This window comes from Sipha flava, unplaced genomic scaffold, assembly GCF_003268045.1.
Source record: "Sipha flava isolate LNK unplaced genomic scaffold, YSA_version1 109_pilon_pilon, whole genome shotgun sequence".
Taxonomy (NCBI): domain Eukaryota; kingdom Metazoa; phylum Arthropoda; class Insecta; order Hemiptera; family Aphididae; genus Sipha; species Sipha flava.
Window position 1 is genome coordinate 270169 of NW_020271726.1, and position 144179 is coordinate 414347.

A 144179-nucleotide genomic window follows, 5' to 3' on the forward strand; every position below is an offset into this window, starting at 1 on the left:
TAAATAGTTTGTATATTTGTATATTTACAATTTGTGTGTGTCAGCTAATTTGCTCCGTTGACCTAAATTTTATTTTAAATAAAATCATAATTTGTAATAATTTTCATTCATTTTTATCAGTTTTCCAATGTAAACAGTCGTAACTTACAAAACAATATCCGAAATAGTAAAAGCTTATTTCATAGTTACATAAATATCGATTTTCAGCTATAAACCTTCAATAAAATATTTGGCGAACGTGTAATAGCATCATAGTGCTGAAAGTACTCAATTTAAATACTTAATATAATTTAAAGTAAATTGATATTATAGATGTTAGGAGAACCAGTTATAAAATGTCTTTTAACATCAAAATAGTTTTTTTTGAGTTTATGATAATAATTTCATCGGTTAAAACTATCAGTAAAATATGAATACCCATATGGGCGTAAATAATTCAGAATTGTGGTTATAAATTCGGTGTTCATGATAATAAGGAAACATCAGAAATCACGACGATCGAATATATTTTTAAATTATGTGCACAATTTGAAATTCGTTTTCGAATAATTTTCTTTGCCAATATACCAACATGATATCATAAGTCTACGAACAGTTTGCTATACGTCGCATCATCGGTTAATTCGTGAAGAGCGCTCCTTTGCAAGCAAATGAAACGCTTAAAACGTGAATTATGTTGCGACAAATAATACTTACAAAATTTGCATATAAAAAAGGTTCCAGAAAGTCTGGTGTCGTTAGTAAAAAAAAAAACGTTTGAAAGTCATTATGTCTGGCCAACGTTAAAATCCTGTTTGCTTATTATTCGACTCATTTAAAACGCATAATAATTCGACGGATTAAAATGAGCACCTGAATAAATTTTCATCGTTAATTAATTATTAAGCGGTTTTCTTATAGTTAAAAAGCTTTTCTATGGCTTACGATAATTTCTCCCCTAATAAATTGAGAACAATTTCAACTTTTGTTACAGCGAAGTCTCACAAATATAATAATTTGTGTTGGGATTTTATATTTTACCATCATACATGGAACATAGCAGTACACCCTAGTTGATATGGAAATGAGTTTATACGTCGAAATTTATTTATCTGATATTCTTATTCATTTTTGATAAAAACCAATCCATACTCTGATTTGCGTATTTCTACGAAATGAATTAGGTTTTCTGCAAATTGTATAATGAACACGCAGAAGACTATTTAATTTCCAGTTAGTGTCTAACTTGTTTTTAGATTTTATTGCTAGTTAGTTCCTCACCTCCAGGAACAGTATCCGGGCTAAGTTAAGCGAAAGATAACAATTATTTAGGTTACATTGAGCCAAAAGGTAAAATGAAACCAGTTCTCAATTCAAAAATTATTGTGGCACCGAAAACGTAAGATTTATTTAATTTCACTTCTCTGACACTTATACTGGTTTACGCCACTGCTATGCTTTGTCTAGTTTTTTTTATTTTATTTCACCGTAATATTTTAAAATTTGGTAATGTCATAGCGCAATCTGTTATACATATATATATACAAGCAACCATTTATAAAGTTACTAATGAAGTGTGAAATAAAAATGTAGACGAACACGTTGTATAAGTCCGTTTTTATGCATATGTATTTGCAATAAAACTGTAGTTGAAAAATAAAATATTATTACGATAGTAAAATATAGTTAGAGCTCTGCATAATTTATCTCTTCAAAAAGTGTAAAAGCACTTGTATCTCTTGTATGCTGTACAGCATTAAGCAATACGTATAACTATTATATTTTAAATTTCACGGGTCAGGTATTTTAATTTTTAGTAGTTCGGTTTTTCTTTTTTGTCAAAGAATAAATCATATTAATTTTTGACCTATAATAGTTATAACTATCATTATATTGGCTGTGATAAAAAATATCTTAAATTGTGATTAATCTTTTTGTAATAATTATAACGTACAAATGCATTAGTGATTTTCAATTATACAGTGTTCTTGTGTAGTTTTGCAAAAAAATAAAATGATTTACTATTTGATATTTTATTCACTTTGTCTTTTATACTTAAAATAAAGTAAAATAATATTACTCATATAGTCATAAGCTTTTACATTTTTTAGAACACAGATACTTTTATAAAATATTAATTTTAATATTTTAAGTGGTTTTTAAAGTTAAGGTTAAAGAAGGATTATATTACACTTAAAATGTATTCAACCTCAAAAAAAAAAAATAAAATTTATATACGTTTACGTTATTTTGCAACATATAATAAAGTATCTTTATGCTGTTGAAAAAAATAATAAAAAAATAATTCTATTTTTGTATCCGTCAATAAACCAATGGTTATAATTTATTTTTGTTATAAATATTATTACATCCATAGAAATTGTTAAACTGATGCATACGAAAGTGTATATTAAATTAATGTGTATATTACTTAATTTGCGAGTATTTATTGATGCAAAATAATTATATTGAAAGTGCTGCATACGAAATTAACGGAGCAATATTAATTGTACGCAATGAGATTTTAAATTTTAAACTGCAACGGTGTACATATATGTGTATGTATAACAAGTGTATTAATCCAATTGGTTTTCATAGTCATTACGGTTGCTGGTAGGATAAAATCAAAATAATCAGTGACGATTATCGCATTGTAGCGAGGCAATCGAATGTAGACAAATTTGGCGATTTAGGTTTTCCACAGGAAATATCCAGGGTCGGATATCCGGCCGGCTGCGGACTAGATTTAACGATTATGAGGATCGTGGAAAAACTCTATTTAATCGACGCTCCCCGATTTCCATTTGACCAGCAAAATGGCTTCCGGTCACAAACACATGCATATATGTATTCCTGAAGACCCTCTCATGGCGAATACACTTACAATACTACTCGCATTTTATATACTCTTTGCAACAAAACAATGTAACTATTAGAACTCAGTTTAAATCGTTGTCTTCTCATGGTCTTAACGCAGCACCAATAATACAATTATTATTTGTACTATTTTGCATTCCGGTGCAGAAAACTATTCGGTAGGCATTCAAAAACTTTGAACATTTGATATTATTATTTGTTTGTACTTTTGTAGTAACTATATAGTAAATTGTTAACCAATTAAAAATCAAACTACGCATAATCAGTATTTAGATAGTATATATGTCTGTGCATTAACAACTGCACACTTTCATACATACACACACACACACACTCACACACACACACACACACACACACACACACACACACATCATACTCCAATGGCTTTTTACTACTTTATATAACTAAATGTGAAAACAATAGTGCGACGTGTACGGCTTATACTGACAGACTAAAAAAAAAAAGAAAAAGAAATCTCATCAACAAAAACAATACAATTATGTTATACAACAATAAAAAATAATTATTTTCTACGAATTATTATTGGAATAAGGTCAGGGTTCTGCTTTCGGGACCGAATAAATTGTTTTGAAATCTCATACTGTTCACTGCGATTAAATTTCGAGTTACACAACATTATAAAAATACAAATACACTGAGTAATATAAAGTCAGATAAAGAAATGCCATCGCATATCTTCCATCTCGCCAGAGGCATTTGATTTTTTTAATTGTGTTTAGTCATCAGAGAAGAGTGACTACAGTGTAATTTAGAGTTAGTATAAGAAAACCGTGTAAATGTTTTATTATAATTAGGGATTAGTGAATTTAAGACACACACACACACACACACGCGCGCGCGCGCAATATATATATATATATATATATAATATATCCATCCCTTCTAATTATTACAATATCTATTAAGGATAATGAAACAAATTAAGAATACCTATATTTATATATTGCTTAGTGTGTTTTTTATGTATTGTATGATATAATTATTATTCGTACGTGCGCTATATAAAGATATCTTTGATTTATTTAACTAAAATTAGACAGATAGACCGTGACCATGCAGCGTTTGGTAAGCATTATGGTACTATAACTCTAGTATGTACGAGTCTCATAAAATGTTGAATATCTTTGTATATTAAAATAATATGTATTAATTATTATAAATCGTAGATGTATAGAAACATTGTCACGGTAGATATTGAAAAAATAGCTGCAAAATATCAGTACTCGTACTGTACGTAAGGATATTATACTGAAAACAAATACATTTCCAAGTACAGTAAGATACGCGGTTAACAATAATTTTAATAACTCATAACTGGTTTTATTTTATTTTTGAAGTCTTTCCTAGTTTGTCACACATTTCAGTTTCTTTTTGTACATTGCACATTATGGTCAAAATGAGCGCGTTGTATATTTTGCCACTACAGATCCGTTGTTGTCATTATTTATGTGCATCTAATATATTATATCTGTCATAATTATTTTATATTATTGTTACTATTATTATTATAAAATAATATGTAAAACTGAGCTCTAGTCCGTTTATTAATTAAAATAAATATATAATTAATCAGGTTAGCAAAATATAACTAAAATATGTAGTATACAAATATATTATATAGTCTAAATAGTTTCCATATTTGATAACTCAGCAGCGAAACGATATCGTGACTGTTGAAAAAAATATCCCGGAACCCGAGATCATTATCTAAATCTATGGTATCAATGGTTTGTATATCGGTTGTATCATTTGTGTGTGTCCGTTCGTGACCGCGTTGAACTTTAACTCGAAATGCGAGACTTCTCTTAATACAAATAATACGCCGTACGGGCCAAATCATATCACTACTACATATATACACGTTTTCATAATATTATAATACCATATATTGTTTACTCGAGTCGTATATTATTATGTTTTGTTTAATTTATATGATTATAGTTGTAATACTAAAACTACTGACAATTACGAGTAGCAGTTGGCTGCAAGTCCGTTTAAAAGGACGGCAAGTAGAGCGAATAAAGGGTTTTGAATTCGTTTAAAACGCTTGACATAGAATCGGAAGTGTTGGATGTCGGTGGCTGTTGTGCCGGCGAAGGAGTCGATATCCATTACGGGTGGCATTGCTTTCCCCGGCAGTCCGTTAACGTATTGCTGGCCGACCAAGGAATGAAAAAAAATATTGACCGGATGATTTTCTATTATTTTCTATTATCGCGAAAGCAATCGTCGACCGGCCGCTACGGTGCGCATTGTGCTGCAGCGCCGCCGAGGCAACCGCCGCGCGTATAGCACACGGAGGCGAACCGGACCGATAATGCGATGCGGTTGCGCGATAAGATTTTCAATTGCCGGCAACAGGCACACCGCAGCGGCCCGTCGTTGAAATACCGGATCCTGAGCGCCCCAGGACCCGGGTAATCAAAACAAGATTGTCTTTCAAATCCATAAAGTATATTTATACACAACGGTCGATTATAGATAGACCGTAAATCGGGCACGTATGTGTGTATGTGTGTGCGTGTGACTTTCTTGCACTCGGCTGTTAGGAATTATGACGCGCGATAGCGTATTCGTCTGGAGGGGAGCTTCGGTGGCTGTGCACAAATGCGCACGTGAGACTGGAAAAGTAGGGGAAGGAGGTGGATATAGGGCTTGATTGTTTTCCCTCTCACCGGCGACGACCTGGGGCGATTAAACCATGCGCACGTGGAAACGAAATAAAAGATGAGAAAAAAAAAGTGACAAAGAAGTAGACGAGAAACAAAATTAATAATGTTGTAATAATAATAACGAACGTTTTTGTACGAGAACGTGTGTGCGTGTGTGACTCTTACAATGGGAAAAGACAAAAAAAAAAAAGAAAGTGCACTCGATTACGAAAGCTCTACGGGATCGCGAGTGTTCGTTGGCCGCGAGAACAGGGTTCCCCGGGTCGCGAAGAAAGCGAACGCTCGTCGGCGTACAGACCGGGTGAAATAAAACATAATATAATCGTACCGACGGCTACTACACTCGACGGGATATTTATATTCAAATATACAAATTACGTATGCCATCCAAGTATAGTTACGTTTATGTTGTATACGTGCGAGTACATTGTGTATCATTGAAATGGTATACAATAATACCGAAAAATATACTACAAAACGAAAAGGACGACTTAACGGTACGTTTCCGTTATTTTTTTCTCAGCAGAAATAATATTAAATGCGATTCAAAGAATTAATCCGTTTAAACTGTATAATTTATTTATATGAAAATATTTAAACTGTGTTTTCAAAAAAAAAAAAAAATTAAATAATAATGAAAACAGCATATTTACCTTTATGAATCGTGAGTGTTTAGATATTGAGGATATGGATTTGTTTTATCGTTATAGGTACACATTAAGTATATACTCAATATTAATACAATCAACATTTTTGTTTTATTGTATTTAACCATCGATATAAAATAAACCATACCAAATTTTTTTTTAAATAACACGTCCAGCTATTGCTATAAATTTATCCAAAACGTAATACAGTAGTAATATTAGTAGTAGTAGTAGTAGTAGTAGTAGTAGTATGTAGATTACGTTTATTGAATTATAATGGTTTATCATAATTATAAACATATTATTCGGCAACAGTTTAGAATTTAAATCGATAAAAAAAAATAACCAAAGCGACGCTATATAAATGTGTGTATGTGATGGAAATAAATATGAATTGTTGAACAGAAATGTTGAATTGTATAAAATTTAAAAATATGTCACACCATAAAACGCAAGCAATATATTTTTATTTAATAAATTAAAAATATTATTATATATCCAAACATAACTGTTCATAGGAAATAGAATTTTAACAATTTACTTTCATATAACATTTATCGTGACAACGGACTATTTTCAATACAATTAAAAAAAAGGTGTCATTAAAAAATCGTATGGAAGAAAGGAACTTATACTGAAACGGGAGTATACTTGTATTTGTGAAAGAATACAATATTCGGAATACAAATAACAATTGTAAAATGTATCATAATTCCATTGTATATTTTAACACTGTTCAACCAAAAGTCAAAGCAAATTAAATAAAAAAAAATTCTATGTAAATGAAAATATTAGACTTTTTAACAAAATAATAAACGTGAACAAATTTTGATCACACGAATACATGAAGTATTGAATATTCAAAAATCAATATTCGATTGATATTCCGAACGATGTTACGAAAAATTTTACCTAAATTATACATGTAATAAAATATCGAAACAAATATCGACTTGTACGTTATTGTTGTATCGGTGGTCAGACGAAATTAATTCGTAAAATTCGGTTGATCCGGAACCAATTAAAATGTTTGCTAAGTGTCCGCATATCAAACCGATGACGAAATAATGAAGATTCTCATCCGACCAGAGATCTTATGAGCATTATGGTCTATGCATCAGACATGTTTTATTATGCATCGCGAACGATCGACTGTGTCTGGTTTTTATGGCTGGACGTGTGAGGAACACACAGGTTAACGGATCTTTACACATTGATTGGCTGCATCGGTTGGAAAATAAATTTATAATTACATTACTAAATTAATTTTTATTCAGTTTGATTTTTGGGAGTATAAAGGTTTCGATAATACGTGGATTCCTTACTGATTTCGTACGGTTTAAAAACATGCACACAAGCATGCGAATGCGTAACATACAACTTAATACCCGAGCGAACGTGTATATATTCGAATAGCGTTTATCCGTATTCATTGATTTATTTAAAAACCGGGTTTATAGACACTTCGTCTACAGTCATTGTCTTTTTGTTATTTATTTAATCATTTTTTTTTTTTTTTATAATCGTCACTTTTAACATAATAATCGTCACCGGGAGAAAGTCATAGTATTTAAATTACGCAACCGTGCATCATTGTGCTGCACTCCCTCCACACGGATCTCAAACGTCTGGGTCAGATTATTGTTTAGCAAATATGTGTCATACAATGCCCCATTGGTTCTATTCAAAAAACAGACTCCTAAATTTGTTTATTTATACACACATTTATGGCATGCATCATACACGCGTGCAATCGTCGAGAAATATCCCACCGATCGAGGATTATGTCTATATACGAGATTTTTTTTTCAATTGATATACATCATGGTGGATAGTTCCCACAAATATCTGTAAAGACTTTGTATAAATCGCGGTGTAATGCAATGGAAATTTAAATTTCAGAACAAAATATTTTATTTTTTTTTAAATTACTACTGTCATACGATGAACGCATTACGTATCGCATCGGACTTGAGTAAGTGAAAAAAAAAAATAATAAAAAGACGATCTTCAAATTCATTTTGAAACACGCCTGAACGTATTTTTACTGTTCTCTAATTTAATTTAATTTATTTACTAAATATAAGCCCTGTCAGGCTTAGTGAAATACATATGAAACAATTTTAAACTAATATTAATTAAAATAATATAGATTATAGAGTGAACATGGTGACAAATTAATAAAAATTTTACAATAAGAATGTATTTAATGTAAAAATTAAATTAGTTTTTACGCTTTAACCTGGTAGAGTTATCATTAAAAAAAATCTAATTTTTAATTTTTTTTTTATATATTTTGTCTTAAGTATTAAACGGTATTATTAGTGTTGTTGTATTTTATGTGGTGTTATTACAAAAAAAAAAACCTAAATCATTTCAAAATGTATCATCATAACCATTATACTACATTGTATAGCATTCAATATGGCATTATCTAATTCAGTGTTAAAATCTATGAAAAAAACTGATCAATCTGAATTGTATTCTACGAACATATAAATATGTGTATGTCTGTTTAAGAACAAATATATGTGACCCGTATAAAAATAGGAAATTTGGAGTGTTTTTTTAAATTGTGTGTATACATATAATGGGTATTAAAAATTAACTAAATTTAACAGAGTGAAATTTTAATTGCGTTTGGAAAAAAACAAAACAATTTGTTATGCTTTATACACTTTTAATTATGTTAAAATAAAATGTACATGTGCTGTTTTAAATATAATGGTAATTTAAGTGTCTCTCAAAAAGTATTCTGTGGTAGTATAAAATTTTGTTTTTCTAATGGATAAATCGTTTTTTACTTTTAGTTTATTTTTTCTGGACATTTTTTTTGTAAAAAGTGAATGGTTGAATAGTCAAAGGTTGGACGGATATTTTTGTAACTATTGATATTAATAACGTGTAAAATATTTATAATATTAATGTCTTTAAGTGATCGTATCAAATCGCAATAATAAGTTAATATTCTACAGCTAATACTCATAAAAAAATATATAAGTAATCTGATCCAATAGGACATAATAATATGTACTCGTATATTTTTTTTTAGTACGGTTTATCTAAATTGTTTGGTAACCCTGAGATGTTTAGTGGTAATCACATATGCGATACACGCAAAGATTAAACATTAATTTGATTTAATTAACGATTATTTTAATGTCTTCATGTTAATTTTATCGGTAATTATTATCGTTCATCGTCGAGCACGTTATCTTATGTTCCGATCACGGTTACAAATATTTAAGATTAATTTCCACACTTTCTAGACAAATTGTAGATAAACCTGCATTAGCAATATGTGTTTATCTGAAAATAAATTTATATCTCGTGAAAATAACTTCATCTATCTAGACAACTATTTATGCATTATGTGGGGGGGTAACGATAAAGATAACAAAAAATATTTGAAAATAAAATAAAAATTTTATTAAGAATTTCCTATGTGGACACACAAGTTCACAAAGTTATGAACATAATAAAAATTCACGGTTTTATTTTTTTATCGTTCTGTGCATGCGTAATACGAACGATTTTTTGCGTTAAAACATTGTGAACTATAAATTCGTTTGATTTCGTATGATAACATACAATACCGTTTACTGCATTTGTAAGTCAAAAGCTTATAATCATTGGTGATATACATGCAATGATTTATAGTGCTTTTTTGTTTAAATCAGTATTTTACTATCCCACTGCATTGCATTTACAATGGCATGTCTCCGTTAACATACTTGATAGTTTCAGCATTTACACGGCACGGGTCTGTAGATATTTTTTAACCCCTCGAACGTTCTCGGATATTGAATCTTAAAATATTTAACGTAATTTTTTCCTCCGAAAGTAATTATCAGGATTTTAAAATGAAAATCCGTGCTACTAACCCATAAATATTGTCTTGTAAATGAAATTATAGAGCTAATAATTCCTGTATACAGTGCATAGTACAATATAGTACTAACTCGTGGAGAGAGAGAAAAAAAAAGGATAGAAAAATTCGATTCGGTATGTTTCGATTTCATGAATATGAATGACATGCGTTTGTGTATGAATACAATAAAATGTCCATCGGTGGAGACATCGCGATAAAGAAGTGAAAATAACAAGATGGGTTCTCGCCATGGACTGTAAACATTTCATACCGATCCAAGGTAACACTGATAAATAAATTTACGCATGAATAGCAGTAAGAGCTCTATGTATGTATTATTAGTACACATATGGTTTGTAACGGCCTTATAAGAGAAATTACCAACGGGATGGTTCGTTATTCCTTCGGAAATGCATCGTTCCGTCTTGCTATTACTCGACGAAATAACTTAATTATGAAACTGTGGTTCATGTGCATATTTGATAATACACCGTCGTTAGAGAAGGGTTCATTGTTAGAAGAAATGTTCGTTACAAGTGATCAAAGTGGAAAAGTTTGGCAAAAGGTACTTACGATGTTCTTTAATTATAAGGTAACGGTTTTTTTTTCTCTCCGCGAACCGTCTAATAATTATAATAATATACGTTTTAGAAGTTTGCAAGTAGTAGAAAAAAAAAACGAATATAAGGTACTCTACAGCGAATTAGAATTATAAAAACATTTAGTTCCATAAATTAAATAACATAATATTGTGTTCTATTATTTTTATTCGAATAACTCCTTTCATAGGTTTACACTGAAATCGCATCATAGAATATATTCTATTTATATCGGTGTTTTATATTAATTATTAAACCATAAAATTACCGTAAAACAAAAATATCATATAAATTATGCTAGAATATATTAGTATAAATATCTTTAACGGTCTAGACCAGCGTTTCTTAAACTTTTTTATCCATGGAACCTCTATATTTTTTTTAGCTTTTTAGCTTTTTTTAGAATTATTCGTAAATATATTATAATCATATAATAATATTGTGTAAAAGGTATTTAATTCAAAAAATATGTTAAAATAAAAATTAAAATAATAATATTTGTGTATATATATATATATATATAATAATACTTTAATAATAATTACTTTAATTAGACTAAACATAAATTTTGACCATTCCATATGGCTTATGCATTTTTTTTCTATAATGAAAACATTTTTTTTATCATTCTAATCTCTAATTGGAAAATATAAAATAATTTCCTTAAAAATTTTTAAAAAATTACTTAAGCTTTGTGGAATCCTGAAGTGATCTTCGCGGAACGCCATGGTTCCACGGAACACAATTTAAGGAACAGGCAGTGAAATGGAATAGCCCTCACTGAAAAGTTGTTTACACGAAAACATAGTGACCTTTATTCGTTTTTAACAACTGAAAAGCAGTTATTTAACTATAACAATTTTAAATTGAAATAATTTAAAACTATTACGTTCAAAGTTATGTCTATGCGGTGTATAATACTACAAGTTATGTTCAAAAATTACTTTGCCAATTGAAATATTGAAAAACAAAAATTTAACGCCATAAACCATGGTTTATAAGTACAACGATCATACAATAATTAAAATTATAAATCAAAGTACTTCATAAATCATAATTTTTTTTCTCGAATTTAAAATATTTATGTAAACGTGGATATACATTACACGCACGCGCACGCACACATTTGAGAATTTCTGAAATTAGCATCACGGTGACACATATTATATAACAAACGACGGGTAATGAACCATGTCAGGTCTGTACGATTTTTAACCACTCAATTGCACACAAATAATGCAAATAATATTAATAAGAATTTAATTGCAGACAATTAAGAAAAATTAAAGAATTACCTTATCGTGCAGTACGAAAAGGGTTTTATGACGTCTTCCGGTACCCACGAACGCGAGTGTAGGCGCGTGTAGTTATTGAAAAAAAAGTATGATATTATGTACGATCGCATTTTCCACTATGTAAATCACAGAATTTATCGAAAAAAATTTTAACGATGCATGACTGTTTAATTAATATTCATGTACTGCATAAAAAATCGTAAATCTTGCATAATAAATTACATTTCTCATTTGCGCGGTTCGAGTGCCACACGAACGTGATATGTCACAGGACTAAAATATTATTATTATTATCACACACAGTGCGTTCAACAACGGAATAATACGTACGTAACGTTTAAGAATCGCTAATTTCAAATGTGTGCACGTGTAACGCGGAAAGAGCGAAGGTCCGTATGACTGTTACGTGCTTTTGCTGTATATCGGAAGAACCTTTCGATTTGTCTCCAAGCACACACGTTTCGATCACTTCTGGTTATGTATTTTTCTGAAAGCCTCTGCGCAGAGTCATAACTAGGGTAAGGCGAGCGAGGCACTTGCCTTGGGCGCCTGAAGCTGGGAGGCACGAGAATATTAAATAATTAACTTATTTTAAGAAATGTTATTTCATGTTTTGCTAGAAACCTATTTACAATTTTTCATATTTTTCCAAATCGCATTATACAGCTTTGAGTGTAACAACCCTACAACTTAGAGGGCGCATTGTTTCAGTCTTGTCTCAGGATAAAAAATGTCTCGGTACTGCTCTGCCTCGGCGGTTAGGTTTTCATTGTTATCGTAGGCATACGTTCGGCCGGCGCGATCTCGACCGCTTAGATGCTGTGCTACTTATTTTTTTTCCGTGTGCACACCGCAACACGCGAATAATAGAAACAAAAACAATCATGTTAGTGATTGTATTGTGTGGTTCAACGATGCGAGTTGATCGACATCGGTCGTCGGGGAGTAAACGTTCGCATCTGGTCATCGCTATCGGTATGTCAGGTTATCATTACCGCACAGGTCCGTGAAGTTAGCAGCAGCGTAAAGTTAGCACCCACTGCCGGTAGGGTTACCATACGTCTCGGAAGACAGGGATTGTCACTGGTTTTGGATTTTGTGTCCCGGTTTAAACATTTGAGGAAATATAAAACTGTTTAATTTTCGATTTCGACGATTTTATCTCAAAGTATAGTTTTAGTCGTAATCGTTTAACAATATATAATAAAAACGTAATTTCTAATTTACAACATATATAAATATATACATTTTAATATTTGATATATTTAATTATATCATTGGTCCTCTCAATATATTAAAAATTATATGAAAAGTATATTACTCAATAAGTGTTTTTTTTGTCCTGGTTTCGCCTTATAAATTTATGGCAACCTTAGCTGCGGGGCCACTCTTCGACGACCCATCCGGTGATTCGATAAGCTTTGTGGGAAACGTCGAACCAGCGCTACCGTTTTCGGGTGTAGGTACCGGTTGAAAACGCATATCATCCCCGGGAACTGCGTACGGCCATCGTCGACTGATCCTCTTTGTAACCTTGAGCGGTTAATGTTCGCGGTCGACATCGCACCTGCGACGACGGTTGAACACATCCAGCCGAAACGCTCGGACGCGTCCACGTGACGGCTGAGCTAAAATCGCGGTGCTCGACGAACGGCTTTGTGTCCAACGTTCACGATTGTGTTTTGAATTTAAATCGTGGTGGGTTAGCGTTCGAGGGCTGTTTGGACGTGATGGATACGTCGGGTGAAACAGTGTCGAAAAAGCGCTAACGAAACGTTCAACCGTTCACCCAAAAAAATCGGCTAGGGGCGAAATCATGGTCATGTGGGAAATCGAAAGGCGGTCGCCTCTCATTTTTTCAAAGGGTGGGTGGGTATCGATAAAATATATTTACTTCTGAAAATTTTTGAGTTCGCTACGCTCCACTGTGTACTTGACACGTGGTCCGAACGGAATCCGCTTTTCCGTTAAACATCCGCGTGAACGCGTTCGTCCGTCGGCCGCGGGCGATGTATGATTTAATTAGGTTTTTGGTAAACCGATGTGCGGACGGGTACCGTAACCGTTTGGATAATATCAATGAAACATTCACATCAAGGAGCTAATAATAGTAAAGTTCGATGTTTTCAGACGAACGTGAAATTCTTTTAGCACTCGGCAGCCAAGAGTCGTGTTCTGGGCATAAAATTAGCCCGGATCCTATCGGTTCTTCCTGTAAACGTTATTTGTTTCGTACCTATTGGTTAATTTTATTTTTTATTTTCATAGAAATTATTCTTTAAAAATGACTTTTTTTTTAATTCTTAAAAACTCGTCACGGTTTCGCAATGCAACGAACAGTACAATACTTACTCAGATTGAAAACAGTTTATATTATAAACTAGTATCGTAATGTTAGCTGTTTTTCAATACAATAAGTGCTCGGCTCGATAAATTGTAGAAAAAATACGGTTTTCAAATTTTTAAATAAAATTGATTTCGTATTAGTTATTGAGAGTTTCTTGGACCGTTGATTTTACAGTATTATTCATTTATATTTTCGATGATATAATTAATCATGTTTGTTATAATTTAATATATTAATACGAATTATGTAATGTTTGAATTTCGATAGAAGTCTAATACTCTTTCGGTGTTACAAGTAATTTACATATCCAAAGTCTACTAAATCTCTCGATATTATTTTTTGACTGAAAAGAAAAACCATTTTCTAGTGATATTTCTTGAAATATATATAAAAAAAAAAAAAAAAAAACCAAACAAACTAATCTACAAACCAGTCTTAGGATTGAATACTAAAAAGAAATAAAAAAAAAATCTAACCCTTCTGTATTTATTTATACCGGAAAATGAAATAAAAATAAAATAAATTAAATCCAAACAAATAATAAGTATATAAACAGGGTCCATAATAAAATAAAATATATCTTATGCTATGGACGGAGCCAAACATTTTTTTTATTTAATTTTTATGTTTAACTGCGTCACGTTCAAATGTAAATTAGTAACCCATTGGTCCAGTTGTCTGCTAACTATGTTTCCGAGTACACGTAAGAAAAGCAAAAAGTATTGAGAGTGAAAAAAAAAGTTAAAAATAATATTTAATTACAGATAACACGATATCGACGATTTCGTTTCTTGTGATCCGAGCTATGTTAGGCTTCACGGCGCAATTATACAGGAGCTTGTTCTTCGAAGAACAAGTTGCATGGCGTGCGTTATATACTCGTATATTATATATACTGCGTTATATACGTTATATACATATATATATATATATATATATATATATATATATATATATATATATAAATTAACAATATACATTATGTTAATTAAAAAATAGTTGGCCATTCTGTGGTGCGTTCAGAATTACTGTACATACGTGTATAAAGACGAGAGGAGATGTTAATAGCTTATGGACACTAGCACGATATTTTACCAAAGTTTTAAATGTTTAGCTAAACTCCACATGTCGAAAGGTCATTTTAAATTATATAAAATATAGAAGTTACGTTTTAAAATAGTTATTTTAATATAAGTATTAGAATTATACACGTAGTTGAAATATTATCAACGACAGTAATTATATTAGAATTTAGATAATTCAATTTGAAAACGAATTAGAACTTGAGTATAAAATAAAGTGATTATAAAATATAGTGAAACGATTTTTTTTTTGTTTTAATAAAAATAAATATAATAGATTAAAACTTAGATATTATAATAAACACAAAACACGAAACAATATTAGCATAACAATTCCAACATATCTATGTTAAATATGACTTCATCTATCAAATCTCAAGTAACTTCAGTTAAATTGTTTTAGCTCATATTGATGTTTAAGGGTAGATACTAATAGTTATTGTACACATGAAAACGCATTTTGTTTATAATACTTATTTAAATTGAAATCATTCATGAACTACAGATACCTTGTCGGATTCTTATTGCACATTAAGTATACATGGAGAGTGAAAAATAACGCAAAATCATGTACCTAATAATAAAATAAGAAACATATAAGTGATGAAGTTTAAAATTTAAATAAATACTACAATTTTACAGTTACAATCTACAAAAATATCGAATAAATATTCTAACAGAGTGCAAAACAGATACATGCATGTTATCTAATGTACAATCAACTATAAAAAATGTAAATGATGGTGGTTTTATGGGTAATTCATGACTTGAAACACTATTTTAAGTAACAATAAGTGTTAGAGTAATAATCGCTGCATGCGTTTGAAGGAAGTATATATTTTTGAACACGGGTCCGGTTTCCATTTCCGCTAATTTCTTGCATTTATCTCGTTCTCTGACCTAGATTTTAAGATACAGTTTTGTTTTATTTATTTATTTTGGTACGAAAATCGTCATTATGCTCACTGATATCGTTATTTTTTATCTCTAAGCCATAGTGCGTGTAAATAATGATTACTCACCTTTGTCCCATACGACATTACGACGACATTATGGTTGTATTCGCTCCATAATAATGCCCTTAAGTGACGTGTAAAACTGAAACTGACAAAAAAATATGCCATGTGTAGCATTCGGAACGAATAAACCTATGATGAAGGTGACTGTAATTAAACTTAATTACCATTCGATAAAATATAAGCATAAATAATTTATGTTGTAGTGCCCATAATGAAATAAGTAAGTATTATGAATGAATGATTATGTTAATTTTTAAAATAAGTAAAATCCAATAGAAACAAAATACTTGTTCGTAGCTTAAAAGTTTTGATAAAAAATAAAACTAACTTGTTTGTAAGTCGTAAGTATAATTTTGATAAAAAATAAAACTGTAGTCAATAATACAAATCCATAAATCTATACATATCCGTATATCTGTACACAATTTCAAGTTATTTGGATAAAAAGCAATATTTCCTATGGTATATACCTACAGATAGATAATTTAAAATACGTTGTATTATTTATGCCAGAATGATTTTTTTCATATTCTCTGTAACGTTCACGCACATATTTAAAATAAACCAAAAAAAGTTATGTTATTACTTTAATGCCATGCCGCTTTAATACTTTTAAAAAGTAATCCGATGATGTATTTCAGATGTTTTATTTGAAAAATAAACATACATGATTGTAGATATTGGTTTTACAAAATGATAGTCATCATAGAAAAGTTTTAAAAAATCAGTAATAGTATCTTTTAATTTGAATTACTACATTTAACACAAACATATATTGTACAATCGGACGTTAGTTTCTGAGTCAATAATATATCACATATACCGGTTATCTGCTGTTTAAGATCAATAGAAACTAAATAATTTCATTTTAATAATCGAGCGGTTAGATAAACTTTGGTAATATGCGTTATGTATATGAAAAAATAATTGTTACATTACGTTACAAATAGTTATGTAAATGTATATTATTTAAAACAAAATCACATGGATTGCTATGGACAATCAAAATTTAGAAAATCCATTTGATTTATAAACGAATCGGAAGTGAAAAATAATTGTACAATAGTACAAATAGTTCTATAAAATTGATATAACTAAACCAAAGGCACGATTAGAAACATCTTATACTGATTAGTTTCATTTTATATTCCTAAAAAAACGTTTGGTTGGTTAGAAACAATATTACATTAAAAAAGATAAACGATAAAAGTTCATCGAATGTTAGATTGATTGATAACTTATATTGTTTAAATTAAACAAAAAGTAACAAAAAAGTAATATAATTTGAGTCAAGGTTATAACCAAAAAAATTTTTTTTTGGTTGTTCAGTGGGTAAATATGTATTTTAACTAGCAAATTTTAAAATTTTAAATTTAATAAGGATTTAAAACCACTTAATTTTATTTAAAAAAAAATTTCGAAGGGTCTGAACCCTAACTTCTTCCTAGTTACGGTCTTAATTTGTAATATATAATATTACATATTACATATTATATCACGTACTAGATACGCACCTATAATATGTCAATATAGATGTTTTAAAAATATTCAAAATATTCCAAATGGATGTGAAAAAATACACAGACCTCATTGTTATAATGCAGCCATTGTGCATCAGAATAGTTATGATTTGAATGTTTTGAAGAATAACAAATTTAGCATCTATTGGTAATAATTAGGCCTCGGATATTGTTGCATTTGCAACTTTTTTTCTATTGCTTGGATTTATTGCTAAGTAGATTTTAAATTTATCTCATGCGAGTACGAATTTATATCTAAAAGTTTTTAGTGCAACTTTTTGCAATTTTGGCCAGTTTTTCAATTTCATTGAATTTTTGACCATTTTTTCTATTTGAATACAATTTTGTTGATTTTTCTCATTTATTGTATATTTTTATATACTTTTAATTTGTGTATAACATAAATTAATTTTTTTTTTAAAGTAAGAGGCATGTTAAAATATATAGTACGTGTTATTTCGAGATTTAGGTAGACCGCCGTGACCGACCTAAGATGCGATAATGCCGCGGTTATTATTAATACCTATATTATTTTCCAGAAACTAATCTAGAAATATTGGGGTAAATATGACGGTATATCGGGACTTTTAGATTATACTTAGTTTTAAGTTTATTATAGAATTTTACTTTAGTCTTCACTTCTTCAGTGTTCAGTCGTTTAATGTCGTCACGTGTTTCGTCGTATTATACGTTTGTATCTTATTATTTCGTATTGACGTCAAAAATGACGAGAAATAAGCAATCAATGTCTAGTGTGTTATAAAAATACGTCAATGAATTTGAGAAAAATGTATTTTCAAGTGATGGATTAGCTCTTTTTTGCAAGTTATGTGAAGTTCGAGTATCTACAGATAAAAAATACATAGTTACACATAATTTAAAAACTGATAAACACAGTCGCGCCATAAATCGCCATCAAAACGCTACAACCTCAAAAGTACAGCAACAACTTACATTTTGTTCAAAAAAATTTATATTTTCCAAAGATATTTTTCAAGCATTATTATCTTCTAATAATCCTCCAAACAAAGTTAAAAACATGGATTTCCGTTTGTTTCTGGAAAAATCTTCAAAAAAAGAAATTCCTAACGAAAGCACTTTACGAAAAAGTTACGTAAATGATATTTAAGTAGAAACTATGAACAAAATTAGATCTAATATTGCGGGAAATAAAAATGGGTTTTGGTGGATGAAACCACCAATGTTCAAGGTAGATATATTGCTAATATTATTATTGGAACATTAGAAATAGACAAACAGGGGAAATTTTACCTATTAAACTCGGAGGTGCTCGAGAAAACAAATCATTCGACCATCACTAAAGTCTCTGACCGGTCGATGTTTCTCCTTTGGCCTGATGGTATACGCCATGATGACGTTATGCTATTCGTCAGTGATGCGGCGCCGTACATGATCAAAGCAGGAACATTAATTGGAGTGCTTTATTCTAAGATGGTGCGTAGCACATGGTGTACATAGAGTTGCTGAGAAAATAAGAGGACGACTTTCAAATCTTGGCAAATTGATTGCCAAGGTAAAACAAATATTTTTAAAATGTCTAGCCCGTGTATTATTTTTCAAAAATAAAGCTCCGACAATACTATTACCTCTCCAGCATATTATAACTCGTTTGAGTACATGGATAAAAGCAGTCTCATATTACTGTGAATATTTTAAAAAAATAAAAAATATCATATTAGAGCTCTATCCAGATGATGCAATTTTAATAAAAGAAACTCAAAAAAATATTAGATGATCCATTGTTGGAGACAAATTTAGTTTTTATTCACGCAAATTATGGATATTTATCTGACACCATAGAAAAATTAGAAACTCAAGGACTTACTTTGGCTACAAGCATTGAAATTGTTAAAAACGTTTGTGACAAATTAAGTTCAGTGTCAGAAATAACAAGAAGTTAATTAATGACAAGTTTAAAAACGTTTTTGACAAAAATAAGGGATTTGAAGTTTTACAAGAAGTATCAAACATATTATCAGGTGACGAAATTGGGGTAAATAAACTGCCAGAAGATTTATCTATTCAAGAATCAATATATTTTAAATATGCAGCTATAACCTCTGTCGATGTGGAGCGTAGTTTTTCCATATATAAGAACTTGTCTTCAAATAGAAGATCTTTTGAATTTGAAAATCTGAAGAAATCCTTTTTCGTGCAGTGCAATCATTTTTGAAGGTATCCAAATATTTATTATATAATAAAATTAATTATTTTTAAATTTTATAAAATTGCTTACAGGTTCCTAAAATATCGAACAAAACCAGTTTGATTTATAAGTTTGTTATATGTATTTTATTTTAAATAGTATCTATTTTTAATTAAATAAATAAGGCTATAGCATACTATAAAATTCGTAATTCTTAAGAGTAAAATGTTATAAGTGTATTACTAAAAACCATTAATAAAAACAAATTTTAAGCGCAATTTTTAAGTGTAATTTTGGGTATTTTTTACTGCAATAATGCAATCAATTTTAAACGTTTTTTAGTGCAATAATTTCCGAGCCCTAGTAATAATTTATGTTATTAAAATTCATAACATCTTTAATTTAAATGCTCGAAGCTTGTGAATTTGATATAAGATTTTTCACAAATTTATTTGCTTATGTGACTTATTGTCAATTATCAAAAATATTTTTATTGATTTTAAATTATCGTTCTATTTCTCAAATTTGTATTATTAGTAATAATGTATGGTTCATATTTTTTTTTTTTTATTTAAAATGCTGGATATAATTTAAGACAATATCTTAATAATACATTTGGAAATCTTCGGATGAAAACGTATGATTTGGTATCATAGCAGAGGCGGTTTATGAGAAGCCACAAGGTGGGGGTGAATTATTTTGCATATACTTACAATTCGCATGCATATCCCATTTATTTTTTCCTATTGCTCAAAATATGAGAAGTAATTTTAAGTTCTATAAACTTTATACCACAATGGCATAATATAAAAATATAGGCATCAATAAAAAAATTAAAAAAAAATTTATTTTTATTCAAACTTATATAACGTTCAAACTTATAGGATCAAACATTTTTGTAAACAGTAAACAGTTTTAACATACAATTATCGCCAAAACGATTTTTATTAAACTGTTTGCTCATTCATAGTTTTAGTTTTTACACGGCTCTAGAGAGGGTCCACCTATCTCCTCTCCGAGCCCCCCCCCTCTTAAAATCACCGCTATATCATGGTCTGCATCTTCACCTGATTTAATACCATTTGATTTATTTGTTTGGCGATATTTAAAATTTTTACTTCATGCTAACCTACTGAATAATCTCCATTGTTTAAAACAGTAAATGACAAATTAAATAGATTACGGAAGCTAGGTATTCAAATGACGTCAAACAACGTTTAGAAGTATGTTTATGAGATTTAAAAGATGATGATGAGTATTCTGTGCCATAAGTTGTTTAAAATAAAAATAAAAATTGAACCTTATTTAAATAACCTTTACAGTTACTTCTTCTGTATAACCCTTTTCAGTCATAATTAACTGTCTTATAAAAAAATACAGACAATTTAAATATTTTTCAACTTTCACTCACTATAAACGAGTCAATTTCTGAAGTAGGAAAATAATTTATTTATAAAAATTCTTGAAAAATGTGATCTTTTCCGAATCTGATGTTGAAAATACCTGTTGCTATAAAAAAAATTCAATTTTTTTGCGTATGCGTTAGAAATTTGAAATTTGTCAAAAATGTGTATTTTAATATTTCCTATCTCCCATTTCAATCTGAAGTCACCGAATGAAAAATATATTTTGTTATCATTTTAGTGAAAAAACATATTGCATATATTTAATAATCATGTGTCTAGATTATGAACACTTATCAATTGCATAATTCAGTTGTTATGAAATGTATCTGTTCTATGCAAGCACCACTATAGTGTATAAGAAAATAAAATAAATATGTTATAAGTTAGTATGTTTAATATACAGTATTTAATAACATAGGCGATTCATCAATATTTCATAGCATATCCGATTTCTTAAATTAAGCATGTCATCTTGAGTAAAATTCAATATTGAATCACGAGCTAAATACTCAGCATTGATACATGTGAAAACACCGCAATCGTATCCATTAAACTGTGCTGGACAATCATCTGCATGCATTAATTGCCATCCACTTACGTCAAATGTTTTGTTTTTCTTGTTTTCATACTCTTCTTTTAAGTAATCGAAAATTACATTCAAACATTTGGGATTTTTCCCGCCAAAACTATCATAATATTTTACAGTCTTATCAATAAAGTTTACACAAATAAGACACCAATGATTGCCCAAGTGGATGGGAATGAACATTTTTTTGTATGCAAATATATCTTTTCGCTTGGACCACCGACGAACAGATTGGTATCCTTGAGTTCTGTAAAAAATATTATTAATAAATTACTAAAAATAAATACCTACTTGTAAATAATTAAAGCACAAACTTACGATAATTTTAGATAGAAGAATGTATCGAAGAAATGTAAATTATCAGGATCACGATCAACAATCATCCTTAAATAATGATTTATAATTTCATCATTTAACCAAGCTGTTGGTGAATATACAGTTAGCAAGTCGCTCTTCTTAATATTATGTTTCTCTTTCATAATATATTCATTTTGAGGTCTAGACATTAAACGAATAATTGTGTCTTGTATTTTTTTATTATAATTTGGAAAAATTTCATTTTTCTTTGGAGACTCAATTTTCATAATCTTATTTTTTTCATGATCAAGTTTATGTTTAGAAATTATTTCTTGTGTAATAATAATTCTGTTTTTCTGAATACTTGTTTCTGGCTTCTCCACATTTTCTTTATCAGATGATTGGGACAAGTTAGTCTGACAATATATATCATGAATAGGCATGGTAAGGGGACTGGTAACTCTGAATGGTGTAGTTTCAGGTTCAGTGATGTCCTCATATATTTCAGATAATGAATCATCGATAATTTCAATTACTTCTACAACATTATCATTCATCCGTGCTCTTTTATGATTCATAATTTCATAATTATCGTTCTTACGTTTTTTCGATTTATTGAATTCAGATGTTTCATTTCCATTCGTGAACCGTTTATTTAGATTCCGCATTAAATTTGAGGAATCCATTACCTACATACGTAAATATAACAATATAAAATATAATTATAATATGTTATGCAAGCAAATACTCACTCCTTGCACTATTAGGTGTACTTGCAGTTATAAATTATAATTCAATATAACAATTAAATATAATTCATGGATGTTCGCACAAAATACAAAAGACAAGTCCGTTAGTTAACAAATGTTATCCAAAACAAAGTGATGTCACTAAAATAAACACGACAGTTTCTATAGAAATCACATAGTCCTTTCGTTATCAATAGTCGAAATGCTTATTTTGCAAAACTATCGATATCAGACTGATTTTTAATACTAATTAATTTGGTATAACCGTTTTAAGGAGTATATCGAAAGATTTGTATGACTCTTTGATAAAAAAATACGTAAAAACCGGTGGTTTTTGAGTCTACAACTCTCAGATACACCAACGTAAGTAATATATAGATCAATTTAAATTTAAATTTATAAGCATAACATCCTTTCTCAGATCATGATTATGATTATAACATTAAATATTAATACATTTTTACCAAGCTGTAATGAAGTAAACTATTTGGCCAAAATGTTTTTTTTATATTTTCTTGGTCAAATTGAAAATATATTTTCAATGATCTCTAAATAGAACAAAAAAATTTAGAACGTTTAAATGTTTATCATATTAATAAAACGATAATATTATCATTCAGTGAACATTTTAAGTTTTATTTTTTTAAGTAACTGAAAAAAAAATTGATTTTATCGAAAACTGAAGTACGCCGTAAATGTTTTTTAACGTCAGTTTTTTGCAATTATAAAAACGAACCTCTGGGAAATTTGTAAAATTATAATTAAGATTTTTTAACATGGACTCCGATCATCAAAAATATATTTTATGGTTATACAATAAATATTTTGAAGTTTAAAATAAACGTAAAATAATTAAATATTTTTTTTTTTGCCGGATCATTTAGTTTCTCATTGATTTTACACGATCAATAGCCATAATGACCAAGCAATTTATAACGATTCTAGAATATAATAATTGTATAGTCCACATACGAGTATTAAATTATCAATTCGAACATACTTTTAATTAAAACATACAAGATAATAGTACACATGTTAATGAAACAATTTTTTTTTCGTGTAGAAATCTCATACATGTTCATTATAAATATTGAAAATAAGACCAGGGGGATGATATCTCGTCAATTTATCAAAAACAATTGATCGCTTGACCATTGCTTGTAAATGACAATTGATCGAAGAGAAATTGCTATCAAAATAAAAATTATAATATTAATATAATATTTATTGTATTTATCATACTTAAAAATAAAATCAATTAAAATTTCTAAATAGGACATAAAACGAATAATTAAATTTGCAATTGATGATAGGCTAACCAACGTAGAAAACATGAATCGACCTTTGTATTTGAGTTTTTTTACTTTTGGAGCATTTCCAATACGTTTTTTCGTTATACATTTTTTCCTGTATATGTAAAAACCCTATATAGGCTAATATTCTTTTATTTTTTCCACTATTTAAATATACTAAACTCATAATGGAAAAAACATAAAACGTATCAAAAGTATTTGAAGTACGCTGTAATACTGATCTCAATACAATCTCGGATTTGACATGTACCACATCGATGTACAATATAAAATTACAGCCGATTGAATCCTATCTTGTGTTTATACCTAAGTACAAATTGTATCACATCGACGTTCGATATAAAATTATTATCGATGTGACTCGATGGAAACATGAAGTGAGCCGGTCTATTTTTAAAAGGTCAATAATTATATTACTTATTCAGGTTAGCGCATTATCTATCGAGCAACGAATTTGTTGTTTGCGAACAATAATAATTATTATTCTTCGATCTATCGTCCTTCTATGAGCAATTTTTTTTCAATCAAAAGTTTTTGAGCAATTCTAGTGCGATCAATTGACATGTATCCACGGACGAGATATATCTTCTCCTTCTTCATTGCCCCCGTTTCGTCCACTTATGTTGATGTAAGAACTGAAAATAAACGAGCCAATTAAATTGTTCCTTAATTTATACCGAAATATTACAATCAAAAGCATGTTCTGTAAGAGAATACGTTTTCCACGCGACATCAAGTCACTATTAAATGTTAGTATGTATCAGACGGATCATGTATACTGTACTAATCAACGATTCTTCGCATGTTGTTAATTGGTTGTATGTATTAAGTTTTAGTAATGTTTTCTTCTTACGTTGGAATTTCATATTATTCTTTAATGCATTAGTTTCAACGAGTGTATCGTTATAACTTGAACGTTTCTCTGCTACATTTATTTTATTTTTTCTATGACATAATATGAACGGTATCGCATACTTAGATACACAATCTACACAATTTTCCGTGCATTTTTTTTTTTTTATGAGTAATTAATTTTTATCCCTAGCAAACTTAACGCGATCATCGTATCTACGTTATTATTTCACGTAATTCGATCGCGATCGCACGATAACATAATATGATCGGTTGCCGGGAAAAAAGGTCAATGGTTATTCTGATTTTAAGACTAAACGAATTCATAAGATAATTAAGTGTGTACACATGTTGCACGCGTGCGCCACTACAGTTTTGTACGCTACCGGTAGTCAAGGAGGCCGTAAAACATTTGCGCATCGTCTGTTTACCTGTTACGAAATATCGTGTCATATACGCATTAACATACCGAATAATATAAGGGTATAAAATAATATACAGACACAAGTTTTCGTTCAATAAACTTTTACAAATTATATGGTTAAGACAAATTATTTTGTAATCAAAAATTTAAGATTTAAATAGTTTATTATAAATTTGATTATTAGATTAAAAATGAAACGTTCAGAAGCAAGTTATAAATAACGAATACCACTAGAAATTGTTTTAATTATATCAAATGTTTCTGACTGTATTTATTTCAACGTTTCTATTACCTAATTATATGAAACAAAATATATTTAATTAATTTAATTAATAATAAGAATGTATAAAAACTTCATACTTTCCAGATTGAAGGATGATTACAGTAAAATTGTGCATTGTAATGCGAATGAAATGCTTCAGATCCATTAGTAGTTTTGGGTGAAGTTGATGGGGTTTCTGCCTACATCCCTGGTAGAAATTTTAGAAAACAATTTTCTAAAAAAAATTGACATATATGTAATCACTAAAATTCAGTACACCGCTATTGGGTGCGATTTCGATTAACTCACAAAATACATCAAAAACTTCTTCGAGGGAAATAAAAGATTGATCAAAAAAATATTTAATCTATTTTTCTATTTCAGTATTAGCTTTCTACTAATTTCTTAGAGATGGAAAATCTTGCTTTAACTTCCTATACCAAGCTTGTTCTAGATGAAATCTGCAACCATGGAACACAGTGTTGAACTACCAAATGTGCACTCTTTTCGAAATCCACTTTGATCGATTTCAGATCGAACAATAAGAATTACACGAGTTTATATTGCCATATTTCATTATTATTTAAATAATATTGATGCGCAAATGATGTATAACTCGAAAATTTAACGATTTGCAAACGTCTTACGGAAAATGTCAGAATTAACAATAGTAATGCACGAACGAAAACCGACGAAAAAGTTGATAAACGTGTTCTCAGACAAACCCAACTAAAAATCTAGAAAATAACAAGGGTGCCGGCGTTAAATGTCATTCTTCGTCGTGGTTTAACGGAACCGTTGGAGTTCGCGGCGAGAAGATTTCGTTCAAAAGTCGCAGTCGGGGCCAACACTTACGAACAGTGTTGGAACACTTGTACTTGCCGGTAGTCACCGCGTCGTGGTCGGCGGTTGTGAATCAATTCATACAAAACGATGAATTCGATCGGCGCATTTCAAAAGTGGAATGGACGGGTAAAAGTAGTGGTTTGACAAAAATGCGATTGGCACACGGTGTAACTTTCAAGATCGATTATATCTGCTTTTACGTGCACAGGTGACCCACAAAACGACGAGGCGTACACAAACAAACGTACACGCACACGGAGCATAAGTTACGATGGGGTTCGTCGTACATTTACGTCGCCGGTCGTGTCATATAAGCGCGCGAACACGGCCGGCAGACAGACGCGCGGACATAATAGCCGACGACGGGAGCATTGAATGGCGTAAAACGACAAGCGGCCTACACGCGACAAGACGCGTCCATCAATGACCTCGCGCGCGTGCACCGTCTGTATACGTTTCGTATAACAATACGCTCTTCTACCTGTGTTATTTATCAGTAGTCGTTCCCCAACGTTTACGATATGTTTTTTAATTATTATTATTTTTTTTTTTCGTCCCCAAACTCTTTTTATTGGAACATTTAAACGCGAAGGAGACCCCGGCGTGCTATAAATTACGGCTTTTAAAGCTGAACGGATGCTCGACGTTTGACGACGATTGTTCGAGTCGTACGAATATATTAAGTTGCTGACTCGCAGCCACACATCTGTCCGTGTTTTTATCGAGGTCGGTACGAAGAAGTTTCTCGAACAATTGTTCCGCCGGTAGAGATATTCCGGAAGAGCATTGTGAGCTACCGGCGAGAATCGAGTTCTGCCGATTGAAACGTACGTCTTCCGTAACGTATTGATGTCGTCGTCGTTATTTCGAATTATGTAGCGATTATCGTACGAGGACGGAGTGCGCAACAATGATGTCGATGACGTACCGCGAACGCACAGCGGCGAACTTTCTAAGGATTAAAAGGACCGCGAATGAGCCGTGGCGGTTTAGAAAATACCATCGGTTCACCTATAAGTTACGCGTATTGTACATTTAAATTAGTTCATTCGACGGTTTGAGAGTTAGCTGCAGAAACGGACGTTGAACAGTGTACGAAGTGAGTCGATAGCAGTTTGAAATGTAATATGTATATCGTACGTTAATAGATGGATATATTATATCGTTGGTCGGACGGACTGTTGAACCAATACGCATGTCTACGCATATACGAGTGCATCGTATATATATACGCAAAACTCTCGATACAATGTGCATTATATATATATAAGGACGTATATAAGTGAACATTTGTCGAGTAGAAAGTAGAAGAACGTTTTCTTGCTGGTTTCAAGCAAACAAATTGTAAATATAAAGAAACAATAATAATAATGAACAAAGTCTACACGCTTTTGATGATTCGATACGTAACTGTGTACAATATTACAGCATTAGGTATACGTGCATAATATATATTCGTAGTATGTATTTAAAGACATTATAAATATCTGAACCTACATGTGCTCTTTGCATATACTGTATTAACGTATTGTTATTATGGCATTGTACATTTGACGTGTGTGTGTGTGTTGCGAATGTTAAAAAACATCATTATAAAGGCGATCTTGGAATTAAACCGATTCATCACCAAACCGTGAAAAATGTTCGTAATCGTCGTAGCATAGATAACACTCAAATGGTTCGTTAATGAAAATGGTAGGTGTGACCGTTTATAAACGATTTTCTTTAAAAAGTACAACTTCTTGGTTTTAATGCGTACAAATAAGACATATTTTTTTAAATAAGACAATAAATTGTATATGTTACGAAAAAAAGTGTTTTTGTGCATTGACTGTTAATTTATCATTTCACCTCCTATAGCACGTTGGTCGTAAAACAAAGTAAAAAGGACTTAGAAAAAAAAGAAAAGAAAAAGATTTAGATAACACACATCTATTCGGAATTTTTATAAAAATAAAAACATTTGTATATCAGAAATATTATTCCACGACTGAGTTATTCACCAATGTGTTTGATAATACCAATATACAGTTTCAGTGTTTCACACGTAAAGTATAATTAAGTTAATATTTTTAAATATTACAAAATAGTGTACATTAATTTTATTTTCATAACTAGTGGTTTTGAATTAAAATACTGTAATGAAAATTCAATGATATTATAATTCAAAATTAGAATGTACACTCCAAAAAACTAAATGAGTTTAAATTGTATTACACTTCGGAACAGTATCGTCAGTACCTATTACGTACAAGTGTTGATAATGTATTTTGAAAGCGAAGAAACACACGGAACTTTATTCTAGTCTCGTTTACATTATGTAATATAGGTATATTTAAAAAAATTGAATCTCATTGTCATACCTACAAAATATAATGCTATACATCCGCGGTAACATTGAATACGTGTACTTGTACGTATTCAGTTGAAAACTTTTAAGTATTTTTTCCTCATTGTTTTTTCATAACATATATTTTTTATAATAATTTTTTAGACAATATACATAATACGATGTATTACTATGATAAAATAATTACTTATATATATAAATAATATTTTAACTAATAACTACGTTTTAGATAAAAATAAAAATCTAGTATAATACAAATTGTTTTTATGGTGATTTTTATTTATTTTTTAAACTTAACACAACATAACATAACACGTTTATAGATGTAAATAATACTTTAAATAAATATTTTTATGGGAGCCAGTGTACTATGGAAATATTATATTTAAAATACAATTCATTGAGCGTTACAACGAAAATACAAGTTTCGTTTTCAATGAAGAACTTTGACATAGTTAAACTCATTGTTCGTTCATTACATTTTTTTTCTTTTTTTTTTCAACAAAAATAATGGAAAGTTGCTTTTATGGAATTTTCTGAGTTATAGAAAACAAAAATAAAAAAAATCGCTAGTTTTATTCAAGGTTTACCATTATATTAACAAAAACGAATGTCGTCGTCACACGGACGGATACAAAAGGGGTTAAAGGAATTATCTCATTAATAGCTACCGTTCGTTAGCGCGGTATGTGTGACCAGATTTGTAAGAGCCAAGTTCATAACTAAGCATTCAACCGAAACTTTATAGGTTTTCTCCAATTACACGTTATGAGTGTTTGTGAAAACGGCCGTAAGCCGTTTCTGGATTGGTGAGATGGATCCCGCAGTAGTGGATAATGATGGAATACAAGACCAGTGCTGAGAATAAACGAGCTGCCTTTCGCGCGATTTCCTCTACGCGACTCCAGGCAGAAAGAAAAAATTCTCAAACGTTCGGTTCGAGAATGTTGTCAGGACTGATTAAATCACTCTAAACCTACTACTCTACTACTACTACTAATACTACTACTACTACTACTACTATTACTACTACTACTAATACACCGAACATCGGTAAAAGTATGTTGTCTGCGCGCAAAGGAACAAATATTTATATTTAATTAAAAGCGTTCAAATGTATAGACTTATGACATTATAAGCTATAAAGAGTGCCTAGTGTTTCGCTAAATCAAATAATTAATTTTGCTGACGAAGATAAAAAACTACATTGACGTGCGTTAACTATATTTTATATCATTATTGTTATTGTTGTTACTATGAACTGCGGATGGTTACACGCCCGAACGGGTAATACAATAAAACTGACTGTACGGACGCACACAGTAATATTTTGCACCACGAAAATTGTACCGCATGTGCTCCGTGTCAATAATCGGTTATTCGTGGACCCACGGTGGTGACTTTTGACAATATTACGGTCGATCGTGTGATCTTGAACGATCCGGTCGTCGGACTGTTGTTATTTTGGTTTGTTTTTCAATATTCAGTTTCTAAGCGCACGGTTTCCGTTTCCAATGCGACTCATATAGAAATTCAACGACAGGACGGAACACCGTCCCATTTTCAATCGTTAACACATCCTTGTACAAGATTTACACGTAGTGTCGTATACGCATGGACATATATTTTTTTATCATGATACCTGTTCCGTGTCCGAACTGTTAAATTGCAGCAGTACTTCAACCTCACGCGAAACTACCGCCACAGTTACGTGATTGATTACCACTACTACTTTTTTTTCCTGTATTTTATTAATATTCGTGTAAGCGCTTGAGTGATGAAGAAAGTGACGATTTATTTGCACACCAATGTCGCTGCGGTGTATCGGATGGCGAGTAACACTCGAAGAAAAAAATGTTACCAGAAAAAAAAAATGAGAAAAAAAATACGTGTTCTCCCCAGAAAATTACACGAAATAAAATCATTACAAATTTATATACGTGATGTATATAATTAACTATGTCGTTTTCGTTACCAGACTTATTTTTACTGGGTCTCCCCCAAAGAAAAAAGTGTGAAATTTACACAGCACGACGACTCGCAACATAGGACCGAATAACACAGGCAATAACTTAACTCATTCACAACTATTTACACGGGTATTAATATTATTTTTCTGGTGCGAGTTATTAAACAGGTCCATATTATTTTATCAAATCAGTGTACGTCTGTGGAGTCATCATATTTTCCCGTTTTCGAGTTACGCGAGTACGTAAAACGTATAGAAAATACGCTGGCCGTTCATCAAGCACATTCGTAGGGAAAATATTAATGTGCGTAAAGTTGGCCCCCCCTTAATCAAGCTAGTGATTCCAAATCTTCATAGTCATTTTGTAATTAATTTGCTATAATTTGCTATGTATTTTTCAGAATGTACATACCCGCGGTTTGTTCGAAAAAACCTATTTTTGGTTCGAGGTACAACTTCAGAACAGCCCCCCTATTTCGCATGATTATTTTTTTTTATATTAATTTGTATACACGTGGTTTTTCCCGAAAAATCTTATTTTCTATTCGAGGAGCCAATTTCACCACAGCCCCACTATTTTAAGCTAGCGAATCCAATCCTTCACAGGAATTTTGAAATTAATTTGCTATAATTTGCTATGTAGTTTTTAGAATTTGTATACCTATGATTTTTCTGGAAATTATTGTATGAAACTATATATTCTACAAAGCCCTCCGCATCTTATTTCAAGCTATATAGTCATTTGAACCTATGATTAAAAAAATTACCCCGATATTGCTTAATTAATATTACACTGATTTCATTTTTTGACAAATAATTTGCATTTCAATGCTGATTTAAAAAAGTGTAACCAGTAGTGATGCCATGATTTGTTATTAGAATGGTAAAAAGGAGGTCAAGTCAAGACATTCAAAAATTATTTTTTAGCACAATCCACTTACCTGAAAATAAAATCTATGAGCAATATGAATTATCTAGGTAGGTACTACATTTAGTTAAAAACATAACGAACTCAAACTGGACTCCTGGGAAATTTTGATGCATTGTATTTAAACTTATTTCCATTATTTTATTATTATACTTAATAAAAAATAATTTTTACTCAATAAACATTTAAAAAAAATTTGTACTCATATATCAATTACGTGATGACTAATTTACAGATTTATTTTATTTTACATTATAGCAAGAATTCATTTATATTAGGGTATTTTAAAATTTAATACGAGTTGTGAGTTGAACTGGTGTTATGTATAATGCACATATAGTATATTACATTAGTATATAATTTAATTATAGAAATATATAACATTCATTGTGACTAAAATATATTACAGAAATAGATGAATTCTGAGTATAATTTGTTCAGCTAATCACTTGGTCTTTTTGGTTCCTTGGTTTTGTCTTGTGTATCTAGTGGATTGGTATAATACTATTCACATAATGTTTCTAAATTTACACATTCATACAGTTAATATTATTTTATATTAAATGGTATTTGATATTGTTCAAATCATTTTTCTTATTATCAGTTATTCAGCGGTCTGTATTTGTACTCAGTAGAATCTACTGGTTTAGTATTCAGGATAGTATTCAAAAACTATTTATTTCATTTTATTATGGTCAACATAATGATAAATGACATTGGGAAATACACAACGATCTAATTAAAGAAATTCAGAAAATTTCAAATCGAGAAAAAATTCAGTTAACTAAACATTTAATTATATATGTAAAAATCTAAAATTATTTTTTTTAATAATTATTTTAAGTTAATTTTAAATAAAAATTAGAAATATTTAAAAAACTAAATTGTTTGAGATATGTGTGTAAATAATTTACGATTAAAAAAAAAAATTATAAGAAAGACAGTAATAAACAAGTTATAATTTAATTTATTGCTTGAATATATAATATAAGATAGCCCGTGTTTTTGACACACGTAACACACACGGTTATTGCGGCAGTGATTTTGATATATTAAAAAATAAAATGTATTATAATAAGTAATTGTATTTAACATCCAAATATTTTCAGCATCTTACAACGGGAAATATTCTATAAAATATTCTATTTTCTTTATACATCTAAACCACTAAGGCTTTCTTAAATTCTCAACATCTGTTGAAGTTATACAGGCTTGCTTTAAGTATAACAAGTCAAAAATGTATTCTTGGGAAAACCGCGTGTATGCAAATTCTGAAAACTACATAGCAAATTATAGCAAATTAATTGCAAAATGCCTGTGAAGATTTGAAATTGCTAGCTTGATTTAGGGGAGCCAACTTCACGTACATAAAATATTACCTTTGAAAATAAGTATACTATATAGTTTACGGTTAATGAAAAACTGAAATAACTGAACATGTGGAATAAAAGCTTATGTTTCCTTGCTAGAAGATTGGTAGCATCCAGAGGCTCTTACGAATAAATTAACATATTAGAATCCTACGCCGACACACACTAATACATATTCTATTTACAGTGAATAATTAAAGATTACACTATAATAGGTTTCAGTCATGCGTATACCACACGAAACCATTTATTTCGGCAATGAGACATTAATAGTACATTTTATAGTATTGTTTTAACAACGAACTGATCTTAGTTCGATGCAAATATAATGATCGAGAGGAGTGTTTAATATAATAAATGTTACCATATGTCTTATATGGTAATCAATAGTTAGCGACTTTGGGGCGTGTTCGACAAGTCGTCGTAAAACCGTTTGGTTCTGCCTATGAATCAAATTACTATTGCGATACGTCGTGTGCAGCAAAATAACCGTGTACCTATCAAATTAATTTAACTCATAAAGTTTATTACTGTTCTCCGAGCATGTATACGTACAATTTCGAACCACAATTAGATGATGTGCTTTTGAAAACAATTATAAAAACCTTCTTGAATTGTTTTCTGAAAAAAATATAAAACATTTCGATAAAGCGATTTTAAGTTTGAACTGAGAGATTTTCGAATTTTTTATCTATGTTTTTCTAGATCAATCGAAATTAAAACCATTCAAACATTTTTTCTTGAGTACAATCAAACATATTTGTTATATTATATACAATGATCTGAAGGTTGAATGAAAAGTTCGCATGTCAAAGATGATGCAGAGAGAACATTTTATATGACAAAGTCTTAGACCTAAACAAAAAAATGATTCAACGGAATTGTATCATTTAAATGTTCAAAATATATGCATTTGTACAAAAACCAATATTTTCAACTAATATTAAAAAAAAAAACACTCATACACAAACATATAAATATATATAAGTGAGAATACGTGTGTATGTTTAAACACGAATATGTACGACCAATAGATAGTTATAATTCTTGTTTTATCATTTATGTAAAATCGTTTAATATTTTTATTATTAAAATAATAATTTTATATTACAAATTTTGTTTTTAGATTAACAACAATACGGTTCATAATAAAAATAGGTAGTCAGTATATGGTAAGTACCGATCGCTTAGCGCTAAAAATATGAAGAAAAAGATTAAAAACAATTCAACGGAGAGAAAAACGATTGTCGCGGAAAAAAAAATCCAATTTCACCTGAATGAATCATTTCCCAGTCGTCTGAGATTTCACAGACGGACAACCGGACAAATACTATGACGAATGCGTGTTTACTTTCACCCACGGTCGTCGTGGGTGCTTGTTTCCCGCATGACCCGACCGTAATTATTTGCGCAGGGTGTTTTGTAATCGACTTTAGCGGTTACCGATTGTGAACCTGGTAAAACACGAGTTAGTCATACCGCAACTGTATTAGTCACGATCCCTCCCCGGAGACGTTATTATTTTGAAGCCGACCACCAATCTACGGACCACTAGAACGCAACTCATCCCGGATCCTCGGGGGCCACCAGGAAGTTGTCCGGTACATATATAGCTAGCCCACTACTTACAAAAACAAGTACGCAATAGTAATAAAGATTAGAATGCAAAACGTTTTTGCCGCGTGATATTCCTCGGTTCGATAATTTCCGTACAGACGTACGCAAAAAAAAGCAAAAAAAAAAAAAAACACCACGAACAAATCGTATTTTTGACTTTCAAAAGTTCACGTGAATCGAGGCGCAAGAGATCTGAGTAGTCATCATAAATCACGCTATAAATATCCACTAAATGACGTATATATTAAAAATTAATGCTTAAAGTTGGTTTACTATGTACTTATGTGGTGAACTATATGTACCATATAACTGATAAAATTGAACTAATGTGACGGTTTAATTTATTTGACGTATTTTAATATATCTTTACATTTATTTCGTGAAATAAAGCGAAATATGGTGAAATCTCCTCCTTCAAATAATGGGCAAAATTTCGATGAACGAGAGCGTCCGTAATTTAGACGTTTTATTGTATATAATTTTTATAACACCACTATATATGGAGCGGTACACTCAAAAGTAAAAATCGTTTAGAAAACTTTCAGTTTATTTATGTCAAACAATAATACGGTCACTTTGCATAAACATAGATGTCAACTCAAACGATCGGAGTAGGTTAACACCGAAAATATTATGAACCATGTGGTACGTCAAAGTATTGTGAAGTGCTATTTGCATCTACACAACCAATCGAATAAATGCGCAAAGCGAATTTGACTACTATACTTTAACTAAAACACTATATAAGCACAAAATTTGCGAGATTTTCGAGAGACTGCTGGAAAAATTGAGTGTCCGGTGTCGAGCACGGTCGAGTAATGCGCTATATGTGACTTAAAACTGTCCCTGCAGCGGTATACGCTCTAATATACCACGGTAGTATTTCTATAGGTCCAATTTCACGGACGCTCACATTTATAAAGGAAACGCGAATGTTACAAATAACTAAATGACGCGGGTTCACAACGACATTCCCGCTAGGTATGTATCATAATTAATTTCGACTAATATTTTACCGCTTACCTGTTTGTGTCGTTGCGGTTCCCGTATTAAAATGCTGTGCATTTATACCAAGATCGAAAAAAAAAAATAAAACAATTACGAAGCGGTGTTAAAATATAAATATAATTTTTTGAACAAATCAATAGTTTTAATCTATGATGATGAACACGGTTAATAATTTTATACCAAATCCATAACTGTCATAAAATAACAATAACCTCTGTTATGCATCTACATGACGTATACTTTTCCCTACATTTTGTTATTCTATACTTATCACTCAATTGCTTACTTGTGTTATAGTTACACTGTAATACGCTTGTAATAAATAAATACATTTATTTATTTATTTATAATGTTTTTAGAACTTTGTTATAGTTTTTGTTTTAAATATTTTTCCTCGAAGCGCTGCTATTATCCTTCACTGTACATGACATACGATTTTTTTTTTTATATAATTGAATTGATTTTTTCAAGGAATTGAATAGCATAAAGCATTAGTTTTAACAAATATAACTTTCATCGTTTCCAAAAGCTACAAGGTTATGTAAGCATATTTCAGAAAAAAACCATTATTTATTTTTCTGTTTTTACTTTCTGAAATTTGCATTAAAGAGAATGAGTTTTTGTATAATATTATTTTAATTTTCAAAGCTGTGTATTTCTCACATTTGCATTTGAATATTCATAATTATATTTTTTATACTATGCTAAATGATGTCTGAGAGAACTGACCTAACCCAATTTCAAATTGTATACATAGTACATGTGAGAAGACTTAAGATACAGTTACTGGATGTTAGGTATTCGTTGTGTGACAAAAATGTATATAAAGTATAGTAATTGTTATAAATTTAAAAACAAATTAAAAATAAATAGAATAAGAACTTTTTTTTTTAAGTCCAAGACTAAAGTTAATTTCTTTTTTTTTTATGTTTGTACAAGGTTTCAAATATTAAAATTATTCTCTATTGCACTGCTGTGTATAGGTTAGAATGAAATTAAATAAAGCTGACGATATTCAACACTAAAAATCTTAAATAAATTGTTATGAAAAATCTAATGTGATGTTAAGATTGCAAAGAATTTAAAAAATAATAATACACTCCGAAGCAATAATATTGTTTGTATATTGTATATTATTGTGTTATTATGTAATTATTAATATTATGATATAAAATTGTTGTCAGAATTTATTGTGACCGTCTTATAACCCAGATTTAGTATTTGATTAATGTAAGCGAAAAATAAGAACTACAATTTAATACTAATTATAATGTCAAGACAAGACTCTGAATTTATGCAAATAAAATTAAAATGGTTGTAACTTTTTATTTGAAGATAAATAATGAATAAAAAAAAAAAAAAGATAGAATTGACAGATTATTTGAAATCGTTACACTGGTGTGTTTTTCTGTTACGAATTTCTTACTGTAAGAGAACGACCACTTTAAATGACTATTTATTTTTTTCATCTTCAATTTCGTTTTAAACTACAATGTCACGCTACGTTATTTTTGACCGATAACTATATGAACCGGCAAATAATTTCTTTAGTCTTAGATTTTTGCTCGTATCTAATAAACAAAAATACTACGGAACACGTCTCGTATAAAGGCATATAAATATAGCAAATAGGTATAGGACAACAGTTGAGCCAATTTAAAGAGAATAGTATTTTCTTGTTCATTAGGATAAACCAACGTAAAAACGAATTACACTTTTCGTAATAAATGTATACCTACCACAGTTGAAAATTGAATATAAATATAATAGTTAACTTACGTCGTATTTTAATCATAGGTGTAAGTATAACAGTACAATATTAATATTATATTTTATGAATTCATGGATCTGCATTTTATAATACCCTCCATACGTCATATTATATTCGTAAGATTAGTTTATAAAATAAAAACTCAAAAACCGTAAGAGTAAAATATCATCATCAGATTTAATTCCCACTCATGCTATACTATATAAAATGGTTATTGTTTTGTCAAAATAGTTTCACTCCGTCACCGCCGCAGCCGCCGCGGTGTGCATTGACTTAGGACATCGTTTGACATGCGCAACACATGACCGCAAAACGGTAAATTTGAATGAATGGGTATATTACGACACCATGAATTTATAATATTATTATATTGTTTGTTTTCACTTATCTACTTCTTCAAATCATTTACTTAGGTCGTTTAAACGCTAGTCACTTGTCGTCGTTTGTCTACACGCGTCGTCATATTGCAAAGGAGTTGGGGGCTGGTCGGTTTCTCGGTAGGCGTGAAAAAAATACGGGAGAGGCAAAAAAAAATTATGTTTTTTCTAATTCCGTTTGTTAGGTGACGAACAAAATACATAGTAAAAGTGACCAGCTACTATCTTAGCGCGTTGCAAATGGCTTTCTACGTGTATTTCGTTATAATTAGTGTAAAAAATAAAAAATTAAAAATAAATGTAAAAATAAAAATTTTCCACATTTAACTAACATAATATTTCATCGTAAATCGTTTTATCATAATAATACTGTAATCTAATTAAAATGTTTTATTTTTTAATTATGTCTATGACTCGCTTTCTAAACCACCTATTTTATAACTATTATTATATTTTGCTATTGCGGCTAACAGCGATATTAATTAAACCAATTTATCGTTCTTTTTTCTTTCTTGATGAGAACTAAGGTATATTAAAGGATTTAAAATTCCTTATAACATGTGGTATCAATTTCATACGTTTATAATTGCAATCAACCTCATATGGAATCGACTAAAATGTATTGCTATGGAAAATGAATTCTCGTAAGAATAATGTACTTGAATTGCATCAGAAATATATAATTTAATACAGGGTAAAGTAACAAAACGTATCGTAATTGTAATTGCTGAATATGTAGTAAAACTTAAATTTAAATACAGATTTATGTACACGAGTAGTAATAGATAAAATTTACATATTTACTCTTATATGTCATGATTATTTTTAATTTCTTGAATATTATAGATGTATATCCATTCAACCCATGTTTTTTTGTATTTTAAACTCATTGTTATTATATCTTATATATTTGGTTAAATATATGGTTTATTTATTATATTTAACTTAATTTGCTAATTACTGTTTTGATTAAACCTTATTTTTTTATGTTTATTTATTTATTTTACATTCAAAAGGGGCCGTGGCCCAAGTACAGTAGCATTAGATAATATATTATAACAGTAAAAAGTAATTACATAATTTTATTAAAAATGTATGTTATTTGTAACATAGTATTATATTAATGTTAGTTGAGTTATATTGCCTTACTGTACTTGAGCCTTCATAGACATTTGTTCAAATAAATAAAAAATTAAATTGTATTATTGTTTTTTGGTGCTAATATTTTTTTTTTCTTTCATAAAATATTGAAAATTGCAATACGGTTTTATAATAATACAAAAATAAAAAACAACGCGTAAAAAAAAAATTGCCCACTTTTTCTTATTTAAAGTTAAAAATAATAAATTATTTCCTTTTCAGTTCATAAAGTAAATATTACTATATTATTATTTTATAATACTATGTTAAATTTAATACGTAAAGTAAAACTTGATTTCTTCATAAGAAAAACTAAATATTTAAATAAAACTAGGCTGAGAATTTTACCCTCAAAAATATCAAATCGAATCTGAAGAACATTAATGTAAATAAAGATAAATAGGAAAAAATAGTTCAGTGCACTCATTAAAATTTTTTGTGGTTCTAGAAAAATATAATTTCTGTTGGTATGAAAATATAAAATTTAATCATATCTCCCCTCATCAGGTATATCAGAGATCAAACAAAAAGTTAACAAATATATTTTATTATTAGTATTAATTTTATACCACCAAATGTTCGTAAATAAAAATCGTACTATACATTTAAATCACTCAAGTGAGCTTGCATACTATTATCTTTAATTGTATTCAACTGTAAGCAAGCAGATTTACAGATATTGTCACCACAGTGCCACTGATGTAAACGTTGAATGATGATTCTTAATACTTCAATACAATAGAGATGGTAAACGTACTATAATTAATTACATAGCCTAAACCTCATAGTTTTTCCTATTTTAATGTTTATTTATAACCATTTTACCAATATTTGATATAATTTATCTCAAGGTGATATTTATTATATATTTATATAAATATAAATATAAATCAATATAATTAAAATATAAATTATTATTTATTATATTTTTATAAGTGAGACTTTATATCGTATTTTACTGTTTTCTGATTCTATAGTTAATAAATATAGCAAAATGCAAACCTACATTGCACCAATAATCTATAAACACGACCACACCAATAAAATAATAATCATAACTCTCAGAGTGTATTAACGAAGGGTCAAAAAGGAACAAGTAATATTAATAATTATAATTTAGTCATTAATGTTACTTTAACATGTTTCTGATAAACCTCTATTTTTGTGGGTTTCACTTAACACACACACACACACACACACACACACACACGTACAATAATTTTTCACACTTTTCCACATTACTCTAAATTGTTTTGATTACACACGCTTTATGTTATGCCACATATGGTCGATCGTTCAATTAAGATGATATGTGTGTCATGATTTTCAAATCAAAAAGGAACAATCAATTATACATTAATGAAATTGTTTGTAAAGACATGGGTTGTAGTGAAACAATAGATTAAATTAATAAAAATCAAAGTTTTCGGTAAAAATCCTGTTGCTTATGCAAATTTAATTAATTCTTATGGCTTTCATTCGTTAGTTAAAATATTTAATGTGTGACATGTATTTATGTATGGCATTGTAGTCCATGTTATTTTATTGAGTCTCCCATTTATTATTATGATAAACAATAAATTAAAAAAAAAACCATGTTTACATCGTATTTAATTCACAACTAAAAATGTAAATTTTATACAAAGTTCTTAAAAAATATTCATAAATACTAACACGGCCAAAATACAGGTTTTTAAAATATACAATGATTATACAAATATCAGATATTTGAATATGAAATAATCCTTAAATGCATTATATTTATAATAATAGTAAAAAACGTTTAAGTTTTAAATTATTATAACAATTACACTTATTACATTTTTTTTCTGATTGAACTTTTATAATATTGCGTTTTAAAGTATTTATTTTAAACTATGCCTAATTTTGCTAGTTTATTGATCGTTATTTTAAGTTATTTTCAATCATATTTGTACTGCAGTATTTTCTTAACAGCAATACAATTGTATGTTAGCATACAACTGATCGTCGTTGATTCTCATGATAGAACACACTCACAACATTTCGTTATCAATATATAAATAAAACAACATATATTATATATGAAGAAATAATGACTCTAGACTTTATTGTTGCAATTTAATTTTTCATATTCAGTCACGATTTTTTTTACTTTGTATAACTGATGATGAAGTTTTAATTCGAAACCAGTTGTACTTTACAAATATAATAATGCTCTAAACTAAGCTTTTATTTAATCATTTATATATATATTTACATATGTATAAAATATTTGTTGTTTTATTGATATATTAATTTACGGGTATTAACCATTTTACAATTTTTATTATTTTATTATTTTGACACAATACTTTTTATATAACACATATGGGAGTGTTTGAGAACTTTGAAAAGTCGTTATGTAATGAATACAGTTAGATATTTCATAATACCATCCGGTTCACAATATTAATAGTTTGTAAAGTTTATTTTATTTTTTTGCCATTGTTATTTAGCTTGTAACCCACTCCGGCAATTGACTATGTAACGATTCAAATTTATAATGACGCGTTTCATCATTAATCCAGTGATCTTTTTACCTACCTACGATGATCGATTCGTCTCGTACTGATCTTTTTTACATATTATTATCGTTATACCGGGTCATGGTCGGCACAGTAAGTTGTATAATTTGGCTTTCGATAGACAACGCACATCCTACTGGTGATTAATCACAATTTGAAGAGGATGTGTAGAATACGTTGAGTAATCAACGAGGTTGATGATAATAATTACAAAGTATATTGTACTGTTATAGCGATGAGAAAAACCAAAGGAATGAAAAATAATCGAAATCTTTTTAGAGCATTTTATAATATGTTTCTATTTCCTCCGTAAACTCATTAAATTCGTCGTACAAATGTTATTTTTTAATTTAATTTTTAATGAAAATGCACTTGAATAACAAAAAGTGTTTTTTATCGTTAAGGAATAATATTATTTGGTAGACGCAAAAAAAAAAAAAAAACTATTAAATTGAGTTACACATATTCGTAAAAATCCGGAACTTAGAAAATAAGTACACTTCGGTTGTATAAAAAAAAAGCTTCCGTTCATGTAACGTATATAATTTTATATGTATAAATCACGTATAACAAACATATATATACTCGTATAAATGCTAGTATTGTCTTTCTTATACATACTTTTATGTAACACTTTATATTGATCGAACTTAAGAAAATAAAAATAATTTTTAAAACCAACCGTTAACAGGGCATGATCTGAAATAGCGATTTCAATGGGTCTACCTTTGAGTTTGATTATACAGTTCGTAGACCATAACAGGCGGGTGGTACCAAGACGATAGCGCGTTATGGAGGTCAAAAAATCGTTTAAAATGTATACGCATTAGTGTATTGTTGGTCATAGCGTGTACAGGTACAAAATATATTCTCATACATTTGAGCAAAGAAAGTAAAATGATAATATAGGGTAAACGTATGGAAGATTTAATACGTGAACATGACGTTTGAATAGCGCAGCGGTGTGCACATGTAAACGGCAATCTAAACACACACGTACAGATAAATACAATAAGCATACGCACACACACACACACACACACACAGCCGAACATGGAATCACCTAATTACGGTGTTTACGAATCGGGTTGAAGTGTACAAAGTGTATAATTTCCATGCGTGCGTATATATGATAAGCACATCCCGTCGAGATCGTTAATTTTCAATAATATATGATTTCATTCATCCATGTGTACACGCGAACATATGTTAACATCGTGTGTCCACATCGGATGTGATAAACGCGTTGTGGTCGGCGCGCGCGCGCGCTCTCTGAAAAATGATTGAGATACAAAAACTCACGTTTAGGAAACTTTACGCCGCGTTCGGTAACAACGTTTATGCATTATAATATAATATTATATATATATATATATATATATATATATATATGAGTGTAGTTTATAGCGTATTGTACCGCGGTCGAGAAAAACTCGGAAAGAGAACCGCAATCGTTAAACAGATCGGTTTTAGAGTTGTTTTACGGCCGGATATTATTAGGTTGCGGTTGTTTTTTTCTTTAACGACTACTCGCAAACGAAAATAGAACATAATATTTGTATATATATATATTTATCTATATTTAGCTACATAATCTGGGTTGGACGTTTTCGTAAAGACCGGATCCAGTTAATGCGAAAACATATCGCGCGGGATCGGAAATTAGAAATCAAGGATTCCAACGATTGAAATTTTCGAGGGCGTCCCGCTTATGAATTCAGAAGAATCGTCGTCCGTACGTTTACACAACCGATATGGATATGTACCGCGAAGACGTTAGCGCAGCAGTTACTTATGTTTATTGTACCACTCACACACACACACACCTCGTTTCGAATGAGTTCATAAAGCCGATCGGTTACAACAAACACTTTGCGGCATGGTTGAAAAGTAAACACGTCTGCGTGGTAAAGTTTGGAAGTTTTCAAGTACTCAGACAAGGTGTTGGGCCAAATAGCAAATTATTATTAAATATATGTATAAATAGGTATAAGGATGGATTTGGAAATATATTTTCATCAAGACTGTTGAAAGCAAGTCTGTTTTTTGTGTATTGAGAATGAAAGGTAAAAGAATAAAATGTAATTCCAAATGCCCAATTTTTAATTTTAAAACTGTATTCGTATATGTTTGCTTTTTGACTGTTTTTTTTTTTTTTTTTTTTGGAAAATACATTTTTACTTTTAATTGTTAGTTATTTTACTGTAAAGGTGTATTTTGAAACAAAAAATAAATCTAATAAACCTATTATAATGCTAACTAAACAATACCACAAATCGAAAATATTTTTCATACAAAACCTAGAAAAAAAAATCGTATACGAGTATCCGAGGTCTCTGTTGAAACAATATTAGGTAGGTAAACCTTGTTAGGCACATGGACAAATAATATTTTTTAAGAGGTCAAAGGATTTTTATAAAAATGTCTATCTTTCCATTCTTTCCATTCTTTAAATTGTATCCTTTTTTCAATAATAGATACATTTTATACGATTCTCTTATATTTAAGAAAAAAAATGATTACTTTTTTTTTAAAATTATCTTTTAAATTAAGGGTATTCTTTTTACATTTTAATTAAAAAATATTAAGAATTGTAGGTGACTACGGAAAATTTCTGGGGAGGTTTTGAGCCCACGGAACCTACCTCCTTTATGATACGTGCTTATACGTTTTGCATTTATGCGTTTCTGTCGCTTCTGGTGTTGTCATTAATTAGCAGTTTTATTTTCGACAGCTGGAATAATCGTAACATATACAGGTCGCTTATACAACTTTGACACCAACTGCAACTGAACATCTCTACCTCGACGACGTAATTTATCACCGACCCGTAGGACATAACTTCCTGAATTTATCTCGTATACATATACACACACTCGTGTATACCCGTGTGCCAGTCTTAAGGTCAAATTCGCACATTATACCCACACTGGTGATATTATTTGTTTGCACTTGACACTGTTTCCGTCGTTTGCATACCTATTATATACCTCCGTGTATGTATACAATATTTAATATCGTATTATAACTACATATATTCTCATTAACTTTGCACTATGTTCATGGTTTGTAAATTTCATTTGCGATAAAATCCATCCTGTATAAGTCAAGTAATTACGTGAATATCAAATATATTATACTGTAGTATCGCGATACTAAAAGAGTATGAATCGAGAGTGAAAATTTGGTTTTCACCGAGTCACGTCTGTTTAACCAAAATATTATAACTGTATTGTCTTGTTGGACCACTATTGTCAAGACTTTGACGAATATATATTACTTCAGTGAGACGAAAAAAAAAAAAAAAAAAAAAACGTTTAATTTTCTATGTCAATATACAATATAATATATTTTATTTATTAAAATTATGATTAAAAAGTAACATTGACGCTTTTGGAAAACTATAGCATCTTTTTTCGAGAAAAAAAAAATGTACTTATCAACTAACAAAATTGTCTGTATAAATTAAGTAAAAAGTAAATGAGATTTTTAAAATTTGTGCTACCCCTAATGGTACTTCACAGATACTCGTAATAAATGATTAAGGAAATATTGAACAACTTACAGTAGTAATTGAATTCATAATACATATTTTTATTGGATGCGTTTCATTTTAAGTATAGGATGCGGATTCACTTCACACCGAATCGCATTTAGGTACATATTATTATTTTATGAATATATAACTACATAATATTATGGTTACTTAAGGGGAAACAACTTTCTTGTACCTAATGTAAAATATAGTTGTCAGACAACTTACAATTATTAACCACATGATATTACAATATTAAAAAAATCCACTTTAAAAACCAATTCAACTACCTACTTGAATCTTAAACGCTTATAAACCTTACAACATTTCTCCATTATGAATATTTTTCTTTTTTCTTTTAGATTTTAGATTGTTCTTGGGCACCCTAACATGATCAGTAACTGTTATATTCATCTTTATGGATGACACAAAATAATGGACCTTGCATATTATTCATTTTGCTAAGTGCACGTATACATTTAAGTACAGTTACTTAAACGGTTCGAATTACAGTTAATCGAATTTGGATTTTAAAAATTATCAGGGATATTTTAAAATCAATTTTAGTAATAAATTAATAATAAAACGGGGACATCCACTTAGTCACACGGTATTACGTGCCTCCTAATGCGCTTATACATAATTACTGTTTTCAATGTGAAACATGTCATGTGAAATATTGAATTTTTTATAGCTATTTTACTGTATGGCACTATTGCCAATATACAGCTCATGTTGCTCTTAAACACAAGTTTCCAATCCATTTGGATGATAATTCCGCGGTAGAATATTTAATTTATTACGTGCCATCGTGGAATATCGCATCTTAGAGTGATTGAATTTTCACGTTGAGTTTCGTGTTATATTTACATTATCGACCTATGACGGACAAACACAGTGCCCGAAATTCACTAAATGCTCGTTTGCAACGTAATTATATTGCAGACCTTTCGAAAATCCATAAGTTGAATACTGCAATACAAACTACCCATATATCAGTCGCAATTTAGTTGTAAAGACACTCAAGTGCACATTTGTGTTTAAATTAATTTTTTTTTTTTTTTTACGAAAAACAGCACGCTCATCATCCAAAAATATATTTTCGTATATAACAAGTAAATAGCTAACAATTATAATATTACCAAGACTCATACATGGAATCACATTCACTAATTGAAATACCAATGACTACTTGCCATACGTCCGCCACGTTTCCGAACGATAAAACAAAACAAAAAGAACACGTGCTGTATCGTAATCGCGATCTCGATCGTTGGGCACGACGAGAGTTCTTTTTTACGTTTGTTCCGTTGAAATACTCGAAAGGCGGACAGCGTTAGACGTTATTAATAAGTCGAAAAATTCGCTGAAGCTCTACAGTAAAACGGAGCCGTGAAAAATAAAACCACGCCGAAGAAATCATGAAAGATAAAAAAAATATAACGGAGAAGCACTTTTGTGCGGATTGGATCAATACGAGAGGCCACCCATATATAACCTCTTCCGAAGACAAGTCTGAAAAGCTACCATACTTACGTTTGTCTACAGAGATTAAATACAGAAAAATCTATTTCACTAGTTACAACCACATAGTTACATGAAACTAAGAGTTTTTAAATGTTTAATGATTTCATAAAACTGGATTTTAATTGGAAATGAACTACAGAAAAATAAAGTGGATTTTATAGTCAGTAAATCAGAAACCATCGATATCAAAAATTATTAATTAATATTGTGGAATATTATAGTTTTTGATAATTAATTTTATTATTAAAGAATTAATTCATTTTCTCGACATCAATAAGTTAAGCTATTTATAATATTTATGCTATGAACACATAGTATACAGTATATTCATTAAAACGAACAGCCTATACTGTACAACAAAAAATGTATTACAAAATGTATTACCTTTTTTCCCATTTATATTCACTTTCTACAAATAATTAATAAACGACATTTCATAGGGAAAAATAATTATTTATTTATATCCAAAAACTAATTAAAATACTAATATTTAATAAGGTATACTATTCCTTAATGAGTTATTATTCCACTACAATATTTACTACTCAATGATAGAGAAATTGAAATGTCTTCAGGTTTCATGAAAGCACTTATGCTTATAATCTGAATGCAATGAAAATTCCTAACTATTGATTATTCTTATATATTTTTACTTCATTAACTTCATTATACCATTATTTCCTTATAAATTGGATATTTTAATTGTGTTTTAACTACCCAATAATTTAGAAGACTGAGAATCAAATTCTGGATAATCTTAAGCTTTAATTTATGATTTCACTATTAAATTATAAGCCATCAATATTGTACTCTTCAAATATATTAACATGCCACTTAAATTAATTTTTAATTAAACGATAATGATATAAATATATATAATTATACATACACTATGTATCCAATGTATATACAGTGGCGGATTGGCCTATCGGGAAATCGGGAATCTTCCCAATGGGCCGGTTCTTGTTTGGGCCGCTCTATATTATTATATAATTACCAAAAAGAAGTTTTATTTTGTAAAATAAATATATATTTAAAGATGTATTAACATCAAACTTCAAGTTCAAGTTGGAACTGATTAATTATGTGACATACCCAAAACTATTATAGCTATAATTATAGTAAAGTTATTGTAAATTTTACTAATTTAGGAGTGAAACTAAACACGTTTTGAAATGGATGCAAAATAAAGCATTTTTTTGGGAGGGGGAGGGTTGAAATAGTTTAATTTGTGGTTCATGAGCTGGCTTGTTTCATATTTCTTGGGCCAAAAATAATTGCCAATTCGCCCCTGTGTGTATATAATATTATACATACATATAATATTGCGTATATATAATTAATGAATACTTTATATTGTATGATAATAATAGTAATAAAATATTCAAAATATGGTATACACGAACTGGTTTTTATTGGACTTAAAAATTATTGTAAATAGGTATTCTCGAGAAATATAAAATATAATATTACTGACCATATTATAGTTTCTATTAAAAAAATATAAAAATATACATTAGGTTTACTTACATATTTAAATAGGCACATAAATATTATACTCATTAATATATTTTTTTTATTTGTCAATTTTAAATTTTATGACCCATCAATTTCATTATTGCTTGAAGTTTTAATGCAAAAATTGAATTCAAGTATAAAAATATAAAACATTAACATATAAAAAAAACTAATTTTAATCAAAATATCTTTTTTATTAAATTAAATATATATTAATTATGTGGATATTGCAGATACTATCGTAAACCTAAGTGAATTTAAGATTTAACGATTAGAAGAAAGTTTATTTTACATTATTATGTTTGACCATTTTCAAACTCAAAATTCTGCTTTTCATGCTATCGAATACTATCAATAACGTTACAAATTAATTTAATTTTATAGTTACTCGACTTAATTATGTTTTTATGTTTAAGATTATTGGTTAATTTATTTAATTATTATTCATATGGTCGATAATTTAAAATCAGTCATGAATACAGTGTTCACTATAATACTTGTATATTATATAATATGAGTTTTGATATGAATAACTAAAATACAAATTTGTTTGGTATTCTTTCTAATTATTTTATTGCTAGTTAAATTGAATAGAATAAAAGAAAAATATTAATTATTTTTCAAATATGATACGAGTGTATAAGTTTTAACACAATTTATAATAAATAAATTGTAAATAACTACACATATCGTGTGATATAATTAAAATATAATTAAAATATTTACCAAGAAAAATAACCGTTAGTTTAACCACCTTCATGATTGGTCTATTTAAACTGATTTCATTTAATCACGTATCGAAAAAAAAAGTTTAATACCGATTAAAAGAAGAACTGACCGTTATTTAAATTACCTAGAGAAGTTTATTTGTATTGTTTTACGTTTAGGTGTTTGATAAAATATTTTAAATTAATGCAACAAAAATATATTTTGAAATGAAAAACTTTTTCGTAGTAGATTGGACCATGATTGCAATGAGTTTTGAATAATTATGTGATGTATTAATCGCCAGAACGAATAGTTCGGAAGTAAAAATAAGAAATTAATCTAAAACGAAAAGAGATTCCGAAGAATAACATCGATACCGGATCGAGTAAAAAGTAACAGTATATGAATGTTTCAAGAATAAATAATATTTACACGTTTCGTGACTATTGGAAAAAAAAAATCAAATAGTTTTCAATACTAAATAAATTAATAATTTCATCAAATGTTTTAATATTAATAAACGGTGGTGCATACTGTAGTCTTGGAAAAATAAAAAAACGAACCGAATTATTTTTTCACATCACTTATTTTCACCCGTAAGTGTGTCAAATCCGAGCAACAGACACATTACGCGAATATCACAATGTACACGTTACGTTTTACAACTCGACTGCGAACAAACGATAAAGTTTTTGAAACGAGTGTTAGAAGTCCGCATACGGCTTCGGATGCTTGTCAAGTAGAATGTTTGATGTTCACGACTCGCCATTTTTCTATTGAGTAGATTGTTCCTCGGCTACCTCATACGACTCATTTGCTGATTTTCAGTTAAATAAGCTTGTCGTATCGCTCTGAACACTAAGCTGGTACACTCAACGGTTATCGATATTATTTTCATTATCGTTTTTCTTTAATCTTTCCGATGTTACCGTTCGGTTGTGTCATTTCTCAGGCGCGTCGTACCTAATGTTGTTTACATTGGCAATTAATATTTTTTTTTATATTTTTTAGGTATCGTTTAATGTCGAAAACCATGAACAAAAAACGTACTTGAGTGTTGGCGCTTTCGACGCGACCAACATCTCGCCACGAACGACATACACGTTCCGCGCAAGCGCAATGTAAAAATAAATGTACTGTGATGCGTGCACGGACGGTCGCAATGAAACAATAAACGCACTTATCGCGTTAAATACGCATAATGATACGGTAAGTTTCGAGTTGCAATCCGCGAACATAACAATACAAAAAATAATACAAATACAAATAATAACATTATTTTAAAACGTACGAAGATGATCATAATAATAATAATAATAATATGACCCACTCCAACGGCGCGCGCGAACGGTTGTTCCCCCCTTCGTCGAGTCGACGCAAGAATCCGTCCGCGTCAAAGCCACGTGCTCGTCTCGTACGCCGGCAGTCGACCCGTGTCCCGTTCGCCCGACCGTCGTGTTGTTCCGCCACCGCCGAGTCCGGAAAGAGCAAACGTAACCCGACCGGGAACGACAACTGTCGCGCGATCGTTTCGCCCGCGCATATCGTCCGACTTCCACACACGACTTGCTGCCCGTCGCTTACTATGCGAGCGCGCCCGTCATCACGTCCGACGCCATCGCACAACCGTCCGTCCGACTGCGACGCATCGCTGCCACGGTCGTCCGACTGAACCGCGAGTGTCCCGAACGCGTTAGTTTCGTTCATCGTCCGGTGCGTTTCCTTTTTTTTTTCCTGCCACGTCTCCGAAAAGTTCGTTTCTCGCGATTCCTCCGGGGCGGATCATGCGTCAGGCCGGAAACGCATCTGGACTAGGCACCGCCGGGCATGCCGAGTCGACGACAAACCATTGATAAACTAGACGGAAAAAAGGTACGTAGTTTTGATGTACGGACCAAGAGCGGGAACGAAAAAATACATGTTTACGTAGAAAAAAAAAAAAAAAAAACTAATTCACCGTATGCAGTGGCTAAAAATAAAAATCGTTAATAGTTTCGAAGACCTATGTAATATTTGCTTATAATTATAATTGGACGAACATAATACTGTGGAACACAGAAATTACGTTTATTATAAATAATTCACGTTTCGAAAACAACTCGTAATATCAAAATCAATTATATTGTATTAGGTATACTTTGCAGGAAAAGATAAATATATTTTTTTTTTACATCACGCTGATACATATTTTCAAAAATATTTTTTATTCTAATGACATAAAATATAACACTATGATAATACTTTCTAAAAATAATTTTTTTTTTGCTTTAAATAAATTACATTTTGCACTTGAATTATTTAAAAATAATATCCGTAATAAGTTGGTACTAGTGAAAACAATAGCTAATTGAAGAGCATATTTTCATTTTCTTTTTTACGGATAAAATAAAATCACGTAGAGGTTTCACCTATTATACTTCAATTAATATATAAGACATAAATAACGATTAAAATTATATTTATCGTACTTGTAAAGTGAACGTACTTCATATATTACAAATTCAAAAAAATGAACTTAAATTTGTAAATAATATGGAGAAACTCATTAAATTTAAAATTTGATTTCATTAAAATTTTTAAAATTATTTCATAATACAATAATCATATAAATAGGAAAAATAAAAAAATATGTACACTGTGCTTAATTTTAATAATAGTACTCATTTTTTAAAAATGTATAAAAAAAAAAAAAAAAAAAAAATTGTCATAACCGACTATTAAAGTCTCTATCGAAGTCTCTGGTATACAAGATATTTTGAACATTAAATGTTATAACTTAAAATGTATTTCTTCAAAACTAAAGTTAAAAAGTTAAGATTGGATTTAATGTATTAATCATGCGATGGGAGTATATTAATAAGAACAAATTATCCATCACAGTTAAGTTTAGTAATGATTTGTGTTATTATATTGAAATACTAACAAGTAAAATAATAATAGGCACTGATAGGAAAATAAATCAAAGAAGGTAGTTTCTCAATAAATAATAAAATACAATGTACATGTACGGGATCCAGCGAACGTTGTGTAATATTTTGAAAGTGCACATATTTTAAAGACTTAAAATCAGCCTTTGTACTGTAAGCACGACTGCGGTGTAGCAACATACATAGTAACGTGGTGCATGAATATGTCTTTGGATCAAATGTAAAACGGTTTTTTGGATTGAAATAATAATGATAAGTCGTATGGGTATGGGTCAATGATAATAGATACGTCAAATCGATTGGATAGAAGGATACGGAAGGAAAAAAAAATAAGTGAAAAAAAATAAGAATAAAAAACGGTGAACCGGTTTTCGTTGTATGGTCGGAAGAGTATGGAAAAAAAACAGTAAGAAGAATATGTACACGGTGCAGCATACGTACGTGTGTTGTATGATTGAAAAAGCCGACAACTGCAGTGCGCTCTCTAGACAGGATTGCCGTGTTAAAACGGCTCCAGAAATGGCGAAGATGGCCCCGAAACCGTCATCGCACCGCGATTTCTGTAATCGGTAAAATTGCAGGTCGAGGAATTATTTATTTTCAATTCCTTTCGCAGGGAGGCGCGTACCATTATTATGTTTTCGGAGACTTACCAGGACACCTTTTTAGGACGTCGCGGACATCTCGGTCACGGGGGGCCCGAGGGCTTCGGCACAATGGCTACGTTTTCACGTTACGTATTATTCTCCGCAAATGATTGTATCTACACGCGCGCATAAACGATGAACAACGTTCGTTTTCACTACCGCGGATTGTCTCGAACGCACAATATCGCGACGAGCGGCGGACCGTTCGGGCTAATGATACAGCGGTAATGATTATCACGAACGCGCGCAACAACAATAATTATTATTATTTTAATACGTGTGCGTTACCGCGAGATAAATCGTATCACAATGATGCACAGTGTTTTGCGAGTCGATCGTTTGTTTTCTTAACGATGGATCGACGCGTTATAGCAATGGAAAAAATAATAGATCTACAAACGCGCGCGGTTCGTGTTCTGTATTCAATAACGCTGCAAAGCGATTAACCGACTCGCGAGAAAGTCTTCTAAAACAAATAGCACCATCGGATAGTGTTCCGAGTCGTGCTGAAGTCAACGATATTGCAGTATTAGTATAATCACAAAAAAAATATATATAATATATATTTTTTTATACAAATACATGTGTATGATCATCGTCGATTGTGAATATCGTTTGTATCGTACAAGTATATGCTCGCGATGATTAACGATAGTTTATTTAGTTTAACGGTATTTGCGACGCGTAGCTATGTCGTGGTCAAATCGAACAGAACACTGATATGTATAATAATCGGTCGGTTTAATATTTCCCTTTAGACATTTTAATAAGAAAATTATTTCAATCGCAATCACGCGCGTGTACATTATATGTGCTGCGATCGATGGCTATTAGTAAATTGCACGGTTAAAAAAATATCATTTATTTAATAACGTAATGCAATAAATTATGTTAAGCTAATCGTCGCGGATACCGTGTGCGATCCGTTCTCACGGTTATAAAATCGAAATGATATTTAAGTTCCCCGTTGCACATACGCAATCAGATTAATCGAATTGAGAGTAATTTTCGAATCGACCACTTTATTCTCCCATTGCGTTTTATCATGGTATTCATCGGTTGGCTGAACGAAATTTCAATAGCTTTTCAAATCGCTTTTCGATACACTCAATTTTTTATAAATGCATCGTAGAATCTCGACTCAAGTGTCAAACTAATAAATGCGTAAAATCCGTACACGGGGACCGACGATAATTTTACGAAAAACATTATTACAATAAAAATTGGTACGGTTTAAGATATTCCGTGCATTAATTATTTCTCCAAAAATTTTATCCGTTCTACTTATTCCGCAACCATATACTAATTAAACTAATTAAATTTACTTACGGAAATAATATTATATATTAAGATCTTATATTCTGAAAACATAAGTGAAATGCGACCACCCACGTGATGCCGGAAAAGTATCGGTTATTGGATCACATCTTTATCATACTCGTTTGTAACCATGAAAAATACTTAATATGTAAAATAAGGACTAACAATGACATTTTATAATGTTGCGTGCCAAATGTATCCGTGGATTAGGACTTATAACGAATCAAATCCGATTGAGGCACATCAGAGGTATTCAATCGCTCGAAGTGCAGATAATACATTATAGAAATGTTGCGTATTGTGTTTCGATGAATAACTCGTTTATGCTCGCATTACGTTTATGTATACATCGAACGCGAATCAATAGTTAAACACTCTTTTATTTGTTCACTTTTGTTTTAACTGTTAACAATGATCAACAACACTATGCTATTAAGATTCGGTAAGATTTAAATTGAACTTTTTGAACATCGCATACGGCTCTATTATTTTCTAAGTGTAGATATGTCTTCTCGTGTAAGGCGTTATAAAATATGACATTGGTGTACACACAATAGAACTTCCATGACCCCTAACAGAAGGGATGTATTGAAGTTATAATTCGAGTTACAGGGTTTACGAGATGGAATGCTTTACGTTTATTTGTTTTCCGAAACGTTCAAATTGTGTACGTCGATCTCGAAGAACAGGGCAAACGTATGCATTTTAGGCGTCGCGATAACTGTGAAAACGCACCAATTCGTTCGGACGTGTCGCCAAACATTACATTATTAACACTGTAGAGGGCCTACACGATACTGTGTAGCAGCTTAAAAAAAATTGCCTTCGTTCGGTAAACATACAAACACGTATCCGAGTGAAATTAAATTGTTCGTACTGGCGATGTATGTTTTACGGATTATATATGTTACGTGAGTGCGTTGAGTTTAGGTGTTTGCGTACAAAAAAAAAAGCGATAAAACACGAGTTCCCGTGGTTTTGGTTTTACGGCAATGCCGCTGTAACAATACATACGTGTATTATGTACCACGTATACCTACATCAACCACGTTTAACGAGTTATATGGTACTCGTATATTGTTTTGCTACTTCAGTTCCATTACAGGACACTGTAGAAATATTGTGCGGAAAGAAAAGTGGGGAAAAAAATTTACTATTTTCTTCGCGATATCGCAGCGATACGATTGTACATCGTTTCTAGTGAACGTATGCGTGCAATACAATAAATAACGTCTGCATGTGATATTATTGTTCTTTTAGTATTGCAAATCTTTTAAGTTCATAAAAAAAATACAGTATTATTATCTGCGGCACCGTAATTTACCTGTATTTACCTGTCCAACCGTCTATGTGCTCGTATACAAGTCTATATAATCAATAAGATGCTCACGAAAATTCGTACAAAACACCGTACAAAATTAATACTTCTACTCTTACTTTGATGGGCTACACAACATTATACTGTACACGTTCAGTGTGTTCGGTACTCGTATGATAATATTATAATATTGTATTTGATTAAGCGTACATAACGCGTGTATATTATTATTATTTCGTAAGTCTTACTACGTGTACATAATATTTACATATTTGTACGGCGTACAAATAACGATTTCGTTATTGCCTACACAAATGTTTGTCGAGCGGTGCTTCTACGTCGTAAACCTAGTAACCATACATATAAATGGAGGTTATCGAACATGCAACCGGCGGCCGCCCTATTATATCGAAAAATAATACAATAATCGTTTCGTGAAATCCATACTGTGCGTTAGCTCCGTTCTCGTATTGGGCCAAAGCAAAGACGAGACGAAGAGTCCAAGTGCCTATGCATATTTCCCGAAAAAAAAATTTAGTATCGTTATAAACCTCGCTTAGTATTTTATATTTTCCATGTGTGCATGAGTTGTATTGAAAACAAAATTAAATGTTCTAATTTCGAAACACTTGATCAAAACGTATAAAGTCCTGATAGCGATCGATTATTAATAAAATATAGATAAAATTTGCGAGTGCAGTTCTAATTTTCCTATTGATCTGTGTGTGTGTGTGTGTGTGTGTGTTTGTATAAAACTTACGGTTTTATCGATCAAACGTTACACTTAATCTGTAAGCATAACGTTTCGAGGGAAAATCATTATTTATTTTTCGTACCTCCTAAATTCTGCAGGCTCGATGGACAATTAACCATCCATTGTCGGAGTAATTACTTAGTGACGATTTAACAGTTTTATGCTTCCTAAACTAGTTTTTATCACGTCTAATACGCGTATCTGCAACAAAACCGTTTGAACAAATAAATTACCCAGCGCAGTAGTGTTTACAGGACTTGGTTAAATCCGGGCGACCACTATCGGCCGTCATCGTCACGTCGTGGACCCAGAGCTACGGTCCAGCGCAGCCGTGTCACGAGGCACCGCTGAACACAATAGCTGCGTGTACCTATCGTTTGTTATTTTACGCGAGTGTAATTATTTTCTAAAGGAAGTCTAGGAGGAAAAGAGAAAAAAAAATGAAAACCCGACTTGCTTGTAGATAATGGCGAGTTGATCAACATCAATTACCCGAGTTGGTGGAAATCTAGGCCTTTCTTAAAGTATTTAGTGGAATGCGCTGCATTAATTATACACATTTTTCAATTTTATTCGGACCGTGTCCAACCTAGATTAACAACACCATACACGTTAATGTACAAAAAAAAAAAAAATAAATATTTAATCAAAAACTCATAAAATGTTTATAGTCTTAGGGTGACAGGTTTATATATATATACATATTAATTTTATTATTTTACATTGTAATTACTTTTCTATTTTACTTTCGCACGAGAAACCATGAGTTATGGATACTCAACCTGATTAAAATCATTTTTTTTTTTTTTTTAATCAGTTATTACTCCGTGCCCTTGAAACTGTGTAACTTTTAATTTCTATTTCGTACAGACATAGTGTCTATGCCCAAAAACAGGTTTGTTCGTTTTAAACATGAAAAGAAAAATATGATATATTCGTATCATTATTTATTTTAGGCGTGTACCGAGTGTTACACATTTTCAATTAATTTATATAAATAAAATAAAAATAAAAATCGGCTAGGAAAATCGTATTTTATAAATTTTAAGAAAAAAATGTATTATAACAAATCGTGTTTAGCCAATTAATAAATTATTTATTGAATATGTAGTCTTAAGCTATTTTCTAATGATAATTATATGTACGCTTGGGGATAAAAAACGGAACGATAGTTATTTTTTGTTGATTATCATTATCTTATTTAATTTTAAACCAGTTATAATAACAGGTCATTGTAAATAATCTAGATATACTAATAACGCGAATAAAAACGTATACTAACATGATAATTTTCGATGTAAATGATAGAAAAAAAAAAACAAACACCGGTCTAATATACACATTAAACACCTATGACTCTTGAATAATGATATTTGAATACGACGTAAATTCTAATGGAATCGAACTATAAAATGTTTTATTACAGTGATTCCTTATAGAAAATAAACATTTAATACATTTTATAGTTTTCTACAACATATAAAAGTTTTATCAATTCAACAATTCCTCGGAAAATATTTAAGCAATTTACATATTAAAACAATTACTTTTGTTCGTAAATTAATTTGTAGTGAAAAAACAGGATTAAGGATTAAGTAAACAAAAATATATATTCATATTTATTCGTATATATTATGTGTACAGTTATTTGTAATAATTTTAACACTGTATTTATTCAAATTCAGAATAAAATACAATATTTGTTATTCAGAACCTATATTGGTGTAGGTGTGGGGGGGGGAAATTGATGTACATAATTCATAATTACATAACGTATGACGAGTTTTCCAAAAAATTATCGTATTGATTTAGTATAAATTAAATAGTTAGTGTTCAACGTAAATTAACATAATATTATCAATTATAAAATGCAAATTTTTCACGAGGCACACGAGTAAAAGTGTTACAGTTTTGCTGGTTATATACGTTTTCTTTTTACATTCTATATAACAAACCGAAAAACGCCGAAGCTCCTACGTATTAAACCTCATTCACCAACTAATATATGTACATATTTATAAATATATGTATACAGTGTATGTAGTATATTTTATTTTTGTCTAAAACATTCATCAACCTCGTGGCATTTTATAGTGAACGACGGTTAACCGGATCACTCAAATGGAACTTCACGTAAAGAGATCGAATGAAACACCGTCGTAGCCTTGTGGGGATTTGTAAATCGAATTTCCCGCGGGGATGGAAAAAAGTATTCGCCGAAGATTTAAAGGGGATATAGTACGTTATATCCGGTGCAGTTTGCGTTTGCCTCAATTTATCTGTTCTGTTTTTCCATTCTTATCTTAATTCCATACGATTTTTATTGCGATCCCGGCGCTTTCGGATCGGATTTGAATGACCAATAAAATTAAAAGAACGGAAAAAATACTCTTCTACTGCACGAGAAATTGATTCCCGTAAAACGGACAAGACGTATGCATACTGAAAACGTTCAGATAACGATTTTTGCACAAGTTGCGTATTCGTGCGTGTTCGTTTTATTATACCTCGCAGTCATCAGTCGTCCCAATGTTATTATTACAGTGGCCTAGAAAACGACCAAAGTGCAATCGTTTTTATCAGGTTTTCGTAGCGATTTTGCAAATCATAATGATTATACGAGGTGCCAATAATGGACTCGTCAATCGAATACTTATTATTACCGAAAGGAGATTCCTGTATTTACGTACGGTCAGTATTGAATTACTAGTATATTGAATTTAGATCAATACTTACGTGCTATTAGTGTTTTTTTTTTTATTTATTATTTGATTCTCGAATAAAAGCGATACAGGACATATATATATTTATATATATATATCGATAAATATATATCGAGGGAATATATTCTCTGAATGGTTCGAAAATATTGTTTTGAAATTTATTCTAACCTTATTATAAACGAATTATTATTAAACTGTGTGTACGTAGAAATGTAATATTATTAGCAAGAAAATGCTAAGAAAGCAGAGGACGAAATGGAATTTACGAGTAATAGAGTATTACCAGACGACCAGTCGTATCGGGATAATGGTTTTTATAATTGGTGCTCGATCGAAACCTTACAAAAATCTTACGAATTTCGGAATTTAGAACTATAAGAAATAAAACAATTTCGTTAAATTACATAATTGATTGAGTGTGACATTTTTTAATAAAAATAAATTATTTTCACAGTGATTGCGTACAAGTATAAGTATTATAACTATGATTTCACGGTGAATAAAATATTAATTTCATTTGATCGATTTCGATCTTCGAACGGTGACTACCTATTTACCTCATATCAATTTATAAAGGTTCTCGTTCGTGTCGTGGTGTGACTGTTTACACAATAAATTATATTACATCAAATTAATTATGATATTAAATACTGATTGTAACACAGTAAAAGTCACTTTGGATTCCAGTTGAAATATAATGTTGATGTATTAGAAGTTATTAACTACTTAAAGACAATTTGACGAACAATAATCGTCCTCCGACGGAATACGATAAAATGTCAAATGTGATATCTTATAGATGCTCACTCCATTTTTAAACATCAGTTATGTACTTATTCAGATTCTAGTTTTTATAAATTTTACTCAGTCCACTTATACTCAATTTTTTTAAAAGTATTATGATATACATATATGTGCATTTAAATAAAAATAAATATTTTCAACGTTTCAATATCTTTTGAATTTATGTTTTATACTTTTCTTAAATGGCAACATATGTTTTTAATGGTATAACTTACGTCATTTATAGATTTTCTAGAAATCTTGATGGATCAAAAAGCAAATGCCGAACCAGAATAGTATTTTAATCGTGGATTGGTACAAACATTTTGAATGGTAACCCCATCCACGCTGCTCATCAAGACTTTAAATATTTATTACTTTTTGTAATAAACTAAATGGATTCGATACTCAATTTTTATATATTTTTTATACGATGGATTCAGATCCACATCAATTTTAGCGTAAAAGTGAGGTGAGCTACCTTGTACACAGAAGATGTAATTGTCTATTGTTTGAGTACGCAAGCACGTAAAATTATAAACGCATTTCATCGACTTACGAACATAAATTATAACGCGTTTCATCAAAGCTTTCAGTACCAATGGCGTTTCGTGTCCCTTTCCAATCCTATACGAATTAATTACTACGAGTGATTGTTCTGGCAAACTTTTAAAGTGAACACTTTCACCCGATCCCGCGGACTATCCGGACGTCGTCTCCCATCATCGTATTATAACAGCGATACACTTGTACGCAGCTCGGCGCGTTTAAACGTCATAATCATCTGTTTGGCTCTAATAATTCCTGCAATGTTTTACACGCTCATCTCAGTCTTTGTTCATTTTTTTTCTCTCTATACCCCTCCAAGGGAAACAGTAAAATAATGATATTAACGATAATATTATGAAAAATAATAATAATAATTAAGCGGAAGATGAGAAAATTAACGTCCTACTTATTATCGTCCACCGACCGCCGTACGCAATAACCACTCAATATGTGCACGATGCGTACTATGTACAGTATAACGATTTTAATTAACGCCACCGGCATGAAGTAAGGTGGATGTGTCGTGGGCTGCATCCAAATTGGATCCCAAATTTAAAATTACTACACTTTTTGGGTCCCGAATTATTTTAGATATTACACTAGTTGGATCCCGGATTTTTTTAAGTACTACACTAGTTGGGTCACGGATTTTTATAAGTAATACACTAGTTCCTCAATATTTTTTGGTAAGTTCTATATTATACTAAGATTTTCCTTCTCATTTTAACAGACTTAGAACTTTCTATGATATATTTAAACCACAGGTATGGTTAAAAATGTTTTTTATCGTTTTTCTTTTGTTTTTTAATTTCTTTTCCATTAATTTTTATTTATATTATATAATGATTTTAACATTTTTAATATTTTTACCAGCACAATTCTAATAAATTATATTTTAATGGAAAAGAAACTAAAAACCAAAAAAAAAAAAAACTTTAATAAACATTTTTAACCATACCTGTGGTCTAGATCGATCATCTATTATAGATTATTATTATTATTATAGATCATCATCTGTTAAAATGGGAAGGAAAATGTTAGTATAATCAGCAACTAGTGTAATACCTTAAATAATTCGACCCAACTAGTTTAATACCTATACAATTTCGGGACCCAACTAGTACACTACCTGCGATTAGCCCTAAGTACTCGGGACTCAACTCGAATGCTCCGGTGTCACGTATGATATTATTGTTATTATGTTTCCGTCGGTCGTGTACAGTTTTTGCGTTTTTACGCATTTATACGATCTTCATCATATATTATAATCATCTACGAAGTTATATACACATGAGGTGTTTGCAAACAGACCAACTTTGTACAATTTATTGGATAAATGACTATTGAACCGTCGTAAACGTAACGCCATAACGTGTTATTCGTATTTATTTGTAGTAAAATGTAATGAAAACATGTACGATCACAATTTAATAGAAGAACGCACAGAAGATATGCTTGAGTCGATATGTCCAGTGGGAGAAAAACGAGAAGGAAAATTATGAAAATATACTAACACTAACGGAATGCACAAATATATTTATAAATTATAGCCAAAAATGTCACCACGATGTATTTATTGTGTTCGTGGTACGTCAAGATTAATTTTCGATCGTAGTACTGTTTACGTAGATATCTATATTACTATGTGAACGCGGATAATGTTTATTTTCCCCGAAATCCGTTCAAATTCATCTAAAGCCAATTCATCCGTGCAAACATAATAATTCTCAATTATGCATAATATACGTGTTTGCGGGCGGCCGGAGAGGAAGGAATGATCTACAATAATATTATTTGTTCGCTTCGGATAATATAGTGTTTCGTTAACGGTTGTGCCACGATTACCGCTGCGGTGTACGACAGTGCCGTAGCGTACCGGAATCATGGGGCATTCGTTATAATTAGAGTGCTGAATGTCGTCAGCGGAGTGGCGATTTAAGAGTACGAGGGAAAAAATTAGAAAACAGCTACGGCGGGTCCCTCGAACCAAATATAAACAAAAAAATACACACACACAATACACACATACACAATTTATTTTTAAAAAGTACCGCCGTGACCGGATTTAAAGTTTAATTTAATAATAATAAAATATACTCACACACACACACACACACACACACGCGCACACACAAATATATATATTTATATTTAAGAGAAAGAATGATGATCGCGAATAAGGCACAGGGCCGCAGGGTGTGATTTGTGGAATTTTAACGACCCAGCCCTCCGGGAGAAACATTCTGCGCACTCACACGCTCTCTAACGCGCGCACACTCACAAACGTCTACACGCACATATGCACGTACAAAATTACCGGTTACCATCAGCGGTATACCAGCAACTAGAATGACCATGTACTTTGAGTGCGTGGAAAAGATTTGTGTTTGGAACGGAACGAGATAAATAGCGCCCGTGTGTTGAATTGACAGTGATAGAAACGGACCGAATGATAAAATGTCAAAGATAACGCAAACAAACAAGCGAAAAATAACAACAAACAAATGAAGTCAATTGGTTTTTTCTTTTTTCTCTCCCTCTTTATTGATATTTCCAAATAAATAAAAATGTCATTTTAAAAACTTGTACATTTACGGACGTATATAGTACAATGTTTTATATATATACATGAGCTTAAGTATCCGACCATATATATATATACGTATTACAGATTATCACCACTCATTATAAAAATGAGTTTGAATATTTGAAAGTTATATAGGTACCTATCGCTGTTTAGATGAGCATTATGCGGTGGCCGATGTATTATTTTTTTCTTTTATTAAATATAAGTAACTGTGGTGACCTTGTAACACAGTACCAACAAAAAATCATGGTGAAATTGACTGTGTTTATTATCAGAAACTTAAAAAAGAAAAAAAAATGACACTAAAATATATATTCTTTATTCAAACAAAAGACTATTATTTTAATACGCGTGAAAACGAGTTGACCTATCTTTTTACTGTACTTGTAGTTTTTTTTTTTTTTTAAACAATTATTTGATCCTGCAGCCATATTATCATTGTGATAATGCATATTTACATTTAGATAAATGTATATGAATATATTTCTTACTTATACGCGCGTTGACATGAAAAACATGAAGTATTACAAGTAAATTTCGGTACCTACTGTACTAATATTTTAGCTCGTTTTGTTTTTTGGAAAATAATTTATTGTATTTTATTTACTCCAGTATATCTATATCTAAATGCAGGTGACGTTCAAAATTAATACAATTGCAACAATTATTTTCAAAGGACATGCAATGTATACATACTCTTACTCTCTATCTCTGCTAACCAATATTATATATTTTTGTTACTATCTGCAGTTTGTTTCAAATCTGATTTCAGCTAATCGAAAATGTCTGATATAGAAACTACTTTATAAATAATCTCAAAAAGATGCAAAAGACGCAAGTAGAGTTTCTATGTTCAGCATAAAATTGCAATTGAAAACCTGTTAGTTCGGTATTTCAGTCACATGATCTCATTGCTTTCAAACGAGACACGTTTATTGAAGTGCACCACGATTGGCCAACAAACAATTATCGAACGGTTCATTATGTCTTCGTTTAAAGATCCTACTTTATTTGTATACATTTTAACTTTTCAAGTTTAAACTTGTTGTGATTGTTGATTTTCACTCTATTGTGTACAGTGAAGTTACGACGGACAGAAAATTAAATTTAAATCTAAATAATCAAAGATAATACATGTCATAAAATTCTCAGTTTGATTGTATTCATGAAACAATCAACGCTAAGAAAGTGCATCACATGATCACAATGCTTTAAATCGTTCTCAAAAAATGAATAAAAAAAAAAAAATAACATCTGAATAGGATAAAAGTAATGAAAAATTATACTTTTGTAAAATTGTATTTGATAGTGAGACAAAAAATGATAAATTTTTAAAAATATTTTGAATCCACTTGCAAGATTATACAAAAATATAAAGTATTTTATTTATTTTGGTTTAAAAAAGAAATCAAATTAATAGATTCATTCAAAAGATTTTTTACACTGATACAAAAAAAAAAAAAGAGGTAAATTATTAAAATGCGATACATAATTCTCTCAAATATGATGTATATTATTTCATATTATTGCAATTGTGTCGAAAGTAAACTGTTTAATAATCCAATTCCCAACAAGATAACCATGGAAATTATGATTATCATTGTAGATTTATATTTTTTTATTTTGTTGCTCCACTAAGAATTTCGAAAAAAAAAAAAAAACTATTCCGGACAAATCACTACGAATTAGACACTAATAATAATAACAACAAACAACAATAACACCAAGAACAACAATAAAATAAGTAACTGGTCAAAGTTTTCAGGTTACTAGATTAAGAAGACCGTTGTTAAAACCGTGTCCAATAGTCTACTCTTTAGCGTGTAAAAATATGAGTATTCCCTAGTACTATCCTTATCCGGAGCAAATGTTATCCTATAGGTTTTCGATAAAGTTTTATCCATAGCTCAACCTATATGATCCAGGTTCATTATTTATCGTAATTTGCCAGAAAGAGGTAACGGAGAAAACAAAAAACCGAATACACCAATTACGGAAAATTCGTCCGACCGCAGATGAACTACAAAAATACGATTTGCCTTGATAGTAGCAGCTCATAAAAAAATTTTAAGTAAACTTTCAGTGCTCTTAGCATGGGAATAGAACCAATACGTGATTACCGTGTTATATTTCGTGAATAAAATATCGATTCAATCAAAGCGATCATCATACGGTATGACGAATGTTCAGACATTTAACAGTTTATGTTATATGAAAACTCGAGAGATGTTAATACTGTTATAATTAATGATACACGGAATGCTTTGCAATAAAAATGCATTTACTGTAAGATAAATATCTGTGAATAAAGTTTACTGCTCTAAGTGACGAAAAGAACACTGAAAAAAAAAAAAAAACGATGTGAAACAGTTGAGTAACTTTCCATCCTATACAATATATTTTATATCCCGATTTATTAGTCTTAGTGATTACCAATAGTGATTCAATATACAATTATTATAACATCTTATTTGGAACATTTTAATTCGAAACACATAAATTTATATTTCGTTGAACATAGGCAATGAAAAAAAAAAAAAAAAAAGAAAAAAAAACATCGGGATTACACTTCATAAATGTTGGCTGTGGTTGATAAAACAATATTTAAGTCCTTCAAAATAATACACATTATGTTATGTACGGTATAATAAATACAATTCAACCATATCATTCACGCGTGAGTGTACTTGTGTATAATTTGAGGACATCGAAATATTTTTATAACACATTATCTCGTTAAATATTTCTGAACATTTCATTACCATTGCACTTTCACGGCCACGATAATTTGAATTAAATTATTTCATGAGAGTCTTTTTGTTTTCTTAAGCACAAAATAAAGACACCATTAAACGACATCAACCCGCAACATCAAGGACTTTCAGTGAATATTCGTTTGTTTTATCACAACGAAGATGACATTATTCAAGTGCATGGTTTTATATACAGGCATCGAATTTGTCATAGTTCAAACGTTTAACTCGAAAAATCAAAACCCGCTATAACCGCACATGTTCGCGGTAGACGAAGGTTTAATAAATAAAAATAAATAGTGAACCAATTAAACGCAACATTACTGTCGATATTGTTACGTAGGTTATTTTCGTATGCACGCGTTTTTCATAAACAATTTTCAAAAATCACGAAAATTATGTACAAAAAAGGATTTATTTCTGAAGACGAATAGATTCCGGATAAGTTAGTTTTTCAAAGGCGCTGTGTAAACAGTAAAACTCATGTAACGTTACTCGATAAATCCGTCGATTGGCCGTTGTTTTGGAAAAATCTTTTCCTACATGACTAGGATGTGTACGAAACACGCCGACGATAAAATACTAGAAAAACATTAATTATTAAAAATTTTAACGTGCGTTTGTTGTGGTCAGAGTTGCAGTGTATGAGAGAGAGAGAACGAGTGCAGATCGTTTTCTCTGGCCGGAGACCACCGCGCGTGCTGCACACCGCCGCGACGATAATTATTATTGTTCCGCGGTCCATTATCGCCGGTCGTCGCTTAGGTAACGACCGGCCAATTATTATTTTTATTTTTACGATATTATATTGTTTTCGGGAGAAAAAGAAGCGATCAAAAAAAAAAAAATATAATGTATAATGGAACGACGAAATAGAAAGCGAATCCTCGCGCGCACGCGCTGAAGACAACAAACGCGTGCGTCGCGCACGGCCCCGTCATTGTCACGGAAAGCTCATTGTTACTAACCTCCTGAACGGGAATGGTTCGGACGAGTGCGAGGCGAACTACGAACGAGTACCGCGGGCGGAAGTGCAAACAAAAAACGACTTTCCTCTCTTGCGCAAGTTCGGCGGTTACACAACGAACGGAAAAACGTTATTATCATTATTTCATACGACGCGTCGTTCGCACAAGTAATTCATTGTAACGCGACCAGTGCCGCGTTAAGCACTGTAGCCGTCCCGGGGCTAATTAAAATATGCCGCTTTTAAGAAAATTACCATTCAAAATAAAGAATAATATATGCAATAGAAATAATATGTATTATATATACATAATTATATATTTTTTATTTTATGTTGATCCTCAAAAATTTCCCCCCCCCTTGCCACCCATTAACCTTGACTCTGAACGCGACGTTGTTAACCGGTCTGCCGATCCTGGTGCGGGTCAAGTTCTCGTATCGGTCGACCGTCGGAAAGTTACGCGTTTCAACGCACTACGGTTTACGCGTTCGATCGAAACGCTCTACCGGTTCCGCGTGTTGTACGTGCGTTGCACGCGCGCACCCCGTATTGGTTTTCCAATCGAACTTCAACCCATTCCCACCGACGATGTTGTGTACTTGTTTGAGTTAATACGACCGAAGGGCTACGGTTAATTTCCGAAAATAGAATGTTTTGTCCGAACAGAATAGGAGTTCGAGTTATCGTAGGACGGATCACGATTTTTAACCCTTGTAAATCGTACTGTGTGTACACGTTTACTTATTCATATTTTTTACTACTTATGCTTGTACGTCGAATATTATTTTATCGTTTTTACTGCGTTATTACACGATGTCAATCTTTAATACTATCGCAAGCCGTAATGTCTTTATTAATCCACTGATATATGATTTGTACAAAAGCTATTTTTTGTCTTCACGCTTATTTTATAGATACCCAAATCGTATTTATATCTTCTACACATCAATCCAACTAATTTGAGTCTCAATAAAGCGTTTAGAAATTATTTGGTGTTCTTCGATTAGAGTGATTTCTCTGGTTCGGTTCTCGTTATAGTATTTAAATCATCTAGATTTAAGTATTTGGGTTTAAAGTCTAGTTATTAACGTAATGTGATGGAAATAATAAAGTAGGTAATATACTATCGATTAATCTAAATGAATATAAAATACAATTTCATATTACCGTCTGATTACCAAGAAGTATTTATTTTAATTTGAATAACAATGTTTTCGTACATTTAACATTAATTACGCAAACAAAATAATTTTCTGTTGAAAATAACATTAAATTCGTTAAATACATATTTTATGTTCCAAGTATCTAACATATAATTATTATCAGATCTATTGTTTAATAATTGTTTTAAAAAGAAATAATAACGCTTTAATGACTTCATTGTACCGATTGAGCGCGTAGAACATTCAATTAATTGCACATTATAATTATATTATATTCGCATATAAATAATGCAAACATGAAAGCAAAAATATACACAGTGAACACCGAATAAGTTACTCGTATGTATGTACTTTTATATACTTTTAAAATTTAACGAAATCGAATAGAATAACTACGAATTAAGAGTAAAAACTCTAATCATTATGGTCAACATAAAAGCGTTACGTATGATATACTTCAACACAATCGCACTGATAACAATATGTATAGTACCAAGTCAGTTATAATTTATGACGAGAATATTTTATTTTTTAAATAGTTTAGGCTGAAACGAGAATAAATGTTTGATTGAAATATTTGGTAAATATAAAAAACACTTTTGAATATTAATTCGATATTTGCGTTACTGATAATTTTGTTTTATCTATAGAAACAATAACTACAGAACGTAAGACAGTTATGAAAAAAAAAAAAAACCGTCCGATATAAAATTTGCCAAACTATGTTATGTAAATAAACATAAAATATAAATATTATTATAAAGTGGTAAAATGATCAATAACGTTATTAGAAAATAAAATTGCTTGTATAGAATTTTTATAAAAAAAAATGTAAAAAAATAAAAATAAAATAAAGGTTTTACTCGTATCAAGATGTGATTTATTTTATAAAAAAATTACAAATTGATCTTAAAAGCTGATACACACAATGATTTATAATGTCGTATTCTAGAATAGCCACTGTCAGTTTTATCTGCAGTCATTGCAACTTATCAAGGCAGTCGGAGTCGGCTAATTTGTTCGTACGAGTTATGTTATGTATAGATAGTTATCCTATCAATAAAGTCGCATGTTGTTAATAACGAAACGTATTTATTATGAATTAGAAATAATTTTTTAGGACGATGTACTTTCGTCTTCAAGTGAGTTACGAAAAAAAAAAAAAAAACACAATACGATGAGAATTTGTTATTTCGACCATTTCTAATACGCTAATATCCAATACGACGTACTCTACGTCCATTATTTTGCTATGATAGATCTATGATAGATAACATGACGAATAAAATAAAATTATACAAAATCGATGTATAATCGATACAAATGTAACAGCTTTTGTATAACATTCGAAGTTGTTACCTTCTTCAATCATGTACAGCAGAGGTAGCCAAATTTTTTTCGGCCATGAACTACTAAAAATATACTTCACCTTTGAAGATCGACTTACTTAGAAATTTTTTTTTATTATTAAATAATTATAATTATTAAGAAACATACTTGCTTAAAGTGTATATAAACATACATAAAGTATTATAAACTAATTATTAATTACTGAATATAATATAGTATACAAATAAAACTTATCAAATATTTGTTCATAACCACCACGATTAATTTTCGTGCACGTGGCCTCAAAATAAATTCTAATATCATCGACTCTGAAATCGTCCACGATCGACCGTTTGGCCGCCTCTGACGTATAGTCATTGTACAGCACACATATTACTATTGCAGGTATCATATCACACTTAATAAAGTTGATTTTTTGCCGTAATGTGCGAACAAAGACAAACTAAAAAAAAAAAAGATGATTGAGAGAGAGAGAGAGAGAGAGAGAGAGAGAGAGAGAGAGAGAGAGAGAGAGAGAGAGAGAGAGAGAGAGAGAGAGAGTGAGAGAGAAATTGCCACAATTTATAATGCAGTACAGTTTTTATTATATCGATAGCAAAACATTGTACATGTACGTTGATAATATTTTCCGGGGGAATATAAATAACGAGCAAGATAGCTTTGGATTGAGAAAACGCGATAGAAAATTTAATAGAAATATTCAAATTAAATACGAAACAGAATAATAATAACAATACCTCGTAGTCTGTACTCGTACAGAGTTTTTTGTTGTTATTAATTTATCGAAATCAGTTCTATTTACGATGTATTTGATACTATTAGTATATACGCATTAGTCGTGTGCCATTATTCGTTTTTATTTTTATTTGTGTATACAGTACCATTCTCAAGAAAAAAAAAAATAATTACAAAATGATCCTTATATTTTGCGTTGAACACACGCGCACGTATGTATTTATTGTATATTTATAATAATAAAAATATTGTAACACGTGTTTTTTCTCCCCCGTGGTTTCTCTCTTCAGGCCGTAACCGGTAACGCGCGTTTCCACAGAGATGGACATCGTCTCGTTATTATTATTATATTAATATTTTTATTATTATTATTAATGAATATCACGCCGATTTGTATAAATTAGGTCATTATTCACGGTTTGTTTTTACACACAAACTCGGACGACACACCTGAAGATCGTGCGGTTTCTCTGCGATACCTATTATTGTCGTTGCGACCGACGCTCCGAGCAAGGCCTACATCGATATGATTCTCGCGCGTCTGTGTTTCAATGTCATGCATCGGTCCCGGGAGACAGCACATGAAAATAAATGCCCCTCGTTCGATTGTGTGGTTGTACATTAGGGTGTCCATACGTCCCGTTTAAAATGGGATTGTCCCTTTTTTATCATTAGGTCCGCTTGTCCCGAAAAACTTTGAACGGGACACTTTTTGTCCCGTTTTAATTCCGTTACATTCGTAAAAATTGTAAGCCTAGGGTAAAAGAAAAAAAAATAAGACATGTCATATAGTATACATGTGTACTACGAACTCATGCGCGAAACTTCTAACGAAATCGATATTAAATACGAATAGTTTACCAATTTACAGTACTATTTATAATCAATGATATTAGGTATATTGAAGCATTTAATCGAAAAATCGAACGTAATCGTTCAGTAACGTACATTGCAACGATCTTGTGTTATTAATGTTATAGCCACGAGGTATCAGTTCTATTTATTTAAATTGTAATGAGTCGTTATTGTTGATACTTTTTTTTTTTTTTTTTTTTAATGCTTTATAAGATATGTACGTTCACTGTACCTTTGTAGACTAACTAATACAGTAATAGAAAGAATATTTTATGAATGGACGAAAAAAATAATTTTCTCGTACCTACCGTCAAAGCAATAATAATTCTTAAAAATAATTTTACAAAATATTACTGTAATGATTTTATGATTTTTTTGGTTAACACAACCATAAATATTAAATGCAGTGATTTCATCAAAAAAATATAACGTCAAAGGATGTAATGAAGGAAATGATGAGCAATCGACATAAACTCGATAAAAATAAAGAATATTTTAAGTATTTTTATTCAATCTCATAGAAAAAAAAAGAATATATATCAATGTTTTATTAAAATATTAAACTAATTAAAAATTATTTTTATTGCATATAATATAAAAGTTAAAAAAAATGTGGTCTTTTTTTGTCTCTTTTTTTTTTTTTTTTTTTTTTTTTAATAAATATGATGAGTCATCATATTTATTAAAAACCATTATCATTGATGACCCTATTGTACATTTTAGCGTCAAGTTTACGTTTCGCACAAGTTGCATTTATTTCACCGCATTGGTACACGCCGGCAAGTCCGGCTGCGGTCATGTGCAGAACACAATTCATGAAGACCGTTATCGTGCAATATACTCGTTACCAACAACGGCAGCCGAGAGAGTCGAAATCTTATGGCGTTTCATAAGAAACGACAAACTAAAAATAATTCCGCATTTTGAATAGGAACGCGCGTAAACACACGAGTCGTATACACGTGACAACTTAAGCGTTAACCGAACGCTTTGTTATTTTCGAAAATTCTATCACGGTAGCATTTTTATTTTTATTTTTTTATATTTTTTCATTCGAAAGAATTGAAACGGATACGCATAAGACAATTTGTAAAAGCTTTCCCTTTCAGAGATTTTCTATCTCTACGAAATGGTCACAAAATCCTAATAGTCTGTCTTTTTTCGATCGAATATCTCCTGGGGAGATCTTAACTATTTCAAACTTAAACAATATTTACGTCGATATAACAATTGACATTTGCTTATATGGAACAATCACAATAAAAATAGTACTTAACCTAGTGTTGTATTTATTATGGTTGTATGTATTCACGTGAAATACATAACACTTACACGCAGCTTAGTACTACTTGAAGAATTGAAATATCAACTTTGCATTTTTTAAACCTAACTTTGTCTTCTATTTATTCATAAATACACCGACGTTTTTATAATGATTAAAGAAGAAGAAAAAGGTTTATAAAATGATTAAGAACAGTATATGTAAATATATCCCTTAATAATTTACCAACATCTAAGAGCTTAGTGTCGAGTTATAGTGGTACTATACGGTTCGTAAGGGAAAACCTTTACTACTGTACTACAGCATTTAACGGTGTAATCGTACGTTATTAAACCGACCGTGAGTGCTGTAATGGAAAGTTTCACTAAAAACGGCGTTTCGCATAGAAATTTTTTTCCTTTATCATATCCATGTCAAATTATGTTAGCAAAAATGTCAATATTGTATTTGCATATTATTCGATTCGTTTACATAATATTGTATTCTTCTCTTAACGCATACAATAATTGTTATAAACTTATTCTCGTGCGTCAAACATAATCCATCTTGTCGTATTTTGCTGTGATATATCACGCACAATAAATGTTTACTAGATAAATTGAACATAAGTAATTCATATTTATTTTTTCTTCGAATTTAATCAGTAACGATCTGTTTGATTAATGTCAATAACATGTGAAGAGAAAAAATTCAACTATATTGTAAGGTGAGCCAAACTAGTTGCAAATTAGCACAATTACATTCACAGTATTTTTATTTCAAAAATAGATCATCCAATATTGTAATTTTTATTGTTCGACAAACTCGAGAGGGATAGCAAAAGATTGCGAACGTTTTACCTTTTTTATAACACCATTTCGAACAAATGTGGCTCTTATCAAAGAATTTTATTTTTATTTTTTTGCCGAAAAACCATTGATTTCGAATGTTTTTGAAGATTACGTTGCCAATTTTATATTTTTTTAAATATGTAAATATTTCTGAATTTTATTTTAATTGAGGATTTAATTGAATTTTTTTTTTTGGTAAAATCAATAGATTGTTTCCCGCAACACAATTAGTATAATCGTGTTGCCGAAAAGATCCGTTTGCAATCGTATATTACCCACTTAAGAGTATTAAACATGTACCATACTTCAGTTGTTAATGAGTACTTTTATTGTTGTAAATATTATTTTGGAACGCATCACATAAAATTAATTTTTCTATAATGGTAACAATACATACGTGGTATTAAAATAATATGTCGCTCATTCTATTCTACGTTCAGACAATATAGATTAACTGTGCTAATACTATGTAAATTGAAGTTCTGCTAATTGTATTTAAAAACAATATGTTGAATTGCATTAAGTGTCGCTTTTCTGGGTCGTTTTGTGTACGGTTTTAGGTCAGAACGCAACTGACAAACGGACGGAGAATAAATCCTTCAGGTGCGGTATAAAGTAATAACATTAAGCGTACTTTTGACGTGTTTATCTAGCATAAAACGTCACGTTGTATCAGCATGAACAGACGAGGATCACGATGTTCGCAGTCACTCCTCCCCCACCCCTCACACACACCCATGGTGTGCCATTGCACTACTCAGTACAACTCTCGTGGCTATCCGATTGATAGTTGGGATATTGTCTAGGAGGAGAAAAAAAAAAGAAGGAAAAAAATTGTTTTTCCTCTCCTAGATTCCATCTTACCGTCATGGATATGTTTGGTATTTGGGTACCTATATATATATATATATATATATATATATATATACCTTTCCAGATCGCCACTGGGTATATGCGAATGTGAAAGCTACGTTGCGCTTTGACATTGATCGATAATTTACATACAATGCATGTAAAAATAGGAGCTTCTAAAACGGGGTACAATTTCCCCATTTTCTGACTTGTTCTGTTTCTCTGTCCTTCGCGTCTTCTTTTACATATTTTTTTTTTCACATCATCCACACTGCTGTTCGGAGACGGCCATAAATTTAAACAGTTCCCCGTGTACACCGATTTCACTTCGAATCTGAGAGAAAACTACAATATTTTTATTTATACAGAGTACTCTATGAAAAAATCACTTTTTATTTGTACCCTATTCCCATAGATCATCGTTTAGCAGCAGATAAATTATAATCTGTATAAGATTTCGTTGTTCTCTATTATTAAATTGTAAATATATTCAATGTCATATAATTCAATCTTATATATATATATATATAAGAAGTATTTAAAATGGATAGCATTACAATTCTATCCAACTTATTTTTATGTACACATCACTTTAAAATGTTTATTTGGTTAACTTAAGTGATTGAAAAAAATATTTGAACACAAATACTCGAGACCGTTTTTATCCAATTGACTGTTGGTAGTTTCATTCATACGTATTACTCACTGCGGTATTTTAAGTATTATAACATTTTTGTATGGATATTCAGATTTATTAGTTAGGTTGGATTAGAATAAATAAAATGAAATATATTTATATTATTAATTTTACTAACTAGTAAATATTATTAAAATTATTATTCCATTAAAAATGCACAATTATATCACACAATCAGATTGATCCATTGACCAGTATGTATTACGAAATCATTGCGATACCTGTGTCGTTTTTAGATAATCTAAAATAAATTACAATTTTTTTTGCGTCTACTGACATGTATTTTAATTGTTATCCGTTGAAAACAAAATATCGTAAGTTGATCTGACATTTTGAGGCTTACCGATTTCTAACATCGGTCTTAGATATGCACCCGAACGCGCTGTACTGCCTCGATAGAGTGTTCACGTTCAGCAAGGAAGTGTTCTTCTGATATAATAATGTGATTACATACACCGAAGGAACGTCACCATATCGGTGAGATTAAGTTACAAGGTCAGCTTAGATATTTTTCACAAGACGATCGTAACTATACTGGTAGCTTTCATTTGGGCAAATTAATTTGGGATTCTTATAATTTGGGTAAATTTATACAGTCTCTCCAATATGTCTAGTAAATCGTTTGTACGAGTTTTTATGTATCTATTTATGAAATGTATATGGACTAATACGTTTCCCTCCCTAACCCTATTTATAGAAACTAAATATTCAGTTAATTATATTTGGTACGATTAAAAATGCATTATATTGTCATATAATTTATTATATTATATTTATTTACTAAATTATTTTATAAGTAAGGTATCTTATACCCACTTATTTAAAACAATCAACTATTGTTAATTTTCCGATTTGATATTCTTCTCATAATTTCAATGTAAATTTTTTAGTATTACAACATATTATATTGATTTTAAGTTTGTTGATAGAATTTATTTTTAATAAAGGTTCTATTTTAATTTATTTTAATGTATAATTTACTTGATAAGTATTAAGATGTGGATGATGAAATCTTGAGTTACAATTACTGCGGAATAATTCAGCCGCATTAGTAGTACGATAATGTTGAATAGGATTGTCGATTGCCTATTATTCAATAGTTTATGAATTCACCTAGACGATCGGTTAATTTCCACGCTCAAATGATAAATGCTCTACTCCTTAGGTAAATTTTGGGTCGTTCACCCAAATGAATGACGACCGTAACCTTACCCGACGAGGTTTCGGATTGTGCAAAAAAATTGTTCTAACGTTTCCTGACAGGGCACAGCAGCAAACGGTCCGCGAGCGTTAGTACGCGTCTAGTCGATCTAGGTGACGTACCATGTAGCCAACAGTCCACGTGTCGTTTCAAGTGCGAACGAACGAACAAGTAGAACACGATTCCGTGCATTTTTCCTTTTTGGCATCACGATTGCGTACGTTTGTAGATAGGTAACAAAAAGGTAGATAAGAAAAATAAATAAACACAGTTGGTTATGAAATTGTACGCAACGTTGTCAAATTTACTAATTTCACATTATTATATCTAATAAATATAGAAATATACATACATATAACATAACTTATAAACATATAACAGTTCTATAATGGTTCATAAAAAAAATTAATAATGTAATAATAATTAAAATGAGGATAACTAAATAAAAGAAAAGTATTTGATAAATAAATAAAATCGACAGTTTTTATTTGAATGAAATTATTGTTAATAAATTATTTGAAAATGCTTAAATTTGGATTCCTTGACATCTATAACCTACTACTTTTACTGAAACTCGGAAAATACCGTATAATATAACGGAAATAACGAAATTTCGTTATATAATATATAACGAATAACGATATAATTAACAATAAACATAGCTAATAAAAGCGATAAAACACAATGTATAGTAAGTATATATACTTTTTCAAGTTCACTCGTATAGGAATGTGATAAACACCAATACCGGTATAAAAATTGGCATTAACAATTAAAACTTCGTACGCAATCGTGTAGTTAAATATCAGGTAAAATCATACGGAATCTTGTAGCTTAAAAAGGTATAGCCGATAACGAACGTACGCAATCGTGTCTTACCCAAACGATCCGGTTCGCGCGGAATATTCGAGACGGCTGATAAACGCGTATATAAGGCATGCATAGACCATATTCCCGTTCTTTGTTCGGTTTCGGGGCTGCCTTCGGTTCTATCTAAAGGAATCGATTTCGACATAAACCCTCCACCTCTGTAGGATGGGCCCCAGATCGTGTATAGTACCGTAAACGGCACGAGATTTTCATCCGAAGAAAAAAAATCAAGCACTCCCTGAAATTTCACTCATTCCCCGTTCGCAGACCCACACTGACGTGATGGTATAATATTGATCGATAACTGTTGCTCGTACCATGTGATTATATATAATAACAGGTACACCTTTGTTTCTTTGCATAAAAAGTACTCGATCGCTTAAAGTGTGCGTACCAAATCGTTATTAAATATATGTTCGTCAAGTAGCGAATACCAATTATATTTTTATTCATAATAATGTCCTGGTTAGACTCGCACCAATACTCCACGTTAGATCGATATTTTTCATAATATTAAATTTTTAATATTGAAATTATTTTCCGGTCTTAGACGATAGTATCCCGAAAACGATATACAATATACGAATCAGTTCAAAGCATATTTATGGTTTTTGCATTGAAAATGACATTTTTATTAAGGCCCGGACGCGAACAGAAGCGAAAACTTCGAATCTTGTACATCATTATAACGTTATCATATGTTTTTGAAAATCCAGGGACCCGATCGAGTGAATTTTTTTTTCCTCGAACAAACTTTAAAGGGATGCGAATATTTGTAAAAATTTACATACATCAGAAACGAGAACTACAGGTTTTCGTGATCCTGTGCAACATTCTTTTGTAATATTAACCTGGGTCCTATGTGTACAGTATCTGCGATAGAATTATTATACCTATGTAATCCACGGAGATCTGTCTACAACGGTTCGACCGGGTTAAAATAGGTGTCGTCTTACGATGTTCCGCACTTGTGCAACACTAGATGTTCCGGCCGACTTCGGGCACGAGAAAACGCGGGACGGCGAGAAATCCAAGACACCCATAAGTCTTGTGATTATTACACACTATTACACACGACGGAAGGACGGGAGGCGGTCGACACGAGTATTATAAAACGAAAATCCCTAAACGCAGGACGCTCTAATGATTTCTTTGGTTGCTGTAGACAACACACACGCACACATTCCGGATATACAATAACACTTTAAACCATAAGGTATCCGATGCCTATGAACACGTGTATGGTATACACACTGCTATTATGTTATACGAATAAAAAATAACGTCATGCGGTTAAATGTAAAAGTACATAAGAAAAATTGATTTCGCGGTTTTTTTTTTTTTTTTATATATAAATTTCCATTCACTTGGATACTCTAATGAACAAAAATGGTTTTTTTTAAAAGTCAATAAACGAACTTTCAACATAATTACAACAGAGGTAGTAACTATAATGAATAGATATTATTTAATTCATACGATTTGTTCGAATAAATATCAATAACATTTATTTAAACAAAAATATTTTATCATTTGAACAAATGCATTAATATGCATAAATTATGATAGTAAATATTCAAAATATTCTTCTTTGATTTAGTGATGTGCATAGTTGAATTATTTGAAATATTAGTTTCCAGATTACCGGTAGAAATTTTTATAATTCCTCTATCGAACCATGTGGGGTGTAGATGAATGGATATAAACGAATTCATTATGCATTGAATACAAATAAATAAATACTGCGAGTGTACAGACATAAAATAAGCCTAATCATAACTTCCGAATTCGTGCGAATAATAATTTATTAATCATCGGTTTATCCGCTGGTAATGAACTATTGAAGTATTCCATTCCTATAATGGTAGTTCGCATTATCAATCCAACGAAATACAGGTCATGGTTTAGTATTTAATTTTTAGACCACAGTAACTAACTATAACCCATCGTTACCACGTTTGTTTAATGGGATACCTCCATAATTTCCATGTAGCAGGTGTTTTCGATGAGGAGATCTTGTGGTTCAAAATAATACTTATATATATTTATATCCCTTAACCGTTCTAATTATTTTTAATCGGGATACTAAAATATATTTAAGAACTATAGCTCCAACCATATGTATAAAATCAACTTTATTATTCTTTTACATAAAACTAGCAGTAAAAGATAAGTTTATATTTATTTTTTAGTCAAACAAATATATGGTTTGTCTTAATTTTACTAAGTCCACAGGTGTATGTTTACCGTCCGTAAGACCTCGTTGCACAAATTATGATAGGATGAAAACGCAATTAAAATTACCAAAGCTTATTGGTTACATAATGTCATCGCCTATGTTTATTATGCATCGAACGTGCTTCAAACACGTGCGTTCGAAATGAAGACAAACGGCAAAAAAACGAATTTAGTTGGAACAACAGCGAATTCACGTACATCCGACTGTTGAACTAAATAAAAATAAAGTACATACATTGTGTCGGTATCTAAGCAGGTGTAATGTATCGAACAGCTTTCGGCTGACGTGGTGCGGTACAGGTATTAGGCACGGATGTACGCAGTAACTTTTTTTTTAATGTATTTTTCCCAGTCGCGTATTTCTCGTTATCTCTATTAATTTACTTGTACGTGTACGTTTTTGAAATAATGTCCAACAGAAATTGTTACCGTGCGGCAGTCAACCTACATATTCTAGATTATTTTATTTAATTCGACAGTGATACTCTTATATGTAGCCGAATTGTTATAATTATTTCTATACAGTATGCCGTTTTAACACGATATATAGTACGTACTGTTTACCGCAAACTCGAAATCGTTATTGATCGAAAATCCCTTTTAACATTTTTTCGATGCTGCTCAAAGTGTACCCGACTGCATCTGAGACCCGACACACGGACCTACGGCTCGCCGGTCATGGCTTGTTTTTCGCTTAGAAAATATTATAGCGAGCTAACGTACACGTGCACGTATGTGTGTGTGTGTGTGTGTGTTTGTGTGTGCGTCGGGGAAAACGCCGACCTACAGTATTGTATGTATTTACCGACAACGCGATGCATTGCGGCTGTCTCGGAAAATTAAAAAGAAAACGAAAACTCGATGAAGAAGAATAGGCTACGTTACACGATGGACTGCGCCCGCGATACAGTTGATACAGTTATTACGATGACGACCACCCGTTGACCAGTCCGATATAGATTTCTCTACGGAATTCACATGGCCCACACAATATGACCCGTCATGTTCTCGTGGTGGTTTTTCGCGCGTTCGAAATGCGTACACAGCCCGGGAGAACATCCGATGACCGTGTGGTTTTATTCTCTCAGTACATACACACACACGTGCACAATTATTACTATAAATGTATACGATACGGAGGAGACCCGTCACGTACGCGGTATACTTTCGCTTTGTAACCTTATAGATCATGTGTTGCTGCACAGCTGTCGATCATCATCACACGGGTTAGTGATAGGTTGTTGCTACCAAAATCGGTCGACCTCTTGCACGATTCGGTTGGGTGTGCGCATGTGTGTAGTTAGAGAGCCTGCACACCGGAGAATGGTCGCTTGAAACCTTATCGAAGTATTCGGAGACGGTGCGCCGCCGTATTGTTCGTTTTTCATTATTATCAACAGCAACGCAGAACATTACATATGCGTTTCGTGTGGTATGTTTCAACGGTAATTAATCGCATCATATTGGACTAGGAAACCGAAAAATATTTGTATTACTCGAAATTAAAATATGTTATTGAATCGATCGGGTCAAATAGAAATTACGTACGTTAATAACGGAAAACGATCAGAAACGGCGTCACCGGTGACGATTCTCTGATATAGTATAAGATGTCTAGGCGTAGGTACACGTACACACTGCATTGAGAAAAGCGCGTGAGGGCGAAAAAATGATAAATATTTAATATCAATTCAGAGAAAAGAATAAAAAATACCGTAATATAAGATTTTGATTACATTTTCTCTTGCTCTTCTTGCGATGTAAACAAAACACGTTATAACATGTTGAAATAATTTTTGATGAGTAGAAAACTGGGCGTATCCCCCCCCCCCCCCCCCGAATCATTGATAGCTTCATATTTACAAGATATAGTTAAATTTATACAGTTATTCGTAAATCTTATGGATTTAATTAGTTAGTTATTGGCGTACTCGGATGAAGTAGTCTTATAAATAACAATATTGAATACATTATTATTAAACCCAGTATTGTCGACAGTACTGTACTGTAGACCCAGTATGTCGACCTAACACTACATTTTGTGGTGACAATTGCTCAGTCGATGATCGATAATTGTAGTATTATGTTGCGTTTTGTTGTCCACAACTACTGCCGGTCAATCAAACGCAACATACTGTTTTATGCATCTGCTGGAAGCGATTTGTGAACTCGTGTTCGGTATTGGGTAATATTACCGTGGTGACAAATCGCGTATGAAAGAACATAGCGCTTTCTAATATAAATACATATACGTGCACGTGTGTGCGTAAAATAAGATTGTGATCTTTATATGCTTGCATAGTAGTTTTGTACACGAGATATGGATCTGATCGGGACAACGTTTACATTGTGTTTGTAAGTAACTTTTATTTGGAATACATTTTGCACGTCGTTAAAACAACTTTAAATACAGAATCAACAAAGAAATGTTGTTTAAAATCGGAACATTTGAAACGGTACATCATGTAAAATGTACTGCATTATTCCTACTCCGATATAACGAGTAGACTTCTAAAAACATTGACATTTTTCTCAACAAGTTCAATCTAATGCAAATTATTTTTTTTTTTATTTGAACTATATTTAAAAATGCTGGAAAAATTTTATGTACAATCTACATATCATTATTTTACGTATTTCTCTCCGGTTTGACATGATTTCATGAGTTATGCGTGCGCCCTGAATTTTACGATTTCATGAGTTATTTGTGTACGTCGAATTCGCGTACGTTTACTGTTAATCATTTTCTAATCGAAATAGTTTTAAAATTGTTTCGAATGAAACAACTTTATTTTTTATTTTCGAATACAATGGCCACTATAATATTATATTATAGCGCTTTCGATTTTTATATTTCATTTCAACACACTAAGGGCATACATTTTCTCATCGCGCACCCATGACACAGAAATTGAAGAGGTCAAAAGCTAATTCTAGTCCCAATAAGAGTAACAAAGGAAGTTTATGTGTGTGTGTGTGTGTGTGTGTGTGTGCGTGCGTGTATGTATGTGCGTGAGTAACGTATTTAGATTCCCGCGTCATGCACGAAACCGCAACATGTGATACGAGAAAATATATTTTTTTTCAATCTAACATAACTCGGAGGCTTTCCCCTTTTACATAGAAGAAAAAATCTCATATGAAGATTGACCAGGTTTAATTTCATATGGTCAGTGGTGGGTGTACGTGTATGACTCAAAACTAGTTATTCCTACGTAGGCATTTATGTACATACATGCAATTAGTTTAGATCATACGTCATGCAGATAGTGGTCATCCGCTGTTGCAGAACAATTGTTAAAAAAAATTTACACGTTTAGTATTTAAACAACTTGAACATTTCGAAGAAAAAGAAACGATTACCTTTGTATTTGTCGAACAAATTAGAAATACGTAACGGTTGTAAAGTATCACTTTGAATGCCGATATATATCGCAGACGCGTGTGAATAGTATTTATAATGAATCTCTGGTAAAAGTATTGAAAAACGTTTGCGTTTGACTTATTACATTATTTTAGCCACGAGTTGTATGTTATTGGAAACTTCACACGGAGTATAAAAATTATCATTGTTTTTACGTTTTCCTGAACCACGTGAATGCTACTATTGTTGTAATTCTTATACTCAGGGCTCGGAACTGTACGCGTTTGCATGTTTTTGAAGATTTATATAAAAAATTGTAAATCATCGCAGAGATGTATACGAAAATTCGATTTTTGTTATATCGTATTGTTTATTTCACATTTTCCGGACTTACCGAGTACGTTTTCGTACTTAAGCACGTACACGCTCTCGGATTTCATTGCGTTGCTTGTCGCGACGGTGTGAAGTTCCGAGCTTCGAATTTACTATCGGTAAAACACGCCCGAACACAACGCGCGCATATCACACAGGTCGTTAAATCGATTGTGCTCACCCGTATTGGATACGACATTGAAAAAAATAAAAAAAAGTTGCGCCAGGTAATTGTGATGGTTTGACGTACGTATAAACGTTATCGCGAACCGCTGAACGTGTCCGGCCGAAGAGTTGTTGCTGTGACGCGCAGTGCCGTGGTATACGTCAATGCGGGTGCACGCGGCCCGTGTCGGATCGGCCGTGCAACAGGTTTGACGGGTGATGATCGTAATTGGTATTGATAGATATCGTAGATCATAGTATCTAAATCAACAGATTAATCGGTTACCGGTTAGCGAAAATCGAAAACGAGACTTTTGCTACCCCGTCCCCGGTGCGCGTTGCGTTTTTCATATTATTATTATTATTATTATGGGTGAAAACATTAGGTGACCGCGATAATGATATCCGACTAGAACAACAATTTTTTTTTTTTGTTTTTCCCCGGCTATCGTCTAATCGATCAGTATAATACACACATTCGAGACATTTTCCCCGTTTGCTAACTCTGAGCGCGTAAAGCAGGGTTAATTGCCAACGATTACAATGAAAAAAAAAAAAAAAAAATGAAAATGAAAAAAATTGTTGTAATAATACCTATACGACTGGTTGTGATCAAGTCGATTTGATGTGTATGTACAAAATACATAACAATACATGTGAATAAACAAAAAAAAAAAAATAGATAAAATAAGAAGAAAAAAAGAAAAAAAAGAAGAAACAATTAATTCGATATACTCTTTGTTCCCGCCCAACAAAATAAAAGAGAAAAAAATCTATGGTTTTCAAAATAATATTTTTTCCCGTTAAAATAAATACACGAGGCAAAATATTAACAATTCTTTGATACAGATGTGAAAACAAACAGTACCCTGTGACCATGTATATCATATTACTTTGTTTTGTACGTGTTTCGAGTGATTTTTTCAACTAATGTCTTTTTTTTCGTATATAGGTCTGTGCCAGCATGAGAATAGTGACCTCATGGATTTTCATGTCTCTACTGACCGCCATATTCGAATCGTCTCAAGGCCATGATCACCACAAAGCTCTTAACAGTGAGTACACAAGTCATGTTATTTTATTAATTCGTTATTGATGATTTAAGTTTTGATTAAGCGATAAACACTACGTAAACAGTGTGTTCCACTGATTTTAATCTATTGGTTCGAATCAGAACATATGTTTACATAGTTTCATATCATAATTGTACGCGCGTTGACACTATAATATTATAATAAAATAGTAATTTTATTTTTTTAATTTCACATTATTTTTAATTAAAAAAAATAATACATTTCACGACAAAAATAAAAAAAATTTACTATTTTATAAATGTTATTATAAGAATAAGTTAGTAAAATCTTTTGTGAATAAAAACGTTCATCCTATTTTTTTCGTTTTGCATTACAATAAAACCATAACGTAATTTTTACGTCATCATATTATTATCTTCTAGAAATTCATTTATCCTAGTGCAATATATTCATATAATGCTATAAAAGTCTCCAGGCGGTAGTTCCTCAAACTGCACGACGAAGAAAAGAACAAAGGAAAATACAATACAATGCAAGTCATACCAGGACTTGTTTTACATTTATTTAAACGCCACAGTGCTGAAACATTATAAGATGCTGGGTTGGAAAGAACATTTAATTATTTCTAAATCATTTTAAATCAAAATACGTATGTGACATTATAATTACTGTTGTGCACTGGAGTTTGAACAACTATAAATAGGCGATGTAATTCATGAAAGTTTACATTTCAAAAACTCGTTTAATACGGTTAGATAAATCAAATATATAGTTATCTATTGTATTTCATTTTTAAGTACTATTATATTACGTACAAAAATCGGTTGTATCGTTTTAGCGATTTCGTTTTCATATCGATTTCCTATTCATTACCCGAAGGGTCGTACGGTTATCTCACAGCGGTGCATCGAATTTCTACGCTTTTAGGTTTCGCAACACTCTTCAAAATGTTTCACGAGGTATTCAATTTAAAATCGTTAATTGGTTTAATTTTCCGTGACATATGTAATAAACGTGTAAATATGACGCAAAAGTTAGTACTAATGAAATAATATTTGTGAATAAAAATCTAAAAAATTATGACGTCGCGTCCATCGACTTAAATATCAATTGAAATTAAAACGCGATTTTAAAAATCGCAGTAGAGTCCGTGTAGACGAACCGACCGTTTGAGAGGGCCGATGACGGTTCAAAAACGGTTCTCGAGACGATGTCAAACTGCGGTCGAAGTAGGAACTCAGCCCGGAGCAACGTCCAAATTTTAGCACTCATTTCTCTTCTTCTTCGTCCTTTACTCCGCCGGTCACATGCACTCGTGGCCCGTCTCTCCGCGCGTGTCTCTCCGCCACCCTTCGCTGGTCGTCACACGGTTGACCAGCAGTCCCCTAGTAGGGTAGTAGTAGGCCCCGTGTCACTGACCACTCCGAGCAACCTGTGCCCCGTATTCCACGGCCCAGCAATAATACCCTTCGCGGTGTGCATGCGCAGATTACAAGATCAACAAGAAACCGTGCTTGGTGAACGGTCTGGAGGGCACGTGCATGTTTGTGTACGAGTGCATCAACAGCAACGGCCGGCACATCGGCATGTGCGTGGACACGTTCATGTTCGGTAGCTGTTGCGCACACAATCTGACCGCGGCACAAGTGGCCATGTTACCGGACGCATCCGAACCGGCCGTGCTGTTCACGCAGCCGGGTGGCAACGGTGTGTCGCAACGGCCGCAACACCGGCCGCAGCATCGGCCGTACCGGCCGTCCCAGGTGATGATGCGGCCCAACAACGCGGACGCGGACGGCGCGGCCATCACGCCGTCGGTGGACAAGAAATACCATTACCAGCCGGCGTCGGCCACGCAGCAGACGCCCAACCTGTCGGCGCACGTCAATCGCGTGCCGTCCACCAACTTCATATCCAACAGCCGGCCCAATTTCATGTCCAGGCCTGCTGCACTGCCGTACACCACGACCACCGCCCCGGCCACCACCACCACAATCTTCACCACGGTGGCGACCATCACCACCACTACCACCACCGGTCAACCAGCCAACCAGGAAGTGGACGACAACGACAACAAAGTGGACTCGGTCTGGTCCCACAGGTTCGTACAATCATGGCGACTAGCGTACTCGGTGATAACTAGGGCCCGGATTTTAATACAAAGTGCAAAGTTTTTTTTTTTGGCTGATCATGCACAATGCTCTATAAAAACATAGTTCGGTTCATGTAACAAGGGATTCAAAGTTACAAATTTTATTTTACATTTTTATGCATATTTCAACGTTTTTTCACTTTTAGAGCATCTTTAGTATTATTGGGCTATTTGGTTGGTTTTTAATACATATTTGTTCAATATACTAAACAAACTTAGCCTATTAAAAATAAAATTAAAAGATAAATTATTTTATTGATATTTAAGTAGGTTTACCAGGTTTTTCCGTATACATTTTCAATTTTTATTTTTCGATTCAGTTTTTATCTTATTTTAATTTATTATTGACTGTGGAGCGTCACCGGTATTCGGTCAAATAACAAATAAGCAGTAAGTTTATGTTACATCGCAGACGTTGCTCGTATTATGTGTGTTTGTGATTTTGATGTACTAAATAGTGTGATAAATAATGTCTAACGTAAAAAAATATATGTAATTTTTAGTAATTTTTGTGGTAAAATGCATTTTTTGAGGACATTTTTGGCTATTTTTTAAAGCATATTTGTATGGATTTAGGGGAATTTAAATTGGGGCCTAGTGATAACATATGTATACGTTTTGTTCTTGGATTTCAGTGCGTTTTTTTTTTTTTTTTTTGTTATTTTTCATTGATACTTACTCCTTTAAACTAAGTGATGACTAGTAGAGCTGAACCGACCAGTCCGTGGAAAGGATTATAATTATTTAATCCCGATTTAGATTCAATATCTTTTTTATTCGGATCCCTGATTAAACTGTGACGACGATCAGATTTTTTTTATATTGTTATTATAGGTATTGGATCATTTTTTATACAGGATGTAAGGGTGTTTATGACAGGTTATTTATAATGGTGTGTCCAAAATGAATCTAAAAATCCTAAGACGGATTGTGTTGCATGTCCAACACTAGTAATTAGAAAATTATATTTTTGTCTCTATATTTTAAATTTTTCCCGAATTATTATAGCCTAACATATAGAAGCTACAGTTTAACTACGGAATATTGTACTCTTGTATCAATAAATTCATGATTTATTCGACCGTTTTTCGGTTTATACGTCAAAATTACGTTTTAGATCAGGAATACTATTTAAGTATAGAATATTTTTTGGTTCGTTTTTACAATATTACTTTTAGTTTTTCGGTCAAAAAGCACATTTTTATAATAGTATAGTAAAATCTGAACCCAGAAATAACCAAATACACAATATTCCGCGATCGCGTTCTCGTAGACGTTTGTTCAATATTATTTTCAATTATTTTGCTGCACAGATCGACTTCGGTTGACCCAACTTTGATAGTTAATAAATATACCATTAATGTCTATAATACAGTTGTTTACTTAGTTATCATAATTAGAGCTTTGAACTCAGTGGTTTCTCGTAACATACCTCGAGCTATATATTTACGTAGTTTGTCACATTGCAATTCAAGATTTTGAGTGAATACAAACAGATTGATTCCACAACGTAGCCTTAGATTTACCCGTAACAAACTTATCGATCGTACGACGGAATGGAAAGGTTAGTGCCGTATCGATGTTGCGAAATGCGATGAAAGCGTCGTATTTGTTCGATACTTTATGCATACGGTTAGGTCGGCAAAGGTGTTTTTGTTTTTCCTCTCTGAACTCGATTCAAACGAAAAGTAATATTATTTACCGTCACTACCTCGGAGAGTGTTTACCAGTACTGCAATTTATTCATGGTCGGGTATTCCTTACGTTTTCAATATTTTTCAAACCAATTTTTAAAAAACGTATTTCGTCAACGTTTTGAGACGGTTTTCAATACATTCGAATCGTTATTGTTTCGATTAAATCGAGCTTCTAACACGTAACCTCCCGGCACCCATAATGTACTCTCCTCTCGCGACCGGCCGTACGACCTGATCGTACAACGTTCAGACGTGCATCGTTAAGCCGACTGACGCTTTTGTCGTTCCAGGCCTAGCTGGAGTTCGAGCGCGAGCAGCCATCACGGGTTCATCACTAAGCCGAAGCCACAGCCGCACTTGAGACCGCAGTACACGATGCCGCCGACGACCACTACGTCGGCCACCGGCGACACGAACGCTCCTCACACATCCTCGATCGTGACGACGACCACCGCACCCGTGGCCGTGACGTCGACCACGACGTCGACTACCACAACGACCGCCGCGACACCATCTCTTCTACAGCCAACCACCACCCCCGGGAATCCGTCGGCCACCGGTACAGAGGTCGCGCCCACACCCGTATACGGAAAACCGGAAAAACACACGGCCAAACCAGGCGTGTCGGCCGAGCTCAATCAAAAATCAATGCGTACGTATATACATTTACCATTGTCCCACGAGGATTAAATTAATATTTGCGTTGATCCTTTTAGTGACTTTTAAATAGATTCGAATTTTTTTTCTTCTTATTTTGTTATAACTCACATGGGGATATCCGTTTATTAATTTTTTTTTTTTTTTTAATGAGCGCATACCGATTAAAGTTTACATAAAAAGTATTGGATCTCGTAACGAAACAACAATAAGTGATTGTAGACGAATAACAGTAGAAGAATGTATCAAATTTATAAAGGTAAGTTGTGGCCTCACAGATTTTCCGGTAACCGAGACGAGTCATTCACCGATGCGTCTTAGTCTAACGAAAGTGAAAGTGATGGACGTTCGCATCAATCAAAATATAACAAGAGTGGAGACAACAACATAGGTACAAGTAGAACACGAGTATCGGTACGTGTATAACATCAGTTATATTCTAAAGAAAGGACCAGCAAATGAGTCGGGAACATCAGCAGTTCAGCATTAAATTTAGTTTTCCTGATCATAATTACATTTATTTTGGAATCCATATGAGTTATTTGAAAACAAACAAAACAATTTGATCATCTATGTCAACACTGGCGGAATATCGCAATGATTAGACAATCCTCGAGGGAAACTTTCGTGTTATGTGACTTCAATTTTCAATTTGTTTTTGCATTTATATAGCTTGTGGCCAAGCGCCTTTGCATCCCAGACACGAGGTGCGGATCGTCGGTGGCAGAAACGCCGCTTTCGGCAGTTGGCCTTGGCAGGTACGTTCGATTAGTGTGGTAAACTGTATACTAAGTCGAAATAAGGGTATTTAAAAATATACAGAATAACATTGATCGTTGCCATCAAAGCCATGCAATGTTTAAAAAAAAATGTTATACCTATCGTTACATGATATTTTCTATATCTATTTTCGTTGAACTCGGTATACATTTTGTATCGGCCGGCAGTACAGACAAAATCGTGTACACTGTCCGATTTGACCAGTTCGGTATATTTGGTTTTCTTGCATAATTATTACAATTGCTGTTGTTGTTCGCTGTACAGGTTTCTGTGCGAAGGACGTCGTTCTTCGGGTTTTCAAGCACGCACCGATGCGGAGGAGCTCTGTTGAACGAGAACTGGATAGCGACGGCCGGCCATTGCGTTGACGAGTGAGTAGAAAGCATAAGTAAAATTAAGAAATACGTAAAAAAAAAAAAAAAACGACCACACACGAACGCGTCTTCTAATCTGTGAACAATTTTTCAGTTTGCTGACATCGCAAATACGTATAAGAATTGGCGAGTACGACTTCTCGACCGATCAGGAGCCGTACCCGTTTGTGGAACGCTCCGTCGTCCGGAAAATCGTTCATCCCAAGTACAACTTCTTCACGTACGAGTACGACTTGGCTATGGTACGGCTGGACTCACCGGTTAAGTACACACAACACATAGTGCCCATATGCTTGCCCGGCTCCGACGACCTTCTCATCGGTGAAAACGCCACGGTCACCGGTTGGGGGCGGTTAAGCGAAGGAGGCACCTTACCGTCGGTGCTCCAAGAGGTATGTAGTAATGTCGTTCGATGTTGTTTCAGAAGGACAGAGCTCTAGACGTTTTGAAAAAGTTTAATCTGAAATTCAACAATCACCTTTCATTCCTTTCCGTGACACATTTAATCTAAAAGCTTAATATTGATCTAAACAATTATTCTAGGACGCTTATTGTCCCTTACTTAAGAACGCAAAAATGTTGCTTCACCGGATGTACCTTATTATACAATTCCACGCCACAGTATCTTAAACAATATCGTATCATGACTCCGTGCCGATCAGCTGTTGTCAATATCGTTTTTGAATCCGACACAGTCGGCAGACGATTTGAAAATAATCGTTTCGAAACGTAACCTACGCGCGTTTATCTGCCGTCTACATAAAAGTGCACGATTTCCGTTTATTATCACTTAAATTGTATTTTGTCAGAACTAAATATCTCAGCTAACAATACTAGATGTGCTCAATTATCCGCTCACAAATAACGTGTAACGTGTCATTTCTGAAATCGATATTGTAATCGCAACATACTTCGTTTTCGATAGTTGTTTTTCACGAAACGTACTATTTATCCCGGACGGTTAGTTCGAATTAACCGATGTTCAACGAGCCTAATTTATCAAAATTTCAACGGACCACGATATCAGTACGAAGATTAAAGTTAATTATAACTCGTTGTAATAGGTGACTGTGCCGATCGTTAGCAACGACAAGTGTAAAAGTATGTTTTTGAGAGCTGGCAGACACGAATACATACCAGACATATTCATGTGCGCCGGATACGACGACGGCGGCCGTGACTCGTGTCAAGTAAGCTGAGTTCTGTAAACGGACGTTCATTTCGTTTATAGTTTTCAACTTCCCGTACAAAAATTTTAATAATTCATTTTAATCTCAAAAGGGCGATTCCGGTGGGCCGCTGCAAGTGAAAGGTAGAGACGGACGCTATTTTCTGGCTGGCATCATAAGCTGGGGTATCGGATGTGCCGAAGCTAACCTGCCCGGCGTGTGTACCAGGATATCTAGATTCGTACCTTGGATTCTGCAAACAGTCACTTAGTCACAATATTATTATTACCTATTTTTTTGTTTTCTTTTTTGTCACGAGACAATTGTTTGTATGGACGGACGCCTGATTTGACTCGGTCAAACATGTGATTTAAAAGTTGAAGTACCGAATCGGTAGACACGTGTACGTAAATTTTCAACGTCGAAGAAAATATTATTTTAGATTATTTTTTTTTTTTTATTAACGCATATGTAAATAGTTTATAAATATTTAACCATAATTGATATTAAAAAAGAAACCTTGCGTTGAATCTTTCTTCTATATGCGAATAAAACTATATCTACTGTAAGAAAAGTTTAATAAATTATTGATTTGAAAATCATGCACAATAGTATTTACATTATTATACGACTAAGAGTGTTGTTAAAATTAGACAAAATTTGAATATCGTAAATATCCTATTTTTCGTATACAATATTGATAATGTTAATGTATCATACCGTATTATTGTGTACGCCTGTAACTAAACTATTCGATATTACAATAAGTTTATTTCGAAAAACTCAGATAAATTAACCTTTCAATAGAGTGGTAAAGTACGTTATTTTAATGAACATTGAACAATGTTGGCACCTAAATGTATTGATGTAGGTATAATTATAACACGATATAAATTGGAAATATTAAGTTGTACTTTTTATAAGAACCATAACTGTCATAATTAAAAAATATCAATTATTATAATCTTACAAATAAGTTAATAAGTACAGCAAATTTTAGTTTTACTTAAAATACCAATACAGTATAATACTACAAATAAATACACATTTTTATTTGTGCACAAAATAACAATCTATTACATCATAATGATCGCATTGTATTTTACATATTGTTTACATAACGAAAAAGAAAATTTCGATTACGAGGGATATACTTTATTTAAAAACATAATAGAGAAAATAACAAAATATTCTTCCTATGATTAGATATTTATCCAAACATAATGCATATGGTTACATATATCTGTAAACATATTTACTTTCACAGTGACTCACTTTTTTAAAGCATTGAATAAATTAAAAAAGATAAAATTTTTAGGTCGAGTGAGATACAGGGTGGGGTGAATAATATTTTCGAATGAGTTTTTCAAACTTGAAACCAATGTACCATTGATCTCGATAAAACGATTTTGAATGAAAAAGATAGGATTATATTTCTAAAGATGGTTGATAAAAAAAAACCAAAATTTTTTTATATGAGGTAAGTAGAACTTTTGCAAAAAAAAAAAGTTATGTTGGTAGATAAGTAAATTACATTAAAATTTGATTCTATACCCTTTGTTATCAAACTATAAATGATTAAAATTTGGAAAAATGGAAAATTTCAAGTGGCTTAAAATCTACCAATTTCATTAAACTATTTCGAAGCAATGAAATTTTTAAATGTTAATACGAATACCTACTCAGTAAATGTTTCAACAGTTGGTGATGATCAGAGTAATCCTTTGAAATCGTTTATACATCCGCAAAAAAAATGAAATACGAGTATATCATGTGGAGTAAAATCATTAAATTCCTTTTTTTCACTCAAAATCTAAAACATAAAATATAGAAAAAAAGAACAATGAAATTAATAAATAATTAAAAAAAAATACGAAAAATGATGACTTATATAACACTACCAATAGAAAAATGAATTGTTAAATGTAAAGGACATAAAATACATAAAGATAATATTTTATTATTAAAGCTAAGGATTTGGTCGTAGCCATTTTCTTCCAAAATTGGGACATACTTTTCGGTCCATTTTATTCAAAATAAAAAATCAAATCTTGACCATTTTACTCTAATAAGAAATTATGAATAAAATTAGGTAATGTTTATGCATAATACAAATTAAATGATTAGCAAAAATGTATTTATATGAATAAAAATAGATAAATTAACATAATATAAGGGTAAATATTTTTATATTTAGAGGAAAATTGACAAAATTTTAGACCTAAAAGAATTTTGGAGGAAAATGGAATCCATTCTAATTCAATTTCTAAAGATATCAGTCTACATTTTAAGAAACGTTTAATACAGTATTATAAGTGATTATTAGAAAGTTAGAAAATCGATAAACGAAAAAATCAAACCAGAATTGTATACTGTAACAAATATTGAAGGAAATCCATTTTAAGGTCCAAAATTAAAACATCTCTTATACCAGGGATGAGCAACTCAAAATTACTAGAGGGCCAATTTTTAGAAAATTAAAATCTAACAGGCCAAAGCATAGAAAAAAAAACATTCAAAATATGAATTTTAATTAGCATCTATACATATATACACGGAAATAATAAATTTAACACACACAACAGCACGATACGAATGATATGAAGAAACTGATATAGTTAAATAGTTCCGTACGAACAGCTATGGTTGAAAGCTATACTTATACATACATATGACATTTAAATATTTAACAGTGTTTAATACTTAATAATAATTATTATTTCGATGTCAGAATATCGATGATAAACTTTAAAATTGTATGATGTAATTTTAAAATATAGTACGGGCCAGATAAAAAAAGCTCATGGTCTGGATGTGGCCCGCGGGTCGATAGTTGCCCACCCCTGTGTTATACAAATGTAATTTTATATAAACAATCGGTAGGTAACTTAATATGAAAGAAAACTCGAACAATAAGTTTATGTATACGTAAGTATTATTACGGATCGTTTGATAGTTAAATTTAATGAATTCGAAAGAGAAAAAATAATTGCATCCCTCGAATATGCGCTTGTGTTAAAACTGAAATAAACAGAAATTATTGTAGTCCCATCTACAACGTATGAAATATAAAGCACGGAATTGTATTACGAAATGTCCAATAGTTTATTGATGACAAATCCGTTTCACGATCCAATACATCGGGTTATGCGGAAGTATATTAACAATACCTACGTATATAGGTAAATCGTAGAACGATAATTGAACAAAAAATTATTATTATTCATTAGCAGTTCGACCAGGTTATTTCGCTGATTCACTAAAAGCACGAATATTTCAATGTCGTCCTACGATGGAAACGATAAAATCGCACGACAGTGGTTTTGTCATAACGTTAATCTTTCACGTTTCAGGGTGTACACAAACTATTTTTTATAGTTTGGGACTGCCGTATATTTAATTTATATTGTATTAGTTTATTAAGCTAAAGTAATCAGTGTTGGTTTTTATTTGGTTTAATATTTTTCATTAAGTTATGTATGTTTTCACCAAAAGCGACGCCATATGAAAAATAAAAGGTGTACATCAATCTTACCGATACTCCGTACACGATTCGCCGGCAGCCGTAAACCGTGAAGGATTTACATGGAATTATTCGCTTAAATTTCTCGAAACAAATGAATCACGTGCGCAGTGTGTCCGGTTTCTGTTAAATGGCGATGTAATTGCACAACATTTTCATAGGTTCGTACGAATTTTTTCGCTCGACCGCTCGTGCACACGACGCGGTCACATCTCCGACAAACGACTGCGAAATGCTGTCGTGAGACGTTCTTAATTTATGCGGCGAATTCGTTCTGGCGGTTATGTAACGATGGGTGGTTTCGTGCGGTTTGTCCGACGGGTCTCCAGGATGTGTTTACGCGCGAGAGGAGAAGAAGAAGTAAAAAAGAAGAGAAACAATCGTGAACCGACAAATCCGGTGTGTTGCGGTAGGCCACGCGTTGTAGTCGAGGCATCGGACGTAAATTTACGAATTTTCAGAGCGTACCGTTAATGATAAACAGTGAACCTACGTACGCACACGCTGGTGATGAGCGCTTCTTGAAAGTGAATCGATCTTACGAACAGATCGAATTCGGAACGAATTATTCGTGACGAGAACAGATGATAGTGTCAGCACTGTGAAGAGATCGGAAATCGGATCAACAATTGATAATGACTCGTTGGGCATAATATGTCTTGTCAAAGATATGATTTGTTTTTCACTTTTAAGAGATTGATTCAAATCGCACACACACACACACACACACATTTATGGATAACCATCGAATGAGTGAGCGCGAGTGAAAAGAAATAATAAAAAATTATTACGTTTCAAAGTTCTGTGTAAACAGAGCGGTTTTTTTGTTCGTTTATTCGTTCATTTGTTTTTCCTCCCCCCTAGCGATCGCTAATGAGTTCTGCGAGGTGTGTTCGTGCCGAACCGTCCACACGTGTGTCGTTTCGCAGTGTTGCTATGTGATGTGTTCAGTTAATACGTGTGCGGGAGAAATTAGTTTTATGAAAACATAAGTTGCGCGACTGTAGCACTACGTGTACAAAAAACGTTATTTTTAATATTGAAACGCATTATATTGCGCGTGAATATGGTTGGTTGGTTGGTTGGTTAGTTTTTTTTTTTAATCTGGCCGTTTTTCGAGACGAAAATAATAACAATATTATGTGAACGAGAACCATTGTTATTTTACCTATATATATATATGTATCGAGGGGCCAGGAGCTTAATCAACTTGACCTATTGATATCACGTTTTTAGCTAAAAAAAAAAATTAAAAATTGAAGAAGAGTGAACGTACGGGGTGATTCACCATTATATTTCATTATGACGTTTTGTACAAAAGTTTATGTTAATTTTATTATTATGACACCATCGAGGGCCCGGAAGGCACTTGTCCATTCGCCTTTCTGGCTAGTCCGTCTCTATGTACGTGACGGCATCGAGAACTCGATAAGCAGCGTTGGCGGATCTTGAGAACAGGGGCTAACGAACGAGAAAACTCGATGAACACCGCTGCCAATAACTCGTACCTATGCGAGATCATACATAAAAAAATGAAATCATTAGCTGTTCAACAATGATCGTAACCGTAGCCACTGCACATATCACGTGAACGTCGATTGCGAGAATATGTAAAGCGTTCGTTAAAACACTGATCGGAATAAACCTGCGTTTACGGTGACAAAACATGATATACCGATATAATACGCGAAAGTGATTCTATATATAAAGCGCAACGACGAGTACAAACAAAACTATACCCATTTTTTACCGATTTTTAAAGTAACATAAATACAATTAAATACATTTTTATCTCGGGAAAATGTAGATACTCAAATTCAACGTACACTGTTAGACTTAGAATTTCTTTATACTATTTAACTGATTAAATCGTTATTGTTTTCTCGGTCGAATTGAAGAACAATAACTATAAACAAGCACCTTGCTTGTCTCTGAGATTAATTTTGAAATACTATGTTCGATGCCGCAGTAATTTATGAAATGACTGACCGTAACATACAGATCAAATAAAAAGACTTAAGTTTGTTTATTTATTCTTCCAAAACCAGTTCTGCAATTTGCTTATTCCCTTTTAAATTTTAGGTGAGGTTAATTTAAATATTATAAAATATGTTTGTATGCATTTTTATGAAAATCCGACATACATTCGATAGTAATAATTTGCATAATACTAAAAATTGAATATGTATATAATAAAAACTCTTGTTTGAATAACAAAAATTAAATTTGCATTAATGTATCTGTATTTAATAAGGTAAAATGCAATCTGATGTCCATAAATAACATAAGTTATAAAATTATCGAAAACGAGTTTCAAACATGATTTAATTAATTATATACTTAATTAAATCTCGAATCAACGGTTTTAAATACGATTATAACAGCTGGAATCGTGGAAAAGTCGATGGGAAAAAGTCGCAGGTTGCATAAAAAGTAAACAAAAAAAGTATAGTGTTCAGTATATTACTTAATATTGAAAGGCATTAAAAATTTGTCATTTACCTATTTGACGAGTCGCAATTAAACGAACTTGCACGAAGAAATGTACACGACTCCATTTAGACTATCTAGACTCAATAGTAATTACGATTTAAATTATATTTATTATGATGCAGAAAGTAAATGCGAATTACTCGGTCATGGTAATAAAATTGTAAATTAAGGTGTTTTACTTAATTTTAATTATATTAATTTCCATTTGATACAAGTCTCACTGATGCAATATTATTACATTTTAGTCGTTTCTTAGTATTCATTTTTTTGTAAACTCGAAATCGTGATTAATTTTTATGCGAGAAATGTATTTAGATTCATAGATGATGTTAATGCATTATTGCAATAATCGGATACTCGGGTACAGTTTAACTGACATCGATTTAGATACAAATCACTTGAGAACTGGATATTAGTATGAAAATGTTCAAGCCATTGATTCCGCCACGTTATAGCCGTGAAATACCGTTTAAAGGCCATACGATGGTGCACTATCATCGATAATGACTGGTTTCAATTTTATACGTATACCTACATCCCGCGCGCGTTTCCATAATTTATGATGTTTTCCGGTACCGGTATATTCGTCCACAAGCGCATAACAGTTGTACTCGATAAGTTTTTTACCACAAAACCATCCATAAATACCATATACATTCCGACAGCTCACGTCCGGGTATATTATTATTACTAATAACTCGTTTATTTCGAAGGCATTATAATTAGGCGGTTGTTTAACACTTTTGTGTTATTTTAAAAGGTACTCGTCGATTGGAATAATATATTACGGTGTGTTATGGTAACGGATTTAGAGCGTTTTGCTTAGGCAATTCAGATGACTTGTTTAGAATACCGTGAAATTAAACGATGATGTCATACGATATCATACTACGAGTTGTACCATTAGTCTCTCCAAAATCTATTTAAAGACGTTTATCGGTCCCATCAGTTTCGAACCGTAATGGTCGTTCGGTACGATTGTTTTTCCGTTGTAAATAATCGCCTCAACCTTGTATCCATATTTGTTTTCTTTACGTTCTTTATATCTCTCGTAAATTAAATTAATGTTTAAAAATCCTATGTACGTTTTAAATAAAATAAATTTGGTAATGTAAAATTAATTCTAATATTTCTATAAATTAAATAAATCATTAAATAATAATAAATAAATAATTAATCAATTACATAAATAATCACATTTATTATTTGTTATAAAATCAAAAATGACAGGAACAATGCTGTTGTTTAACGGTTGTTTTCATTTATTTTTTATAATATTTGTTTCACAAATAACTTAACTCGTGTTGGTCATATTTGAATGACAATATATTATATTTTAATATGTATACTAAATTATAATACGCGTTACATGTAAATACACTGTGTACCATATTGCACCTGTACGGTAGTACCTCATAATAATTAGATAAGTATTATAGTATTAAATTAATATTATTTTATTATTACACAAGTAATATTTATTTTTATTTTTATATTACTATTATTAATATTCGTCTAGACATTGACTACCTCCTATAACGTATCCAAGGTGATTAGAAAATTTAATTATATCTCTCTTAGTAACACTATAAAAATATGACTTCTGTAAAAGAGTAAAATATACAATATTAATAATCGTATAGTCTTTCTTTTTAGATAATATTATATTTTTATGGTTCTAGATATAAATGTAACTAAGTTGCACGAGTGCTTATTTTTAATGCGATTTTTAAAATCAAATTAAAAAATTAAATGTTCGTAATTAAATCCACTACACTAATAAAAGTATTACGTTATAAATGACTGAATTTTTATAAAGCGAATACTCTAACTGCTATTTGTAAAAAAAAATTCATATGCATTTAAAAATAGATACAGAAAATACATGTAGCGTTTTATTATGTGATCACAAATTTCTATAACTATTGTAATACTTATGAGTTTACATTTTTGGTAAATTAAATTTCGTTTTTCTTGTTATGTGAGGCATACTCGTAAACCTTTAAGCCACCAATGAACCGAGTAAATCAAATATTTCTATACACAATCAAAATTCTATATAGCAATTCAAGTTTCGATATAATCACAAATAATCTTGACATTAATTTAAATCTAAAAAATAAATGTACAATGTTTCTTGTTTAGTTATCCTACACTAACCCCATTAAAGTGATGAAACAGTTTACAAGAATATTACATTTTTATTACTTTCAATAATAATAGTAAAATATATAAAGGTCAAATTTATTGCAACGATATATTTCACTCAACATATAAAATGTCGAATTCTCAATATTTGTGAATAGGTGATGCTCATTTTAACTAGTTACAGTAAACGTATACTTTGGAATAACCCAAATAAAAAAAAACCATATTACTTAATTAAATATGTTCAATAATAATATGCACAAAGGAATATGATAAAATATCGAATACGAATACACATTAAATAATGATATTTCAAATTAAAATAATATCTATTGCTCTATTTGAAGTTATCGCCGAATTACGTTGAATTTATAAGTTTCCATCAACATAAAAATTTTATTAGGTCTTCTAGAAGTAAAACCAATTACAGTAACTATATTAAAATTGTGACAAATAAAGTTTGTTGAATTTTCAATTTACACCATAATGTTCTAATGTTTTAAAGTTATTTAAAAAAAAAATATATAATTGTCATATCAAAACATTATATTGATTTATAATATGTACTTGTTTTTAACAATAAATTCACTTAATGGAAAACGGTTTTACATTTAAATTTTATTTAAGTAAAAATTATAAGCTATTACAATAACAATAAACGGTAAAACTGGATTATTGAGTATGCAATTTCTTTTACACAAATGTAAGAAAAGTACGCCGTAAAGTTACATTTGTATAATACACATATTTTATTTATTTATTTTATTTTTGCTTAAATCTTTTATATTAAGATGTTCTAGGAATTTATAATATTTTATACTACGTTTATTATTTTGGAATTCATTTTATGATTAGTTTTTTTCATTTAAAAAATCATCTACGTTTCATACCCACCAAGAGGTATTACAAAAAAATCCAGACACCGATGCCCTGTTGCACCAAACTCTTCGTTTTCTATCGGTAATTATTTTATCCATTGTTAAATTTTTATCTAACGATAAACTAACGTTTGTTAAATTAACACGTTTTAAATTTTGGAGTGTTTCCCAATAATTGTTTTATATTCAAGTTATTACCAATAAACTGGTTATCAAATAAATGGTATGGAGGTACAAGCTATATAATAATATATTTATCAACATTAGATAATGGCCACAAACATTGATAATGAAATTTAACCATACATACAATTTTCACGGCGATTAATCAGCCTCTAATTTAACTGTTGATAAAGTATATTTGAACCACAGATAAGACACAACAGTGAAGAAAATTGAATAGTAGTAAAGAATTAATATGATATATTATTAAAAGTAATACGTAATAAGAAATAATAAGTGAATATTATATAATATCATACCTCCGTTTTATTTCACCAGACGCATATTTTATATTTTGGTTATATTTGTAGTTGTTAAATAAAACCAATAAATTGCCTCATTGACCAGTAATTAATTTTATATTATTACTTTATTGCGACATATTTCGTTAAATATAAAATATACACGAAGACACGCAGAATACGAATGATTATGTTCGTCAAAGTATACTTTACGTATACCTAACCTACTGCCGATATCATCATTGGAAAAACTTATTTCAGATAATATTAAGGTAAAATTATTAATAAATGAATCAATGTAGATATATATCCACCTTGAAATGAATCGAACAAAAAAACTGGAGGAGTTTACATATACCAATTACAGCAGCGATCCTCACTACGCGGCCCACGGGCCGCATGCGGTCCTCGAAACGTTTTTTTGCGGCTCTCAGACTGACTGTTAAGGATAGTTATACCTACATAAATTTTAGAGTTATTAAAACAAATATTTTTTTGTAAAAATATTCAATATTTTATAAATAGGTACCAGTATATATTTTATATTTATACAACAATTTATGTACGGGCGGCAATTATCAAATGATTGTTAATAATAGATTAATAATAGACTTATCGGTAATTTCCAGAAGGCCTCGAACAACAAATGAAATATGTGACCTCGACGATTGCTCGGTCGTCAGTTTTATCTTTACTGTTTGTCATCAGTGGGGAGTTTTATCTATCTCAGTGCAAACATGTATAAGTTGAGCCAGTATTAATGTGATTTTAGTGCGGCCAACTTTATCATTGAACAAATTATTTTACGAACATAATACTTAGTTCATAAGTTTTAATTTTGTAATTAAATATGGCGGGAGTGTACTCAAAAGAGCGGAAACGAAAACTTGAGGATGAAAACCGTGCATTTCAAGCTGAGTGGGAGGGAGATTTTTTTTTTTACAAAAGGTAAGAAAGAAGGAACTGCCCTATGTTTGATATCTCGTGAAATGCTACATAGAAACAAACGTTATAATTTGAACAGACACTACATTTCAATTCATTCGCAGTTTGAAGAAAAATTCCCGAAAAAATCTAAAATCCGAGAGGAAAAATTGCAACCATTGAAAAATTCCTTTGCTTGTGAACGTAGTACCCTTTTAAATGCAATGAACAAGAATGAGCTTACTACAAAAGCATCCTACCAAGTAACAGAAATTTTAGCACAAAAGATGAAGCCGTTTTCTGATGCAGAAATTGTAAAAGAGTGTGTTGTCACCGTTTGTAAAACTTTGTTTTCACACTTACCTAATAGTAAGCAAATATTAGATGAAGTTTCTAAACTTCAGCTGTCTGACTCAATTTGCATGAGACGGTCACAAGACTTAGCAGCAAATATTGCACTTAACATTACCGATGAACTTCAGCAAAGCGAATGTTTTAGTCTTGCACTCAACTCATCCACTGACATAACGTCAATTTCCTAATTACTATTGTTCGTTAAATATGTATGCAAGGATTGTGTTGTTAAAGAACATTTTTTGGGCATGATTCCCATAACTGGACAAACTCGAGGTGTTGATTATTTGAACACAATAGTAAGTTTTTTTAACGAGCGTAGCATTGATTTGAAAAAGGTTTTTTCTATGTGTACTGATGGTTGCCCATCAATGTTAGGCCGGAATATAGGGTTCGTTCAGTTGTTGAAAAAACATTTGGAAAACGATAATTTACTAAGCTTTCATTGTATTATTCATCAAGAAAGCTTAGCTATTAAATTTGGTGAAAATTTCAACTAAGTTATGAAACAAATTGTAAAGATCGTGAATTTTATAAGTTCAAATGAACTGAACCGCAGAACGTTCCAAGAGTTTTTGAAAGAACTTATATCACAATACGGGGACGTGCTTTACCATATAGAAGTAAGATGGCTGAGTAAGGGTAAAGTTTTGGAACGTTTCTTCAATATTCGTCATGAGATTACTCTGTTTTTAGCTACAAAGGAAAAAGAGTATCCTGATGTTTATGATTTTAGTTGGTGGTTCAAAGTAGCGCTTCTCACTGATATAATGGGCATTATGAATAAAACACTGACTCGATTGCAAGGACACTACAATAAAATTGTAACGAAAATGATTAGTATTGTGTTTTCACAGGAACAAAAACTCAATATATATATCGAAGAATTGTCAAACAGTGATTATTCTAGCTTTCCTTCTGTTAAGACTTTGTTTGATGAAAATCCAGATGAAAGTCAAGATGTTACTGATTTAATAAAGCTGTTAACAGATCTAAAGAACGAAATGTCTTTGAGGTTTAGTGACTTCAGGAAGTATCAAGAACCATTTCGCTTGGTGGAAAATCCATGGTTAATTACAACAGCAAATATAGCTCATCTTTCTGATCATTCTTTGGATACAAAGCTAGGGATTTGAAAAATGAGTTAATTGATCTTCAGCATGATACGGAGCTCAAAAGTGTTTTTGAAGAAAAAAAGAATAATAAAGCTCACTGCGAGTTCTGGAAAACAGTTGATAAGGACAAATTTCCTAACTTAATTGACTGTGCTCAGAAGATTTTGTGTGTTTTTGCATCTACGTATGTCTGTTAATCTACATTCAGTAAGCTGAAGTTCATAAAAAACAAGTACAGATCCAGGTTAATAAGTGAGAACGTTGACAACATTTTGAGAATTTCAGTTTTTTCTCAACCTGCCAACATAGATGCCATATTAGAGAGTTGTGAAAGATTTCGCCATTCGACTTCAACAAGTAAATAAATTCAAGTAGCCCAAGTCATAAAATTAAGTAAAAGACGTTTCCCTACTTTTTTATATGCAAAATGTTTATTTTTTTGATATAATAAACTTATGTTATAATTATATTGTTTGTAAGTTATTTAACACCACTTCATAGTGTATTATAACAATAAGAGAAATAAATTTTGTAATTAACCTATACCGTTTAAGTTTAGGCCCTGACTAAACTGTACAATTTGTGCCTGCGGCCCTAAGGGAAATTTGATATGAACTATTTGGCTCTCTCAGAAATCCTAGTGAGGACCCCTGCATTACAGGTAAGAAAAAAAAACTGGCGAAGTTTTCACTAGACCTTTTATTATATTTTTATCTTACCTGATATTCTAGCGGAGCTTACAATCGCCCATACGGTACATACATTCAGGATTTAGCTGGTTTGGGATAACTAAACACCATAATATTTAAAAATCAAAATCAAGGGGGCCAGTTCAGGGCCACTGATTTTTCTTAGGGGGAAGGCAGCCCCCTTATGAACTCACCCTTAACGTCTTGTCTGTTAATACATAATACAAACATAATAATTAATAAAGTTTAACATACTTTTTCTCAAATAGTATATTGCACAGTCTTGATGTTTCCGTGGGTACGTTCGAAGGAGAGTTATCAGAACGACGTCCATGTCACCAGCCCCTACCACGAAAACTTTAAAAAAATTTTATTCAAATATTTTGTACGTAATTTGTATGAATTTATACGACAGTTTTCAGAATTTGTACGACGTTGTTATTTGACTTATGTCAAAAATACTGAAGAGGGGCCAGAGACATATGTCTCCGGCCCCCCTCACATAAATAAATTAGTATTATTTTTTTGAATTTAGTATAACTCAAGAACACAATTTATATGAATTTGTACGACCATTTCCGGAATTTTTACTTCACTCCCTCTCCTGAAATATGCGAAAAACACTGTTTTCCGTGTCCCCCCCCCCAAATTTGAAATCTAAACTTTTTCTTCCGCAAACCTTTTACTCATAATTTGTATGAATTTGTAAAACCATTTTTAGAATTTGTACGCCACCCCTTCTCCTGTAATATGTGAAAAAGCTTTTTTCCCGTGTCCCCCATCCTCCTAAATTTGAAATCTAATCTTTTTCTTCCACAAACATTTTACACATAATTTGTATGAATTTCATAATACAAGGAACTTAAATAAAATTAATTTCAAATATTCTTTCGTTATCGGTTTCATTACTTTTGTTATTATTAATTTAAAAGAATTTTACACAATATTTATGAAAAAAAAAAATTATCCTTGGTTCATACAATATATAGCTTAAATATTATTACAATTAAATGTTCTAATAATGTACCTTAACATTTTCTGTTTTTTATACTAAGATTAAATAAGCCAATGTTTAATCATAAAATTTAATTGGAAAATATACAAAATTATATCACAGAATATTCTGTGTTTTTATTCTATTTTTTGGTGCATTATTTAGACTAATATTAGGCATTGTGACTTGTAATGTTTTACTCTTCAACAAACTGTTCTGACGTTTATTGAATTTCTTATTTCCTGCGTTTTCGTTTTTGAAATCTAAATTAACTATGTTTTTATATTTATTCTCAAATTTTGTTTGGTAAAAATATTATCGCTAAATTCTAAGGTGAAAGGACGAAAGCCAGCAGTTTATCCTGATTTAGTTATAGATGCTGTTCTTCATTTTAAAGACAGAATAATTACTGAAGATAATGGCGAAAAAAGTAAGTGAATAGTTTACTTTGACTTTTAATAATTATGTATATTTTTAATTTGAATTAATTATCTATTTAGAATTTTAGTATTGTGAGTCAAATTTACTCATAACAAACTACTCTGTTTAACACCATTTTATTATTAATCACAAAGCTGATCGTTTCGTTCATGATTTGATTTATTTGTTTTATATAAATATTAATATGAAATAATTGCCTTACATATAGTAGTATATTTTAAAAATTGACAGAAAAACGTTAAATATATAATAAAATAAATAGTTATATTTAATTAAAAGATATAATAATATATATAATTGATTAAAAGTGTTTTCAATTGACAGACCCAGGTATTCTTACATTATTTTATGAATATCCTTAAATTTATATTTACACAAAGTAGTTTATAGAATTTGGAGATACATAATAAATTAATTTTTGAATATATGTTTTTTACTCAATTACATAATTATTAATTATTGAAGATTTCCGTCTTAAAACCTTTGCAGTGATATTGCAGAGGGGTTTTAAATTATCATAAAGGAAAAAGCCAGCCCAGAAATTCAATTGGTCATTATTCTGCCTATTGTAAAAGAGAAGAACGTAATTGGGAACTGTATGATGACCTAAAAAAAACCAAAAGATATTAAAGAAAATATGGTGGTTTCATGTGAAGTGTTGTTGTACACTATATAAGTCTTTGTTTTATTTATGATTTTAATATAATTACTTTTAAATGATTATACTTAAAGTGTATATTTTATCATTAAAAGTTAGCTCTTTTTATTCTGAAAATAAAAAAGGTTAAAGTACATTATTAGAACATTTAATTGTAATAATATAAAAGCTATATATTGCATGTACCAAGGATAACTTTTTTTTTTTTTTTCATAAATATTATGTAAAATTCTTTTAAATTAATAATAACAAAATTAATAAAACCGATAACGAAAAAATATTTGAAATTAATTTTATTTAAGTTCCCTGTATTATAAAATGTATACAAATTATGTGTAAAAGGTTTGTGGAATAAAAAGTTTAAGTTTAAAAGTTAGGGGAACGGAGAACACAGGAAAAAGGGTTTTTCGTATATAACAGAAGAGGAGATGGCGTACAAAATCTAGAAACGGTCATACAAATGCATGTATATCATATATTAAATATTGATGTAGAACATTTTTGGAAAAATTATTTTTCCAAGTCGGCGAGGCTGGAGAAACGTTTCCCCCGCACCGCACATAGAAAATTGAGTTTTTCGGGTAAATAGATGCCGTACAAATTCCGGAAACGGTCGTACAAATTCATACAAATTATATGTAAAAGATTTGTGGAAGAAAAAGTTTAGATTTCAAATTTAGGGGGCGGGGGACACGGGAAAAAGGGTTTTTCTCATATTACAGGAGAAGGGGTGGCGTACAAATTCTAAAAACGGTCGTACAAATTCATAAAAATTATGTGTAAAAGGTTTGCGGAAGAAAAAGTTTAGATTTCAAATTTGGGGAGGGGGACATGGGAAACAGGGTTTTTCGCATATTTCAGGAGAGGGGGTGAAGTAAAAATTCCGGAAATGGTTGTACAAATTCATACAAATTAAGTTCTTGAGTTTTACTAAATTCAAAAAAATAATACTAATTTATTTATGTTAGGGGGCCGGAGACATATGTCTCTGGCCCCTCTTCAGTATTTTTGATATAAGTCAAATAACAACGTCTTACAAATTTTGAAAACTGTCGTATAAATTCATACAAATTACGTATAAAATATTTGAATAAAATTTTTTTAAAGTTTTCGTGGGGCCCCCCCCCCCCCCCGGCCGGTGACATGGACGTTATCAGAACGTAGATATAAAATGAGAAAATGAAAATGATAACGAAAATTAACAAGATAGTAAAATAAGATATGTTAGGACTCGATTCAATTTTATAAGGAATTGAAATAAAAATTGAATAATTTAAATGTATATTAAGTAAATATTAACATTAAACCATTATTAAGTAATTAAGATGGATGGTATAAAATCAATTCTCATCATGGCAACTATGTATAGTATAGGTATATATTTCTATAGATACTTATATTTCATATTCCATAAAACATAATAACAATCGGTGTTTTATTACGTGCTTTAAATATTATAGTATTTTGTTTACGTTTAATTATTTGACAAACATAAGCATCATATTATATTGGTAAATAAGGTTTTATGGATAAACAGATAAATGATAATCAAGAATATTCAACAGTTTTGTTATAGTATTTATCAAGTTTCAATAATTTGATTGTGCTGCGGCAGCCGTATTTGAACAGTAAAACGTGCAAGGAATACTGTTTATTCGACGTGTTCGCGTTGGCACACTGGTCAGACAGGCTGATTCATTGATTACACTTCATCGCTGGTTCACTTTCTTGGTTTTCAATCTATCATTCAACCGCACGACTGAACGCTTCTCGAGATGGCCATCGGTGATTATCCCGCTAAATACAACCCTAAAGTGCACGGGCCCTACGATCCGGCCCGTTTCTACGGAACGCCGGATACGCCATTCTCGCAAGTGAAACTCGGCGAGGTAACTACTATTTTAACATTATTGCGTTATACGTGAAAAACGTGAATGCCTACAACGCGTTCCCCTTCTTACTATTATACGCATTGTCCTTGCCATTCCGGAGAGCCGTACCGAGGCTTTTTCATCCTGAAGCACTGCGCCTCTTAGGTTGTATGGTTGTCACACTCACAGCTTTTAAAATGTATAATACGATTAGGAAAAATCTGAAAATTTTTATTAGGTTTCTAGCAAAACAAGAAATAACATTTCTTAAAATAAGTGAATTACCTATTTAATATTTGCTCTTTGGTATTGTTAAACTGTGTGTAGTTTTGAAGATAAAAATGGATTTATAGATTTAATTTGCACTATAAAAATCCATCTGTATGTGTCCTTCACTTAGAAAATATTTTTTCAGTTCTCATTATATTTGTATTTGTTTAAATTGTACAATATTTTACCGAGTATATAATAAACAATAACAAATCTTGAAAGAGTTTAATTTTTTGATAAAAGTATAGATAAATTTAACTTTGCTACTATTACTAAGCCTATTAATTTCCTTAATATTTTTATTAATTCCTTTGATACCATTATTATCATTAATTAACATGAAATTTGTAGACATTTATTTACACATAATCATTAACAGTTGTATGTAAATAAACCTTAAAACTTTTTATAGAAGTGTTGGTGTTTATTTCATTTTCATACTCAGTTAATTTACTTTTCACTACTATGAAACAAAAATAAATAAAATAATAATCGAGTAACCATTTTGATGTTTGCATAATTATAATTTACTTAGCACTTGAAAACTATAATATTTTATTTTATTCAATGCTTTCGCTGGTTTTAGATGACTCAATGGATTGGACGTCGTAATAAGTCACCATCAGCATTTGCTGGATTATTTTCTCGTGCTTACTGGCGATGGTCCCACACATATGTCCAACCAAAACGTGCTACGGTTGCTCCACTAATCCACATTATTACTGGATCGATGTTGTTTTTCTACACTATTAACTATGGAAAAATAATCCGTGGGCGTAATTACAAACATCACTAATAGTCGACTAATAATCGAACTACTGTGTTTATATAATAAGTTAAAATAATTTCACAACCGCATGTGTTATAAAAATATTAAAAATATTTGTATACGCACAAAAACCAATAATATACTTTTTCAAAAGAAACTAGTAAAATATGCAAAAAAAACCACAAATATAAACTCACTACGTGATAGAACTCATTATTTTGTTCACCTAGCTATAAATAGTATAAATAGAAGAAATAGAAAATAGTATGTAATTTCTATAACTTCTGGTCCTTAGTCTTAACCAAAGCTCAAATCTAGTAGTATTTCAATTATTTTTTTTTTTAGAGAAATTCTAGAAATACCTATATGAGCTATAAATTTATTTCAGATAACTCAGAAGCTATATACGAAATTTTATGTTGCAAACTCTTATTATTAATATACCGATCGCTTTACTATACAATAAAAATAAATATATAAGTTAAATCATCTATCCAGCGGAAATAGTGGATATTGTAAAAAAACTGGCAAACAACAAATCCCCAGGTCATGACCTCATCTCTAACAAAGTCGTCAAAAATCTACCTTTGAAATCGATCGTTTATTTTACTCATATATATAATGCAGCTCTTCGGTTATCTTATTTCCCAACCACCTGGAAAACATCTGTTATTATTACAGTACTTAAACCTGGAAAGCTTTCAGAAATCCTCTCCTCGTACAGGGCTATCAGCTAATTACCAGTCCTGGGTAAATTTCTTGAACAAATCATTCTCAAACGAATCACCACCATAGCCAAATCAAAAAATACCATTCCAAACTTCCAGTTTGGTTTTTGTGCTCATCACGCCACAACTTATCAACTTCACAGGGTTGTGGATACTATCTCCGCAGTACTCGAAACCAAAAAATATAACGCTAGTGTCTTTTTAGACGTCGCGAAAGCGTTTTATACCATGTGGCATGATGGTCTCCTCTTCAGACTAAAAAATATTTTTCCAGCCCATTTATACCTAATACTTAAATCCTATCTTGCCAACCACTCTTCTAATGTCCGCTATAACTTACATCATTCAAAACAATATCCTATATTTGCTGGTGTCCTTCGAGACAGTAATATTGCTTCCTTCTTATACACCATATATATGTCGGACCTGCCCACAACTGAAAATACTTCAGTTGGAACATACTTTGATGATACTGCCCCATTATCAGTTTTTTATGATCTGATCATACCAACGCATCTCAACAACAACAAACTCACTTAAATATTCTCTCACAGTGGTTCATCAACTGGAAAATAAAAATTAATGAATCCAAGTTCTCTTTTGTAACATTCTCACTCAGACCTTTAAACTGCCCAACTGTAACAATTAACAACATCACCATTCCTCATTTGACTGAAGTAAAATATCTTGGTCTTACATTCGACAGATACCTTACCTAGTCTCTCCATCTTAAAGATAAGCGTAAGAAACTTAACTCCAGACTTCACCTGCTAAGGCTACTGTTCTAAGGCTAACTTTGTTCGAACCTTACCCTGCCTATAAAAATTATTCTGTATAAAATTATTTTTCAACCAATATGGACATACGGTATAATAATTTGTGGTTCAGCTAAGAACTCGAACAAGAAAACTATACAAACTTTTTAAAACATCATTCTTCGCTTAATCTTTGGTGCACCCTGATTTGTTTCGAACGAGACCCTAAACTCCGACCTCGAATCACCTTCCATCGACGATACAGCTGGTATCTACTACAAACGCTTCCACACCAAACTTTTAGATAATCCTAACCAACTAGTCAATGAGTTAGCTTCATTAACACTTTCAGGTAATCCAACCAGACGCCTCAAGAGGAAATGGTGCCGTGATTTGATAACTTAAGTAAAAACTTATAAATGTAACAGGTGCCACAAATTTGTGATTCCCTCCTCATGTGCTTATTCCTGTTAATTATCTGTAAACTTATTATTATTACTTATTGTACTATGTATAGATCATAATTCTTCAAATAAAGTCAATTTTTTTAAAAAAAAAAAATAAAATAATTTAATCCAAAATAAGAAGAATTAATTAATTAACATGAGTAAATAATAAATGGTTTGAGTTATATATTTATTTTTATTGTATAGTGATGTGATCGGTATAATAAGAGTTTGTCATTTTTTTTTATATATTTTTTTTGTTTTTTAGTGCATATTTAAGCAATTATATGAATATTAATAATAATATATACATAAAATATACTCGATCTAATTATAAGAGCATATTTTGAGGAATTTTTTGTGTTTATAAACTTGTTCCCAAGTTATGATAAAATCTATAATCCGAGTTTGATAAATCAAACGAAATATGCAATTTACGTTCATTGAATCATAGTAAAAACTTTTTCAAAGTTAATTATTGTAGTAATCAGAGTAATTTTTGCTGATGGTCCACCTGCAGCTGTCTGAAATTTACGATATAGATTTGGACAACGGTTTACCATTTTCCAACCGTTGGCCTAAGCCATAATCAAGTCAGATTATTAAATTAAAATAACCATAGAATTTATACCTACGTAATATTAGTGTTTAAATCTTACCGTTAATACAGTACTATATAAAATATGGACTAAGGTTAGTTTTCAATTAGAATTACAATGACTACGTTGTATGAGCAATAATTACAACAAAACTTATTACTTATCGTTAATTAGTAATTTAATCGTTCACTGTTAAATAAGGAGGATAAAAAAAATCAAGCAACGTGATCAAATTAATAATTTAAAAATTATTATGATATGAAAATATTGTTTTGCCGTAGACAAATCATTCTTCGTTGAATCTAAAATACTCACTATGGTCTACTCTTATAATACGAGTAAGCTATTAACGTTGGATGATTAATGTTGAATCGAATTTCGGTGCCGGGTCAAAATTCAGATTTATCAAATAAACGTTAATATTTTGTCGTTTGCCCGGCAGTCAGGATGAAAGTTGACCAGGATAGATTTTACCGCCGTATATGGCCGAAAGAGAAACTAACGTCCAATGATGAACGGTCATTTATTCGTAGAATTTGACGATATCATCCTTAAGCGAAAATGTACATTTTGTTCTTGTTGATTTTCGCCAATGAATAGAATTAGGAATTAAAAAATAAAATGTAAAAAAGGCTTTAAAACACCCAACACCCAAAATAATAAACAATGGAAATAAGCGTGTCGTTATTGATATGGTACAGCAAATAAAATTTATTTATAACATATAGGATATTTATAGAATCGAATAGCTGCAAATTGGATACCGTCACGTCAAAAAATAAATATGTGTAGGGATTGATAACGGACACATTTCTAGACATATATAAAGGTAAATATTAACACTTAAATATTAACAACTGCCTTCGAGTATGGACTAAAAGTCTCATGTATGGAGTATGGACTCAAGTCAAACAGTAGTATACTTCCAAGGGCAATTTTCATGTGAAAAAAAAATCACTAGCAAATCAACACACACGGTGAACATACACTGACATTATGTGAATTTTGTATGTTCAATTTATTACGCCTTGTACTTTTGCTCGGGAATACGTAAGGTGTTGTACAAAGAGCATGAACATATAGATTTTCTAATGTAATTATTTAAATAAACTTGAAAAGAAAAAACCGATAAAAATCAAACGTATATACATGTTTAGAGACATTTCATTCAATAACACACTTGCTAGTTTAAAATTCGACGCGATTTTTATCGAAATAGATGCAGAACGAAGTTATAAAAAAATCTTGCTTGTTCGAAATCAATGCATCTTAAGTGTAAAATATTATAATAATGTAACATGTGCATACCAAAATACAATTTATTTATAATATATATATATATATTGCTGTTACACTCTTCCGTATTCCGAAAGTCTATACATTTCGTTGTTGTTCCGTAAATCATAATCTACCGCGGTTAGAAAGTCGAACGTCCAATTGTAATATATTTAATGAGCGTTAAATTTCCATTAGAAGTACGTTGGCTGCGGACGTGTGTCCGTGTCGCATTTATATTTATAGTATATATTGCAAGTATTTTTTTAATTTTTTTTTTTTAAATCACACACAATGAGAGCGCAGATTATTCATGCGCACGACACACACTATGCCCGAGACTTAAATAATAAATTACACACCATTAATAACGATGACAATTGCACGATAAATAATAATTATAATTAGTAAGTAATTATTGTGTTTATATGCGGTATTGCTTTTGGACCGCATAATATTAAACTCAACTTCAATTATGTTATTTTTCCGCCGGGGATTAAATACTATCAGTGGTGTGGCGCAAACTACGTTATATTCATATTATTATTAGTACACCACTGTCAGATGTATTGCGCAAGATGTATACATTTGTGTGCAGACAACGATGTCGACCCTGTGATGGTTGATAGCTGTGCGCGACGTACATGGGTGATGGCGTTTATGACAAATTAACGAATTTTAATTGAAATTCTTATAAATGAGCCACACGGATCGTTGCGATGTGAACTGCTGCTGAGATGTCGAGTACGTGAAATTCAAGCGATTTTGAAACGTTTAAATCTTTGAAGAATATGTTCTCTCGTGTACCGCGTCAAATAATTGACGCATTATTTCACAAATAATATTGGACGTATTAAAACATAGTAACCGTAAACAGGGTTATCGGTCTAATCGAAAAATCAGTAACTACAGAGAGCACAAATCTTGTGTTTTATACTCTTTGTTTTCATTATGTTCTATTTTATTGCACACATTCAAAAGTAATGATAAATCTAATGTACAACGGATGATTGTTCACGTTTGTGTCATAATAATGTATTAAATATTTAATTTGCCATGGTTTCAAATAAAAACAAATGCTAAAATTGCTAATAAAGGAACTTTATACGTGGTAATACAAGTTTTATTACAACATATACAAAACTAGGTACTTATTTCGTTGTTATCTTCTATTTTGAACACCTTTTATACATAGATTAAAATTAATTTGTAAAAACGGCATGTGTAAAACATTTTTTTTTCAAAACTTGTAATAACTATAATTCGGAAATATTCATCTCGTACGATTACCTCGGATACCTTGATGAATAGTTTTTACGGTTTTTAACAAAACAGTTTTTAAGGGTATTATTATTATAATAACTATTATTTATATATTTTTTGAAGTCTAATTATAAATATTAACAAATGCAATTATGTATCGTATTTCCGAACACGTTCCTATACAAACTTAAATTATTCTATTAAATCTAACCCTCTAGTTTCTGCCTCAACCATAAAAGATTTTGGAGTTTTTTTTTTCTAGCGACTTATAATTTAATGACCATATAAATTATATTTGCAACAAATGTATGAAAACACTTGGTTTTATAAATCGCAACACTATTGATTTTTCTAATATATACGCAATAAACATCCTTTACATGTCACTAGTTTGCTTGTTACTTGAATATGCCTCTTTTAATTGGTCGCCCCATCAAATTTCCCATACCAATCGCTTAAATAAAGTTTAAAATAAATTTTTAAAAATAAGTTCTATTCGTTTTGACATAAATACATATAAATTTAAAACTCTAACTAAAAGACGAATTGAATTTTATGTTACCTTTATTTATAAACTTTTGAATAACTGTAATGACATAGACTAGCCACTTCATGCAAGGCTACAGTATATGATTTATTATAAGAACTTTTAAATTAAAGTCAACCGATTACGGAAAAACTATGAAACAGATTACCATAGTTGTACTGGAAAATTACCTCGGAAAGAAAATTGAAAAATAAGGTATTTTTATTGATTCTGAGATACAATTTTTAGCTGCTACTACAGGTATCTATATTATTTGGTAACTACGTATAGAAATTTAAAAAGTTCAATATGATCACAACATCTGGTTACAAAAAATGGTTAAATATTTAGAAGTGTAAGTTATTTCAAGGAAAAAAGTAAAGATAATGATCTAAGTTTTAAAAATATTAATTTTTCGGGTTTTATAGAGAATGTATCCCACCAGAAATAGTTAATCCACAGTACGGCAAACGATTATTAATAGATGACATAAAAGATTCACCACACATCATAAAAAAATAGTCAAAGAAATAAAAATTAATATTTTATATGTAATATTAAATTAAGTTAATTAAATTAATATGTATATATTAATTTAAAACTTTTTATAAATTATCCTCTTTAAATCGAAGACATAAATTAAATTCAATAGCTTATTAATTATAAATATTGTAAAAATTTGCTTTTAAAATAATTCAAATTAAATAGTGTATTAAGTTGTAGTTATATTTTTAAAATGTAAGTAAAATGTATTAAAATAATTTGCCTAATTCATAATACTTCTGTATAAAAATGAAACAATATCTAATTCTACACGTTGGAATAGTTTCTTTGAGTGCCGTATTACTTATAAAATATAATTTAAGTGAATGAATTTTACTTCAATGCATCCATATATCGTACACGTCGAATCATAAAAATAAATGCACAGCGACGGAGGATGTTCATGAAACAATAAGCCACGCTAACAAATTAATTTCTGACGGACCATACTGTATTTTATAGGGTACCTATGATATGTATAACTATAATATATTTTACCTTTTTAATTGAATTTCCATTTTTAGTGCCAAAATTTCAGAGGCGTCATTTGGAAGGGGGCAAACTTTGGCAAATGCCCCACTCTAAGAAATTTTAAAAAGTCGGCAATTCTTTGTCCGATGATCAAATCGGTAAATCGTACATTTTTATTTATTCAGAAATCAGATAATATTCTCTTTAAAATACACGTTCACAGTTTATTAAAAGTTGGGAAACACTGGATCCTCCCCAATTTATGACAATTATTATTACGTGAACCTTATAAACTTTATTTTTGGTATATTACATATTTCTATATATGTGATCTTTATAAAACAGTTTTCGTGATATCGATACCATAAAAGTTGAGTTCATATAGGTGCGTACTGGCCCACCGGAATGCCGGGTAAATCCTGATAGGCTCTTTCAAAAATGATAAGACTTGGGCCCCTTACCAAATAGGTACCTGTAGTTTTAGTTAAATTCAGTAATTTTATTATTTTTAGCAATTACAAATACTGATGGTCAGTCGAATTCTTAATTTAGTACTCAATGGGAAATGAGTAAAACACGCAATTTTTCAAATAATTTAATTGATTTGCTTTTGGTAAATATGTCTGTTACCATTATTTCGATTATTAAAATAATTCGACTATTCCATTTGACTATTCCCATCACTAGTTTTAACATCACCAGCAGAATCGGTAAATAATGTTGCTGAAGTTTGGCCGAAAAAACGACTAGTATTTGCTCGGGAATACAGTCAATTTAAATATATTGCAATTTCTTTAGGCATATTTCCAATTATGTTTTTTTCCGATAACCTGCTTGGTGCATTAACCGTTTTTATAACTAAAAGAAAATCTATCTGACGTTAATAATCCCTTTTAATATTTAACGATCATGAACAATTTGTTTTTGAGTAGAGTAGAGAGTTTTTGAGTAATATACATTTCACTAATGAATATTAGATATATCGTAATAAATGAACGGATAATGAATAGCCAATATATACAAAACAATTTTATCTCACCTACCTTTTTACTAAATATTAAATATCAGGAGCTTCGTCAATGCATTTTTTTATATCGGTTGGTTAATTAGTCAAAACTTTGGAATTTTTAATTTAATCCACTCGATGTTCTCTTTAAAAAACATTTATAGTTTTAAATAAGTACCAACGTTAATATTATGCTTCATATTTTTCATGCTTTTAAGCATTTCCCTCCACGCACTTTTTGGGATTTCTACTTTACCGGCCGCCACTATGGGATTCCCATCTTACCGTCCGCTGAACGGATAAATGTGACATTCCAACGCTTTGACCGTGGTTAAAAACCAAACTTTCGGTACAAGTATGACAAAAATGTTATACCTAGAGAGTCATGTTTTAATTTCGATTACCGTTTACCTTTGTGTTTATCACTTCGATTTCTACGTTATTGGTATAGGTTATCTGTACTGATTTGGTACTTAATTGGTACAGTTTATCCGTTTGGCATTCATAATCTAAAAGATGATAGTTCAATGATATTTCTTAATCACGAAGGAAAAGCTCATAAAGGACCTGACGAGGTTTGTTCTTTTTTATTGAAATATATAAATGAAAATATCCCATCATCGGCTGAAGAACTGTATCTGTATAGTGACGGATGTAGTGGATAAAATAAAAATAGCCACGTTATTAGATTTTTGTTAGCTTCAACAGATATAGGGAGGTTCAAAAAAATCATTTACAGATTACCTATACGAGGACATTCTTTCCTTTCATGTAACAGGGACTTTGGGCTAATAAAAAAAGTCCTAAGAAAGACAGATAGATACTATGATTTGAAACAGCTAACGAGTATGATATGCAGTGCAAGCAAAATACCTAACAAATTTTCAGTTAACTTGGTAAATAAGAATGATATACTTGATATCAAAACATGAGGAAAATTATTGTACAAAAAATCTACATTTTCATTAGAAAGCTAGCGTTTAAAATCTAGAAGAAAAGAACCATTCAATGTGTCGTTTTATAGACAGTTTGAATTCAATGCTGATGAAAAAGGTGTTGTTATTGTTAAATAATTTGTTAATGGTTTTGTAAAAAAGACCTTTAAGTTTGGAAAAGAAAATTCTCTCATTTTATTACCTTCAATAAAAGCATATAAAAAAATGTGTTCAATCCAAAAATTGTATATTTTACGAACTTCTTGTCATGACTTGAAACGATCACAATTAATGTAATATTAATAATATGTAATAATACCTGTATAGGTTGTTTAATTGTTTAATTTAATTAATTAATAATTTCTTCTTAGAATACCTACTCCAAAAATGTTTAAGATAAGGCACCTAATTGTTTTTTTGTTTAAATTATTAATTAAAAATTTCAAATAGTCAAACTTCGTAAATTGTCTTTTTGAAATAAATAATTGCATACAGTGGTATCTATAAGTGTAATAAGCAAATAATGCTCAGCCCCTCTACAAATTTCACCAAATTTCCACTTATGGTTAGTGGTGCGTGCACACACTAAAAACGCACTAGCTAGGACACAGCGTAATACAAAAATAATAGTAATTTGTACTTATGAATGTTACAATGAAACTAACACTAACAAAAATTGACAATTCACGTCATACATTGATCAAATACGAATAACGCGAACACCAATTTAAGTAATCATACGCGAGACATCAATTCTATTTCAGACTTACAGTATTGTAATAAATAATGACTCGGTAATTCGTAAAAGACCTATTCGTATAAAACCGCGCTACTCAGCTGCCTAAGTAAGTGGTGTTTAATAATTATTGACTTTGCTGCGATTTCCCATAAATCACCGTAATGAGGACTATAAACCGGAATAAACTTCCAATTTACTCCCACTTTGGATGCACATCGAGTGACCTTTGTTTGGTGTTCCTTGGACTGGAACAAATCGAGTAGATTCTTTAATTTCCGATTGGCTCCCACGAAGTTGTTGCCATTGTCGGACCATGAGGTTTTGCAGTACCCACGTCTAACCCAGAACTACCGCAACGTACCTAAGAATGAATCTGTACTTAAATCGCTCAGCGCTTCGATGTGTACAGCTTTCGTGGCGAATCACACAAATACGCAAATGTATGATTTAAGTGTCTGCGCATTGCGTCGGATACTAGACTTTGTTTTTATCGGACCGTCGAAATCGACACCCGTAATCGCGAAAGCAGGCTCCGGCTGAAAGCGTGTGGGAGGTCACCCATTATCGGCTGGAAAGAATATGATAAAATAATACATTTATTTACGACTGTTCGGGCGATATTTATGCCGTTTATCGGCCAGTATTTCTCTCTTATTGACGCCAATAGTTCTTGAGGACCTACATTTAATTGACGATAGTACATGTTAGAACGCGCTTACATCCTTGTCGTGACTACGTGTGATACTCTAGATTCAGCCGAATTCACTCCCGAAATTGCACAGTCAAATTTATTTTTTGAAGGCGCAATTTGCTTAATAACTCATTCGTGATAAAATTACCTTGAGATGCGGAATCAAGTAATGCGTGCACTAAAATTGGCTTGTTGGATTCACTGAAGATTTTTACTATTGCCGTGGACAACAAAACCTTGGCTCCCGGCGTGTTAGAGGCGTGTGCACTTACCGATGTAGACGGCGATATTTTCGTATTGTTTTCGAGGGTGTTTTTATGCAAAAATGTGTTGTGGTGTTCTCCACATTTTCGGCACCCTTTTGCTTTGCATTTATTATTTTCTTTATGCTTTGATAAACAATTATTACACAAATTTAATTTTATTATATATTCTATTCGCGCTTGAACTGTTTAAGCTAGAAATTGCTTGCATTTATAAATAGCATGAGGTTCTTCGTAAAAATAGCATTTAAATTTTACTGTTGTGGAATGCGCGAAGAACAATTAATTTTTTTCTTGATACCTTTCTTTTGTTATTTTTTCTGTCTGTGTTCTTCTCTGCACTTTTTCAGAATGATTTAAATTTCGCGCGTTTTCAATCGATTTTAGAATTTGAAAACGGTTTTATAAAAATTTGATTAACTCCTCGATTTCTTGAACTTTTGTTTTTGGTGCTTGGGTCTTCCACACATGCAACGTGGCACCATCAAGTTTGGTTGAAATAATTTGTAATAGAAGTGGGCCCCAAGATAAAGGTTGCACGGAAAAAAAAATTACTAAAATTTTATAGTCATGGAAAATGTAATAAGTATTACTATTTTATAGGTGGAATGAGTAAAACAGTATAGTTATTAAGACTATACAAAAATAGTTGGTTTCAATAGTGAATATTAATATATTTTATAGTTTATTTTTTTATGTTTTAACCAACTATATTTTATAGGTCAGATAATTGAATACTATAGCAATATATCAAATTACTATAAAATATAGTAAGTCGTAACTGTCGAAATGTAATTCGGCGAAAACTGAACACGCGCGAATCGCTAACACAAAGGCAAAATATAAGGCAAGAGGCAACACGCGCGGCATGAAATGATAATTCTTAAGAATTTTGTTTCTTAAAAAACGTATTATGAGTTAATGAATGGCGGTCACCATTACCCTATGGTCAGTCATTTATTAATCATATTTTGCAACACTCCTACAAGAAAGTTCGACGCACGATGGGTCTCTAAGTTTCTACGGATTCAAGTCAAAACGGTAAGTTTTTTACACTGTATATTAAATATTCAGAAGATTATTAATGTATACAGTTATTTTCGAGTTTTGTTCGAATTATTATAATTTATAAATATCGACTTACTACATACTCCTTTAGTTTATTAATTATAAAGTTTATTACAAAGCTGTCCTAAATATTTTAAATCTATATTTTTTTATGTTATTTATTGTTAAAAAACCCATACTATTTTTCAAAATCAGAATGCACCACGTCACACATAGTAAGACACCAAAATTGGACTTGGAACAATTAAATACTCCACCACTTGCAATTAATTAGTATTAAATTTGTTGTATAACATGCACGGGCTCGACCAGATTTGTGTCCGTCACTCATGGTAAAATTTTATTTGAAAAAAGCGTATAGATCCTATTGTTATTTGTTTTTAGAATATAACTGTATACAAAATCTTAAGTAGGTTTTTATTTTAATTATTCACCAAATAAACAGTAAATCTGTTACACAATTGAAAATAAAAAAAAAGTAATATTTTTCTTGCATAAACTAAATTATATTTGGATACCATATTTAACAACGTTCTTTTAAATTTTATAAGTAAAAGCATGTACTAGCCAAAAAAATAGCAATTATAATAGGTACAATTTGAATGAATATATATTGTAATTTTATAGTAAAAAATACTATACATGACAGCAGGTACTGCTAAATATATAAAATAATTTAATACAAAACTTGATTACGAATACTAAATTTTATAGTAGTGATTATTACGAGTTATAGCTCAATAAACTGTTAATTATAGTAAATTAAATTTCTACTGCAGTGATATGAACTAAACCTTCCAGTTCTAACAATTATAAATTCCAGTGTGTACTACTATAAGTACTGTTTGGACAACTAAATTAAAATTTAAAGTGAACTATAAAATTTTAGTAAAAATAACATTTATTTTCTTTTAACAATGACTATAATAACTTAACTAATACATTATAGTAAATATCATTAACATTATAGCTATCCCTATAGAAATTATAAAATACTATTAAATCTACTATTTTAATACTGGGTTGAACTGTTTTGTTTTTTCCGTGTGTACCATAATTCTCTTGTTACTGAATCGCTCGTTTATAGAAACCCATGTCACTTGATAATTTTTTGCGGTGGTCTCGAGGTACCTTACGACTTAAACTGCATCTCCGAAGAGTGCGGCTTTCAAGTAAAACAACTTTTGCACATTCGTCAGCGCTTCATTTGAGTGTATCAATGCGTAGAACATGTCGTTGAAAGTTGACCACCCTTTATAGTTTCCGCTGAATTCGGCAAGGCTGGGCATTAACGAGTTAAAAAGTTAAAGTTAAGTTAAAAAGTTAAGTTACTTTTATTTTCAAAAGTAACTTCCAGCTTAAAGAGTTTTTTTTTTTAAACAACTTCTAACTTAACGAGTTAATTTATTAATTTGTCCTAATATAAATTTCATATATTTAAAATTATGTTTTGATTTTTATAACTTATTGATATTATATATATGTATATTATATATATATATATATAAATATAATAATTGTGGGAATAACCAAAAACTTAATGATATGAATGTGAGTGTTTTGCATTATTTCTATATTTGAAATTTCAATAGATATTAGAATAACGTGTATAAGTACAACTATCTACCTATATAAAATTTGGGAAACGATTTACGAGTAATAATAATAGTATTAAATAATAATATTTTTTTTTATTCTGCTTATTCACAGAAAATATGTATATATATATATATATGTTTTTCTTTTCTCAAAATAATGATTACCCCTATTATGGTATATTATAATATATTATTATAAAACAAAAATTTTATAGGACCATAATAGGGGTAATCATTATTTTGAGAAAATGAAAACATATTATTTAATTTCCTTGTATACAGAGATAATATACTCTTACTAATTTAATAGTTGTTTTATTTAATTTCAAATAAATTACAAGTACATGGATAAATTGGCCTGCAGAGCAAATAATCAAATTTAAACTCAATGGTCTAATGTATTTAGGTACTATAAAAAATTGAACAAACTAGCCACATAGTAGGTCGATTATTATTAATATTATTTTATATTTATAAATTGGTAATGATTAATAGTCTACCTGTTAGTACCCGTTTATATCCTACAGGCCGTAATTGGCGGAATTCGCAGAATGATTTAAAAATATTAACTATTAAGCAACTAATTTGTCGTGTCTTCAAAAATTATTATTTGTTCACAACATTTTGTTTTAATCTTATTCAGAATAAGACAACTGTCATTGTGACTGATAATGTGGCAAACTTTGTCAAAGGTTTCAGGTGTTTATTTATTATATTTTATTAATGACTAGCAATACAAGCTAAATATTCCTACACATTGCAATCTGCAATAATATTAATTTAAAAACCAGCCTATTTAGTAAAAAAATTTTGTCAAAACTGTGGGTGTATTAATGTAAAGTATTCAAATTTAAAATTTTAGGATTTTTTTTTTTTAATTTTATATTAGTATTATATTATATTCTTTACACAATTAATATAATCTAACTACAATATTGAATATCATTATTCATTATTATATGTTTGAACTTGTAGAGTCTACAATAGAAAAGAATTGGATGAAAATGCTGCCATACAACCTTTCACTAATAGTAATAATCATAATAAAAGTAAGTTCAGCATTATTTTACAATTTTTTAGTTTTTATACATAACTACATAAGTATTATATTTTTTTTTTAAATCAAGACGCAGAAGAAGAAATATAAGATGAAGAAGAAGAAGACTTATTGAGACCAATTAATATATCAAATGTACTTGAAAATGGAGTGGGTGATTTGTTTAATATGACATTACCTCAACACCAGAGGTGTGCTGTGCATATCTTGAATCTGATTTCAACTACAGACATACAAGATGCTGACAAAGATAATGTCTACAAAATATTAAGCAGACGTGTGTTTGGAAAATGTCAAGCTTTGTTTAACAAACAGAACCAATCATCACAATGTGCTGGTCAGATAAAAAATGTAATAGGCAAATATTTAATTACTCCAAATGCCACTAGGTAATTAATGTAAATTTATATATGTGTATCCTTATGTATATTTAGCAATTTTGATAACTAATATTAGAACTATATAATTTATTAAATTTTATATAATTTTACATTCTAAATTATGTTATAGATGGAATTCATATTATGATGCCATTAAATGTATTGTAGATAATTTGAACAAAATAGATGAAGTATTTTCCATAACATCATTGTCATCATTATCTAGACCACGTAGGACTACATTTTTAATAGAGTATTGCAAGGTATATAAGATATTTATAATTATAAATTTATTTTTATTTTGTTTCAAATATGTATAGATGTATAGTAAAATACAATGGAACCTTGATAACTCGAATTGGTTAGGAGTGAAAAAAATTCGAGTTATCAACATTTTTACTTAAAGAGATACGATTTATATAGGTTCCACTGTAGTTTAATATATCTAGTATTAAAAATTATACCATATTAGTATATTACCATGTATAAAAATGTTTAGGTTATGCAGCCAATCGCAAAGGCTTTAGACATATTACAAGGAGATAATCATGTGTGTCTTGGGTATTTACTTCCAACATTGACTGTCATTAATAAATAATTAAAAAGTATGACTAATTTAAATTACTGTATGCCGCTAGTAAATGCTTTGAATAAAGGAATAGAAAAAAGGTATTTAATATTATTTAAAACTATTTGGACAAATTAAACATTTTTATGTTTTGTGTTATAGGTTTCAAAGGTACATGATGTACCTTAATGTCAGATATCATATGCTTTAGTTCCTAAGTTTAAGTTAAACTGGGCTAGCTTAGAAAAAAAAAACCAGAATTAAAGAAAAGTTGGTTGAAGCTTTAAGAGCTAGTTGTGAAGATACAGATAGCATAAGTTTCTCTTCGCAATCTTTGAGTCAAAATGATTTGTCACATCAAAATGCAATTGACACGGAGGATGATGATTTTTTGCTTTTTGAAGATGACCTGCATGAATCTCAGAATATTAATGATTCACAAAAAATAGTATCTGGTTATTTATTAAACCCTAACATAAAATCTCCAAATGATTTCCCAGCATCATTAAAATCACTATACATTGAGTACAATACTGCAATACCATCATCGGCTCACATTGAACGCCTATTTAGTGCGGGTGGACAGCTTTATAGTAGGAGAAGGGGTTCTATGTCTGATAAGAATTTTGAAATGGCATTATTGTTAAAGTTCAATAAATATTTTATTGAATAATGATAATTATCAATTAACATTATAAATTTATTTGTATTCAATATATATGTGTAATTTATTTAATTAAATCCTAATAATAAATTTAATAATTACAATTTACAAATTTAATGGGTATTAACAAGAAAAAAAAAATGTTTAAGTTAAGCCATCATTTTGGAAAACGTGTAGGTAAAAAAATACATTGAAGTAATTTATTTGTTTTGTTAGATTTTATAATTGATTGAAATATGTAAGTAGTACTTACTAAATACCTACTGTAATTAATACAATTACATATGTTTATTGAAAATAGTTAGACTTCCATTATATTGTGTTATTTGTTAAGCTTTGATAAAAATGTATGATAATTTATTGTCCATGAAAAAAAGAAAATTAACTTATTTTTAACTAAGTTAAGTTACTTTTTTTCAAATTAACTTTTAACTTTTAACGATTTAAATAAATAAGAAAACTAACTTTTAATTTTAAACTTAACTTACATTTTTCTGTATTAACTTAACGAGTTAAAATAATTAGTTAACTTGCCCATCCTTGGAATTCGGGTACATTCAATGCTGCCAAATTTACCACGGATGGTTGATAACTACCGGCCATACTTTCCGGTTTTGCATCGCTTCTTGCATTTTGATTTGTAATAATTTTTTCGCCTTCTACGATCACATTGAAATACAAGTCCTCAAACTCAAATCTATAATTTTCTTTCTCTGTGATCCTTGTAGGCTCTGTAACATTGGCTTCGATGATGGACTGTATGTTTTGAAACTCTTCCCAGTTTTCTTCTATTTTCACTTTTCTTATTCTAATTTTAGATATGTCTCCATCTAGAGGAAAATCTTGCGCGTATTTTAGAAATCGTGTGATTCGACTTTTTATAGTTCCCCTATCGTCGTTAAAGTAGCTACATCGACCGTTATATTAAATTATTAACCAATAATTTTATACGATATAATTTACTTTATCGACCGACACGTTATCTTTACTAACACGAGAAAAACATGAGAATTCCTCTATGCTCTTTTGGTATGAATTGGAATATAGGGATGAACAGAAAAATGGATAATAATTTGGCTCTCTTACCTTTATGTTCGTTGCATATCTGTGAACTTCCGTGAGTTATGGCTTAATTGATTGTCCTTGTCAAGTTAGCACGATCCTTTTGACGATCACTTGAATTAGTGGAACTGAACCGAACAAAACGCATTTTTCTGATTAATGAATACACTTTCACGTAGTCTATATGCGGCTCGAATGGACCAAAATGTAAGGGTCAAAGTGGGTATTATAAGTAATAAACTAACACTTCTTACCCATTGAACTAAGTTTTGTATTTTATTAAATTTCATCAAAGTTATACATGAATTACAGAATTGAATCATGCACCGCGCGGCTAATTCGTGTGTATTGACTACTATTCAATGACTAATGACTAGACATTATACAGACAAGTTTTAGATATATATTGCTATCGATCGAGTGAATTATGGGATACCTGTATAATGGGTAATCGTAATCACACTCGTTGACAGCTGATCAATTATAATAACAATAATAGAAATGATTATTATTATTTAGTCCGATGATACTGAACAACTATTGTTATTCCATTATTAATCAGTTTCTTTTATATTAATATTGTTTATTGCTACTAGTAAGATATGTTTCTTAATATGTAAGTATATAGTAATATTGTAGTATTTTCTAAATAGTACTTATGTATTTAATGTAGGAAAAGTGATTTTTATTAATAAATTACATCTGATAACAACTAGATATCTGATATCTGCCTATGAAAACCTCACTAATATAATATAATATAGGTAATCACTTTTGTAGAAAATATGAATACACCATAAAATGCTAATAAATATTTACCACCTCTTTAAAGGACTAAAAAAAATTACTACTTCAGTATGATACACTAGCCAGTTGTATCCCCCTCCTGTCACCCAACAAATAGTGAGCCGGTAAAATGGTATTTTCCTGGGTGGGTTCGAAATTCCAATCCGTCCTAGATTACAACCATCGGCACATAATACCTACACTCCGATGTCCAATCAGTCTATAATTTGGGCATGTAGCAGATAGAGACTAGTGAACAGTGAACCTTTATATTGTTGTTGCACAGTTTAATTGTTTATCTAGCCGCATACTTACGTGTTCTCCTATTATTATCTTTTAAACTTTTATTCTTTTTTTCTGTTTATCCAAAAAATGTTATTAATCAAAATTTCTAAACGAAGTATAAACGATTTTTTTAACGTAGCTAATAAAAAAAAAAAAAAAAAATTAACAGGTAATTAAATATTTTGTTATATATTAACTATTTTTTGTACAATATTAAAATTTTTAAAATATAATGTACATAAAACATACAAATTACAATTTTAATTCATCGATAACATTAGTGAATTATTTTTACCTGATTCAGTGATCGGGCAAGAGAAGGAAGAGAAAGACGTTGATATAAATAGGTTTGTATTATAGCATACTTACTAATACTTATTTGCAAATTAATCTTAACTAATTTATCATTATTTTGTTACTTTATTTTAATTTTAACTATGACTCTAGTTTTAATGATCAAAATATTGATGAATAAGAAACTAATACATCAATAGATTTTACCAATCAGAACTACGACAATATCCAAAAACCATCTAGTTTGCCAAAAATTCCCGATCCAAATGATATAGCCAAAAGTTAGGTATTTCTCAACCAAAATTAAAATGTAATCCAAAAACTGTATAAATATATATATATATATTAGATATAGAAGTTTTTCCCTTTGTAAAATACTGAAAGTATTTGGATGTTTAATGCAAGAATAATTTAATTATTACAATACATTTAATTTATATCTATTTTTATGACATATCAGAATGAAAATTTTTATAGTATTTTTTTTTGTGCATATATTACTAATTCTACCTATAACTTCTCATCCGGTCAGAGTGTTTCTGATTAATTTGACAAATACTATGTTTTTATGTATCAGAGCATTCCTTCTGGTAAAATTATATAATATATACACGGACACGAAAAAAAACGCACACTTTATCATAAAACCAATATACTCCTCGTTTAAATCAGAATCTGAAATTACTAATTTAAATACGAAATGTGTAGAAATAATATTATTTTTTATTATGCAAATTAGATATCCTGCAGTTATATTTATTAAAATAATCTATCTCGTGTCTATAATTAGCACAATAGTGTTAATGATTACTTGCCCTTGTTTTCCATCCAATGAAATCTGGTGTTTTCTTATTTTAAAGTATTAGTGAAATATAATTAAACTTAATGTACTTATACAAGTGAAATTTCATAGAGAAAATTATATTTTTTGTCGCGTTTTTGGTGCCTCGCGCGTGACCACTACCATGCGCGCGGTTGTTCCATCGTTGTTAATTAACGATATTTAACAAAGTGCGCTATCAATCGCTTTACTTTTTCTTTTTGTTATATTGCGCATCAGCCGATATACGCATTATTAAAAATACGATCTTCTCCGCCGTCGTATTTTTTTTTTGTTCTTTTGTTCGTCGCTGAAAAAATATATTTTTATTTTCTGTCGTATGCGCGTCTTCTTTTGGTACCGACATTTTGTCTGTCGCATGCGCACCCCTCGCTGCCATCGATACCTACCTTGGCTTCATCGCCGGCGAAGATATTTACCAGTGCGAAGTCAGCTCAGAATTTATCAGGTAATATTGATTTGTTTATATATTTAGTGTTAAATTTTTAAACTTATAATTTTGATTCTCATTTAGGTACAAGACCCCTTCGTCCCGATACATGTTTTGTTATTTTTATGATTATTAATTATATAGTCTACTATTCATCAAATTATCTTGTTTTAATCTCCTGTTCATTTTCATAAATTGATCTATATTAATATAATTTATAGATATGTTGCATACAAGTATAATTTTATTTTTATCGATAAAGATCGGTTTTCATTGTATCTATATCATACATAACGCGAAAAAGTAAAACAAATATATATGTTATAAATAAAAATATACATTACAAAACTACAAGTATGCGTGAAATATGCAAAATTAAATTAACGTTATTCTAATAAGAATGATCAAAATCCGGGAAGATTTTTATCAGATTTAAAAAAAGTTAATGCAATACATATATGCATTTGAATATAAATCCGTTCCCTAATCATAACTATTGATGTATTTTTTTTTTTTTTAATTGATTTTAGTAATCATTAACAAATATTAATATGATAAAGTCAATTTTTTTTTTCTTATCATCGTTTCTTTACTTTTTTAATTTACCGGATACCGATTGAAATAACTTGCCAAAACCTAGCCAGAGCCATTTATCAGTTCACCTATGTCCAAAATATTGTACTAGTTATTTTGTATTTATTTTCAACAGTCATCATAATCATCAAAATTGCTGACATTTAATCAACTTGAAAACCATCACGTACTTTCGGGACTCATCTATCCGCTTTTTTTTACTCGCATTTACTGCGCACCAGTGTATTCGAACGAAGAATATAGTTTACTATATATATCTAAGTTTAAGGATTCTACGCGATTCCGTTTGCACTTTGAGCAGAATAAGCGTACATTATTGCAAAAACAAACAGTCGACCGTTTTGAACCGACCGCAACGATAAAAGAAAACCCCTAATGCAATATCATCACTTGCCACGTACACTTCTCGAATAATATGAGAATATGTTATTGTTGTTAAAGCCTTCCGTTGCTATTGCATTACGTTTCGCATCCGTAAAAAGGACAACGCGCACTACGAGGACTGTCTTCCGAATTCGGTATTACCGATCGCAACGGGTATCCGTTGGTCGATGATCGGCTGTTAGCCTTCAATTGGAAAAATAAAAGAATAAAAAAAGACTATAAACGAATGTAACGATTCTCGCGTTTATCCAATTCGTACCGTGCTCCTACCGCCACATTGATTATTATTTCTTATAATTTTATATTTAATAACATTGAAATGCAAAAAAAAAAAAAAAAACAATAATAAATAAAAATCATAACTAAAATATTGATAAAATAAATCATAGTGATCAAACTGTTTGTAAAAATTAAAAATCAAAAATACATTTTTGGATTCATTCAGAATGTATAACCGTAAGTGCGTTATGTATTGAAATACATTTCGTAAAATACACGTCCTCCGTTCCAATTACAATTATTGATGTTCTTAAAATTGAATATCATAATTTAAATTATATAAATTAAAGATAAATTTTCTTAAGTATCGTTAAGCACTGGTGCAGTGGTGATCAAGGTTATGAAACTTTTAATATATACTCTGATGTGTGTGCGTTATTCACGTTGTCTTCTACTTGATATTAGCACCTAAAATGTGATCCATATAACGATTTCGCAGTGTTTATTTTCATGCGGCTTTAGAAGAAATCGAATTTTCGGTATCGTGAGAAAACAAAAACAATCATCAACCGTTGTGCTACCGTCTTGATTGATTTTAGACAAACAGGATTTGTTGAGAATTGTTAATTTTTTTATTTTCTTTTTAGCGCAACTACGTTCGCGTCTAAAATAATAATACAGAGTACTTTTTATCCCATGTACCCGAATGAGTGAATGGAGAGTATCGTGCGTGTTTAGTGTCGAAATAACTTTCTGTCTTCATACACTATATAAAATATAAAAGTTACTATGGAAACATTAAGAATTCGGATTATTATACATAGATGATAATTGTATTGACCACATTATAGAAAATCATTAGTTTGATAAATATTGATTATAGAAAAATCTCTGTAATTGAGTTTTATATTTAGAGAGAATTAACTATCTTATTAATATATTAAAATAAACGATACATATGAGACAACAAATACACAGGTACCGACAAATTAGGAAGGTATTTGAAAAACGAGTTATAATAATTATACTTATCATTTTTTTAGTACAATTCCGTACGGAGTGTTTTTATTGCATGGCAAAACACATAAAACGGAAAAAAATATAATATTATTTAAATAATAAAATACTCTTTATACCGGAATTTGCATTATGAATACCAATTATTAAAGGATACCGAACAAAATAAATTTTATGTTTCGCATGTTTTTTTTTTAATCTTAATATGCAGTTCGAAAACAAATATGGTTTTCTGTAATTTTAATTTCTATTGCAGTACAATATGTTTATTATATTAACATAAATATAAAGTGTATTATATATACATATGGAAGTAGTTAGTAATCTTGATTGCACAATGAATAATTAAAAATATTTTACCCAGATAAAAATAATGATTATAATAGTTGTTCCTTAATTTTATTTTATTTTATTTTAAAGTTGCGTCAACAAAAAGGATATTATATACATTATATTACATTATGTTAATACCTTATCCTTGGAGTGCAGTAGGAGTAAATTAAGATTTAAACACATGTTGAAAACAGTAGTTTTCGATTTCGTGATTTTTTAACAGTTGACTTTATTTTTCTTTCATTAAGACTGTGATTTAGCCTGAAAGGCTTTTCCCACGGGCTTCTGAGTAGGGATAGTTGAATAGGCGTTAAAATCTATCAGTCCAATCAATTCACGATATGCTCTTATTGAAGTATATAGTATATTATTGCAATATTAATATACTTTGCCGAACAACCCACCTTTACCCAAAAATCAAAAACTATTTTTTCTATTTATGGTACATATAAATACACCTGCCCAAGACGACTATGTACTTTTAATTTGTGATGCATTCTAATAATTATTTCAAAATGTTCATGGACTTTGTAGATAGAATACTTATGTTTTCAGGTCATGATATTTATATTTTGTTCCACCTACCAGGCATTTTAAACTATAAGAAAAATGAATATTTTTAAAATGTAATAATTTATGATAAAATAATTAAATTGTTAGGAGGACTGAATGTTTTAAGACACGAGGAAACTTCCGCATATATTTTCTTCATATGACAAATATACAACATAGTAAATTTGAGTATAGTCGTTTAAATAGACACATCGTAGCTCCACATTGTAAAAATATTTTTAACACTAAAAGTCCACATTAAATAACATTTTTATAAATACCTGATACATTGGAGCTCCATATTTATCAATAAACCTTTAAACGAAACTTTATTTTTTAAAATTGTAGGTCTTCGTTCCTTACACCGGCTGATTCGATTCATAAACTCGAGTACTACGTGGTACTAGGGATAGGGCTTCGCCTCAAAGATAATTATAGTTTCAACCATTATACATACTTTGATACTGTTGCTATTAGAGTAAGTTGACTTATAATCAAATTTTAAGAAAAAAAACATTATCTGTGTTTTGTTGGTCGGTTGATCCGATATTTTAATTTTTAAGTGAGTTATGAATTATTTTTAATTTAAATTTTACATATTTGTAAATTGCTTCAAAATTAAAATATCGGAAAAATCTGACCAAACAAATATAGAATATGTTATTTTCTTAAAGTTTAATTATATTCCAGTTTACTCTAATATTAAAGTGAATATACTTATACCACTAGATTTGAACTGCTGGATGCAAATTTATTACTTTGTCATTTGTTGTTAGTCGGAAATAACACATGTGAATAAGGTGTCTTTTTAAATATTTGTAACCGATGCAAATATAGTGAGTAAAATAAATTCTGGTAGTACGAGGTATTCATAATCTACTTCAGTGCCAAATCTCAGTCTTATGAGGCGTTTATACATATATTAATACACGTTTAATACATGCATAAAATAACTAAAAAAAACCAAATTAAAGTAAAATTTAAAATAAATCATAAAAAATAACGAAATAGACTATTTTCAACTCTCAATTTTGGTTTTAAACGCCTCTTGGATCTTGAGACACCAATGAATTGCACCTCCACTAAATCTGGCATTGAACTACTCATACCTATATTATTGAGAATATTTTAATATTTAAACAAAACTTCAAGGAGGGCATTTAAAATGTTAATCCTCCTTGAGAAGAGGGTTAGGCACTACTAATGGTAAAGTTTTGCTCCATTAACTAAGAAACCGCTGATATTAAATTATTTTATTAATGTAATAATGTATCAATGTTTTTATTCCAAGTGATTTGTATCAACTTGATACTATTGAAGACTAGCTAAAAAAATGTTAATATATTTCTTCCAAATTTTTATGTTATAACTTATGTGTGCATCTTTTAAATTGAGTATTTTTTATTTAGTATTGCATAAAATAAGTAAAATACAAAAAATAATTATACCATAGTGTATTGAGTGTTATTCAAATTTTAATACACATATTTTACAAGGTCTAAAATAGTAAAATATAAAAAAAAATTGTATTTCTTCATCACTTTATAATTACACATTAATAATACAATATTTGGATCTTTTCCGTTAATTCACAACCACTGGATAAATTATCTATTTCTCTAAAATTTGTATCTTATTTTATCTAAATACATTTAAATGCATAGTCTAATGGTTAATGACTATTAATCCAAAGTAGAAGGTATTTATTTTAATCTCTTATAGTAACGAAAATTGTTTGCATTTTTTTCTCGAAAAATCGGAACTTTAATTTTAAATATTTTAGGACTTCACTCGTTACGCCTGTCGGCTCCATTCACCAAATATTATTATTACTATTTTAAAAACAATAATAATAACATCAGTAACGGTATATTATTACCCATATCGGAATTTCAATATTTTCAAATTATTCATTTTACTATAATATTTATTAAGATAATTTGACACAGATAACCAATACTGGGCAAGTTAATGATATTTTTTAACTCAGTTAAGTTAATTGAGTTTATGTTCAATTAAGTTAATGCACATGAGAATTACATCGATTAAGTTCAAAATTAAGTTAAAAAATATCGAAAAATTATTATCAATTTATAAGTCAAGTTAATTACAAAAAATAAAAAAAAATAAAATATTTAAATCCAGCTCTAATATAAGTGATATACATATATATATATATATATATATATATGTGTGTGTGTATATATAAAATAACAATTTACAACATATCTTATTTAACATTAACGATAGTAAAGAGGCAGAAAAATCTTATTAAACTCTAATAGAAAAATACACATTTCTTTATTGGTATTTTTTTTAATTACTCAAATGTCAAATTGATAATTATTTATGTATTTTTTATTTTTATTCATTTTTCATACAAATCACATATGATAAATATAATTAAAAAAAAAGTATTCTTTTTAATATCCAATAACAGTATTAAAACTAAAAATAATAACTGCAGCTGAAAATGTAATTATAAAATTATACCAACAATAAATATATACAGTTGATATAAAATATTAAAATAAATATATAATATTATTAAATTTTATTCAAATCTAAACAAATAAAACAATACAATGGACAGGTTAATCACAATACCTATTGAATCTTAATAAAGAGTCATCTCAAAATGGTTGATCAGCTATTACTTATTTCTTACTTATTACTTTATTACTTATTACTATTCTCTTATTCAGTAATAACAATCTTATTTAATAATATCATATGTTATGGAATAATTCTAATAAATAGAGTACGATTGGTATTAGTATTATTTAGTCAATGATACTATGTACCTATAATAATGTAATGTATAATATAGATTTACGGCCACTTTTCATGATAATGGTAATGTAATTCATGGATGGCATGGCTATTTATACTCAATAGTCTTAAGACGGTTGAATACTTTTCCCTAGCCAGACGTCCATCGGGATTCTTATTAATAATTAATACCGTGATAAATATTATGGTCTCATCTAAAAATTCTTCAAAATGTTTATTTTTATATTTTTTATTTTCCTAAATTCCATGCACTTGTTACCGAATGCGATATTTTACCAAAATATTTTTTTTGGTCATGAAAATCAAAAATTAACTTAATTGGGATTAATGAAAAAATAATACATTAATTTCATGTTAATCTGTAAGGAAATGAGTTAATAAGTTAATTTAATTTATTAGTAATGAAATGAGTTAAGTTAACTTAACTTTTGACTTATTAACTCGTTCATGCACAGGCTTGCAGATAACCATTAAATTAATCTAATTAAGATAATATATAACAACTCATTTTTTTATCTAATCTAGATAAAAAAATGAATAATATTATCTAGATAATTCCTAACACTGCTTCGCACAGACGTTATATAGGTATTTAATATTTATGGCTGTTATTTATTAATTTTTATTGATTTATGGATGTCATAGATACACATATTAATTTAGGTTAGTATAATATAGGTTAATATACTATTATAACTATAGCACTTATTATTAGTTTATATTTTATTTTATTATGTGAAGATTAATTCTTAATTAATTTGCAAAATATATTGAGGAATATACAGATCACGGGTCATGGTAAACGTTGTTAGTACTGAATAATTTTTATTTTTTAAAATATTGCTGAGTTAATTTTCGTTTATTCAACCGATTATTTGAATTGCAGAGGTAATTTTTTAATTTCAACGTATTGACAAAATTCTTATTTTTAACGCAAAAAGATAAATATGTTTCATTTTAAGTAAGTTTTCGACGTAACAGGTAATAATTTTATTTTATGCAATTTTTGAGTTTATTGTATAATAGTAATGTAAATTATATGTTTTTAGTAGTAAAATTTACCCATTATATTCACATTATTATTCAGAAATTGTTTTCATAATTTTTCTATCTAGTGTATTTTCTCAGCAAATTTACAGAAAACTTAAATCCAAAATTTAAATTTGAAATGTCTACCTATATTTTTATTCATGAATGAAAAAAACTGCACGAGAAGTTATAAGAACTTATATTCGAATAAAAGTTTGTATTTCGTCAAAAGCTTTTGTCAGCCAGCTCTAGAACCGTATTTTCGCAGATGCACGAGAAGACAAAATATATATAAGCTATAAGTTAAAGTCAATCATATTTTCCTTTTTTTTTTATTAATAACACTTTTTTAAGGTTTATACGAGAGTCATTTATTCCATTCTTCACCATTAATCACTGTCAAGTAGTTGTATGTTAAAATAAATTTTATGAAACCGTTTTGATACATTTCAAGATATAATTAGAAAAAGGCAATTTTATTGTTGATTATCAATTTATACTCTGGGCCAAATTTATCGCACCGTGTTCCCCATGATTTAAAATGTTCTCTTTATTAGACAAGAAATTTTACATAGTAAATTGCAATGGTTATAACTGGAAAACACTCCAATAAATATGAACAATAATTCAAACCTATGTCACTAAATACGTATGTATGGGTCTTGTTGGAAATTCAGGTCTCGTCAATTGTAGATATCACAAGTGTATTATACCAGGATAATCCGGAAACAAAAATGAACAAATTCGCATAAAATGGAATATTAATACTGTGCGACTCCGTCGGGGATGGTTTTCATTGTGTTTATTTTAAACGTGTAATTTACAATGGTAACAGAAAAAATTAAAAATTAAAAACAAACATATTAGATGTCATACCCTGTTTTCGTATGACGGCGTTAAGGGTGCGCAATTAAACACCGTGCGCGCGTTGCGTTCAATTACGCGTATTTATCGTGTTACACAATATTTTGTTGAAAATAATTCTGTATTGTCTTCATAAAGTTTATCTTTCTACTGTTACTGATGTGTTATACTATTTTTACGATTTATACAGTCTTTGTCTCGAATTGTTATGTTTAACATCACCCACAATATAATTATTATATTAAATGTCTTTCATTTACGTATGTAACTCCACTGACTAGCTTAGACTTTAGAAGCAATAAATTTCACTGGAACGATAATGAGCAAATCAAATACCATAACAACGATGCAATAATAATAAATTAACAATACATGAAAAAGTTTATGGTGATAGTAAATCTTTATGATTACGTATATGACGTCAGTATGCTTGGGTATTCAAATTAAATGTATTTAACTATCTCTTTGTTAAATGACCAATGTTTCTCAAATATATATATTTAATTAATAAATAAATCTTTTGCGATCATTGAGGTTTTTTATAACTGATAAAAAAATAAATAAAAAAGGAAATCAGTTTAAACTCTATAAGTATTTTACTGCAGTCTTTTCGATAAATTTTGTTTAATACAATATAATATTTAATATTGTGTAAATTTTCGATCCGTATTTTTTAAAGGAATTTTACATCCTTCTATTCTATATTATAAAAATATTATGATTTTACAAATCCCAATTATAGTTTTAACTTTAAAACTTATTTAGGGAATAAAATATAAAATGCTGCCGAGCCGGAAAAATGTTTTATAATAAAACTATACATAATACATTAAACGTTGACGATTGATCGCAGTTTATTTCAACGACACTTCGAAAACCGTTTGATGCAGAAAACTATTAATTTTAAATGGCATGTGGACACACAGACACTCAGACGTACAAACACAATAACAAACATGTATACAAACACATAAATCGTATTATTTATTAACGTCTGTCAAAAGGATATGTATTTTTACTAAGTTTCGATTCTGACCGGGGACAGAATGGACTCAAGCTCTCGCCTACTCATTTCCACCTGTCAAATATAATAACAACAATACAATACGTGACTTTGAGAGTATGTGTTAAAATAAAATACAATTTCTATACCTACGTCTGGTACAGGTAGTGCATACTCAATTCACACGTGGCCATGGATAAATAACATTCAATTAATAAACGATGGTGGTGGCAGGAGGGTACATATTCCCCTATTGTCTGTGTAATTTTTTTTTTCCGCAATACGATCGTATAGCGCACTAAGTTATATCATCGATGTTACCAGTGGATAAATACATACAATTCATTCGACTGAACAATAACGATAATACCGATAAGACTCTGTTAGTCGATAAGACCACGGTGGTAGTAGTAGGCGGAACGAGAGGTTCCACTTAGAGTTGAGAAAGTACTCATTCGCATTTTGTTCAATTCAGCTAGAGAGATGAAAAACTTAAAAAAGATAATTAATTTTACTATTGATTTTTCTTATAACGAATACATCAATTTAAGATTTTTTAATTAATTTTCCGATTGTACTAGATTTTTAGCAAACACTCGGTTCATTGGGGTTTTTAATATAATGGTATTTTCAACAAAATCGCTGATAAAATATAATTTCTACAGTACTTTAAATTCGTTATTTTTTATTTTTGAGTAATAGTGTATTTACCTATAAATCCATTAACTGTGGAGTTCGAAAAAACCGTCACTATCATATCGAATGGAATTCAACAATGGTTTTCTATTTACTCGTATATTCCGAGAGACGGTCTGCGTGTATATTATATTATATAATATGTTAAAATATTACAATTTCTCACATAAAATTAGAAATCATAGTCAAAAATTCCAACACCAAGAGCCATAACTCTAACTAGGTATTGAAACTTTACGGTAACTTGTTACGGTGGTTTAACGGAACGAAATCCGAAAGGATCCATAGACCTAAAGGCTGATAAAAGAAAAAACGGTGGTGCACAATAATCCGTTTATTTATAAATACGTATTTTGAAACATTTTTTACGTGACATGGAGATCGCAGTGCTGACCGTTCATATGTGATTCTCTCCCAAATTAAATATATAAATTAAACATATTTTCATCTTATTGCACAATAATGTACATTCGCTTTTGATGTTTGCAGTAAAGCTAAAAGGATATAATTGTAAAACTTTTTTTATAACGATTAGACTAAGTGGGCTTCAACAAAGTTACGGGTTTCATTGATCGTATTTAGAACCGATTAAAGTATATTGCATCCATGGTGCAAACATAGTAGCTTAACCTATTAAATATATTATAAACCTATATAAACAATTTCTAAAAAGAGATTTAACACAAATTGAATATATGACACAAGTAAACATTAATAGGTTAATTAATTATAATAATATATTTACAATATTATAGTTAAAATCGTTTATAATTGTCTAATAATTAAAAAAAAAGAAATTAAATTATTCTGTAGATATTTAAATATTATTTTTTTCTGGATTTCGTTGTAGCACATTTCTGTATTAGTTCTTGCTAATTTATATCTTTAACCAAATTAGATGCAATACATAATATCAACAAATTTGACGTCTTATTTATGGATTTAAGTAGATCGTAAATAATTTTTTATACATTTTACGACAGAAAACGATCTTTCATCACTTGAACTTGGAAAAGATTGAGTACAAATAATTCTTAATTATTTCTATATTTATTAACGATGTTTCTAAAGACGAAGTAGTAATTATTTTATAGTAAAATAATAAAAAATTAAATTTAAATTTAAATTATAAAATATTAAATACTCATAAATTAATATATAAATAAGTTAACATGTAGTTTATACATAGAAGTAAATAAAAGTTTAGCTTTGAGAATTATTATATTTGTAAAGTACGATCGATTTCAAATTAAAAATGTATTGTCAGGTATGCAGAATGTCAATGAAATCATGACTAAATATGAAAAAAAAAAAACTGATGATACATTTGTAATTCTGTGGTACTTAAAAAATATAATAATACTCTAAGGTAAGGTTTTATTAATTCATTTATTTTTATACAAAAAAACTATTTGTTTATTTATTTATATAATGTAGCAAATGATAATTTTCCTTCTGATGGAAAATCTTATACAATGATTTTTAATTGTTTTAATTATTTTTCAAAACCTATTTCTAATTATGAATTATATAATTCAACAAAATTTATACTTTTAAATCAAATATCGTTCATGGTCTCTTTTTCTAAGTTAAATAAAAATCTAAATATATTTTTGATTTCAATATACATTTCTATTTTTCTATTAAATTGAAAATCAATAGTGTCAATCTACAATAATTCAGTTTTAATTTTCTTAATAACAGTAAAATTAATTTTATTTGGGCTCAAATCATCGTAATAATGATATATATACATATATGGTTCTGGATGTCAGAATTTTAAATTAATCACTATTATATTTAATATTTGCGTCTTCTAAAGATATGTGAAATTAACTTCTCATATTTTAAATATATTACATAATATATTTATTCATATTTTCAATTTTTCCTTACTAAGTTAAGCAAATGTGCTGCACATTGGACATACAATACTTTCTCGGATGTACTTTTTATTCTAGCTTGCAAACCATTGTATATGCTGTATTTATTAGAACAATTTTCATACGACTAACCTCTAAAGTTTTATAAATGTATTGAATGATTTGTAAATAAATTCAGTCAAACAATTTTTATATCTTCTGCTTTATGACAAACTAATTTGAGAAACCCAAGAAATATTTTTACTGTATAATTATTATTTTCAACATACCTTAAAATAATATTAATTTGATGTATATTGATAATGTTAGTGGTACAAACCACTACAGTAGAAAAATATTTTGGTTTTTTAACTTTTTAACTATTAAAAATACTATAAATTATTGAGTTACCCGTTAAATAAATAAATTCATCACAATTTGTACTTTATAAATATGGTACATTTCCTTTGCCTTTATTTCCAAAATTGGTAAGGTGATTTGTAATGAATGGATCAAAGTCTAAATCTACTAACTAAATCTAAGGATTCTAAATTATTAACATTATGTTAAGAATCAAACTTTTGATCATCCTCTCTAAAAATTGACCCTCTTTCTGAATGAAATGATTTTGTGGCCACTATACGATGCAATATATTTTTTCAATACTTAATTTTAGATTGAATGTCTTCTTGAGATATATGATCAATAACCTCTCTATTTTTTAGATGTTCTTAAAAATAATTTATAAATATTTATATTATTTATATTATTTAGCTACAATTTTCTAAATTATGACATTTTTACAAATTTATGAATCCAAAAATTAGGATTACTAAATGCTTGTTAATTAGAAGCAAAAGTTATACATTGAAAACAATAAAGTGCATTTTTAGGTTTTGAACAGAGAAAACACTTTTTTTTTGCGTTCACTATTGAGAAGACTTTCAAGTATATCTGATAAAATTTAAAAAATTTTTTCCGTATAAACTTTTTGTATTTTTAAAATAAATATTAATGAATTTAATAAAGGTGGATTTAAAAAAAAAAAACTCAATTGCATCATAATCTTAATTCCAGTCTGCTGTGCATGAGCCTAAAAATTTTTTTGATATGGAAATATTTTTTGATGAGAGGTTACTAAGTTCAATGTTTATATACCTAATGTAACTTCATTGTTTTTATTTTCAAGATTATTAATTTTACCTTATGAATCAATTACTAGTTTATTAAATTGAATAGAGCAATGTTCATTGAATGTTTCTAGATCGTGGTAATTTTATTGTATTTTCTAAAATATATTTTCATCATTAAATAAATATTATTTCAAAAATCTACTTTTTCAAAGAAGCTGTCCAAGTATAATGTTTACATTATAACATTTTCTTCTTTCAACTTTTTTCTATTTTTTTTTTTTTTTTTATACACTTCATCTTATTATTTTAATTTTACTTTAATATATCTATTACAAGCATAAATAATTTATTAGAATAGTTTAATATACACAAGTCAACAATTACAACTTAATTAGTACTTACACTGCGTACTAGAGTCTAGACCAGGGGTGGTGAACCTATGGCACGAGTGCCAAAAATGGCACGTTGACCAAATTGAAATTGTACAAAAAAAATTTTTTTGCTATTTATAAAATGTTGGTTGTAAAAAATATAAATAAACAAATTATATATGTTTTAAAAATGACAATATTCCTTATGCTTTCAAATTTTTCGTCAAACTATGTTCATGAAAGTTTATTCGCCATAAAAAAATGTAATTTAATCGAAGGAAAAATAAGGGTTTGACCAACAAAACGATTGCTGCTTGTGTTTCACTAAAATTTAATAAATATAATGTAATAAATCTGTAATTTTGTTAATAGTCTTAGAAAATATAATTTTCTTTCTATGATTTTCTACGATTTATTCACTACCTAATCGTACCGCGGAATGGAGAGTTTTCTAGACCAAAAATGAATGGTATGTACGCTTAACCAATATTTGGAGGTAGGTGTTGAAAACGCTCTTGTATTGGTATTTAGACATTTGCCTACGCGTTATAACATATTATCGATTGATTTCGTTTGCGTTGAGGCGCGGACGTTGTGTTTTTACCGCAAACGATTTTTTTTTTTTTTTTAAGTTCCGTCGTGTTTCCCACTCATTAAGACATTTTGTCGGCGTTTCTGGACGGAACATAACCAACCGCGTACGTGGAAACAAAAAAAAAATATAATAATAAATGCATAATACAAATTTAAGAAGGATAACGACTCCAGGCGTTAGGTACTGCGTCCGTGTAAACGTTTGACGATAAGAAATATTTGTCGCGCGCCGTCGGTGAACACATACGCGAAACATATAAATATTACAGGAATCGGTGTGGCCGGTGGCCGAGTGGGAAAGAACGCGAAATCCCTCACGAGGATCACGGAACGAACTACCGGGACCGAAGGATAGGTTCATCTCGTAGACTTATCGTCGGCGATTCGCCTCCGATACGAGACGCCGTCACCGTGTACATGACCTACGGTGTCTTCGTCATCGTTATCGTTTTTACCGCCATTGTTGCTGAGATCGTCGTCGTCGCGTTTAATAATATTTCAGCGCGTAACGCTCCGACCGGCCGCTGCCAACGATGGCCGTGCACTTCTTGCGTCGGTCACCAGATGGCATTTACACCTTTACGGTATTCCCCCCGCCCAGCCACCCCCGTCCCACCAGAGTGGACCGACGGCGACGGCGCGCCGCCGCGAGCTCGGTACCCTTTGAATCGGACGCGGCACGAGCTCAACAGTCGTCTCGCGCACGAAGTGCCGAACACACGCGCGCGCGTTCGCTACCACTGCCTCGTCCAGTTCGCCGACACATCGATCTCACTCGTTTCTTCGTTACGGGTCCGGCCTTAACGTTCTCAGTCGTTGGGATCGAACGTTGATCGCACCTTCACCTTACTCAACGGTAACATCCGTTTGCGTGCGATCGGATCATCGCGACCGTCCGGCCCGGCCTGATCACGCTTAATCGCGGTTGACCCGATTGGACTGCGATGCGGTCCGAGGCTGCGGTGGCGACGATAGCGGCCACCGTGCACCGCGACCGGTAGACGCACCGCGATGCGTACCGCGACAGCGCTGACCGCGGCCGTGGCCGTTTTGGCCTGCTGCCGACCGCACACGTTGCCAGCCGCGCGCGCCGCGTGCCTGCACACGGCCAAAGATCTGCAGGCTCAGGCCCGCGCGTCCGAAGTGGTGCTCAAGGCGCTGGCGATGCGCGTGTGGCCCGAACCAGACGGGCTGATTGGTGGCCATTTCGCCGTGATGGCCGTCTATAAGGGTGCACGGACGGTGAAGGACGTGTTGCGCATCGGCGGCGCCGATCTGTTCAACATGCACGACAAGTGAGTTTCTACGCGTTTCTACGCGTTTCTTAGCTTTAGAAAAGTCGCGGAAACAAAACATTTCGAATTCTTTACAAGTTATGCACATTTTGTACTTTGGCTCCACAAACCTCTGCTGCTGTCGAGACTACGTTGTTATCGTTGTTTACTCCAGTATAAAACGTTCTCGTGCGAATGTAACGTATTACATAACGCGTAGTTCATTTTTCTTCGAGACCATAGTCCTTGGTCGGGGCAGAAACCCCAAGAGTCGGCAAGCCAACAGTCCGCTTGAAATCGTTTTTATTCATATTGAAAATCCGCTGTCGATCCGGTGCACCGGGTGGTTGGAAACGAGTAATGTTACTGAACCTTCGTCTTACGGCCGCCCGACGCAACCGGTTCGCGTGTGGACCGCACGAAAATCCCATAATCCCGACGCGGTCGCACATCACCCGTTGGGTGAGCTCCGAACATTGTTCGTAATTTATCTCAAAGTTGAGCGTCGCCTCTGTGCTCCGCGCGTGCGTACCGTCCACAACCACTATACGAACGGCACGCGGACTCGTGACGGTGTTCGCGAAACTTCACCCCGCGAGTGGCCAACTTAGACGACGTGCACATTACGCGATGATAACGTACACCGACGGCCCACGGTGACGGCGATCCGCATGCTATGGTACCAGGCAGTGCACGATTGCGTACGTTTGCGTTTCCGTCGGCCGAACAGCTGATGCATGCCGTGCAGGTGGTTTTCTCGTATACGCACCGACATGCACTTGTCGTATCGACGCCTCAGTTTAAGACTGCAATGACTCAAATTATGAAACTTCTGGTTCTAGAATGATATAAACCACCTCTAAAGGTGAATAATGCAATTAAAGTTATTGCATTATAGAATCGAAATCGTCGTAATTTTGCAAATAATATCACGTAGATAACTCAATTCTGAATAATTTTGAGTTATTGCTGTCTTGAACTGAGGTGACGATATATGACACCCCTCCACCTGATGCACAACATTGACCGACGTAAAACAATTTTTGGTATCGATTATTTTTTTGTTTTTTTTTTTTCTTTTTTTTCGATTCTAATCCATCGTTTGCATAATGCTTTGAAGATAAAAACGTTGTCGACGAAAGTCGATAATTTATTTTACCAATTTCGACGGAACTTTGACGTCATGCTCTCGATCGAATCGTCGAAATGGATTATACGAATGTATGAAATCGGACAAGAATATTCTCGGATTTACACGTATCGAAAACGAATGTGCTCCGCTGAATTCACGGTTTTTGTTTTGGTCTAATCTACGTATGGTACGTGACAAATTACCGTCGAAAAATCGTATGATCATTTGAATATTATTTTGGACTTTATTATAACTGCATATCGGGTTAGGTCAGGTACCGCTGAATAGAAGAAAACGCCGTTCCGTTGGTTTTTCGGTATTTTAATTATTTTTTATGTTTTTTATACATTTTTAAATAAATACACGGTCTATTAAATTTTTATTATTTTCGGACTCGAGTGTAATTTATTTTCTCTTTACTTCTCTCGGAATAACTATACTTCTCTGTCAAATATTTATACATTTTCGGAAAATGTTAAAAATAATGCTAATTTAAGTCTATGATGTGCACAAATTTTCTATTGGACCAATGAATATACGTCGAATATGCTAAAATATGATCATTCCTAAGACATTAGAGGCTTAATTAGAGTTCGATTTATTTTTAATTATTATATAGATCAATTTTATAGCGACCGGTAACTTTCTTCATGAAGATTCTAAATAAATTCACTATTATTTATAAATGATCTAAAAATAATAGACCGTCTGACGAAAAATTAATTTTTCAGAAAGAGCATTCGTTATTAATTTAAGTGTTCAATGTGTATATACTATATTGAACATTAAAAAAAAAACAAACATTAGCGAAAATATAATATTATTTATAATATTTTTTATTTTATGTGGTATATAAAGTTCGTCGAGCGTTATATGTATATCCCATAAAAATATTGATTTTTAATTCAATTTATATGAAATTTCGTAATAAAATATTTCATTGGCATTTACATTGTTCAGTAATTGTTTATAAAAATATAATGCTCTTCATTTACTATATTTTAATAGAATTTAATTTCAGTGTCATTAAATAACTGATAATTAAATTTTTTGTTGGAAAGTAAAATGCTGTTCAAAATCAGTTGTATGTTGTATCTTCGTC

The 144179-nt window shown here is 30.8% G+C and overlaps 5 protein-coding genes and 1 pseudogene across 5 annotated transcripts in view; 5 read left to right on the forward strand and 1 right to left on the reverse strand.

The window, feature by feature from the left end:
* Positions 1–21911: 21911 nt before the first annotated feature.
* On the reverse strand, positions 21912–23074 carry LOC112686901 (sentrin-specific protease 1-like). Its single transcript, XM_025559376.1, has 2 exons — positions 22410–23074; positions 21912–22338 (listed from the first exon to the last, which is right to left on the reverse strand). The coding sequence occupies exons 1-2, from the start codon at positions 23072–23074 to the stop codon at positions 21912–21914; spliced, it is 1092 nt and encodes a 363-aa protein (XP_025415161.1).
* Positions 23075–50607: 27533 nt separating this feature from the next.
* On the forward strand, positions 50608–90962 carry LOC112687482 (serine proteinase stubble). The gene is made up of 9 exons (XM_025560212.1): positions 50608–51070; positions 83453–83555; positions 85023–85635; positions 87674–88035; positions 88713–88798; positions 89085–89191; positions 89289–89586; positions 90259–90384; positions 90476–90962. The coding sequence occupies exons 1-9, from the start codon at positions 51026–51028 to the stop codon at positions 90632–90634; spliced, it is 1899 nt and encodes a 632-aa protein (XP_025415997.1). The 5' UTR covers positions 50608–51025; the 3' UTR covers positions 90635–90962.
* Positions 90963–100746: 9784 nt separating this feature from the next.
* LOC112687512 (putative ATP synthase subunit f, mitochondrial) lies at positions 100747–108079 on the forward strand. The gene is made up of 4 exons (XM_025560255.1): positions 100747–100817; positions 102822–102923; positions 106610–106933; positions 107772–108079. Exons 3-4 carry the CDS (start codon positions 106820–106822, stop codon positions 107979–107981), a joined length of 324 nt encoding a protein of 107 aa, XP_025416040.1. The 5' UTR covers positions 100747–100817; positions 102822–102923; positions 106610–106819; the 3' UTR covers positions 107982–108079.
* LOC112686906 (general transcription factor II-I repeat domain-containing protein 2B-like) lies at positions 101651–102283 on the forward strand. Its single transcript, XM_025559392.1, has one exon. The coding sequence runs from the start codon at positions 101651–101653 to the stop codon at positions 102281–102283; it is 633 nt and encodes a 210-aa protein (XP_025415177.1).
* A 14720-nt stretch (positions 108080–122799) lies between the features above and the next one.
* On the forward strand, positions 122800–123538 carry LOC112687129 (annotated as a pseudogene).
* A 17814-nt stretch (positions 123539–141352) lies between these two features.
* Positions 141353–144179, forward strand: part of LOC112687579 — a gene marked incomplete in the record, with an annotated part of 217860 nt that continues 215033 nt past the window's right edge. The window contains 1 exon segment of the mRNA XM_025560350.1: positions 141353–141966. Coding sequence (XP_025416135.1) covers positions 141683–141966 — 284 coding nt within the window.

What these genes read in the sequence shown, in the direction of transcription:
- LOC112686901 (XM_025559376.1), bottom strand. Translation starts at nt 23,074, where the DNA reads ATGGATTCCTCAAATTTAATGCGGAATCTAAATAAACGGTTCACGAAT. An exon ending in TTCTTCTATCTAAAATTATC is followed by an intron (nt 22,339 to 22,409) that starts GTAAGTTTGTGC and finishes TATTTTTTACAG; the next exon opens with AACTCAAGGATACCAATCTG.
- LOC112687482 (XM_025560212.1), top strand. Translation starts at nt 51,026, where the DNA reads ATGCCGAGTCGACGACAAACCATTGATAAACTAGACGGAAAAAAG. An exon ending in GCTCAATCAAAAATCAATGC is followed by an intron (nt 88,036 to 88,712) that starts GTACGTATATAC and finishes GCATTTATATAG; the next exon opens with CTTGTGGCCAAGCGCCTTTG. An exon ending in GCCGGCCATTGCGTTGACGA is followed by an intron (nt 89,192 to 89,288) that starts GTGAGTAGAAAG and finishes ACAATTTTTCAG; the next exon opens with TTTGCTGACATCGCAAATAC.
- LOC112686906 (XM_025559392.1), top strand. Translation starts at nt 101,651, where the DNA reads ATGAAACAAATTGTAAAGATCGTGAATTTTATAAGTTCAAATGAACTG.
- LOC112687512 (XM_025560255.1), top strand. Translation starts at nt 106,820, where the DNA reads ATGGCCATCGGTGATTATCCCGCTAAATACAACCCTAAAGTGCACGGG. An exon ending in CGCAAGTGAAACTCGGCGAG is followed by an intron (nt 106,934 to 107,771) that starts GTAACTACTATT and finishes CGCTGGTTTTAG; the next exon opens with ATGACTCAATGGATTGGACG.